This window comes from Chiloscyllium plagiosum, unplaced genomic scaffold (genome assembly GCF_037043375.1).
Source record: "Chiloscyllium plagiosum isolate Xiang-an unplaced genomic scaffold, Cpla_swu_hap1 HiC_scaffold_23, whole genome shotgun sequence".
Classification (NCBI taxonomy): Eukaryota; Metazoa; Chordata; class Chondrichthyes; order Orectolobiformes; family Hemiscylliidae; genus Chiloscyllium; species Chiloscyllium plagiosum.
Window position 1 is genome coordinate 65,074,068 of NW_028270161.1, and position 144,179 is coordinate 65,218,246.

The 144,179-nt window shown below is 44.7% G+C and overlaps 1 protein-coding gene across 1 annotated transcript; it reads right to left on the minus strand.

Annotated features, from left to right (window-relative positions):
• Positions 1 to 35,969: 35,969 nt before the first annotated feature.
• On the minus strand, positions 35,970 to 112,387 carry LOC148145918 (putative G protein-coupled receptor 139). Its single transcript, XM_087999783.1, has 2 exons — positions 112,207 to 112,387; positions 35,970 to 36,877 (listed from the first exon to the last, which is right to left on the minus strand). The coding sequence occupies exons 1-2, from the start codon at positions 112,385 to 112,387 to the stop codon at positions 35,970 to 35,972; spliced, it is 1,089 nt and encodes a 362-aa protein (XP_087855909.1).
• Between the last annotated feature and the right edge of the window lie 31,792 nt (positions 112,388 to 144,179).

Sequence of the window (144,179 nt, forward strand, 5' to 3'; positions counted from 1 at the left end):
CCTTCTCAAAGAACTCAATAAGGTTTGTGAGGCACGACCATGCTGACTATCCTTGATAACATTATTCCTATCCAGATGTTCATAAATCCTATCCCTTACAATTCTCTCTAAGACTTTGCCCACAACAGAAGTGAGACTCACCGGCCTATAGTTACTAAAATTATCCCTACTCCCCTTCTTGAACAAGGGAACCACATTTGCTATCCTCCAGTCTTCTGGCACCATTCCTGTAGACATTATAGGAAAGATGTGGATGCTTTGGAGAGGGTTCAGAGGAGGTTTACCAGGATGCTGCCTGGACTGGAGGGCTGATCTTATGAAGAGAGGTTGACTGAGCTTGGACTTTTTTCATTGGAGAAAAGGAGGAGGAGAGGAGACCTAATTGAGGTATACAAGATAATGAGAGGCATAGATGGAGTTGATAGCCAGAGACTATTTCTCAGGGCAGAAATGACTAACACGAGGGGTCATAGTTTTAAGCTGGTTGGAGGAAAGTATAGAGGGTATGTCAGAGTTGTGAGAGCATGGAATGCGTTGCCAGCAGCAGTTGTGGAAGCAAGGTCTTTGGGGACATTTAAGAGTCTACTGGACATGCATATGGTCACAGAAATTTGAGGGTGCATACATAGGATCAGTGTTCTGCACAACATCATGCGCTGAAGGGCCTGTTCTGTGCTGTACTGTTCTATGTTCTATGTTCTATGTAAGAGCCAGGAGGAGACATGAGAAATTGTTGGCGGATAGGATCAGGGTAAACCCTAAGGCTTTCTGTAGGTATTTAAGGAATAAAAGAATGACGAGAGTAAGATTAGGGCCAATCAAGGATAGTAGTGTTGTGTGTGGAGTCAGAGGAGATCGGGGAAGCACTAAATGAATATTTTTCAACAGTATTCACTCTAGAAAATGACAATGTTGTCGAGGAGATTACTGAGGTACAGGCTACTAGACTAGGTGGGATTGAGGTTCACAAGGAGGAGGTATTAGAAATCCTGCAGAGCGTGAAAATAGATAAGTCCCCTGGGCCGGATGGGATTTATCCTAGGATCCTTTGGGAAGCCAGGGAGGAGATTGCCGAGCCTTTGGCATTGATCTTTAAATCATCATTGTCTACAGGAATAGTGCCAGAAGACTGGAGGATAGCAAATGTGGTTCCCCTGTTCAAGAAGGGGAGTAGAGACAACCCTGGTAATTATTGACCAGTGAGCCTTACTTCAGTTGTTGGTAAAGTGTTGGAAAAGGTTATAAGAGATAGGATTTATAATCATCTAGAAAAGAATTATTTGATTCGGGATAGTCAGCACGATTTTGTGAAGGGTTGGTTGTGCCTCACAAACCTTATTGAATTCTTTGAGAAGGTGACCAAACAGGTAGATGAGAGTAAACTGGTTGTGTATATGGATTTCAGCAAGGCGTTCGATAAGGTTCCCCACAATAGGCTATTGTACAAAATGCGGAGGAATGGGATTGTAGGAGATATTGCAGTTTGGATCAGTAATTGGCTTGCTGAAAGAAGACAGAGGGTGGTGGTTGATGAGAAATGTTCATCCTGGAGTCCAGATACCAGTGGTGTACCACAAGGGTCGGTGTTGGATCCACTGCTGTTCATCATTTTTATAAACGACCTGGATGAGGGCGTAGAAAGATGGGTTAGTAAATTTGTAGATGACACTAAAGTTGATGGAGTTATGGATAGTGATGAAGGATGTTGTAGGTCATAGAGAGACATAGATAAGCTGCAGAGCTGGGCTGAGAGGTGGCAAATGGAGTTTAATGTGGACAAGTGTGAGGTGATTCACTTTGGTCGGAGTAACCAGAATGCAAAGTACTGGGCTAATGGTAAGATTCTTGGTAGTGTAGATGAGCAGAGAGATCTCGGTGTCCAGGTATACAGCTCCTTGAAAGTTGCCACCCAGGTTGACAGGGTTGTTAAGAAGACATACAATGTTTTAGCTTTTGTTAATAGAGGGATTGAGTTCCAGAACCATGAGGTTATGCTACAGCTGTACAAAACTCTAGCACGGCCGCATTTGGAGTACTGTGTACAGTTTTGGTCACTACATTATAAGAAGAATGTGGAAGCTTTGGAAAGGGTGCAGAGGAGATTTACTAGGATGTTGCCTGGTATGGAGGGAAGGTCTTACAAGGAAAGGCTGAGGGATTTGAGGCTGTTTTCGTTAGAGAGAAGAAGGTTGAGAGGGGACTTCATCGAGACCTATAAGATAGTCAGAGGGTTAGATAGGGTGGACAGGGAGAGCCTTTTTCCAAGAATGGTGACGGTGAGCACAAGGGGGCATAACTTTAAATTGAGGGGTGATAGATATAGAACAGATGTCAGGGGTAGTTTCTTTACTCAGAGAGTAGTAAGGGTATGGAATGCTTTGCCTGCAATAGTAGTAGATTCTCCAACTTCAAGTACATTTAAGGTGTCATTGGACAAGCATATGGACGTACATGGAATAGTGTAGGTTAGATGGGCTTCAGATTGATATGACGGGTTGGCGCAACATCGAGGGCCGAAGCGCCTGTACTGCGCTGTTGTGTTCTGTGTTCTATTGCTCCTTCGAGTCTCCTCAATCTCTCTGCATATTTATTGGTCAAATTGCCATTGACTATTTGGAGCATATAGTATAGCCCGAATAACATCACCACCCCCTTCTTATTTCTTCACCCCTCCCACAAAGCCTAACTGGATGTTTCTCCGGTTATTTAATCTCTGATTATTGCGGCGATCCTTGCTTTCATCAAAAAGTGCAACTCCCCCTCCCCTCCTTCTATCACCTCTGTCCTGCCTAAAGTACCTGTACCCTGGTGCATTAAACTGCTGGTCTTGTCCCTCCCTCCCTCAACTGTTTCTGTAATGGCTACTATATTACAGTCTCATCGACCTATCCATGTCCTGAGTTCATCGGCCTTACCTGTCAGCCCTCTTGAATTGAAGTAGCTGCAAGTTAATCCAACAGGCATTCCTTGCTCCCTGCCGTGTTCCAGCCAGACCTGTTTCTTCATTTTATTATTTCTGATTAATCCAATAATAAACGAGAAACAAAGCAGTAGGTTTTATGGTTAAATAATGGATTCCTTTGGATGTAAAAAGACACTCAATGAGTCAAATTATTCTATTTAAGTTTATTTTAGTAATTCATTATATATAAATTAACACATTGAGAAGTATTCATGCAGAGCAGAAGATAAATATACATATATACATATACAGCAGTCAATATATTTGGTAAGAATCTATATTCTAGTTTCGATATTTTGGAAACATATACAAACTTTAGACATAGTCAAAACATTGAACAATGAGTCTCACTGCGTTCTGACCAACCAGAATCACACTTCACGATGGCTGGTCTGGAGAACTCGGGTTTCCTCACACCAGTCATGATCTCAGTCCGAGGTGGAATCCAGCAAGTGTTGCACAGCTCCTGATATTTACACTGCTCTGGCTGCTTTCACTACTTTGGTAGATATTCAGGCCGGAAAACCATGCACCACGTGTCACGTGATTCCCAGGCAGCCCAATCAACTGTTTTGCATCAATAAATTTCCACTTGCCTTCAATTGGTTATAGACATGTCCAAATAACAGGGAGGACTGCAAATGCTAGAGATCAGAGTCGAGAGTGCGGTGTGGGAAATGTACAGCAGGTCAGGCAGCATCCGAGCAGCAGGAAGATCAATGTTTCGGGTAGGGTCCCTTCATCAGGAATGAGGTGAGAGCCTTGGGGGTGGAGAGATAAATGAGACGGGGGTGAGGAAGGTAGCTGAGAGTGCAATTGGTGGATGGAGGTGGGGGTGAAGGTGATAGGTCAGAGAGGAGGGTGGAGCGGATAGGTGGAAAGGGAGATAGGCAGGTAGGACAGGTCACGGGGACAGTGCTGAGCTGGAAGGTTGGACCTGGGGTAAGATGGGGGGAGGGGAAATGAGCAAACTGGTGAAGTCCACATTGATGCCCTGGGCTTGAAGGGTCCCGAGACAGAAGATGAGGCGTTCTTCCTCCAGGCGTCAGGTGGTGAGGGAATGCCGGTGGAGGAGGCCCAGAACCTGCTTGTCCTCGGTAGAGTGAGAGGGGGAGTTGAAATGTTGGGCCATGGGGCGGTGGGGTTGATTGGTGTGGGTGTCCCGGAGATGTTCTCTGAAGCACTCTGCAAGAAGGCGTCCAGTCTCCCCAATGTGGAGGAGTTTGCATCGGGAGCAACAGATGCAATAAATGACAGTTAATTAAAGCTTTGAGAAAGCACATACATGTTGTTCAACAGTTGCAAGGTGATTATGCATACGATAGAATTTAACATTAGCTCATGTTTCATCGGTCACAGGGTTTGCATGAACTTAAAAGGTTTCTCCAGCTCTTCCTTCACTTCCATTCAACATTGTCAATTTCCTGAATGAACAGCCAGTCACCTTTTTCTGTTTTGTTTGTTATGTTTTTTTCACACATACTAAATGCCATTTCCTGACTGTTTATGTGTGAATGCCTTATCATTCAAATGATGATACTTTTTTGTGTGCTTGCAGCCAAAATAAACATTTTGTCAAGTAGGTATATATGTCCAAGATCCATTCCTTGGTGCACTTTCGCCATGCCGGCTTACATGTTAATTACTTCAGATGTGAGGATCACTTTTACACACTTAGATGGTGGCCAAACTAGCCAATTCAGTTTGCTTTAAAAAATAATTGTCAGGCAAGGGCATACATATCTGCAAGTGAAAACTGTTAATGTGGCAGCACAGTTGCTCAGTGGTTAGCACTGCTGCCTCACAGTGCTGGGGCCCAGGTTCGATTCACGCCTTGGGTGACTGGCTGTGTGGAGTTTTCACATTCTCCCCATGTCTGTGTGGATTTCCTCCCACAATCCAAAGATGTGCAGATTAGGTGAATTGACCATGCTAAATTGCCCGTAGTGTTCAGGGATGTGTAGGTTAGGTGCATTAGATAGGGGTAAATGTACAGTAATGGGGAATGGGCTGGGATACTCTGAGGGTCAGTGTGGACTTGTTGGGCCGTAGGGCCTGTTTCCGCACGATAGGAATCCTATGATGATAATCTATTGTATCACTGCTTTGATTTCATTTGATACATTCCATTTAATTGCACCCAAGGTCAATCGTTCCCATTGCTATTTGATGTTGTGTCACTTTTTCCCTGTCACTATTCTGTTATTCTAAATACAGCCCTCATTTCACTATTATGTTATTTCATTTTATCTTAGGTTATAATATATTAACCAGCTTTATGATTGTGTGGTTTCAAGTATTACCAATTATTGCTTGTTGGTCTTTCTTACAAAAAAAGTGAACACAATTTTCTGAAATGTAACTATTAAAATTATACCTGACTTTCTTCTTTAAAATTGTTCCAAATTTGAAATTGAAAACAGTTGGCTCAAGCTTCTTTTGTATCCATCCCCTGTGGTGTTGAGGGGCTGGCAGTTATTAGGGGACTCTTAGTTCTTCCTGATGATGTTTTTTCCCTTTTTTTTTCAAACCATGCAGCCTTGTTCTAACAGCTGTTATTTTAGATTAAAATTTAAGGATCCAAATTTATTTGCCCTTTAACATTTGACACAGCGACATGGAATTACGTGGTGAATCAGTGCCTTATACTACTGTTTCACAACGTGAAGGAACTGAGTTCAATTCCAGTTTACTTCCACAGCCCAAATATATGGATGTTAGGTTGATTGGCGATAATAAATTGTCTAGGAGAAAGTGAGGACTGCAGATGCTGGAGATCAGAGCTGAAAAATGAGTTGCTGGAAAAGCGCAGCAGGTCAGGCAGCATCCAAGGAACAGGAGAATCGAAGGGCTTATGCCCAGAACGTCAATTCTCCTGCTCCTTGGATGCTCCCTGACCTGCTGCGCTTTTCCAGCAACACATTTTTAAGCTCAATAGTAAATTGTCGTTTAGTGTCCGGGGATATGCAGAGAAAGTGCATCAGACAACAGGACTGCAGGGCTATAGGGATAGAATAGGCAGTGATTCAGGGTGGGATGCTGTTCAGAGAGTCGGTGTGGACTTGTTGGACTGAATGTCCTGTATCCACACTGTGGGAATTCCATGACTAAAATTGCAGTTGAATTTCCTATTGCATTTTTGAAGTAGCCACTTTGTATCAATTATTTCTCAATCACTATTGCAAAAACAATTCTATTCAGGATTGGTAGCTTTTGTTTTTCTCATGTCCTTATGTTGGAGATTCAAATACTTGTCATCAGTTCAGGTTTCTTCTGTCTTCAAAACTTTGTATTTACAAGACATCCAACTCCCTTGCTGGAAATCTTGTTCTTGAAACGTGATCAGAAAAAAAACACTGCAAGAAGCACAGTGGCTTAATTATACCCAGTATCACACATTTCACCACACCAAAGGTGTGTGGGAAGATTTAAAATTCGCAGCAGGAACAATTAACTCTGCTGATTTCAGAAGGGACAGTGTCTGAGTCACCATGTACCATCATGTCATACATTTATGTTTTTAGTTTAAAATACGGTCAAAAAATCTCCTGATCATCTCAAATGGCATTTTAAATCTGTATTGTCTGAATTAGCTCTTTGCTAGCTTTTACGTTTAAGACCGCAATCAAATAGAACTATACAGTATATTGACAAAGTATTTCTCATTCCAAGTTTGGAGTTTAAATTGGATGTCTTTGAAAATGGTTTATCCATGTTTTAGGAATAAGCTAAACTATTTTCACAACATCATTTCTACAACAGCTTTAGAAATATTAAAAAATTGCAATCATATCAGATATGAAAGTCTTCAAATCATTGTGCTTTTGCATGACTTGTTGTTTTCATACTAAGTTCAGGCGAATATCAGCGATGTTCTCCTTACAACTGTAATGGGAACTCTGAATCTATTCCAACTTTCACAAAGGAGTCTTTAAGTCACTGTGGGAGAGGGTCGCTTCCTAAATTAAGCATAGGGATACTTCTTTTTACACCCTTATAACCCCTGGGAGGCATTACACACTGGCTTTGTCTCACTGCACAGGGGTGGAAAAGAGAAAATGCTGTCAGCTACATTCTCAAGGTCTTGCGAGATAACTGTTCTAGCTACTGTCTGTTGATGGATTTCTGCTGGGCACTTTTTGATTTTTCCATATCAAAGGAGATGTCCATAACATTATATCTTTCAACATTAATATCCAAAAATGTAATTTCTGGCTGTCTATTACCGCCCATCCAGTCCACTGTTATCAGAGTACCCATAGGTCTCTCGGAATCACGTTTGGGACTTTCCACATAAAGATTCTGGAGATGCGGCCCACCCCAAGACAATGGGATTACGCACTTCCCATTATGTGTTTCCCTCCACTCGCGTAGGGAATACTGTGTAGGGAATACTGTGTAGGGAATACTGTGTAGGGAATACTGTGTAGCTTCAGGGAAGCAAGTTAAACTTCCTATAACCTCCCCAGTCTTTTCAGTGTCCGACTGTAATTCTCTCACTTGTGATTTCCCTGTCACCTCATCTCCATTTGGAGCACAATATTTCTTCCAGAGTATACAAATGATTAATGGAGTTCAATCAAAATCTGTCTTGTCAACCCCAGCTCAGAAAAGCACAGAAAACCATGAAAAGGGGATGGCCGAGATATTATTAGTATTATTGCTAAACTATTAATCCCAAGACCCAGGTAATATTTTGGGAACCTGCATTCGATTCCCACTGAGGCAAATGCTGGAATTTAAATTCAACAAAAAAATCTGGAATTAAGCATGTAATCATTGTTAGTTATCTGAAAAATCCATCTGGTTCACTAATATCATTATGACAATAGGCAATAGACAATAGGTGCAGGAGTAGGCCATTCAGCCCTTCGAGCCTGCACCACCATTCAATATGATCATGGCTGATCATCCTTAATCAGTATCCTGTTCCTGCCTAATCTCCATAACCCTTGATTCCACTATCCTTGAGAACTCTATCCAACTCTTTCTTAAATGAATCCAGAGACTGGGCCTCCACTCCCCTCTGGGGCAGAGCATTCCACACAGCCACCACTCTCTGGGTGAAGAAGTTTCTCCTTATCTCTGTCCTAAATGGTCTACCCCGTATTTTTAAGCTGTGTCCTCTGGTTCAGCACTCACCCATCAGTGGAAACATGCTTCCTGCCTCCAGAGTGTCCAATCCTTTAATAATCTTATATGTCTCAATCAGATCCCCTCTCAGTCTTCTAAACTCAAGGGTACACAAGCCCAGTCGCTTCAGTCTTTCAGTGTAAGGTAGTCCTGCCATTCCAGGAATTGACCTCGTGAACCTACGCTGCACTCCCTCAATAGCCAGAATGTCTTTCCTCAAATTTGGAGACCAGAACTGCACACAATACTCCAGATGTGGTCTCACCAGGGCCCTGTACAGCTGCAGAAGAACCTCTTTGCTTCTATACTCAATCCCTCTTGTTATGAAGGCCAGCATGCTATTAGCCTTCTTCACTACCTGCTGTACCTGCATGCTTGCCTTCATTGACTGGTGTACAAGAACACCCAGATCTCTTTGTACTGCCCCTTTACCTAAATTGATTCCATTTAGGTAGTAATCTGCCTTCCTGTTCTTGCCACCAAAGTGGATAACCATACATTTATCCACATTAAACTGCATCTGCCATGCATCTGACCACTCACCTAACCTGTCCAGGTCACCCTGTAATCTCCTAACATCCTCCTCACATTTCACCCTGCCACCCAGCTTAGTATAATCAGCAAATTTGCTAATGTTATTACTAATACCATCTTCTATACTATTAATATTAATATATATTCCAGGATTGAAATCTGCCATCCTTACCTGGTCTGGCCTACATGTGACTCCCGATCCACAGCAATGTGGTTGACTATCAATTGCCCTCTGAAATAGTCTTTAGATCAGAGTGGTGTTGGAAAAGCCCAGCAGGTCAGGCAGCATCCGAGGAACAGGAAAATCGATGTTTCAGGCAAAAGCCCTTCATCTGGCAAGCGATTCAGTTGCACCAATCGCTACAAAGTCTCACAGAAATGAAATCAAATGGATCATATGGCATTAGCGCAGGCAATGGAAAAGACCATAGCAGAAGCAGCCCTGTCGACCCTGCAAAGTGCTGTTCAAATAACATCTGGGGGCTAGAACCCAAATAGAGAGAGCTGTCTCACAGACTAGTCAAACAACAGCCTACAATAGCAATTATATCTTACAGACAATGTTTCAGACACTGCGATCACCATCTCTAGATCTGTCCTGTCCATCAGTTACACAGACCCAGCAAAGGCGGCAGCACAGTGGTGTATCGTTGTCCTGGGAGTCCTCAACATTGACTCAATCCAATGAAGTCTTATGGTTTCAGCTTGTACAGGGACAAGGAAACCCCTGCTGATTATCAAAAACCATCCTCCCTCAGCCGATGAATCGGTACTTCTCCATTTGAACAATACTGAGAGGAAGCACTGAGGATAGCAAGATTTGAAGATAGCAAGAGTTGAGGATTTCAGTGTTCACCACCAAGAGTGGTTCTGTAGCAGTACAACTGATCGAACTGGTCCAGTCCTAAAGCATATTGTTGCCAGACTGGGTTTGCAGCAAGTGGTTAGTGAACCAATAAATGGGAAAAACATACTTGGCTTCATCCTTCCCAATCTATCAGCTGCAGATGCATCTGCCCATGGCAGTATCAGTAAGAGTGACCACCACATTGTCTCCTCAAGGACTAAGTCCTGCCTTCATGTTGAGAATAACATCCATCATGTTGTGTCGTCACATCGCCATGCTAAATGGGTCAGACTTCTAACAGATTAAGCAGCTCAAAACTGGACAGACATGAGGCATTTTCGACCATCAACAGCAACAGAATTGCTCTCCAGCACAATCTGTCATCTCATGGCCCCAGTCATATCCCCTACTCAAACCTTATCATCAAGCCAGGGGATCAACCCTGGTTCAACGGAGAGTGCAGGAGGGCATGCCAGGAGCAGCACCAGGCACACCTGAAGATGAGGTGTCAATCTGGTGAAGCGACCAAACAGAATGACTTGCATGTCAAAGAGCAGAAGCAGCAAGTGATAGAAAGAGCTAAGGAATCTCACAACCAACAGATCAAGTCAAAGCAATGCAATTATGCCACATCCCGTCGTGAATGGTGGACGATTAAACAGCTTACTGGCTCCATAAATATTCCCATCAATGGTGGAAGAGCCCAGTACATCAGTGCAATAACTGAGGCTGAAGCTTTGCACCACTCTTCAGCCAGAAGTGTTCAGTAGATGATCCATCTCGGTCTCCTCCAGTGATCCCTAGGATTACAGGTACTAGTCTTCAGCCAATTTGATTCACTGCACATGATATCAAGACAAGGTTGGAGGCACTGGAATACTGTGGTGAATGACATGCCTCCTGACTACCCAAAACCTGTCCACCATCTACAAGGCGCAAGTCAAAAGTGTGATGGAATACTCCCCACTTGACTGGATGAATGGAACCCCAGCAACATTCAAGAAGCTTGACACCATCCAGGACAAAGCAGCCTGTTTGCTTGGCATGACATCCACAAGAATCCACTCCTTCCATCACCGATACTCAGTAGCAGCAGTATGTATTATCTACAAGATTCACTGCAAAAATCACCAAAGATCCACAAGCAACACCTTCCAAACCCACCATCATTTCCATGTAGAAAGACAAGGGCAACAGATATGTGGGAATACCATCTTCAAGTTCCCTGCCAAGCAACTCACCATCCTGACTTTACTTCTCTGTTACTGGGTCAAAATCCTGGAATTCTCTCCCTAATGGAATTGTGGGTCAATGCACAGGAGTTGGAATGCAGCAGCTCAAGAAAGCAGCTCACCATCACATTCTCAAGGGCAACAGGGGCAGGCAATAACCGCTGTCCAGTCAGCGACACCCACATTCCACAAATGAATAAATAATGAAAAAAAGAAACATACCCTGTCTGCTCATCCTTTTTGCAAGCCCAGTACCACCTCAGTGCTCTCCCCCTCTGTGTTCCAACTTTCTCATTCCCTCAGGCACCTTTCATTTTTCCACATCCTCTAATTGTCCAAGTAACAAAACTACCTCTCCCACTAGTCGACCTTGGGCTGTCGCAACAATGTCAACAAAGCGTTGTGAAATGCTCCAATGTGGAGTTCCGAACCTTACGAGCCAACTTCTCATCCTTGTTATAAGTGCATCCTGATTGCGCCCCTGAAAGTCTTGATTATATATCTCTGTTTGTGCAGCCAATTTCCTCAATTTAGTTATACTCTCCTGTGTAGCGATCCAGGAAAAAGAGCTCTTTTCCCAATCCATGTTTGATTGATGCTGGTATTGAATTGCCACTGCACATTTCATAACAAATTTGCATTACTGTGAGTATTCTGAGTGACATTGTTAATTTGAGGATCTGTACTCAGCTGCCTCATATTTTTCAATTTCTCTGCAGTTATCTGGATGTTAGCGGCTCCATGATCCCACAATGACATACCCATGTTACTAACGATTGGCTGAGCTGCTGTCTATCTCTATTGCCCATGTTGTGTAACTTGGTCATTGAATAGTCTCACACAGTACGTGTGTACTGTGCAGGAGGATTTCCCTGATGATTTGCTTTGTTATTTATTACGAGCTGGATGCTAATTCTTTGCCCAGCTCATCACCCTGTCCTTCCCCCTCAATCCACTCATCTTCACAGTCCGATGAATACCATATGTGCAATTCCAATAATTTTTGTTTTAATCTAATGTTGATAACCCAAACACTTCCATGCAATCAACCTGCCATTGTTGCACCTGACTTTCATTTTTAGGTTGCACTGCTGCCAAGCGACGGGCAAGTTGAGCTGGGATTTGTTCCGCTCTCTCAAGATCTTTGCTGCACTGTTTTAGCCGTCTCAATCAACATCACATTTTGTTGCTCTGACAGCGACAAGGCAGCCTTTTAACTGCTTATTTACCTGCTCACAATCCACTCTAGTGATATGATAATGTATAGTCATAGAGATGTACAGCATGGAAACAGACCCTTTAGTCCAACCCGTCCATGCCGACCAGATATCCCAACCCAGATATCCCAATCTAGTCCCACCTGCCAGCACCCGGCCCATATCCCTCCAAACCCTTCCTATTCATATACCCATCCAGATGCCTTTTCAATGTTGCAATTGTACCAGCCTCCACCACTTCCTCTGGCAGCTCATTCCATACACGTCCAACCTTCTGCGTGAAAAAGTTGCCCCTTAGGTCTCTTTTATATCTTTCCCCTCTCACACTAAACCTATGCCCTCTAGTTCTGGACTCCCCGACCCCAGGGAAAAGACTTTATCTATTTACCCTATCCATGCCCCTCATGATTTTATAAACCTCTATAAGGTCACCCTTCAGATTCTAACGTTCCAGGGAAAACAGCCCCAGCCTGTTCAGCCTCTCCCTGTAGCTCAGATCCTCCAACCCTGGCAACATCCTTGTAAATCTTTTCTGAACCCTTTCAAGTTTCACAACATCTTTCAGATAGGAAGGAGACCAGAATTGCATGCAATATTCCAACAGTGACCTAACAAATGTACTGTACAGCCCAACATGACCTCCCAACTCCTCTACTCAATACCCTGACCAATAGAGGAAAGCATACCAAACGCCTTCTTCACTATCCTATCTACCTGCAACTCCACTTTCAAGGAGCTATGAACCTGCACTTCAAGGTCTCCTTGTTCAGCAACACTCCCTAGGACCTTACCATTAAGTGTGTAAGTCCTGCTAAGATTTACTTTCCCAAAATACAGCACCTCGCATTTATCTAAATTAAACTCCATCTGCCACTTCTCAGCCCATTGGCCTATCTGGTCCAGATCCTGTTGTAATCTGAGGTAACCTTCTTCACTATCCACTCCACCTCCAATTTTGGTGTCATCTGCAAACTTACCATCTGTACCTCTTATGCTCACATCCAAATCATCAATATAAATGACAAAAAGTTGTGGGCCCAGCATCGATCTTTGTGGCACTCTACTGGTGTCACAGAGCTGGTCCCTTTTTTTCTAAAAGCTGTTCCTTGGCTCAAGGAGACTCTGTCCATGATTTTTCTCAGAGGGGCAATAAACCAGGCCGGGCTCCAATCAGTTTGGTTTGGTACAGAGATGAAAAGTATTTTGAGAGGTTTTTCTTTATATAGGGTGGCACAGCGGCTCAGTGGTTAGCACTGCTGCCTCACTGCGCCAGGGACCCGGGTTCTATTCCCGCCTCAGGTGACTGTCTGTGTGGAGTTTGCACATTCTCCACGTGTCTGTGTGGGTTTCCTCCGTGTTCTCCGGCTACCTCCCACAGTCCAAAGATGTGCAGGTTAGGTGAACTGGCCATGCTAAATTGCCCCATAGTGTTAGGAGCATTAGTTAGGGGATTGGGTCTGGGTGGGTTGCTCTACGGAGGGTCGGTGTGGACTTGTTCGGCCGAAGGGCCTATTTCCACTCTGCAGGGATTCTAATCTAATCAAGATGAGACTTCAGGCCAAAGTGATCATGCTTTAGAAGTGACCTGTATAATGAAAGGGGAGTGGTCAGCTCTCTAGCTGAGCTGAGCTGTTTTTAGTTGAGTCTTGAACTGGGAAGTTCAACAGGGAGCTGTGTGAAAACTCTCTCTTTTCTGCTCTTCAACTTGAACCTGTTTGGATGTGTTCCATTTCTACTGGGTTTTAAAGGGAGTTTGCTTATTGGGGCTGTTGTGTGTATTCGGAACAGCATTATTGAGTCTACTTGGACCGGTTGTGTTCTTTATTCTGTTCTTTGTATTTTGTGAATAAATTATTTGTCTGTTTTAAAATATAGTAGTCAACCTAGCTATCTTACTCTGGATAATTTTCACTGCACACTTACTGAAGCAAATTGCAAAGTTAGGTCTAGGGCTGCCTGCTCAAGAATATTTTGAGTGGTCTGGAATGGTCCATAACAGATCGGGGGCTCTTTGCGGGATTTTAAACAGCGAGTGGTAGGTGCTCGTGTCTTTATTTCAGGTGTTGGTTTGGTTGGGGAGACAAAGTTTGGGATAGGAATGGGCTCTTTCAGTCACCAAGAGTTTTCTGGATGTGGATGCAGTGACTTTGGAAGTTTTGCCAAAAGTGACTAAGACCAAATTGCAGGAATTAACAGAGAAGTTGGAATTGGAACTGCCTGCTTCTGTGAGGAAAGGAGAGATGATTACAGCAGTAGCACAGCATTTACACTTGCTGGAGAAACCATCAGAATCTATAGAGAAGGCAAGAATTCAATTGTAAATTAAGCAGCTTGAGTTAGAGGTGAGAGATAAGGAAAGGGGCAGCAGAAATGAAACAGTTTGGGATATGATTAGAAGCAGAAGAGAGGGGAAAAAAAGAGAGTTTTTGAACTTCAAAAACTGACACTTAAAAAGGAAAGTCAGCTTAAAAGGCTGGAGAGAAAGGCTGAGGGTAGGCTCAGTGAGGAAGAGAGTGAGGATGAGCAAGCCCCTGGTAATCAGAAGCCGAGTGAGAAACTGATTAAGTATGTTCAAGCATTGCCTAAATTTGATGAGAAGGATATGGCAGTCTTTTTCATCTCATTTGAAAAGGTGGCTAAACAAACGCAGTGGCCAGTGGCAATGTGGGTTTTGTTGATCCAAACGAAACTTGCAGGTAGGGCTACTGAGGTATTTGCATCCTTATCAGAGGAGATATCTGGGGAGTATGAGGAGGTGAGAAAAGCCATTTTAAGTGCAGATGAACTTGTACCAGAAGCATAGAGACAATGTTTCAGGAATCTAAGGAGGGGCCCTGGTCAAACCTATATTGAGTTTGAAAAGATCAAACAGAGTAATTTCAATAGATGGATAAGAGCTTTAAACCTGTGATGCCCTTAGAGAGGTAATTATTTTGGACAAATTCAACAATTCACTGCCTGAAGCAGTGCAAACTCATGTGGAAGAGCAGGGAGTTAAAACAGCGAGGTTAGCAGCTGAAGGGGCTGAAGATTATGAGCTGGTCCATAAAACTCATTTTGGCTTCCAGAATCAATGTCAGTCCATGAGGGAGAGAAATTGGGGCAAAGACAAATCCCCACGTGGAAAGGGAATGGTAGATCTCAGTGAAGATCATAAGGATAATTTACCACAGGATAAAAAAGAAACTCTTGAGGGAGACAAAGAAATTAAAAGGCTCCGGTGTTTTCATGTAATAAAGTGGGCCACAGGAAATCACAGTGTTGGTGGGCTAGGAGAAAGCCAGGTGTAGGAAAACCAGACAAGCCTGGGAGTTTTGTTGGACTAGTAACAAAAAGCACAAGGGAAGTTAGACAACTGCCTCAGAGTGTACAAGATGATCTAAGATTGGTTAAGGGGGAAGTGCCAGATCTGCTTAAAAATGTACATGCAAGAGTAAGGTTTGTTCACATAGGCCAGGAGTAATAGGTAAGAAGGTTACAATATTAAGGGACACAGGATCCTCTCAGTCTGAGAGAATGCCTCTGGAAATCTAGTCGACACATCCATTATTGTCAATAAATATGCTGAGGGATGAGGAAATATGTACTCTTGAGGGACTATTACCAGAAAAGGTACTGGGAACAGGAATTCATGGTGAGAGACGAAGTGCTCAGTTATCTAAAGCGAGGCTAGAGAGTCCAGAGAGGAGTGGAAAACTGGAGTACTGCACAAACTCTCAGCTCTAGGAATACAATTTGTCCTTGTAAATAATATAGCTAATTCACTGGTAGGTGTGCTGCCTACTCTAGTTGAAAAGCCAGTGGAGACGCAGGCAACTGAAGACATGGAGTATGTTTATCCAGGAATTTTCCCAGATTGTGTGATCACAAGATCAGAGGCACAAGTTGAAGCAGGAGAGATCAAAAGGCACAGATAAGGAAACTGACGTAGTGTTATCCGAAACCTTTTTTGACCAGATAAGTGGGACAGAGAAGGAGCAAATAGGTAAACTTGCCAGCATCTTTAGCTCTATTAAACTGATTGAAATACAGCAGAAAGATGAGGAGTTAAAACAGTTATTTCAAAAGACATTTACAAAGAAAGAAATTGAATGCACTCCTGCATGTTACTTAGCAAATGATGTCTTAATGAGAAAATGGAGACTGTTTTGCCAGTAAGGTACAGAAAGGAGGTACAGCGAGTGGTGCATGTGCTACCATTTGGAGGTCATTTAGGGGTGAGAAAAGCACAGGTAAAAATACAAAGGCATTTTTACTTGCCTATATTACACAAAGATGTAGTTGAATTTTGTCAGACTACAGACATGTGGAGACTGTTTAAGGAACAGTTGTTGCAAGTGATGAATAAATATGTCCCTCGGAGACAGGCAAGAAGGGGTAAGACAAAGGAACCTTGGATGACGAGAGCAGTGGAGCTTCTTGTCAAAAGGAAGAAGGTAGCTTACATAAGGTGGAGGAAGCTAGGGTCAAGCTCAGCTCTAGAGGATTACAGGCAGGCGAGGAAGGAGCTCAAAAATGGTCTAAAGAGAGCCAGGAGGGGGCACGAGAAAGGCTTGGCAGAACGGATTAGGGAGAACACAAAGGCATTTTACACTTATGTGAGGAATAAGAGAATGGTCAAAGAAAGAGTAGGGCCGATCAGGGATAGCATAGAGAATTTGTGTGTGGAGTCTGAGGAGGGAGGGGAAGCCCTAAATGAGTTTTTTGCTTCTGTCTTTACGAAAGAAACAAACTTTGTAGTGAATGAAACCTTTGAAGAGCAGGTGTGCATGCTGGAATGGATAGAGATAGAGGAAGCTGATGTCCCCCGTCGCCCAACATTTCAACTCCCCCTCCCACTCTGCCGAGGATATGGAGGTGCTGGACCTCCTTCACCGCCGCTCCCTCACCACCAGACGCCTGGAGGAAGAACGCCTCATCTTCCGCCTCGGAACATTTCAACCCCAGGGCATCAATGTGGACTTCAACAGTTTCCTCATTTCCCCTTCCCCCACCTCATCCTAGTTTCTAACCTTCAGCTCAACACTGTCCCCTTGTCTTGTCCGGACTTTTGCAACCTGCCCAGCTCCTTTTCCACCTATCCACTCCACCCTCTCCTCCCTGACCTATCACCTTCATTTCCTTCCCCACTGACCTATTGTACTCTATGCTACTCTATCCCCACCCCCACCCTCCTCTAGCTTATCTCTTCATGCTTCAGGCTCTCTGCCTTTATTCCTGATGAAGGGCTTTTGTCCGAAACTTCGGTTTTGCCTGTCCTCGGATGCTGCCTGAATTGTTGTGCTCTTCCAGCACCACTAATCCAGAACCTGGTTTCCAGCATCTGCAGTCATTGTTTTTACCATGCTGAAAATTTTGTCAAACATTAAGATTAACAAGTCGCCAGGCCTGGACCAGATTTGTCCTCAGCTGCTTTGGGAAACGAGAAATGCAATTGCTTCGCCACTTGCGAAGATCTTTGCATCCTCGCTCTCCCCTGGAGTCGTACCTGAGGACTGGAGGGAGGCAAATGTAATTCCTGTCTTCAAGAAAGGAAATAGGGAAATCCCCTGCAATTACAGACCAGTCAGTCTCACGTCTGTCGTCTGCAAGGTGTTAGAAAGGATTCTGAGGGATAGGATTTATGACCATCTGGAAGAGCATGGCTTGATTAAAGGCAGTCAACACGGCTTTGTAAGGGGTAAGTCATGCCTCACAAACCTTATCGAGTTCTTTGAGGATGTGACTAGAAACGTTGATGAGGATCAAGTTGTGAATGTGGCGTATATGGACTTCAGCAAGGCATTTGATAAGGTTCCCCATGGTAGGCTCGTTCAGAAGATCAGGAGGCATGGGATACAGGGGAATTTAGCTGTCTGGATACAGAATTGGCTGGCCAACAGAAGACAGCGAGTGGTAGTAGAAGGAAAATATTCTGCCTGGAAGTGAGTGGTGAGTGGTGTTCCACACGGCTCTGTCCTTGGGCCTCTATTGTTTGTAATTTTTATTAATGACTTAGATGAGGGGATTGAAGGATGGGTCAGCAAGTTTGCAGATGACACAAAGATTGGAGGTGTCGTTGACAGTATAGAGGGCTGTTGTAGGCTGCAGTGGGACATTGACAGGATGCAGAGATGGGCTGAGAGGTAGCAGATGGAGTTCAACCTGGATAAATGCGAGGTGATGCATTTTGGAAGGTCAAATTTGAAAGCTGAGTACTTTCACCTCACTCAATCTCTTCTCGATGTGATACGGTCCACTAAACCTTGCTTTTAAAGGATTAAGGATATGATTCTTGGCAGTGTGGAGGAACAGAGGGATCTTGGTTTGCAGGTACATAGATCCCTTAAAATGGCCACCCAAGTGGACAGGGTTGTTAAGAAAGCATATGGTGTTTTGGGTTCAGAGGAGGTTTACCAGGATGCTGCCTGGACTGGAAGGCTTATCTTATGAAGAGAGGTTGACTGAGCTCGGACTTTTCTCATTGGAGAAAAGGAGGAGGAGAGGGGACCTAATTGAGGTATACAAGGTAAGGAGAGGCATAGATAGAGTCGATAGCCAGAGACTATTTCCCAGGGCAGAAATGACTAACACGAGGGGTCATAGTTTTAAGCTGGTTGGAGGAAAGTATAGAGGGTATGTCAGAGGCGGGTTCTTTACACAGAGAGTTGTGAGAGCATGGAATGCTTTGCCAGCAGCAGTTGTGGAAGCAAGGTCTTTGGGGACATTTAAGAGACTACTGGACATTCATATGGTCACAGAAATTTTAGGGCGCATACATGAGGATCAGTGGTCAGCACAACATCATGGGCTGAAGGGCCTGTTCTGTGCTGTACTGTTCTATGTTCTATGTTGTATGTATCACACATGTCAGTTAATCGGAAAACCACAGTCAGTAATAAAACCTGTACCTTCAATACCTATTCCAGCATATGAGAAACCTTTCACAAGAGTCTTGATTGATTGCATAAGTCCTCTAACTCAAACAAAAAGGTGGGAATAAATATTTATTAACAATAATGAATGTGTCAACTAGATTTCCAGAGGCAATCGCATTACACAACATCACAGATAAAGGGTTGTAGAAGAATTACTTAAATTTTGACTTGATACAGATTGCCAATATAGATCCAGTCAGATCAAGGTTTAAACTTCACATCCAAACTATTTAAGGAGGTTATGGATAACTTGGGAATAAAGCAATTCAAATCTACTGCGTACCATCCAGAATCGCAGGGAGCACGAGAGAGATGGCATCAAACAGTGAAGACCACGTTAATGGCGTATGGTCAGGATTATCCAGCTGACTGGGGTAAGGGAGTTCCATTTGTACTTTTTGCAATTGGGCCATGAAGTAAGAGGGCCGTTAAAACTGATTCGGGAGAAGTTAATATTCAGAATTCAGAGACCACCCATTGGACCATGTGTCAAAGTTTAGAGAACGATTAAACAGAGGTGGAGTGTTGGCCAGACAGTATTTAAAAGTATCACAGCGTACAACGAAACAGGAAGCAGATAAGAAATCACAAATTCACAATTTTGCAATTGGGGAGAAGGTATTGGTGTTTCTTACGGTAAGAGGTGAGCCTTTAAAAGCAAGGTTTAGTGGACCGTATCACATCGAGAAGAGATTGAGTGAGGTGAACTACTTTATAGGGACTCCAGACAGGAAGAAACCTTACAGAGTGTGTCATGTGAATATGCTCAAAAGGTATTTTGACAGGGAAGGAAAGCAAGAGGAGAAGGTGTTACTGATTACAGCACAGAAGGAAGAACCACGTTCAGAGGGTTCTGAACTGGACATTCCTCAAATCAAATTGGACAATGAGGAAGTTGTCAAAAATTGGGATAAAGTATTGAGTTGCCTTCCACATGAAAATCGAAATGACCCAAAAGAGTTATTACTATCACATGGGTAGATATGTGGAAATAAACTAGGAAGTAGGCTGCTCCGGGAAGTGACAAAATAGGTTGCTAAGCTGCTGGCGAGAACCTTTACTTCTTCACTCTCCACGGGAGTCGTACCGGGGGATTGGAAGGAGGCGAATGTTGTTCCTCTTTTCAAGAAGGGGAATAGGGAAATCGCTGGCAATTACAGACCAGTCAGTCTTAAGTCTGTGGTCAGCAAAGTTTTGGAAAGAAGTCTGAGGGCTAGGATTTATGACTATTTGACAAAGCATAGCGTGATTAAAGGCATGATTTGGAGATGCCGGTGTTGGACTGGGGTGGACAAAGTTAAAAATCACACAACACCAGGTTATAGTCCAATAGGTTTAATTGGAAGCACTAGCTTTCGGAGCCCCACTTTTCGATGCTGCCTGTCACATGAGTACCCACCAAGTACATGGTGGCATGGTACATGGTACCGTAACCCTGTCACGGTAGGTGCTGCAAGACGTGTCAGAGTGTGGACACGGATACCACCATTACACGTGGGGACACCTCCCACCATGTACGTGGCAGGTAGTCGTGTGACTCAGCCAACGTTGTCTATCTTATATGTTGCAGGCAAGGATGCCCAGAGGCATGGTACATTGGGGAAACCGAGCAAAGCCTACGACAACGGATGAATGGGCACCGCACAACAATCAACAGACAGGAGTGTTCCCTTCCAATTGGGGAACACTTCAGTGGTTCAGGACATTCGACCTCGGACCTTCGGTTGACCATCCTCCAAAGCAGACTTCGGGACAGGCAGCAGCGAAAAGTGGCCGAGCAGAGACTGATAGCTAAGCTTGGTACCCATAGGGAGGGCCTCAACGGGATCTTGGGGTCATGTCACATTACAGGTGACCACCATTGCACTATACACGCACAAAGCTACTCTTACACACACACACACACGGATACATGTGTACACAGATATGCACACAAGCACTCACAGCGTACAAGATAGACAATGTACATGGTGGCATGGTACATGGTACCGTAACCGTGTCGCGGTAGGCACTGCAAGACGTGTCAGAGTGTGGACATGAACACACTCCCACACTCACACATGCACCCTCTCACAGACTTAGACCACTTTACACTCACACACACATATACAATCTCTCTCACAGACACTCACAATCCCCCACCCCAGACACACACACACGCTCCTACAGACACACACATACATGCATCCTCTCACAGACTTAGACACTTTACAGTCACATACACACACATATACACTCTCTCTCACACTCACAATCCCCCACCCCAGGCAGACACACACAAAAACCCCACATGCACACATATACATAGACGTTTGTGGGGTGAATTTGTACTTGCAGAGTTACATTGTATTTTGCTCAAAAACTGCATGAATCCAAGTAAGACTGTTAACTCACTTTTTAGATTAGAATCAGTCTAAACATTATGGCACAGACAGGGAACACAGGGGGCTAACACCTTCAACATATTATCTGGCTGACACCAATTGTTACAGTTAACCTGAGAATGTAGCTTTTAAAAAATGTTTTGTGATTTGCAGATGAAAGACGTGAAACTATCATGGTATTCTAACAGATGAAAGACTCAACAATCAAGATATTTTTCAATGTATAATTTCAGTTACATTACACTGTAAACTTTTGCGATAAATTCTGTGTCTTACAATTGTGTCCTCCACAATCACCTGATGAAGGAGCAGTGCTCCGAAAGCTAGTGCTTCCAATTAAACCTGTTGGTGTGTGATTTTTAACGTGGTTAAAGGCAGTCAGCATGGCTTTGGGAAGGGCAGGTCATGCCTCACAAAACTTATTGAATTTTTTGAGGAGGTGACAAGACAGGTTGACAAGGGTCGAGCAGTGGATGTCGTTTATATGGATTTCAGCAAGGTATTTGATAGGGTTCCACACGGTAGGCTTATTCATGAAGTCAGGAAGTATGGGATACAGGGAGATTTGGCTATCTGGATTCAGAATTGGTTGGCTGACAGAAGGCAGAGAATGGTTGTAGATGGAAAGTTTTCTGTCCGGAGGTCAGTGTTGAGTGGGGTCCCTCAGAGCTCTGTTCTTGGGCCTCTGCTCTTTGTAGTTTTTAAAAATGACTTGGATGAGGAGGTTGAGGGTTGATATAGTAAATTTGCTGATGACACAAAGGTTGGAGGTGCTGTTGATAGTATCAAGGGCTATTGCAGGCTGCAGTGCGGTATAGGCAGGATGCAGAGCTGGGCTGAGAAATGGCAGATGGATAAATGTGAAGTGATGCATTTTGGAAGGCTGAGTTTGAATGCTGAATATAGGATTAAAGACAGGATTCTTGGCATTGTGGAGGAACAGAGGGATCTGGGTGTGCAAGTACATAGATCCCTCAAAGTCGCCAACCAAGTGGACAGGGTTGTTAAGAAAGCATATGGTGTTTTGGCTTTCATTAACAGGGGGATCAGGTTTAAGAGCCGCGAGGGTTTACTGCAGCTCTACAAGCCCCTGGTGAGACATCACTTAGAATATTGTGCCCAGTTCTGGTTGCCCTACTATAGGAAAGATACAGAGGCTTTGAAGAAGGTGCAAAGAAGGTTTACCAGGATGCTGCCTGGACTGGAGGGCTTGCTATATGAAGAAAGGTTGACTAATCTCAGACTTTTCTCTCTGGAGAGGAGGAGGAAGAGAGAAGACTCGATCGAGGTATACAAGGTAATGAGAGGCATGGATAGAGTCAATAACCAGAGACATTTCTCCAGGGCATGATTGACTGGTATGAGGGGTCACAGTTTGAAGATATTAGGAGGAAGGTATAGAGGAGACATCAGAGGTAGGTTCTTTACGCAGAGAGTTGTGAATGCATGGAGTGTGTTGCCAGCGGTGGTGGTGGAAGTAGAGTCATTGGGAACATTTAAGTGACTGCTGGACATTCACATGGATAGCGGTGAGTTGAGGGGTGTGTAGGTTAAGTTATTTTATTTTACGTTAGGATTAACCCTCAGCACAATATCGTGGGCCAAAGGGCCTGTTCTGTGCTGTACTTTTCTTTTTCTAAGTACTGACCTAATTGTGCACGATGTAGATGTAGGGGATGCTGTTCTGATTAAGTAACATCCTGATATGCACAACCCTCTAAAGTTGGCGCAGGTTCAGGAGATAGAGCGCATGCTCCAAAACGGCATAATCGAAGTGAGTGACAGTGACTGGAGCTCACCCATTGTCATGGTGCCAAAGCCAGATGGTACCCAACGGTTACGTGTGGATTATCGCAAAGTCAACACCGTTACAAAGACTGATGCATATCCAATTCTACAGTTGGACTGTGTTGAAAAATTGGGACAAGCAACTTACATTTCTAAGTTGGACTTGCTGCAGATTTATGGAAAGGTCATCGCCAAGGTCCTCCTCAATCATCTCCCCGCTGAAACTGAGGAACACCTCCCAGAATCGCAGTGTGGCTTCCCGCTGTGGAGGGGCACAATGGACTTGATTTTCACCATGTGACAGCTGCAGGAGAATGCAGAGAACAGAACCTCCCCGTGTCCAGGTCCACCTTCAATCTTACAAAGGTCTTTCACACCATCAACCGGAAAACATTATAAGGTGTCCATCTCAGCTTTGGCTACACCGTGAAGTTTGTCCCCAATCTTCACCTGCTCCATGATGACATGGAAGTCGTGGTAATGACAATGGTTCCATCACCGACCCATTCTCTGCTTGGACCGGGATCAGACAGAGCTGTGTCATTGCTCCAACACTGTTCCCAATCTAACTCACTGCAATGCTTCACCTCCCCACTGACAAGCTCCCTGCTGGAGTCGGGCTAACCTCCAGAACCAGCAGGAAATTAGTCAACCTACCACCGCCCCGCCTTCAAACCAAAACCAAACTCACCGCAACCCAGTGTCATGGGGCTGCAGGACATGGATGGTGTTTGTGAGTATACAATCCCAGCGTATGAACTCCAGACCATCATCAGTACCTTTTTGGAGGCATGTGAGAGAATGGGTCTCCCCTGAACATCCACAAGATGAAGCCCCCCCCCCGGCCCGGCATTGCAGAGCAACCCCCCGATCATCAATGTCCATGGGGAAGCCTTGGACCTTCCAATCCCTCCAGGAATATCCTGTTGACATAAGCGGATATTGATGAAGAGATCCAGAACTGCCTCCAGTGTACTAGCACAGCTTTCAGCCATCTGAGGGAAAGGGTGTTCGAGGATAACAACATCAGCTCCAGCCCCAAGCTCATGGTGTACAGAGCTGTGGTGGTTTCCACCCTCCTGTATGTCTCTGAGACACGGACTGTGTACAGCAGGGATCTCAAGGTGCTGGAGCAGAACCACCAACGCTGCCTGTGTAAGATCCTGTGAATCCGCTGGGAAGACAGATACACCAACACCAGTGTCCTCGACTAGGTCAACATGCCCAGTATTGAGGCACTGACCCCCCCGCCCCCGATCTGCTGCGATGGGCTGGGTACATCGTCCCCATGACTGACACAAGGCTCCCCAAGCAGGTGCTCTCCTCTCAGCTCCGAAACAGCAGGTGAGCCCCAGTTGGACAGAGGAAGTACTTCAGGGATACCCTCAAGGCGTCACTGGGAAAGTGCAGCATTCCCCCCGAAACCTGGGAATTACTGGGCTATGACTGTCTAAAGTGTGGGAGGAGCATTGGGAAGGTGTCGAGCACCTTGAAACTTGCTGTGGGGTAAAAGGGGAATCCAGGAGAAAACAGCACAAGGAGCGCTCTGCCACCCTAATGCCTCACTCACCCCCTTCCCACGGCCACCTTCTGTCCCAAGTGCAACACAGTCTGTGGAAGGGCACATCAGTCTGTACAGCCACCTACAGACTCCCCCTGAGAGTGGGAAATAGACAGCCTCATCTGTGACCCACAGCCAGTGAGATGATGAGATAGGAAGATTATCCCAGTACCTTTTGTGACAAATTCCAATAATTCCATGTTACTGCAGTGTCTAACAAGGTAATGCTGTTAAGGGGCATCAAAACTGTCCTTTTACTTCTGTTGTCTGACACTTATTATGATATTTATGCTGATTCATATATTTTCTTGGTAATCCCATTGTTATCCCTCACTATGAGAGCTCCCCATCCTGCTTCCCATTCTGCCTGACTCTCCATGAATATTGATGCTCCACCTTTTTATCTGCTCTGTAACCACGTCGCTCTGTTGGCAATTAGATAGGAGCTGTTTACTTCGCTGTGTAACAAGTGCAAACTGTTTGTGCATTCAAATCAAAAAACTCTAATTTACTTTTCACCACAATTTCCTGTTAGAAACCTATTTGCTATTGTACTTTTATAGTTAAACTCGGTCCTTTCCTGTTTCTTTCTGCTTGTCTTCAACCAAATTCCCATGGTGTTTCAATATTTCAACCTTCCTCTTTGGATTTGGGAATTGCCCTTCAACTGAGCCCTATCCCTCCTCATCTGTGTCAGTTTAAAGCACTCTGTAGAATCCTGGTCATATGACTGACCAGGGCACTGGTCCCAGTATCGTACCAATGGAGCCCAAGCCAATATAATAGCTCAGTTGTCCCTGAGTACTTGTAACAGTGCTGCCAAATTAAAATCAACACTTCTTGTGACATCATTGTTTGATCCTGAAGTCTTCCTGCACTCTGGTGATCTCACTCAGTCTATCTCCATGTGGTATCCCTCACTGTGTGGGTCTAATTGCTGCCTCTGTCAGGGTCTCACTCTTGCAGCTACTCCAGATCCTGAGCCAACAGAATTCTCCATTCCAGAGAGACACAGCAGCACAGGCCAGGGATGGAGACTGGGATTTTCCAGGTCTCTGTGGGACTTAGGGCCATCCTCCATGTGTAACCCTCACTGCATCAGTCTGATTTCGGAGTCTGTTTATTTCTCTGTCTCCTGTTGGTCTTGTTCCTGACTCAGCAGAAGTAATGACTCCCACCTTGTCCATCATCACATTGAAGATGGATGGTTGGCCAGAGAGATAAAGAGGAGAGAGATCTGGAGTTTTCAATAAATCTGCAGCAAGGTAAGATCACCCACAGCCAACAGAGCAGAGAGCAACTAGAGAGCTTAAAGCATCAGTCCCCCATTACACGACAAAGATACAGTGCTGGAGGGGACGAACAGTGCAGAAAGATCCCAGACTTAATCATTACCCACTAATGGGTGGCCTACTTTAACCTCTGGTGTACTGAGCCTTCCTAAAACAGCATGGGGAGTTCACAGTTATCAATCCAAGTCTGAACTGTTTTAGTGAGGATCGTACAGTAGAGGTGATAGCAGGACTCCCAGGAGATGCTGGTAATGGCCATGGGATCTTTCTGTACTGGATTCTCTCTCCACCACTATCTCTGTCATGCCTCTCAGACCAGTGTCTTCAATTATTCTAACTCCTGTAACTGTTTCTATCTCCGTCGCCTCCTCCCCTCCCTGCAATCCCCTTATATATTTGAAACAGACTCCAATCCACCATCCCTTTCTCTGTAACGTGCTTCAGTCTCTACAACATGCATTATCCCAGTGGTCTCCTTCTCCAGCAACTAGAATCATAGTGTCATGCAGCATGCAATCAGACCTTTCAGCTGAACCCATCCATGCTGACCAGGTTTCCTGAGGTGAACTGGTCACATTGGCCTGTGTCTGAACAACATCACTCAAGACTTTCCTATTCAGTACCTGCCAGTTCTCTTTTACATGTTATCATTTTACTTGCTTCTAGAACTTCCTCTGATAATTCATTCCATTTCTGCACTATCCTCCGTGTGCAAAGTGCTGTCCTTCTGGTAATTTTTAAATCTTTCACCTTGCACGTCAAACCTACGTCCTCTAGATTTGAACTCGTCTACCGTGGGAGAATGGCCTTGGCTATTCACCTTATTTATGCCCCTCATGGTTGTATAAACCTCTATGCAGTAAGCCCTCAACATCCTATGCTCAATGGTAATAGAACATTACAGTATAGGACAGGCCCTTCAGCCTCTTGATGTTGCACTGACCTGTGGAATCAATCTGAAGCCCATCTAATCTACACTAATCCATTCTCGTCCATATGCCTATCCAATGACCATTTAAATGCCTGTAAAGTTGGTGAGTCTACTACTGTTGCAGGCATGCATTCCATGCCCCTACTACTCTCTGAGTAAAAACATCTTCCTCTGACATCTGTCCGATATCTATCACCCTTCGATTTAAAGCTATGTCCCCTCGTGCTAGCCATCGCTATCCCAGGAAAAAGGATCTCATTGTCCAGCCTATCTAACCCTCTGATTATCTTATATGTCTCAATTAAGTCACCTCTCAACCTTCTTCTCTCAAAAGAAAACAGCCTCAAGTCCCTCAACCTTTCCTCATAAGCCCTTCTCTTCATACCAGGAAACATTTTAGTACATCTCCTCTGAACCCTTTCCAAAACTTCCACACCCTTCCTATAATGCAGTGACCAGAACTGCATGTAATACTCCAAGTCCAGCCACACCAGAGTTTTATACAGCTGCAACATGACCTCATGGTTCCAAAACTCAATCCCTCTACTAACAAAAGCTAATACACCATATGCCTTCTTCACAGCTCTATCAACCTGGGTGGCAACTTTGAAGGGTCTATCTACATGAACACCAAGATCTCTCTGCTCATCTTCGCTACCAAGAATCTTACGATTCGCCCAGTACTCCGCATTCCTGTTACTCCTTCCAAAGTGAATCATCTCACACTTTTCTGCATTAAACTCCATTTGCCACCTCTCAGCCCAGCTCTGCAGCTTATCTGTATCCCTCTGTAACCTACAACACCCTTCGGCACTATCCACAAGTGTGCCTACCTCATTGGTAATACGGAGGTAATTATTGGTAATAGAAACAATGCAATTGTCTCTGTTGGGTCCAGCAATATCTTCCATAGTGTCCCTACAATGTCCTGAGGTCACTTGCTGAGATCTTGGGGATTGATCTACTTTGTGCGTTTTAAGACTTTCAGTTCCTCATTTTCTGTAATGTAGACTCTTCATGGCATCACTATTTATTTCCTAATTTTCTTCGTCTTTCTCCACAGTAAGTTCTGATGTTAAGTTCCTTTTTGTATCTCATCCATATTCTGTGGTTCCACACATGGATGGCCTCATTGATCTGTAAGGGACCTTACTCTATCCCTAGTTACTCTTTTGCCCTTAATATACTTGTAGAATCTCTTTGGATTCTCCTCCCACTGATGCTAGACTATCTGCTCTGTAATTACCTGGCATATCCATGCTGCCCTTCGAGAACAAAGGACTCACATTAGCGATCCTCCAGTCATTTGGCACTTCACCTGTGGTCAACAAAGTATTAAATATATCCACCAGGGCCCCAGCAATCTCGTCCCTTACCGCCCGTAGCAGCCTGGGGTAATTTTCACTGGGGATTTATCCACCTTTATGCTGGTGAAAGATTTAATACCTCCTCCTTAATGATCTTAGCATGTTTGAGAACCTCACCATCCCAACTGAAAATCCCAACTATAATGTCTTTCTCCTGTGTGAATACAGATGAGAAGTATTGACTTAACACCTCATCTACTTCCTCTGACTCCATGCACAGATTGTCCCTTTGATTTATAACAGAACCCACTTTTTTCTTGGTAATTCTCTTACTCGAACTGTACTGATAAAATACCTTTGACTATACCTTAACAGTTTCTGCCAATAGTATTTCATTGTTTGTGCTTAATTTTTAAGATCCCCTTGCATTCTCTATAGGCTTTTGCTTGATTTTATTGCACTGTACTTTCTTTATCAAACTCACAACATCGCTTGATCAGTATTTGCTAGACTTGCTGCCTTTGCCATTCACTCTTCGCAGAACTCACTAGCCCTGAATTCTGACTGTATCACTTTTAAATATTTGCATTTTCTGAATATAGACTCAGCTGAGATTAAGTCCTTCCAGTCTATGTTTACCAGATCCTATCTAATGATAGTGATAATGTCCAGTGATAGAGATAATCGAATGATAAGTGGCCTTCCCCAAATGTTAACACTAAACTGCTGCACTATCCTTATCGCTTTCCACAGTGACTTTGACACATGGTCGCGATCTCCCTAAAACATGCCACAAAAATCTTCTCTGTTTTCTTGTCCAGTACCTACAGCCCACTCTGTCTGTTTAATCCTCCTGTCCTTAACAAACTCCCCATCTTTGCACCAAGCTCCAGCCTATACAGTGCATGATATCACTGTAAACTTTTCCAGTTCACACAGTACTCTGGCAACCTGTCCTACAGCACCTCACTACCTCTAACCTTTTACAATCCCTACAAACCTCTCTATTTGCATAAATTCCTCCAGTCCCTGTAACCTTTCCTGCCAACCCTCCGCTTATACAATGTTCTGAAACTACTTGAATCCTTTCTCTGTCTGTAACCTTGCCCAGTCTCTACAATCTCCTTCATATCTGAGACCTCCCCTCATTACTACAATGCTTTGTTTCTCTAACTTTCTCCAAATCAGGACTAGCCTTTCTAGCTCTGTCACCTCCTGAGGACACTAAAACCAACCAGTAACGTGTGACATCCTCTTGATTGCTGTAATCACTTCCAGTCCCAAAAGCTGTCTCTGTCTATAACCCTGGCTAGTCTGAAGAATCCTTGCTAACTTTGTAACCTCATTCAGTGTTTACAACTCTCAGTATTACTAACTTCATCCAGTTTCAACTAGTGTTCCTATCTCTGTAATCGTACAGAACTTCCACCATTTTCCTTATTGCTGGAACCTCTGCCAGTCCATCCAAAGCATGCCATCTTTGTAACCTTTCCCTGTTCCTGTAATCTTCATGAACTTCGTGACCTCATTCGATTTCTGCATAATCAAATCTTTCTCCAGTCTAGTCAACTGTCTCTGTCTCTTGAGCCTTTACCTATCCCCACTACTCTCCTTATCTCTGTAATCTCCTACAGTCTCTCAAACACTGCTTGCCTATGTAAGCCTCTAAGTCCTTACAAAGATCCATACGTCTGTCATCTCTTCCTACCCTTAGAATTCTCCCTATGACTGTAACCTTAACCATTCTTTACAGTGCTCCCCATCACTGTTACCTCCTGCGACTCCTCGAACCATTCATATCTCTGTAAACTCATTTAGAATGCATGAATTTCCGTTTGACTGTAACATCCTCAGTCCCACTCTATATCAATAAAGCAAGTAAGTCTTGACAAATTTAATGATCACTACAACCTTCTCCCACCCTTAGAACACTGCCTACCTCAATAACGTCTTCCCAGACCTACAATCCTCCAGATGTCTGTAGTCTCCTCTAGTCCCTATAATCTTTCCTCAGTCTGTAACCTCCTCCAGTCCATAGAACACGCCCTACTGCTATCAAATTCTTCAATCCCTAACACTGTCTGCATCAGTCTAACCTTCTCCAGTAAACACAAACTTCCCTATCCATGCAAACTCCTACAGCAGTCACTATCCCTGAAGCTCCTTCTACCAATACAATCCTCCATGCCTATGAATGTAGGTTTGCTCACTGAGCTGGAAGGTTTATTTTCAGATTGTTCATCACCATACTAGGTAACATCTTCAATGAGCCTCTGGATGAAGCAATGCTGATGATTCCTGCTTTCTATTTATATGTTTGGGTTTCTTTGGGTTGAAGATGTCACTCCCTGTTCTTTTTCTCGGGGGTGGTAAATGGGTCCAACCCAATGTGTTTGTTGATAGAGTTCCAGTTGGAATGCCATGCTTCCAGGAATTCTCGAGCGTGTTTCTGTTTGGCTTGTCCTAGGATGGATGTGTTGTCCCAGTCGAAGTGGTGTCCTGCTTCATCTGTATATAAGGATAATAGTGAGAGAAGGTCATGTCGGTGGGGCTGGGGAAAGGCAATCCCAGCTATCTTTGCCTCTCCCATTTATCTCTTAGCCCCCTTGGTCCACAAGCCTCATTTCTGATGAAGGGCTTATGCCCCAAATGTTGATTCTTCTGTTCCTCAGATGCTGCCTGACCTACTGTGCTTTTCCAGCACCACACTCCAGGCTCCTGTATCTTTCTCCATGGTTTCACATGCTCTCTGCATGTCTCTCTCTCAATCACTCTGTCACTCTTTCCCTGGGGGTTTCACACTCTGCCTGTCACTCTCTATTGCTTTGTCTCTCCCAGGGGATTCCACTCACTGTCTGTCTGTGTCCCTTATCCCTCTACCTCTCTCCCAGGGCTTTTGCACTCTGTCTGCCTGGGTCCCTCTATCCAAGTGTCTCTCGCTTGGAGTATTTCGTTTTCTGTCTGCCTGTCTCTATATCTGCCTCTCTCTCTCTCTCTCTCTCTCTTGGGACTTTAATCTCTGTCTGCCTGTGCCTCTCTATGCCTCTATCTCTCAGGATTTCCCACCATATCTGCCTGTACCCTTCTATCCCTCTGCCTCTCTCCCTGGGGGTTACGTGTTCTGTCTTTTTCTATATCTCTTTCCCTCTCTCACTTGGGTTTAATTCTCTTCCTGTCTGTGTCACTCCATTGCCTTTTCTATCCCTGAGTTTCACACTCTGCCCGTCTCTATCTGTTCTCTCTCTCTCTCTCTCTCTCTCCATGGTTTCACAGGCTGTCTGCAGGTCTGTCTCTATCACTCAGTTGCTCATTTCTTGGAGTTCTCACACTCTGCCTGTGTCTCTCCATCCCTCTGTCTCCGCCCTTGTTTTTGAAACTCTGTCTGTGTCGCTCTATCCCTGTCTCCTTATTCTTGTCTGTTTGTGTGTGTCTCTGTCACTCTCTCTCTTCCTGGGGGCTTCTCTCTCTGTCTGCCTGTGTCTATACATCTGTCTCTCTCCCAGGGGGTTTCATTCTCTTCCTACATGACAGGCAAACCCTTCTGCCAGTTTAAACCAGACACACAGAAAAGCTCACCTCACCTTGTAATCTGTTAAAGTATGAGTGACAGAGAACTACCCAAATCCCACCATTAAAGAAAAAAAAACAAGTTATTCTTTTACTCCAAGTAAACCACTCTACAACAATATTCTGATCTCATAAAACCACCCCCCCCCCATTCCCCCTACTCCCAATTAAGTTTAACAAAATAATCTAATTTCAAAACCAGTCAGCTGGGTCGACTTTCCGCTGTATTTTCCTTTGGTAGATTTTCCTGTCTTCTTTTCTTCGGTTTTCTCCTTCAGAGATTTCATATGAACAGGTACCATCCAGAGAGCGGGTTCTGCGGCCAGTTAGTTGGTGCTTGTTGCCACCTGGCTCAAAGTTCAAAATACCTAATTTTTACACTCCCCAACATTGGACTGGCTTGTTGGTTTGATGTCATCAAAACTTTAAATTTCAAAATCGATTGGATTTTGGTAACTTTGGGCATAATGTAAACTGATTGGCTGAATTTGTATTTGTTGGTACCAAGGCAACTCAGCTCCAGGCATTTGTTTCACAACCAAATGTTTAATTTGGTTTTTAAATTGTTCAGCGCACTCTCTGCTTGTTAAATCCTTGCCAGCTTTCACTCTGAATTGAAGGTACAGAACGCACCTGCACCTTCATAACACATGCCACTCTCCCCTGGGGATTCACACTCCATCGGCCTGTCTCTCTCTCTGTTCCTCTCTCTGTTTTCCTGAGAGTTTCACACTGACTGCCTGTCTTACTACCCCTCTGTCTCTGTCTGCCTGCAGCTCTATTCCTCTATTTCTCTTTCTCCCTTGGTTTTACTCTTGAGCTGCCTGTGATTCTTTGTCGCCTTCTCTCTCCCTGGGTTTTACACTCTGCCTGTCACTCTCTATACGTCTGTCTGTGTCCCTCAAGGTTTCAGTCTTTGTCTGCCTTTGTCTCTTCATGTCTCTGTCTCTCCCTGGGGGGTGGGGGTTTCATTCTCGGTCTGCCTGCTTCTCTGTATCCCTTTGCCTCTCCCTCAGGGCTTCACTCTTTCTGCCTGCGTTTGTCTATGCTTTCTCTCTCATTGGCGGTTTCACTCTGTCTCCCCGTTTCTCTCTTCCCACCCCTGCCCTGGGTTTTCAACAAACGTCTGTCTCTGTATCTCCATCACTCTGTCTCTCTGTCTTTCTATCCCTCTGTCTCTTCCTCTGGGGGTTTGAGTCTCTCTGACTTTGCCCCTCTGTTCCTCTGCCTCTTTCCATGGGGGCTAATTTGGACTCAGCGCTGGGTTGGTTGAGGGGGTGGGGGTGCAGGTGGAGGGCTGAATATTTATTGCAGTGTTTAAGGCCCTGGGAAATGTGACTGAACAAAGAGTCCTTGGAGGAGAAAGTGAGGACTGCAGATGCTGGAGATAAGAGTCGAGAGTATGGTGCTGAAAAGCACAGCAGATCAGGCAGCATCCAAGGAGCAAGAGAATTGACATTTTGGGCATAAGCCCTTCATCAGGAATGAGGCTTGTGGGACAAGGGAACTGAGAGATAAATGGAGGGGGGGGTGTGGTGTTGGGGTATAACGTAACTGAGAATGTGATTGGTAGATGAAGGTGGGGTGAAAGTGATAAGTCGGAGGGGAGGGTGAAGCAGAAAGTTGGGAAGGAAGATGGACAGGTAGAACCGTTGAAGAGGGGGTTCCCAGTTGGAAGGTTGGGACTGGGGTAAGGTGGGGGAGGGGAAATGAGGAATCTGGTGAAATCCACATTAATTCTGTGTGGTTGCAGGGTCCCAAAGTGGAAGATGAGGCGTTCTTCCTCCAGGTGTCATGTGGTTAGGGTTTGGCGTGGAGAAGGCCCAGGATCTGCATGCCCTTCACAGAGTGGGAGGGGGAATAGAGGTGTTCAGCCCCAGGGTGGTGGGATTGGTTGGTGCAGGTGTCCCAGAGATGCTCTCTGAAACAATCTGCAAGTTAGCGCCCTGTCTCCCCAATGTAGAGGAGACCACAATGGGTTCAACTGACACAGTAGATGGTGATTGTAGAAGTACAGGTACATTTTTGTCAGATGTGGGAGGATTCTTTAGGGCCTTGGATGGAGGAGACGGGGGGAGGTGTGGGCCAGGGTTTGGACTTGTAGTGGTGGCAGTGGAAGGATTCGGGATGGGAGGATGGGTTGGTCGGGGGATTTGGACCTGACAAGGAAGGAATGGTCTCTTTCACACTATTCCCTCCTGACCCCATCCATGTGACAAAAGCAAGCATGACTGCCTATATCTGGTTTATAAACCACCCTCTGTCCTCCCAAATCCCGGTTCGTCGAGTCAGTTCCCAGCTCACACGACCTGGAACACATGTCTTCCAGGTACAGAGTAAACCAAGAGTCTTCTTTGGGAGGTGCAAGTGGGGAAGGAGGAGGTGTGAGAGAAAGCAGCAACTCAAAACTTCTGTCCAATGGCTTCTGTCTGTCCCTCACTTCTCCCCTCATACACTCACTCAGTCACTCTCTCTCTCATTCTCTCTACACACACACACTTCACAGACCAACACAAGGTTTGAGTGGGACTGAAATTAACCAGTAAAGTCAGTGAGTTAACTTTTAAGGAGCTCCTAAGAATGAATATCGATCCACTTCATAGGTGGACGTCAAGAGATTACATGGATCCGTTTTATGAGTGGATGTTTGTTTATTTTACAAATGATCATGAGTTTATTCAATGCATTAATCTCTTATCTGATAATGAAGAGAGGGGCATCACAGCATTGTTTCACTTTCTCACTGACATTTCATCAGGAAAAGCTGGAAATTATCTGATTGACACAAGTGTGTTAAAGTAGGTTAAACTGAGGGCAATGTCAGTTGCTGCACACAGTCTGCGTGTGTCTGTATGAGTGTCAGTGTTTGGGTGTGCGTGTGTGTGTGAATCAGTGTCTGTGTATTTCGGTCTTTGTATGTGTGTCTGTGTCTGTTTGTACATGTGTGTTTATAAATGCGTCTGTGTTTTTGCGTCTGTGTTTTTGCATCTGTGTGTTGCATACCTCTGTTGAGCTATCTGTGTGTTTGTAGTTGTGTGTGTAAAAGGCAGTGCGTCTGAATGTGTGTATTAATGTAATTCTGTGCCCGTGTTTCTGTGCAGTGAGTCTGTTGTTTTGGGGGTGAATCCATTGAAATATAATTAGCCTGTTCCCTCATGTGACTGTTTAAACTGATACAACAGTCATGTTGTTGGTTTCTCCATATATGTATCCTTGTGTTTGTATCTGGCTGCAATAGCACTAACTGGAGGATGTTAAAATGAATGAATGATGTTGTGGTTGTGTTCGCCGAGCTGGGAAATTGTGTTGCAGATGTTTCGTCCCCTGTCTAGGTGACATCCTCAGTGCTTGGGAGCCTCCTGTGAAGCGCTGCTGTGATGTTTCTGGAGGAAATAGGGGACGAAACGTCTGCAACACAAATTCCCAGCTCGGCGAACAGAACCACAACAACAAGCATCCAAGTTACAAATCTTCTCACAAACTATGAATAAATGAATTAAAAGTGATAAATCAGAGGTTCCGAGTCTCTCTCTCTTTCTCTATCTATCTATCTATCTATCTCTCTCTGTCTCTCTCTCTCTCTCTCTCTGTCTCTCTCTCTCTCTCACACACTCTATCACTCTCTTGTGTTTAAAGTGATACAGTGCCAGCATATGCTGGCCCCCCCTATGCCCGGACACAGGCGGCAGATTATTTTGGTGAAAACATCACAGCCTGTGAAACCTTCTTCAAACAGTGTCTTTGGAGACAGCAGTTTTGTGCCATCGAATATTTCCCTGTTATGAGCAAAAGGAGACAAAAATGGGACGAGGAGAGAGAGAGAGTGAGGGAGGGAGGGAGGGAGCTATGGAGCGAGAGGGAACAAGTGAGAGAGATGAATTCTACTGAAGCCAGATTGGAGTGGATCGCCCAGAGATGAAAGCAAGGACACAGTGACTTAAACTCAACTCCTGAGCAGGGCCCTGCGCCCCTCCCCTTTCCTGAGGAGGAGGAGTTGGGGCCGAGTCTGTCTCTCTCCGACTCAGCTTCTTCAGCACAAAGACTAACAGCGAGATAGTTGACTCTGCTGGTCAGCACTTTTTAATGAACATTTTTATTGTTTACAAATTGAAGTTAGCGGTACAGTCAGTGGAATGGCGCCTTTTCTCACTGGTCCCTGAGTTGAGGGAAACATTGAAATGTGCCCCTGTGGGATAAGGTTGGACAAACCAGCACTACCCTCAGCCTGTTACCATAGCGACAGGCTGTTTCATTGCTCAAACATTGAACTGGAATGAGAAAATCCTGGATGGATTGATTAATGAATGAATTTGATTGATTGATGAATTTGGGTAAAGGGATATTTCAGCACATTCTTCAGCTGCTGTCTGAACTTAGTCTGGGTCACGGCATAAATCGCGGTGTTTGTGCAGCAACTGAGGAGCTGCAGCATGAAGCCCAATTCCATCACAAACCAACCTAGATACACAGAATCATACCCAATCCAGTACATCCGGTACCATATAGAAAACAGCATTAACGTTGACCATAACAGGATGAAATTGGCCGAGATCACAAACAGTAAAATGATGGATTTCTTTCGTTTTTGAATTTCTGGGTCACACTGACCATCCCCATTGGTCCGAGCCTGGAGTCTCCTGCGGGCTCTGCTGGTGACTAAAATGTGTCTGACGGTGAGAACATTGAGCAGCAGAATCAGGAGAAATGGGAGAGCCGGGGTTAGAATATGGTGGAGGAACTCAATTGTGGACCAGAACAGAGAATGACGAACAGCGATTGATACAAAACAAAACCAGGAGAGGTTCCTCAGCCAATACCAACGTGAGAACATAAAATACCAGAAAATGTTCTTTAAACAGCTCAGCACAGTCACAGCTCCCAGAACCACAGCCGCCGTTTTCTCACTGCAATATTTACTTTTCAGCTTCTGGCAACAAATGGCCACAAATCGATCAAAGGTGAAAGTGACGGTGAACCAGACAGAGCAGTCAGTGACTGCATAAAGGAGGATGGCGTGGATGTTACACACGGGAATATTCCTCATGAAATCAAACTGTTTTTTAAAAATAATTGGAATTTGTCTCAATACCAGGTCAAAGATAATGACTAGAAAATCTGCCGCTGCCATCGCCCCCAGGTAACGTCTGACACATGGAGATAATCCACAATCTTTATAAAGCAGGACGTAAATCGTCACTACGGTAACTGTGAGGAAGGAAATCAAACACATTATCCATCAGCCTGGATCCATCCTCTGTTGGCAACACATTCTAAATGCCCACCACCCTCTGTGTGAAGTATTTACTGCATGTATCCCCCTTAAACTTTCCACCTCTCACTTTTCACCCTGGGAAAAAGCTTGTCTCTATCCACCCTGTCTATACCCTTCATGATTTTGTAAACCTCAATCAGGTCCCCCCTTAATCTCCTTTTTTCTGGTGAAAATAAACCTAACCTACTCAACCTCTCTTCATAGCTAGCACCTTCCATACCAGGCAACATCCTCATAAACCTTCTCTGCACCCTCTCCAAAGCGTCCACATCCTTTTGGTAATGTGGCGACCAGAACTGTACACAGTATTCTAAATGTGGCCGAACCAATGTCTTGTACAATGTCAACATGACTTGCCAGCTCTAATACTCAATACCCCGTCCAATGAAGGCTAGCATACTATATGCCTTCTTGACCACTCTATCCACCTGTGCAGAAACCTTCAGGGTACAATGGACCTGTACTCCCAGATCTCTCTGCCCATCAACTTTTCCCAAGGCTCTTCCATTCATTGTATCATTCACTGTAGAATTAGTCTTGCCGAAATGCATCACCTCACATTTTTCTGAATTGAAAGCTATCTGCCACGTTTCCGCCCAACTCTCCAGTCTATCTATATCCTCCTGTATTCTCTGACTGTCCCTTATGCTTTCTGCTACTCCACCAATCTTTGTGTCATCTGCAAACTTGCTGATCATATCAACAGTGGCCTCTTCCAGATCATTTATGTATATCACAAACAACAGTGGCCCCAACACTGACCCCTGTGGAACACCACTGGTCACCTTTCTCCATTTCGAGAAACTCCCTTCAACTAATACCCTCTGTCTACTGTTGCTCAACCAGTTTTTTATCCACCTAGCTAGGACACCCTGCACACCATGTGACTTCACTTTCTCCATTAATCTACAATGGGGAACCTTATCAAACACCTTACTAAAGTCCATGAATATGACATCAGCAGCCCTTCCTTCATCTAACAACTTGGTCACTTCCTCAAAGAACTCTATTAAGTTGGTAAGGCACGATCTACCCCTCACAAAAACCATGTTGCTCATCACCGATAAGCTCATTCCTTTCCAAATATCCAGAGATCCTATCCCTCAGTACCCTGTCCAGCAACTTCCCCACCACCGATGTCAGGCTCACTGGTCTGTAGTTACCCAGAATATCCCTACTACCCTTCATATACAGGGGGACGACATAAGCAACCTTCCAGTCCTCCGGCACCTCATCTGTAGTTAAGGATGCCACAAAGATATCTGTCAGGGCCCCAGCTATTTCCTCTCTTGCCTCCCTCAGCAACCTGGGATAGATTCCATCTGGTCCTGGGGATTTGTGCACCTTAATGACCTTTAGCATACCCAACACATTTTCCCTATTTATGTCAATGTGATTCAGATTAATCAAACTTCTGTCTCTAATCTCAAGATTCATCATGTTCCTCTCCTCAGTGAACACTGATGCAAAGTAATCATTCAGAATCTCACCCATTCTATCAGGTTCGGCACACAGCCTTCCTTCATTATCTTTTAGTAGACCAATCCTTTCTCTAGTTACCTGCCTGCTTCTTATATAAGAATAAAATGCTTTGGGAATTTCCTTAATTCTGCTCGCTAAAGCTATTTCATGACCCCTTTTAGCCCGCTTGATTCCTCTTTTAAGACTTGTCCTCCTCTTTCGATATTCCTTCAGGGCCCATTCTGTTCTTAGCTGCCTAGACATTATGTACACTTCCCTTTTCCTCTTGGCCAGTCGTACAATTTCTCCTGTCATCCACGGTTCACGAATCTTGCCCTCCTATCCCTTACCTTCAATGGGACATGCCTATCCTGCACTATCTTTAACCTATCTTTGAAAGCCTCCCACATCTCAAATGTGGACTTCCCTTCAAATAGCTGTGTCCAATCCACACTTCTGAGTTCCTGTCTAATTTTGATATAATTGGCCTTGGCCCAGTTTAGTGCTCTTCCCTTAGGACCACTCTCATCTTTATCTAAGAGTATTCTAAATCTTACAGAATTGTGGTCACTGTTCCCAAAGAAATCCCCGACCGCAACCTCTACCACCTGTCCTGGCTCATTCCCCAGTACCAGGTCCAATATGGCCCCTTCCCTCATCGGACTATTGACATACTGCTCTAGAAAACTCTCCTGGACGCTTCTTATAAATTCTACCCCATCCAGACCTCTGACGCTATGTGTATCCCAGTTAATGTTGGGAAAATTAAAATCTTCCATCACCACCACCCTGTTGCCTCTACATCTTTCCATTATCTGTTTACCTATTTGTTCTTCTACCTCACGCTCACTGTTGGGAGGCCTGTAATACAGCCCCAACAATGTAACCTTCTTATTTCTCAGCTCCACCCATAATGCCTTTTCCCTCGGCATCTTATCTTCTGCTCCATTAACTGACGTCCAGCCTGCCAAAAATAATGTCAATTATAGAATGTGATGGAGCCATACAGTTCCACATCAAAGAAAAAGGCCCTTCTGCCCATTAAGTTTGGTGAGATCCATTCGGCCGCGCTGTTGATTTCTCCCCCAAACTTGACTCAACTGGCATGTTGTGCACAAAACAATAAGATGAAACCAATGCCTTGAACAGTTCATGTTCTATCATCACCTGCGATCATACAGACATCATCCCTTATTCGGAGAACGCCCCTACCTCCTTTTTATTTTTGTCTAACACTCCCAAATATAAAATGTCCTGGATATTCAGTATCCAATATCGGTCAATCAGTAGCCAAATCTCTCTCATGTCATTACATCATATTCATTTCCCTCAGTGTATACATTGGATCCCTCGATCTTTTTGAGAATATAACACACATTCAGATAGAAGGCCTTTCATTCAGCTTTATAACCCATTATTCGCTGCTCCATTGTCAGCTTTTTTCCTCATTTTCAATGGTCAAGAAAATGTCTGACATCATCATGCTCAGAGAACCAAACCTTGATGAGTAATGTTTCATGAAGCACTATCGCTATGTCTGGGTATAAGACCATACGACATAGGAGCAGAAATTAGGCCAATCGGCCCATCGAGTCTGCTCTGCCATTCAATCATGGCTGATGAGTTTTTCAACTCCATGATTCCACTTTCTCCCTGTAGCCTTCGATACTCTTGACAATCAACCTATCTGTTTTAAACAGACTCACTGACCTGGCCTCCACAGCCTTATGTGGCAGTGAATACCATAGATTCACCACTCTCCTTACCTCCATTCTAAAACGTCTTCCCTTTACTCTAAGGCTGTGCCCTCGGGTCCTAATCTCTCCTACAAATAGAAACATCTTTCAAATATCTACTGTCTCCAGGCCATTCTATATTCTGTCTGTTTCAATTAGATCCCCCCTCATCCTTCTAAGCTCCATAGAATATGGGCCTAGAGTCATCAAAAGTTCCTCATATGTTAAGCTTTTCATTTCTGGGACCATTTTCATGAAGCTCTTCTGAACACGCTCCAGGGCCAGTACATCCCTCCTGAGATATGGGACCGAAAGCTGCGCACAATACACCAAATGTGGTCTGACCAGACTCTTCTAGAGCCTCAAAAGTGCATTCCTGCTTTTATATCCAAATACTTTCAAAATAAATGCTATCATTGCATTTTCCTCCCTAATTGCTGAATCAACCTGCAAGCTTACCTTCAGAGAAGCCTAGACTAGAACTCTCAAGTCTCTTTTGAATTTTTTCTCCATTTAAAAAATAGTCCATACTTCTATTCTTGTTACCAAAATGCACAACCTTACACTTTCCCATGTTGTACTCCATCTGTCACTTCATTGCCCACTCTACAAACCTGTGCAAAACTTTCTACAAGGTAAAAACAAGGACTGCAGATGTTGGAAAGCAGAGTCTAGATTAGAGTGGAGCTAGAAAAGCACAGCAGGTCAGACAGCATCCGAGGAGCAGGAAAATCAACGTTTCGGGCAAAAGCCCTTCATCAGGAATAGAGGCAAGAAGTCTCTAGGGTGGAGAGATAAATGAGAGGGGGGTGGGGATGGGGAGAAAGTAGCAAAGAGTACAATAGGTGAATGGGGGTGGGGATGAAGGGGATAGGTCAGAGGGGAGGGTGGAGTGGATAGGTGGGAAGGAAGATAGGCAGGTAGGACAGGTCATGAGGACAGTGCTGAGCTGGAAGGCTGGAGCTGGGGTAAGGTAGGGGAAGGGGAAATGAGGAAACTGGTGAAATCCACATTGATGCCCTGGGGTTGAAGTGTTCTGAGGTGGAAGATGAGGCGTTCTTCCTCCAGGCGTCGGGTGAGGGAGCGGCGGTGGAGGAGGCCCAGGACCTGCATGTCCTCGGCAGAGTGGGAGGGGGAGTTGAAATGTTGGGCCACGGGGCGGTGTGGTTGATTGGTGCGGGTGTCCCAGAGATGTTCCCTAAAGCGCTGTGCTAGGAGGCGTCCAGTCTCCCCAATGTAGAGGAGACCGCATTGGGAGCAATGGATACAATAAATGATATTAGTGGATGTGCAGGTAAAACTTTGATGGATGTGGAAGGCTCCTTTGGGGCCTTGGATGGAGGTGAGGGAGGAGGTGTGGGCCCAGGATTTGTAATTTCTGCAGTGGCAGGGGAGGGTGCCGGAAAGGGAGGGTGGGGGGCATGGAGCTGACCAGGTAGTCACAGAGGGAATGGTCTTTGCGGAATGCAGAAAGGGGTGGGGAGGGGAATATATCCCTAGTGGTTGGGTCCATTTGGAAGTGGCAGAAATGTCGGCTGGTGGCGTGGTTTAAGCGAAGGTTAGATTTTTGAGTGCGAGTAGCAGCAGAGGAAGTGACGAGGACCAGAGGGGCAGCCGGGAAGGTAAGCAGTGAGTATAAATTCTCACCCTTCGACACCAACAGCCATTTTGAGTGCGAGCAGCAGCGGAGGCAAGACGAAGCCAGAACACTGCAGCTAAGGTAAGGCAGTTTTTTTAAAAATTACTTACCGGTAGCGGACAGCGGTGTTTTCCCTTTCACAGAAGGAGGGGGAGCAACGGGGGCCGGAGGAGCAGCCGGGAAGGAAAGCAGTGACCATATGTATCAGCAAGACGGCTAAACTCGAGACTCTACAACTGTAGAGTCTCCCACCCGCCCTCCTCCTCTAACCTAGTTAATAAGGTAACGTTCATTCTAAACTTCCTCTATTGGATATAAGTTTGTTATTAATTTTATAGCAACTTGAACTAAGCTTTCTACTTTAGTACTGAGTGGGTGTTCAGATAAGTGGGGTATGGATGGGCAGTTGCTTGCTCCTCCTGCAGAATGTGGCAGGTGGGAGACATGACACACTCTCCGCTGGCTACATCTGTGGGAAGTGCACCCAACTCCAGCTCCTTGGAAACCGTGTTAGGGAATTGGAGCTGGAGCTGGATGAACTACGGATCATTCGGGAGGCTGAGGGGGTAATTGAGAAGAGTTACCAGGAGATGGTCGCTCCTAAGGCTCAGGACAAGGACAGGACAGGTTACAGTTAGGGGGAGGAAAGGGGACAGTCAGACAGTGCAGAAATCCCCTGTGGACATTCCCCTCAGCAATAAGTATACCGTTTTGGATACTGCTGGGGGGGGGGATGACCTACCAGAGGAAAGCCATAGCAGTCAGTTCTCTGGCACTGAGCCTGACACTGTGGCAAAGAAGGGAAGGGGGCAGAATAGAAAAGCGCTCGTGGTAGGGGACTCGATAGTTAGGGGAATCGACAGGAGATTTTGTGGTCAGGATCGGGATTCCCAGAAGGAATGTTGCCTCCCTGGTGCCAGGGTCCGGGACGTCTCCGATCGGGTGTATAAGGTTCTAAAAGGGGAGAGCGAACAGCCAGAAATCGTGTTACATATTGGCACTAATGATATAGCCAGGAAAAGGATCGAGGATATAAAAAGTGATTTCAGGGAGTTAGGATGGAAGCTGCAGAGCAGGACGAACAGAGTAGTGTTCTCTAGTTTACTACCGGTGCCACAAGATAGCGAGGCGAGGAACAGGGAGCGGGCGCAGCTTAACACGTGGCAGCGCAGCTGGTGTAGGAGGGAGGGCTTCAGAGATGTAGATAATTGGGATGCCTTCTGGGGAAGATGGGACCTGTACAAGAAGGACGGGTTGCATCTGAACTGGAAGGGGACCAATGTCCTGGGTGGAAGGTTTGCACGAGTAGTTCGAGAGGGTTTAAACTAGTATGGCAGGGGGGTGGGAACCTGAGCTGTATACCGGAGATGAGAGTTGATGCAGATGAGGCAATAGCAAGAGGTAGACCAGCTAGGGGGAAGGATTTTCCTGGGAAGGAACCAAGGGATCAGTTAAAGTGTGTTTGCTTTAACGCAAGGAGTATCAGGAATAAAAGTGATGAGCTTAGAGCATGGATCAGTACCTGGTGCTATGATGTTGTGGCCATAACAGAGACATGAGTTTCTCAGGGGCAGGAATGGTTGATGGATGTTCCAGGGTTTAGAACATTTAAAAAGAATAGGGAGGAGGGAAAAGAGGAGGGGGTGTAGCACTACTAATCAGAGAGGGTATCACAGCTACAGAAGCTTCCCTTGTCGAGGAAGATCTGCCTACCGAGTCAGTATGGGTGGAAATTAGGAACAGCAAGGGAGCAGTCACCTCATTAGGGGTTTACTACAGGCCCCCCAATAGCAGCAGGGAGATGGAAGAAAGCATAGGTCGGCAGATTTTGGAAAAGTGTGGACGTGGTAGGGTTGTTCTAATGGGTGACTTTAACTTTCCCAATATTGATTGGAACCTCATTCGAGCAGAAGATTTGAATGGAGCTGTTTTTGTAAGGTGTGTTCAGGAGGGTTTCCTAACTCAGTACATTGACAGGCCGACGAGGGGAGAGGCTGTTCTAGACTTGGTGCTCGGAAACGAGCCAGGGCAGGTATCTTGTGGTGGGAAAGCATTTTGGTGATAGTGACCACAACTGCCTCACATTCTACATAGCTATGGAGAAGGAGAGGATTAGGCAAAATGGGAGGATATTTAATTGGGGAAGAGGAAACTATGATGCGATTAGGCATGAGTTAGGAAGCATGGATTGGGAGCAATTGTTCCATGGTAAAGGCACTATAGACATGTGGAGACTGTTTAAGGACTGTTTAGTGGGCGGCACGGTGGCACAGTGGTTAGCACTGCTGCCTCACAGCGCCAGAGACCCGGGTTCAATTCCCGCCTCAGGCGACTGACTGTGTGGAGTTTGCACGTTCTCCCCGTGTCTCCGTGGGTTTCCTCCGGGTGCTCCGGTTTCCTCCCACAGTCCAAAGATGTGCAGGGTCAGGTGAATTGGCCATGGGAAATTGCCCATAGTGTTAGGTAAGGGGTAAATGTAGGGGTATGGGTGGGTTTCGCTTCGGCGGGTCGGTGTGGACTTGTTGGGCTGAAGGGCTTGTTTCCACACTGTAATCTAATCTAATCTAATCTAAAAACAGTTGTTGCAAGTGATGAATAAATATGTCCCTCTGAGACAGGCAAGAAGTGGTAAGATAAAGGAACCTTGGATGACGAGAGCGGTGGAGCTTCTCGTCAAAAGGAAAAAGGTAGCTTACATAAGGTGGAGGAGGCTAGGGTCAAGCTCAGCTCTACAGGATTACAGGCAGGCGAGGAAGGAGCTCAAAAATGGTCTAAAGAGAGCCAGGAGGGGGCATGAGAAAGGCTTGGCAGAACAGATTAGGGTGAACACAAAGACATTTTACACTTATGTGAGGAATAAGAGAATGGTCAAAGAAAGAGTAGGGCCGATCAGGGATAGCATAGGGAATTTGTGTGTGGAGTCTGAGGAGGTAGGGGAAGCCCTAAATGAGTTTTTTGCTTCTGTCTTTACGAAAGATACGAACTTTGTAGTGAATGAAACCTTTGAAGAGCAGGTGTGCATGCTGGAATGGATAGAGATAGAGGGAGCTGATGAGCTGAAAATTTTGTCCAACATTAAGATTGACAAGTCGCCAGGCCCTGACCAGATTTGTCCTCGGCTGCTTTGGGAAACGAGAAATGCAATTGCTTCGCCACTTGCGAAGATCTTTGCATCCTCGCTCTCCACTGGAGTCGTACCTGAGGACTGGAGAGAGGCAAATGTAAATCCTGTCTTCAAGAAAGGAAATAGGGAAATCCGCGGCAATTACAGACCAGTCAGTCTCACGTCTGTCGTCTGCAAGGTGTTAGAAAGGATTCTGAGGGATAGGATTTATGACCATCTGGAAGAGCATGGCTTAATTAAATGCAGTCAACACGGCTTTGTGAGGGGCAGGTCATGCCTCACAAACCTTATCGAGTTCTTTGAGGATGTGATTAGACAGGTTGATGAGGGTCGAGCTGTGGATGTGTTGTATATGGACTTCAGCAAGGCATTTGATAAGGTTCCCCATGTTAGGCTCATTCAGAAGGTCAAGAGGAATGGGATACAGAGGACCTTAGCTGTCTGGATACAGAATTGGCTGGCCACCAGAAGACAGCGAGTGGTAGTAGAAGGAAAATATTCTGCCTGGAAGTCAGTGGTGAGTGGTGTTCCACACGGCTCTGTCCTTGGGCCTCCACTGTTTGTAATTTTTATTAATGACTTGGATGAGGGGATTGAAGGATGGGTCAGCAAGTTTGCAGACGACACAAAGGTTGGAGGTGTCATTGACAGTACAGAGGGCTGTTGTAGGCTGCAGTGGGACATTGACAGGATGCAGAGATGGGCTGAGAGGTGGCAGATGGAGTTCAACCTGGATAAATGCGAGGTGATGCATTTTGGAAGGTCGAATTTGAAAGCTGAGTACAGGATTAAGGATAGGATTCTTGGCAGTGTGGAGGAACAGAAGGATCTTGGTGTGCAGGTACATAGCTCCCTTAAAATGGCCACCCAAGTGGACAGGGTTGTTAAGAAAGCATGAGGATCAGTGCTTTCATTAATAGGGGGATTGAGTTTAAGAGTCGTGAGATCTTATTGCAGCTCTATAAAACTTTGGTTAGACCGCACTTGGAATTCTGTGTCCAGTTCTGGTTGCCCTATTATAGGAAAGATGAAGAGAGGTTGACTGAGCTCGGACCTTTTTCATTGGAGAAAAGGAGGAGAAGGGGGGACCTAATTGAGGTATACAAGATAATGAGAGGCACAGATAGAGTCGATAGCCAGAGACTATTTCCCAGGGCAGAAATGACTAACATGAGGCGTCATAGTTTTAAGCTGGTTGGAGGAAAGTATAGAGGGGATGTCAGAGGCGGGTTCTTAACCAAGAGAGTTGTGAGAGCATGGAATGTGTTGCCAGCAGCAGTTGTGGAAGCAAGGTCATTGGGGACATTAAAGAGACTACTGGACATGCATATGGTCACAGAAATTTGAGGGTGCATACATGAGGATCAGTGGTCAGCACAACATCATGGGCTGAAGGGCCTGTTCTGTGCTGTACTGTTCTATGTTCTATGGTCTATGGTAGGGTGGAAGGTGAGCACCGGGGGGGGTTCTGTCCTTGTTGCGGTTGGAGGGGTGGGGTCTGAGGGCGGAGGTGCAGGATGTGGATGAGTTGCGTTGGAGGGCATCTTTAACCACGTGGGAAGAGAAATGGTGGTCTCTAAAGAAGGAGGCCATCTGGTGTGTTCTGTGGTGGTACTGGTCCTCCTGGGAGCAGATACGGTGGAGGCGGAGGAATTGGGAATACGGGATGGCATTTTTGCAGGGGATAGGGTGGGAAGAGGTGTAATCCAGGTAGCTGTGGGAGTCGGTGGGTTTGTAAAGAAATGTCAGTGTCAAGTCGGTGGTCATTAGTGGAAATGGAGAGACCCTTGAAGGGGAGGGAGGTGCCCGCCTCCTCAATCCCATCTATCACTTTACCTATCTTTGTATCATCTACATACTTAGCCAGATTGCCACAGTTCCTTTATTTAGATCATTAATGTCTAAAGTGAAAAGTTGTGATCCTAACACTGAGCCTTGCAGAACACCACTTGTCACTGGCTGCTATCCTGTGAAGGAGCCTTTTATTCAAGAATAACAAACCATTCTCATTGACGTTTGGGGTGGCATGGTGGCTCAGTGGCTAGCACAGCTGCCTCACAGCACCAGGGGATCTGAGTTCAATTCCAGCCTCAGACAACTGTCTGTGTGGAGTTTGCACATTCTCCCTGTGTCTGCGTGGGTTTCCTCCCACAATCCAAAGATGTGCAGGTTAGGTGTAATATTGGCCATGCTAAATTGCCCATAGTGTTCAGGGATGTGTACGTTAGGTGTAATAGTCTGGGTAAAAGTAGGAGAATGGGTCTGGGTGGGTTAGTCTTTGGAGGGTTGGTGTGGACTTGTTGGGCTGAAAGACCTGTTTCCACACTGTAGGGATTCTAATCCTGTGTCTGTCCCTAACAGTATGTGTAGGAGCATCCAGCACACTGTCCTTGTGGAGGAAGAGTTTATCCCCATATTGACGATACTGCTCACTGGGATAAATTATTCTAAGTCAGTTTAACAGAAACTAATGACTCCAGTGACACAGTGACTAGTACTGGGTCCTCAATTATTTACAACCTTTAGTAACGATATAGAAAAAGGAAACAAATACAATCAAACTAAATTTGTCAATTATGCTAACACAGTTAGGAAGCAAAATTATCAAGAAAAGATAGAGAGTCCGTAAATATATAATCAATGAGCAACAATTCGGCAGATGGAATATAACGTGAGCAACTGTGAATCTGTGAATTTTTCAGGAAGAATAAAAGGCAGTATATTGCATGAATAGAGAGACTTTACAGGACTTAGTGATACAGTGTGTACTGGAGGGTTCACTCTGACCTGTTCAGACATCGTGAGTGTTGCTCCATCTCCCTGGCGGTCTGCTCCCTGATGTTCCCAGTGGCCTCATTGCTCTCAGTTCACACACGGTATTTTAGTTTGATTGTTTGGTGGTGGGGACTATTGAGAGGGAGAGTACATTGAGCAGTGTATCAAGGAGACAGCCTTTATCCGAGGTGCCATTCTTTCTTTCTCCATGGAGATCTGAAGATGATGGGAATGGCTGACTGCTTCTGAATGAAGAGGCTGTGGCTGCTGCCAGGACAGTGGGTATTCACCAACATGACGTACTGTGCAGTGTCACACTGCAACATTCATGGAATGAGACTTCCTTCAGTTTGTCTACCTCTCCACATTGATATGGGGACCTGCAGAGCCATGTACACAATCAGGAATCCCACTATACTGTGAAAACAAGAATATATCCTGCTGCTTTCTGTTGAGGGAAAAAAAGAATATTTTCCACATGCACCATTAATATCCTCCATCAGTGAATGATGACATTGATATCGACATACTGGGAGATGATGAATATCTCACCCACTTCTGCCTGGAAAGTTCTGGATCCTAGAAGCTGAATGAAACTGTGACCCTAACAGCCACTGGCAGCACTGTCCTCCCCCTGGTGTGACGCTGCAGGTCATATTGAATGAGGTGACACAGCTCTGTGACCAGCTCCTTGTTCAGTCAGGGTCCCCTCACACACTGCTCCTGGGATAAGTTTAGCTTGGGAAGCTGGTCTTGGAAAACCCGGGATGGATACAGCAGATCCCTTTCCCCACCCACACTCACTCCGTGGTTTCAGAGCTGCCCCTCTCTCCAGCCCCTGCTCCATTTGTTGTTCATGTTACAGACCCAGATGCTGTAACTACAGGCCCCATACTCCATCCAGAGTTGGGTCACCAAATCCTCAGGTCTCCCTGAATGTCTGAGGCGGGTCACAGCACAACCTCCAGAAAACCATCCCCAGCCCCTCCATTAACTTTTTAATACCAAGAATCATCCAGACGTCCCTGAGCTACACGTTGGATGTTAGGTCTTTTACAATAATACTCATGGGACTTCCTCGTGTTACTGACCGCACAATCAGCTGAGAGGGACAAACTTAGGCTTTCAGTGGACAGGCACAGACCACGTTTCAAAGATACTGGAACCCTCCTGTCCAACATGAAGCACCAAATGGGGCACACCGGGAAGTGAACAACAGTCAGACACACACCATTTAATTGTTTCTGAGATTCATAATGCCAGCACCTGATACACATGGGAGGCAAAACCCGAGGCCAGGAAACACACCGACGGACAAAGATTCCAATTAAAAACAGAAACAGACAATTAATTAATCGAAAACGTGTATTGGAAGTATGAAGGAAAAAGACAGGGGAATGGGACTAACTGGAGGAGTGAGACTTGGAGTATCCAAATCACATAATGAGAACATTGCCAGATCAGTTGAAATGGTTTGTTACATCAAATTCTGGATCTGCCCAGATACCATAAACTGGAACAAGAAGAGAGGCCAGCATGGAGAGCTGCACAGACTATGCCAGTCTATTGCACAGTAAACTGGACTATCTGCCCATCATAGAACATAGAACATTACAGTGCAATACAGGCCCTTCGGCCCTTGATGTTGTGCCGATCTGTAGGACCAATCTAAAGCCTATTTAACCTACTATTCCATTCTCATCCATATGCCTTTCCAAGTCTACTACTGTTGCAGGCAGGCCATTCCATGCCCCAACTACTCTGAGGTTTGTTGCAATGCTTTGCCAGTGCATTGGGAGTGTACCTGAACCAAATAACTAGGAGAAAGTGAGGGCTGCAGAAAAGCACTCAACTATTTGAGCCTGTTACTCAGGAGAAGAAGGAGGACATCTATTTCCACAAACCAGGTACACAGGAACAGGAGGCAGTCTTTCAACAGCTCGAGACTGAGACACAGGAAAAGCTGGAGGCCAGTGAGCTCGCAGGATCCTGTTACCCAGGAACAGGAGGAGGTGACTCACTCCCTAGCAGTATAATACACTGGGAGAGAAGGAGAATTGGCTTGTTACAAACAAAAACATATGAATAAGTTGGAGGAGTGGGTCATCCAAAGTGCAACAAGACCACGGCTGATCTGATTGTGACTCCCCATTCCATATGACAGAGATTCTCCTCTCTGCAGCCACTGCTCCCACTTGCTGGTCATGTTGCAGATCCCAATGTTGTAACTATAGTCAACATGACTTAACCAGAGTGGGTCATCAAAGTCTTCTTTCTTTGTGTCTGTGCACAGCAGCGTAAAACCCAATCTCTAGGAAAATATCCCCAGCATTTCTACAAACCTTTCCATCCCACAATTATGTCAAACTCCTCTCAATTTCAAGTTAGAATCCTGGTCTGAAACAATAACAGTAACCTCATGTTACTGAGCTCATGGTCAGCAGAGAGTGACTAACACAGGCGGTCAGTCAACAGGCACAGAACAAGTTAAAAGGCGTAATCTGAAAGCTGTTCCGGGAGAGCAACACAAAGGGCCAGGAAAAAATATTTATGTTAAAACGGGACAAATAATTAATGCAAAAATATGCAGGTAGACAGAGAAATGGGAGGAGCTGGAGCTGTCAGACTTTGGAGGATTGATCAGAAGAATGAGATAAAATAAAGGCATTGCCAAATCAACTGAAACGTTCCGTTCTACCACATTGTCAATTCACCTCAGAGAACCAGTGCAGATACCGTAAAGCCAGAGGAGGTATCTGTACATCATGCAGCACTGTGCAGACCAGGCTAGTGTACTGCTCAATACAGCCTGACAATCTGTCCAGGGTGGACCACCGCGCAGTCCACTCCAGTGAATCAATCAATAAACAAAGACTAGGTATTTTTGTAACATAGGAGCTGTGCAGGGAACTTGCATCTCATGCTAGAAGTAACAGGATATGCAGCTCCCATTCATTGACGGCTCCATATCTCCATTGTGCCATGACAAGGGGTGCTGTGGATGTGAAAATCACTACCAGAGGGAGATGTCAGTGAGATCAGTTTCAACATCAACAAATGGGAGAGGTTTGGGAAATAGAGAGGGGCAGATTGAGAGACAATGCCATGGAAGCATGTCTTCACAGGATTAAGAATGCTGAAATCTTAACATCATCCTGCAACATGGGCCAATATTTCCAGGAAGGTTTGGTTGAATGGGATTTGGGTGAGTGCAGATGATGGAGAATATTAGAAACATATTGATTCAGCAGCTTTGTAACTGGGAGTGGCGTCAGCAGAGACTTTGACTCATTGGGCTGAATCTAACAATAATTTGTCTCCGTGTCATTTTCATTGACTGTGACAGAGACATTGTCTGTATGAGGCTGAGCTAGTTTCATGGTGCTGTCTTATCCAACTCAACTTATTAACTAAACACCCACCCCATGGCATCCCTCTCATTCAATGCCAGCCCAATTCTCCCACCCATCACAGCTGGAGGTATTTGCCATCACCTGGTTTCCCCTGAATATTCTGTGGTAGAACATAGAACATAGAAAAGTACAGCACAGAACAGGCCCTTCGGCCCACGATGTTGTGCTGAAGATTAATCCTAATCTAAAATAAAATAACCCCACCCTTCAATTCACATGTTCATGTGCATGTCCAGCAGTTGCTTAAATATCCCCAATGACTCTACTTCCACCACCACCGCTGGCAACGCAGTCCATGCATTCACAACTCTCTGCGTAAAGAACCTACCTCTGATGTCTCCTCTATACCTTTCTCCTAATATCTTAAAACTATGACTTCTCGTACCAGTCAATCCTGCCCTGGGGGGGAAAAGTCTCTGGCTATTGACTCTATCTATTCCTCTCATTATTTTGTACACCTCGATCAGGTCTCCTCTCTTCCTCCTTCTCTCCAGAGAGAAAAGTCCGAGCTTAGTCAATCTCTCTTTATAAGACAAGTCCTCCAGTCCAGGCAGTATCCTGGTAAACCTTCTTTGCACCCTCTCCAAAGCCTGTATCTTTCCTATAGTAAGGCGACCAGAACTGGACACAATATTCCAAGTGTGATCTCACCAGGGACTTGTACAGCTGCAGCAAAACCTCATGGCTCTTAAAGTCGATCCCCCTGTTAATGAAAGCCAAAACACTATGCTTTTTAACAACCCTATCCACTTGGGTGGCAACTTTGAGGGATCTATGTACTTACACACCCAGATCCCTCTGTTCCTCCACACTACCAAGAATCCTGTCTTTAATCCTATATTCAGCATTCGAGTTCGACCTTTCAAAATGCATCACTTCGCATTTATCCAGGTTGAACTCCATCTGCCATTTCTCAGCCCAGCTCTGCATCCTGTCTATGTCATGCTGCAGCCTGCAATAGCTCTCGATATTATCGACAACACCTCCAACCTTAGTGTCATCTGCAAATTTATTGACCCACCCCCCAACCTCCTCATCCAAGTCACTTATAAAAACTACAAAGAGCAGAGGCCCAAAAACAGAGCCCTGTGGGACACTACTCACCACTGACCTCCAGGCAGGATACTTTCCATCTATAACCACTCTCTGCCTCGTGTCAGCCAACCAATTTCGAATCCAGACAGGCAAATCTCCCTGCATCCCATACCTGCTGACTTTATGAATGAGCCTACCATGAGGAACCTTATCAAATACTTTGCTGAATTCCAGAAACACCACATCCACTGCTTGACCTTTGCTGACCTGTCTTGTCACCTCCTCAAAGAACTCAGTAAGATTTGTGAGGCATGACCTGCCCTTCACAAAGCCATGCTGACTGCCTGTAATCATACTATGCTTTGCCAAATAGTCATAATTCCTATCTCTCAGGATTCTTTCCAAATCCTTGCTGATCACAGACATAAGACTGACTGCTCTGTAATTGCAGGGATTTCTCTATTGCCTTTCTTGAAAAGAGGAACAACATTCACCTCTTTCCAATCCTCCGGTATGACTCTCGTGGAGAGTGAGGAGGCAAAGATCTTCGCCAGTGGCTTAGCAACCTCCTTTCTCACTTCCTGGAGCAGTCTAGGATAAATCTGGTCTGGCCCTGGGGACTTATCAATCTTAATGTTTGCGAAATTTTCCAACACATCAACTTCATCAATCTCGATCTGTTCAAACCTGTATCCCAGCTCCTCAAAGTTCTCATTCACAACAAGGTCCTTTTCCTTATTGAAATCCGAAGCAAATGAATTCATTTTGGGCTTCCCTATCTGCTCAGACTCCACGCACAAGTTCACTACGTTATCCCTGATGGGCCCTACCTTTTCCCTGATCATTCTCTTATTCCTCACGTATGAGTAAATGCCTTTGTTCCCCCTAATCCTTATTGCCAAGCCTTTCTCGTTCCCCCTCCAGGCTCTCCTCAGTCCATTTCTGAGCTTCTTTCTAGCAAGCCTGGAATCCTCGAAAGCTGTGCTCGATCCTCGCTTCCTCCACCTTACGTAAGCTCCTTCTTCCTTTTGATGAGAAGTTCCTCTGTTCTTGTCATCCAAGGCTCCTTAATCTTACCCCTTCTTACCTGTCTCAGAGGAACACATTCGTGCATCACTCGCAACAACTGCTCCTTAAATAGTCTCCACATGTCTGCTATGCCCTTTCTGTGGAACAATTGCTCCCAGTCTGTACATCCCAACTCCTGTCTGATAGTGTCATAATTTCCTTTTCCCCAATTAAATATCTTTCCTCCTTAACTGCTCCTTTCACTTTCCAAGGCCATGGTAAATGTGAGGCAGTTGTGATCACTTTCACCAAAGTGCTCTCCCACTGCGAGATCTGACACCTGTCCTGGCTCGTTGCCGAGCACCAAATCCAAAATGGTCTCTCCCCTCGTCGGCCTGTCTACGTACTGAGTAAGGAAACCCTCCTGAACACACCTGACAAAAACGGCTCCATCCAAACCATCTGCACTTAGGAGATTCCAGTCAATATTGGGAAAGTTGAAGTCACCCATAACAACAACCCTGCTACATCTACATGTTTCCAAAATCTGCCTGCCTATAAGTTCTTCAATCTCTCTATTGCTATTAGGGGGTCTGTAGAAAACCCCCAGTGTGATGGCTGTTCCCTTGCTGTTCCTAACTCCCACCCATACTGACTCAGTAGACAAACCTTCCTCAACAACCTTCGTTTCTGTAGCTGTGATGCACTCTCTGATTAGCAATGCTACGCCCCCTCCTGTTTTTTCCATCCTTCCTGTTCTTTTAAAATGTTCTAAACCTTGGAACATCAAGCAACTATTCCTGCCCCTGTGAAAGCCAGGTCTCTGTTATGGCCACAACATCACAGTGCCAAGTACTGATCCATGCTCTAAGTTCCTCACTCTTATCTCTGACACTCCTTGCATTAAAACAGACACACTTTAGCCGATCCCTTTGTTTCATCACGTGAGAATCCTTCCTGATAGATTCACTACATCCTGTCACTGCCCCGTCTGCAACTGACCCCCCTCTCAGACATGTAGCTCTGATTCCCACCCCCTGCCAAACTAGTTTAAACCCTCCTGAATCACACGAGCAAATCTCCCACCCAGGACATTTGTGCCCCTCCAGTTCAGGTGCAACCTGTCCTTCATGTACAGGTCCCACCTTCCCCAGAAGGTATCACAATGGTCTAGGTATCTGAAGCCCTCCTTCCTGCTCCAGCCTCACATCCACGTGTTAAGCTGCATTCACTGCCTGTTTCCCATCTCACTATCTCGTGGCACCGGTGATCTCTGGCACTAGTGCCATATTTAAAAGGCTTATGTGCACATGCTTCGTTTCTCTCAGCTCAGAGCTGTCCTGCAAAGTTTAATCCGAACACGGCAGATAAGGGGCAATTACAACACGATTTGTCGACAGGGACACAAAGGTCCTGATGGATGGGCTAGTACAGAGGAGACCATTCTCTTTCCAGAGGATGCCACACCACCACCCAGCTCAGTGCAGTATCTGCAGTCTGAAGAAATGTCCACCAGCACAGAGAGTTACGAAGTCTGAAGAGTATATGCTAACTCTAAGATAGAAAGTGTTCTCCGAATTTCAAAGTAAATTTAAAGTGCAGCCAAAGCATAACAGCTCAGGAATGGGTTGTTTCAAAACCGATACATTTAACAACTGACTGTTAAAGGGATACCTGTGTTTTGGTTGATGTTATGAAAACCATTCAGATTTAAACAAATAATTTAAATTATGCTCAGGATACTGAAACCAAATTGAACATGAGTTTGTTGTATTAACAACATCAAACCAATGAGAGGGAACAACGTTGGGGGTGTAAAAAACTCTGGCATTTTGAAAATTGGTCAGACCAGCTGCGGTAGGGCCAGAGAGCAATTCATCTCCCGCGAGGAGGTTGAGCAATTCATCAACTTCACCAACACATTCCACCCTGACCTTAAATTTACCTGGACCATCTCTGACACCTCCCTCCCCTTCCTGGACCTCTCCATCTCCATTAATGACGACCGACTTGATACTGACATTTTTTACAAACCCACGGACTCCCACAGCTACCTGGATTACACCTCTTCCCACCCTACCTCTTGCAAAAATGCCATCCTGTATTCCCAATTCCTCCGCCTCCGCCATATCTGCTCCCAGGAGGACCAGTTCCACCACAGAACACACCAGATGGCCTCCTTCTTTAGAGACCGCAATTTCCCCTCCCACGTGGTTAAAGATGCCCTCCAACGCATCTCGTCCACATCCTGCACCTCCGCCCTCAGACCCCACCCCTCCAACCGTAACAAGGACAGAACGCCCCTGGTGCTCACCTTCCACCCTACAAACCTCCGCATAAACCAAATCATCCACCGACATTTCCGCCACCTCCAAACAGACCCCACCACTAGGGATATATTTCCCTCCCTACCCCTTTCCGCCTTCCGCAAAGACTGTTCCCTCCGTGACTACCTGGTCACAGCAGAGAGCGGCGCAACCTGGGCGGAAGTGAGGTTGGAGCGCAGAGTTGGTCGGGAAGGTAAGTGACTGATGTTTGAGTGGGTGTGTTCTAGACCCCTGGCCCTACATAGTAGGGCCTCCCTCCCATCCTCCTCCTCTAACCTAATTTTAAAGTCCACAGGTAAGCTACACAGTGTTCTTGTTTTCGGAGACGAGGTGTAGAGTAATGGCAGCGCAGGCAGTGGAATGTTCCTCCTGCAGGATGTTCGAGGTAGGGGTGACCACCGATACTCCTTCCGACTTCATCTGCAGGAAATGCAGTCAGATCCTGCTCCTCACAGAACGAGTTAGGGAACTGGAACTGGAGTTGGATGAACTGAGGATTATTCAAGAGGCTGAGAGGGTGATAGATAGAAGTTACAGGGACATAGCTACGCCAGAGAACAGAGGTAGCTGGGTAACAGTTAGAGGTGGGAAGGGGAGGAAGCAGGCAGTGCAGCGATCCCCTGTGGTCGTTCCCCTAAACAATAGGTATACCGCTTTGGATACTGTTGGGGTAGCAGGGGTAAGCTGCAGTGACCGGGTCTGTGGCGCAAGGTCTGGCTCTGAGACTCAGAAGGGAAAGGGGGAGAGGAGGAGAGCGCTAGTTATAGGAGACTCTCTAGTTAGAGGGACGGACAGGCGATTCTGTGGGCATGGGCGAGACTCTCGGATGGTTTGTTGCCTCCCGGGTGCCAGGGTCTGAGACGTCTCGGACCGTGTCTTCAGAATCCTTAAGGGGGAGGGGGTGCAGCCAGAAGTTGTGGTGCACGTTGGCACCAACGACATAGGTAGGAAGAGGGGTGGGGAGGTCATTCAGGAGCTCAGGGAGTTAGGCTGGAAGCTAAAAGCTAGGACAGACAGAGTCGTCATCACTGGGTTGTTGCCGGTGCCACGTGACAGTGAGGCAAGGAATAGGGAGAGAGTGCAGTTGAACACGTGGCTGCAAGGATGGTGTAGGAGGGGGAGCTTGGACTGCATTCTGGGGAAGATGGGACCTGTACAAGAAGGACAGGTTGCACCTGAACCAGAAGGGCACCAATATCCTGGGGGGTAGGTTTGCTAGCACTCTTCGGGGGGGTTTAAACTAATTTGGCAGGGGGATGGGATCCGGACTTGTAGTCCAGCAAGTAGGCTAGCTGTTTTTCAGGATGTCCAAGAATGTAGGGAGGCTGTGAAGAAGGTAGCACTGACAGGGAATACTTGCGGACACAGAGATGGGTTCAAGTGCGTATACTTCAACGCAAGGAGTATCAGAAATAAGGTGGGTGAACTTAAGGCGTGGATTGGTACCTGGGACTACGATGTTGTGGCCATCACGGAAATGTGGATAGAAGAGGGACAGGAATGGCTGTTGGAGGTTCCTGGTTACAGATGTTTCAGTAAGATTAGGGAGGGTGGTAAAAAAGGAGGGGGGGGTGGCGTTGCTAATTAGAAATGGTATAACGGCTGCAGAAAGGCAGTTCGAGGGGGATCTGCCTTTAGAGGTAGTATGGGCTGAAGTCAGAAATAGGAAAGGAGCAGTCACCTTGTTGGGTGTTTACTATAGGCCCCCCAATAGCAGCAGAGATGTGGAGAAACAGATTGGGAAACAGATTTTGGAAAGGTGCAGAAGCCACAGGGTCGTAGTCATGGGCGATTTCAACTTCCCAAATATTGATTGGAAGCTCTTTAGATCAAGTAGATTGGATGGGGCGGTGTTTGCGCAGTGTGTCCAGGAAGCTTTTCTAACTCAGTATGTAGATTGTCCGACCAGAGGGGAGGCCATTTTGGATTTGGTACTCGGTAATGAACCGGGACAAGTGATGGGCTTGTTAGTGGGTGAACATTTTGGTGATGGTGACCACAATTCTGTGACTTTCACCTTGGTTATGGAGAGAGATAGGTGCGTGCAACAGGATAGGTTTTACAATTGGGGGAAGGATAATTACGATGCTGTAAGACAGGATCTGAGGAGCATAAGTTGGGAGCATAGGCTGTCAGGGAAGGATGTCGTGGAAATGTGGAACTTTTTCAAGGAACAGATACGAGGTGTCCTTAATATGTATGTACCTGTCAGGCAGGAAAGAAATGGTCGTGTGAGTGAACCTTGGTTGACGAGGGAGGTTGAATGTCTTGTAAAGAGGAAGAAGGAGGATTACATAAGGTTGAGGAAACAGGGTTCAGACAGAGCAGTGGAGGGATACAGGATAGCCAGAAGGGACCTGAAGAAAGGGATTAGGAGAGCTAAGAGAGGGCATGAAAAATCGTTGGCGGATAGGATCAAGGATAACCCAAAGGCATTTTATGCGTATGTGAGAAACATGAGAATGACGAGAACGAGGGTAGGTCCGATCAAGGACAGTAGTGGGAGACTGTGTATTGAGTCGGGAGAGATAGGAGAGGTCTTGAATGAGTACTTTTCTTTAGTATTTACAAACGAGAGGGACCGTATTGTTGAAGAGGAGAGTGTGAAACGGACTGGTAAGCTAGAGGAGATACTTGTTAGGAAGGAAGATGAGTTGGACATTTTGAACAACTTGAGGACAGACAAGAACCCCGGGCCTGACGGGATATATCCGAGGATGATGTGGGAAGCAAGAGAGGAAATTGCAGTACCGTTGGCAATGATCTTTTCGTCTTCACTGTTAACAGGGTGGTACCAGGGGACTGGAGAGTGGCGAATGTTGTGCCCCTGTTCAAAAAAGGGAATAGGGATAACCCTGGGAATTACAAGCCAGTTAGTCTTACTTCGGTGGTAGGCAAAGTAATGGAAAGGGTACTGAGGGATAGGATTTATGAGTATCTGGAAAGACACTGCTTGATTAGGGACTGCCAGCACGGATTTGTGAAGGGTAGGTCTTGCCTTACAAGTCTATTTGAATTCTTTGAGGAGGTGACCAAGCATGTGGATGAGGGTAGAGCAGTGGATGTAGTATACATGGATTTTAGTAAGGCATTTGATAAGGTTCCCCATGGTAGGCTTATGCGGAAAGTCAGGAGGTATGGGATAGAGGGAAATTTGGCCAATTGGATAGAAAACTGGCTAACCGATCGAAGTCAGAGAGTGGTGGTAGATGGCAAATATTCAGCCTGGAGCCCAGTTACAAGTAGAGTTCCACAGGGATCAGTTCTGGGTCCTCTGCTGTTTGTAATTTTTATTAATGACTTGGATGAGGGAGTCGAAGGGTGGGTCAGTAGATGATACGAAGATTGGTGGAGTTGTGGATAGTGAGGAGGGCTGTTGTCGGCTGCAAAGAGACTGAGATATGATGCAGAGCTGGGCTGAGGAGTGGCAGATGGAGTTCAATCCTGCAAGTGTGAGGTTGTCCATTTTGGAAAGACAAATAAGAATGCGGAATACAGGGTTCTTAGTGAGGTGGAGGAACAGAGGGATCTTGGGGTCTATGTTCATAGATCTTTGAAAGTTGCCACTCAGGTGGATAGAGCTTGTAAGAAGGCCTATGGTGTATTAGCGTTCAGTGGCAGAGGGATTGAATTCAAGAGTCGTGAAGTGATGTTGCAACTGTACAGGACTTTGGTTAGGCCACATTTGGAGTACTGTGTACAGTTCTGGTCGCCTCACTTTAGGAAAGATGTGGAAGCTTTGGAGAGGGTGCAGAGAAGATTTACCAGGATGTTGCCTGGAATTTCAGAATAGGTCGTACGAGGATAAGTTGAGAGTGCTAGGCCTTTTCTCATTGGAACGGCGAAGGATGAGGGGTGACTTGATAGAGGTTTATAAGATGATCAGAGGAATAGATAGAGTAGACAGTCAGAAACTTTTTCCCCGGGGGCAACAGTGTTACAAGGAGACATAAATTTAAGGTGAAGGGTGGAAGGTATAGGGGAGATGTCAGGGGTGGGTTCTTTACCCAGAGAGTGGTGGGGGCATGGAATGCACTGCCTGTGGGAGTGGTAGAGTCAGAATCTTTGGTGACCTTTTAGCAGCAATTGGATAGGTACATGGATAGGTGCTTAAGCTAGGACAAATGTTCGGCACAACATCGTGGACCGAAGGGCCTGTTCTGTGCTGTATTGTTCTATGTTCTATGTCAGGTCCACACCCCCCTACGACACACCCTCCCATCCTGGCACTTTCCCCTGCCACCGCAGGAACTGTAAAACCTGCGCCCACACCTCCTCCCTCATCTCTATCCAAGGCCCTAAAGGAGCCTTCCACATCCATCAAAGTTTTACCTGCACATCCACTAATATCATTTATTGTATCCATTGCTCCCGATGCGGTCTCCTCTACATTGGGGAGACTGGGCGCCTCCTAGCAGAGCGCTTTAGGGAACATCTCCGAGACACCCGCACCAATCAACCAAACCGCCCCGTGGCCCAACATTTCAACTCCCCCTCCCACTCTGCCGAGGACATGGAGGTCCTGGGCCTCCTTCACCACCGCTCCCTCACCACCAGACGCCTGGAGGAAGAACGCCTCATCTTCCGCCTCAGAACACTTCAACCCCAGGGCATCAATGTGGACTTCAACAGTTTCCTCATTTCCCCTTCCCCCACCTCTTCCTAGTTTCAAACTTCCAGCTCAGCCCTGTCCCCATAACTTGTCCTACCTGCCTAGCTCCTTTTCCACCTATCCACTCCACCCTCTCCTCCCTGACCTATCACCTTCATCCCCTCCCCCACTCACCTATTGTACTCTATGCTACTCTCTCCCCACCCCCACCCTCCTCTAGCTTATCTCTCCACGCTTCAGGCTCTCTGCCTTTATTCCTGATGAAGGGCTTTTGCCCGAAACATCGATTTTGCTGCTCCTTGGATGCTGCCTGAACTGCTGTGCTCTTCCAGCACCACTAATCCAGAGAGTTAATTGCCCATCAGAAAAGTTCTCAAGGAAATCAGAAGGCACTACCTATCAAAAAGTAAGTTCTCCTGTAAAAGCATTCCCAGTAAAAAGCAAGAAGAAGACAGCGTAAGAGACTGTGTGGACCTGAGACTAAGTTAATGTTTAATAATTGTGTTATTGGAACAGCATGTTAATAGAATTGTGTTCAGTTAAAGAATACTGATTCATTCGGGAAAGTATGTCCGGTTTGTTAATAGTTAAAAATCCCACAACACCAGGTTATACTCCAACAGGTTTATATGGAAGCACCAGCTTTTGGAGCGCTGCTCCTTCATCAGGTGGTTGTGGAGAATAAGATTGTAGGACACAGGATTTGTCCCAAAGGTTTACAGTGTGATGTAACTGAAATTATATATTGAAAAAGACCTGGTTTGTTAAGTCGCTCATATTTTATGATGACCATGTTGGTTTCAGTTCTCCCAAATTCTCACATTCTCAAGTGAACTTTAAGAGTAGGAGCCATGTCAGGTCAGATAATGCATGAAGGGGTAAGGGGTAAGGTTAAAGTCGGTCTGTCTGTGTCCCAATGTTCAAACTGATTCTATTTCTCAAAAGGGATTTACAGAATCTTACATGGATTCATGTAGTTTATGAGCAAATAAAACTTAATTCTGCAAGTACAATTCACCTCACAAACTTATGTGTGTGTGTGCAGTGGAGTCACCTGTAGCGTGACATGAACCCGGGATCCCAGTTGAGTCCATTCCCATCGGTACCGAGCTTGACTATCAGCCTCTGCTTGGCCACTTTGCATTATTGCCTGTCCTGAAGTCCGGTTTGTTAATAATTTTGTTTAGTATTCACTTCTCAAGAAGGGTAATTGGGAAATCCCTGGCAATTACAGACCAGTCAGTCTTACATCTGTAAGTCAGGGAGATCTGGCTGTCTGGATGCAGAATTGGCTGGCTGACAGAAGGCAGAGAGTGGTTGTAGATGGAAAATATTCTGCCTGGAGGTCAGTGTTGAGTGGGGTCCCACAGGTCTCTGTTCTTGGGCCTCTGCTCTTTGTAGTTTTTATAAATGACTTGGATGAGGAGGTTGAGGGGTGGTTTAGTAAATTTGCAGATGACACAAAGGTTGGAGGTGCCGTCGATTGTATATAGGGCTACTGCAGGCTGCAGCATGGCATAGACAGGATGCAGAGCTGGGCTGAGAAATGGCAGACGGATTTCAATCTGGATAAATGGGAAGTGATGCATTTTGGAAGGTCGAACTCGAATGCTGAATATAAGATTAAAGATAGGATTCTTGGCAGTGTGGAGGAACAGAGGGATCTGGGTGTGTAAGTACATAGATCCCTCAAAGTTTCCACCCAAGTGGATAGAGTTGTTAAGAAAGCATATAGTGTTTTGGCTTTCATTAACAGGGGGATCGAGTTTAAGAGCCAACTCCAGCTCTACAAGTCCCTGGTGAGACCACACTTGGAATATTGTGTCCAGTTCTGGTGTCACAGGAAAGATAGAGTCATAGAGATGTACAGCATGGAAACAGATCCTTCGGTCCAACCTGTCCAAGCCGACCAGATATCCCAACCCAATCTAGTCCCTTAAACTCTCATTAAATTCCCACATCTGACAAGAAGTACATATCACTGTACTAAAGGCCATTTTTGCTCCTTCACAATCTACAGACCCAGAAAATAACATCATCTTATTCCTCTACAAAACAGTGCCCCAGATTAAGTTAATAGTTATGGCTTATATTTTCAGTTTAATCAAGAGATAAATCTCAAAAAACAATCAAGAAAGAACCACTCAACTCACTACTGCAGATTCTCTGTCGGCCACACTTAAAACAACGATTAACTTGTCTGATTCTGTGTTGTGAACTTCGCCCAAACAGGTTCCTCCAAGATTAGTTGTGAATTTCACCGTTTGTTAATTTTCCCAGATGTACTCCGATGTCCAGCGATACATGAATTCAAACAGCAAAGGCGGTAACTGTGCAGGTTCTCTCTCTCTCTCCTGCACTGACCTCACCATGTGCTTCCTTTGTCTGCTCTTCTCCCTTTTAAACTGCTGTTGTTTTGACTTTTTTTTTCCCAAAGTTCCAAAACAATGCAACAGCGTATAAAACAGTAATTGCTGCTCCTGGAATTTGAGGAAATCACTTCCTACACCGAAAATACCTCAAAAAAGAAGCAGCAGTTACAGCCAGAAATTTTTCCCGTCCTCCATCTTGGACTACCCAGAATCATCTTCTTCCACCTCCAGAAAACATTTTGTATCTGAAAGTGCCATTCATCTCACTTTTAATAGAACCAACTACAAGTATCTGAAATTAAACAGATTTTTCTCACTTGCCTAGTGTTTAAATCTGCTGGGATCTTTCGTCCCCCACATCTATTCAAATCTGTCCGATCCTGTCCCAGTCCCAGACTGGATCTGTCCAAACCTGTCCAAATCCCGGATGAGCCCCAAATTGTCACAACGCAGAGGTCGAACCTCTCTGCCAATTAAAACCAATACCCAGAAAAGCTAACATTGCCTCTTAATCTGTTACAAGTGTTACAAGGCAGGCAGATTTTACAAGTGTCAGTAAGTGACAAAGAACTCCTAATTTCCACTATTTAAAAGAAAATCAATTTATTGTCCTAGCTCAAATAGAACATAGAACATAGAAAAGTACAGCACAGAACAGGCCCTTCGGCCCACGATGTTGTGCTGAGGTTTAATCCTAATGTAAAATATAATAACTTAACCCACGCCCCCTCAACGCACTGCTATCATGTGCATGTCCAGCAGTCGCTTAAGTGTCCCTAATGACTTTGCTTCCACCACCACCGCTGGCAACACATTCCATACATTCACAACTCTCTGCGTAAAGAACCTTCCTCTGACATCTCCTCTAAACCTTTCTTCTAATATCTTAACACTATGACCCCTCATGCCAGTCAATCCTGCCCTGGAGAAAAGTTTCTGGCTATTGACTCTATTTATTCCTCTCATTATTTTGTACACCTCGATCAGGTCACCTCTCTTCCTCCTTCTCTCCAGAGAGAAAAGTCCAAGCTTATTCAACCTCTCTTCATAAGACAAGCCCTCCAGTCCAGGCAGCATTCTTGGTAAACATTCTTTTCACCCTCTCCAAAGCCTCCACAGGTGGCAGGTTACTGTGGATTATATCTGCCATAAATGCTGTTGGATGCAAATCTTATCAGATCGAGTGGATCAGTTGGAGAGACAGTTAGAAGCGATGAGGAATTTGCAACAGCAACAGTATGTGATGGATGGCAGTTATAGGAAGGGGAGAAAGTCTCAGATACAGTCACAGAGATGGGTTAAAAACAGGAAGGGTGAGAGAAGTCAGCACCTAGGGCAGGAGTCTTTTGTGGATATACCCATTTCAAACAGGTATGCTATTTTGGAAAATGTAGGGGGTGATGGATTCTCAGGGGAACATATCACAAACAGCCAAGTTTCAGGTATTGAGTCTGGCTGTAATGCAACGAGGGATACGTCGGCTTCCAAGAGATCAATTGTGTTAGGGAATTCTGTAGTCCGAGGTACAGACAGACGTTTCTGTGGCCAGCAGAGAAAAAGCAGAATGGTGTGTCGTTTCCCTGGTGCCAGGATCAAGGATGTCTCAGAGAGGGTGCAGAATGTTCTCACGGGAGAGAGGGGCCAGCAGGAGGTCATTGTCCACATTAGAACCAATGACATAGGAAGGGAAAAGGTTGAGATTCTGAAGGGAGATTACAGAGAGTTAGCAGAAATTTAAAAAGGAGGTCCTCGAGAGTAGTAATATCTGGATTACTCCCGGTGCTACGAGCTAGTGAGGGCAGGAATAGGAGAACAGAGCAGATCACTGCATGGCTGAGGAGCTGGAATATGGGAGAAGGATTCACATTTTTGGATCATTGGAATCTCTTTTGGGGTAGAGGTGACTGTACAAGAAGGACAGACTGCACCTATATTGGAAGGAGACTAATATACTGGCAGGGAAATTTGCGAGAACTGCTTGGGAGGATTTAAACTAGTAAGGTGGGGGGGGTGGGACCCAGGGAGATAGTGAGGTATGAGATCGATCTGAGACGGGTACAGTTGAGAACAGAAGTGAGTCAAACAGTCAGGGCAGGCAGGGACAAGGTAGGACTAATAAATTAACCTGCATTTATTTCAATGCAAGGGGCCGAACAGGGAAGGCAGATGAACTCAGGGCATGATTAGAAACATGGGACTGGGATATCATAGCAATTACAGAAACGTGGCTCAGGGATGGGCAGGACTGGCAGCTTAATGTTCCAGGATACAAATGCTACAGGAAGGATAGAAAGGGAGGCAAGAGAGGAGGGGTAGTGGCATTTTTGATAAGGGATAGCATCACAGCTGTGCTGAGGGAGGATATTCCCGGAAATACATCCAGGGAAGTTATTTGGGTGGAACTGAGAAATAAGAAAGGGATGATCACCTTATTGGGATTGTATTATAGACCCCCCAGTAGTCAGAGGGAAATTGAGAAACAAACTTGCAAGGAGATCCCAGCTATCTGTAAGAATAATAGGGTGGTTATGGTCAGGGATTTTAACTTTCCAAACATCGACTGGGACTGCCATAGCGTTAAAGGTTTAGATGGAGAGGAATATGTTAAGTGTGTACAAGACACTTGTGGGCGGCACGGTGGCACAGTGGTTAGCACTGCTGCCTCGCAGCGCCAGAGATCCGGGTTCAATTCCCGCCTCAGGCGACTGACTGTGTGGAGTTTGCACGTTCTCCCCGTGTCTGCGTGGGTTTCCTCCGGGTGCTCCGGTTTCCTCCCACAGTCCAAAGATGTGCAGGTCAGGTGAATTGGCCATGCTAAATTGCCCGTAGTGTTGGGTAAGGGGTAAATGTAGGGGTATGGGTGGGTTACGCTTCGGCGGGTCGGTGTGGACTTGTTGGGCCGAAGGGCCTGTTTCCACACTGTAAAGTAATCTAAGACAATTTTCTGATTCAATATGTGGATGTACCTACTAGAGAAGGTGCAAAACTTGACCTACTCTTGGGAAATAAGGCAGGGCAGGTGACTGAGGTGTCAGTGGGGGAGCACTTTGGGGCCAGCGACCATAATTCTATTAGTTTTAAAATAGTGATGGAAAAGGATAGACCAGATCTAAAAGTTGAAGTTCTAAATCGTAGAAAGGCCAATTTTGACGGTATTAGGCAAGAACTTTTGAAAGCTGATTGGAGGCAGATGTTCATAAAGGGACGGCTGGAAAATGGGAAGCCTTCAGAAATGAGATAACAAGAATCCAGAAAAAGTGTATTCCTGTCAGGGGGAAAGGGAAGGCTGGTAGGTATAGGGAATGCTGGATGACTAAAGAAATTGAGGGTTTGGTTAAGAAAAAGAAGGAAGCATATGTCAGGTACAGACAGGAGAGATCGAGTGAATCCTTAGAAGAGTATAAAGGAAGTAGGAGCATACTTAAGAGGGAAATCAGGAGGGCAAAAAGGGGACATGAGATAGCTTTGGCAAATAGAATTAAGGAGAATCCAAAGCGTTTTTACGAATACATTAAAGACAAAAGGGTAACTAGGGAGAGAATAGGGCCCCTCAAAGATTAGCAAGGAGGCCTTTGTGTGGAGCCACAGAAAATGGGGGAGATACTAAACGAGTATTTTGCATCAGTATTTACTGTGGAAAATGATGTGGTACATATAGACTGTAGGGAAATAGATGGTGACATCTTGCAAAATGCCCAGATTACAGAGGAGGAAGTGCTGGATGTCTTGAAATAGGTAAAGGTGGATAGATCGTGAGGACCTGATCAGGTGTACCCAAGAACTCTGTGGGAAGCTAGAGAAGTGATTGCTGGGCCTCTTGCTGAGATATTTGTATCATCGATAGTCACAGGTGAGGTTCCGGAAGACTGGAGGTTGGCAAATGTGGTGCCACTGTTGAAGAAGAGTGGGAAGGACAAGCCAGGGAACTACAGACCATTGAGCCTGACGTTGGTGATGGGCAAGTTGTTGGAGGGAATCCTGAGGGACAAGATGTACATGTATTTGGAAAGGCAAGGACTGATTAGGGATAGTCAACATGGCTTTGTGCATGGGAAATCTGTGTTTTTTTAAGATTCCCTACAGTGTGGAAACAGGCCCTTCAGCCCAACCAGTCCACACCGACCCTTCGAAGAGTAACCCACCCAGACCCATTTCCCTCTGACTAATGCACCTAACACGATGGGCAATTTAGCATGGCCAATTCACCTGACCTGCATATCTTTGGACTGTGGGAGGAAACCGGAGCACCCGGAGGAAATCCATGCAGACACAGGGAGAATGTGCAAACTCCAGACAAACAGTCACCCGAGGCTGGAATTGAACCTGGGACCCTGGTGCTGTGAGGCAGCAGTGCTAACCACTGAGCCACTGTGCCGCAAATCATGTCTCACAAACCTGATTGAGTTTTTTGAAGAAGTAACAAAGAGGATTAGTAGATGTGATCTATATGGACTTCAGTAAGGCGTTCGACAAGGTTCCCCATGGGAGACTGATTAGCAACGCTAGATCTCATGGAATACAGGGAGAACTAGCCATTTGGATACAGAACTGGCTCAAAGGTAGAAGACAGAGGGTGGTGGTGGAGGGTTGTTTTCAGACTGGAGGCCTGTGACCAGTGGAGTGCCACAAGGATCGGTGCTGGGCCCTCTACTTTTTGTTATTTACATAAATGATTTGGATGCTCGCATTCGAGGTACAGTTAGTAAGTTTGCAGATGACACCAAAATTGGAGGTGTAGTGGACAGTGAAGAGGGTTACCTCAGACTACAACAGGATCTGGACCAGATGGGCCAATGGGCTGAGAAGTGGCAAATGGAGATTAATTCAGATAAATGCGAGGTGCTGCATTTTCGGAAAGTAAATCTTAGCAGGACTTATACACTTAATGGTAAGGTCCTAGGGAGTGTTGCTGAACAAAGAGACCTTGGAGTGAAGGTTCATAGCTCCTTGAAAGTGGAGTTGCAGGTAGATAGGATAGTGAAGAAGGCGTTTGGTATGCTTTCCTTTATTGGTCAGTGTATTGAGTACAGGAGTTGGGAGGTCATGTTGCGGCTGTACCGGACAGTGGTTAGGGCACTGTTGGAATATTGCGTGCAATTCTGGTCTCCTTCCTATCTGAAAGATGTTGTGAAACTTGCAAGGGTTCAGAAAAGATTTACAAGGATGTTGCCAGGGTTGGAGGATTTGAGCTACAGGGAGAGTCTGAATAGGCTGGGGCTGTTTTCACTGGAGCGTCGGAGGCTGAAAGGTGACCTTATAGAGGTTTACAAAATTATGAGGGGCATGGATAGGGTAAATAGGCAAAGTCTTTTCCCTGGTTCGGGGAGTCCAGAACTAGAGGGCATAGGTTTAGGGTGAGAGGGGAAAGATATAAAAGAGACCTAAGGGGCAACGTTTTCACGCAGAGTGCGGTATGTGTATGGAATGAGCTGCCAGAGGAAGTGGTGGAGGCTGGTACAATTATAACATTTAAGAGGCATTTGGATGGGTATATGAATAGGAAGGGTTTGGAGGGATATGGGCTGGGTGCTGGCAGGTGGGACTAGACTGGGTCGGGATATCTGGTCGGCATGGACGAGTTGGACCGAAGGGTTTGTTTCCATGCTGTACATCTCTATGACTCTAGTCCTCGATTCCCCAATTTGCCAGCTCTCCCTCAATTCTGTGCAATCTTACCTTCCAGAGCAACCTGCCATGTGGAACTTATCCAAGGCCTTACTGGAATTCATATAGAATACGTCTCTATGACTCTATGACTCTAAGTGACTTTGGGGGTTTTACATAAAGATGAGCAAGGAAAAGCTGCTAGGAATTTCAGACAAGCTCAAGCTGCAATTGCCTGTGTCTCTGAAAGAAAAAGATGAGGTTATTACCAAAATAACTCAATATTTAAATATGCCAGCAAGGCCATGAGAATCCTTGGAAATGGCTAAAATTCAATTGCAGATGAAGCAGCTTCGCTTGGACAAGAAAGAAAGGGACGGGAGTGACTTAGCGGAGCAAGGAAAAAGAGACGGAGGAGAAAGAGAAAGAAAGAGAGAAGTAAAAGAGAAAGTAAGAGAAAGAGAAGAAAAAAGGGAGAGGGAAAGTGAGAGAAGAAAGAGAAGAAAGAGATAAAGAGAAAGAGAAGAAAAAAGGGAGAGGGAAAGTGAGAGAGAAGAAAGAGAAAGAGAGAGATAATTTGAACTTCGGAAGTTGCAAATTAGACGGGAAAGTCAAGTTAACAGGATGGAGAGGAAAGAAGAAGGGAGGGATGTAGACAAATGTGTTAAAACATTGTTATATTCCGATCTGAAAGATATAAAAGCATTTTGTTATACATTTGAAAATTTCACTAGGCAGATAGAATGGCCAGAGAACATGTCGGTAATGCTGGTTCAGACAATGGGGTGGTGAGATATTTGCAGCGCTGTCAGATGAGGGATCAAGAGATTATCCAGAGGTCAAAAAGGCTATTTTGAATGCTTATGAATTGGTACCAGAAGTATATAGCGAGTGGTTCAGAAACATAAAGAATTAACCAGGTCAGACGTTTGTGGAGTTTGAAAGAATTAAACATAGCAATTTTGATAAATGGGTGCAGGCCTTAAAAATAGACAAGACATTTGAGGCTCTAAGAGAGGTTATTCTGCTGAAGGAGTTTAAAAACTCACTTCCAGGGATGATAAGAATTCATGTGGATGAACAGAAAGTTCAAGAAGTAAAAAGAGCAGCAGAGATGGCAGATGAATATACATTGGTGCATAAGGCAAAGTTTAGCTTCCAGCAGGAATTTCATCCTGTGAGGAATAGAAATTGGGAGAAGGCCAGATTCTTCACTACAAAAACAAAGTGTAGATGACACTGGAAACGGTTTACCACAGGTGAAAAAAAACACCCAAGGGGGTAAAAACGGGGAGAAAGACCTGAGGTGTTTCCACTGTGGATAAGGTGGGACATGCAAAGTCACAGTGCTGGTCGTTAAAGTAAGGCACTGTGGGAAATGATGTGGTAAAAGAGGCTAAGCCAGTGGGATTAGTGGAAGGAGTAGAGGAAGTACCAAGAAAAGTCGAGGAACTACAGGAGAGTTACACAGCCTGGGCATCTGCTGGATATTGAGATAGTGCCCAATCTCTGGAAAGACTTCACCTCCATGGGTAAAATTTCTTCAGAAAGATCGGGGGAGAAGGGAAAGAAGTTACAATTCTAACAGATACAGGATCTGATCAATCTCTAATAGTAAGAGATGAAACAATTTGCACTCTTTCAGACATGTTACCAGGGAACATGATAATTTTTGGAGGTTTAGTATTCCCCTACACAAGATCAGGTTGGAGAGCCAAATCAGGTTTGATGGAGTGCCAGTTACAGGAGTATAGAATGGTCTTGGAAATAACCTAGCAGGATCCAAGGTGGAATATCTGCCTGTTGTGATGAAGAAGCCAAAGGAAAACCAGGGAACTGTGAAGTTAAAGGATAAATACCCTGGAATTTTTCCTGACTATTCAGCAACAAGATCTCACTGTCATAAGTTACAGTAAGAGGGCAAAACTAAACAGAAAGACAAAGGAGTCGAGGTTCAGTTAGCAGACACCCTGTTTGATGTAATGATACAGAAAAAAAAACTCTGAACAGGTCCAGTCAGGCAGAGGTGTTTAGTCCTGAAAGGCCAATGGACTTACAACAGAAAATTGAAACAATAAAAGATGTGTATTATGAAGCTTACTCAGAAAAAGAATCGGAATGTATTTCAGAGGATTACTATCTTAAGGATAGAATCCTAAAATGAAAACAGAGACCACAGCAGGTTAGTGGAGAGGAGAAGTGGGCTCAAGTGCACCAGATTGTGTTACCGACAGCATACAGACAGGGAGTATTACCAGTAGGAGGTCATTTAGGGGTGAGGAAAACTCAGGCTAAGGTAGAAAAGCATGGTGGGCGGCACGGTAGCACATTGGTTAGCACTGTTGCCTCCCAGCGCCAGAGACCCGGGTTCAATTCCTGCCTCAGGCGACTGACTGTGTGGAGTTTGCATATTCTCCCTGTGTCTGTGTGGGTTTCCTCTGGGTGCTCCGGTTTCCTCCCACAGTCCAAAGATGTGCAGGTCAGGTGAATTGGCCATGCTAAATTGCCCGTAGTAAATGTAGGGGTATGGGTGGGTTGCGCTTCGGCGGGTCGGTGTGGACTTGTTGGGCCGAAGGGCCTGTTTCCACACTGTAAGTAATCTAATCTAATCTAAAGCACTTCTATTTGCCTGGAATGTAAAAGGATGGGGTTGAGATTTGCTGTACCTGTAAAATATGCCAGAGGATAGGAAAGCCACCAGAGTGTTAATTACTGTCCCGTAGAGTGAGGAATCAAATCCAGATGGTGTGGACTTTGATGGGCTGCAAAATACATTAAATAATTAGGAAGTTCTTGGAGAATGGGATAGGATATTGGATAACCTGTCTCAGGAACAAAGAACGGAGTTGAAAGGTTTGTTGCAGCTGTATAAGGACATATGCAGGAATAGAATGAGAAGGACAACTACTGTTGTTCATGAGGTGGAAATAGGAAGGCTTTGGCAATAAAAAAAAACCCTACAGGCTTAATCCTTTCAAAGCCGCACAGATATGGAAGGAGGTGGATGTGATGCTCAACGAAGACATCATCGAAGTGAGTCAGAGTGAGCTGAGTTCGCAGTGCCTCAATGCTGGTTTTTTTACAAGGTTACTTTGCTGTTGAGTGTTTTTCCCAGAGTGCAGGTAATTAGCCAGGCTACATCATGTCGGAGGCTGGAATGGTTCACTGGGGCCTTGTTGTTTACCCTAACAGATAGTGCTTCAGACCAAAAGTTTGAAAAGTCTTTTGAAATAACTGGAATAGTCAAGGGGTTGTGAGCTTAAAAATGTGTTGCTGGAAAAGCGCAGCAGGTTAGGCAGCATCAAAGGAACAGGAGAATCGACGTTTCGGGCATAAGCCCTTCTTCAGGAAATAAGAAGGTGTGCCAAGCAGGTTAAGATAAAAGGTAGGGAGGAGGGGCTTGGGGGAGGGACTTTGGGAATGCGATAGGTGGAAGGAGGTTAAGGTGAGGGTGATAGGCTGGAGAGGGGGTGGGGGCGGAGAGGTCGGGAAGAAGATTGCAGGTCAAGAAGGCATTGCTGAGTCCGAGGGTTGGGATTTCCTGCTCCGTTGATGCTGCCTGACCTGCTGCGCTTTTCCAGCAACACATTTTTAAGCTCTGATCCCCAGCATCTGCAGTCCTCACTTTCTCCTAGTCAAGGGGGTGTGGCCAGCTGTGCAGTTCAATTCAGTTTGGGAGTTAGTTGAGCAAGAGTCACAGTTGAATCGGGAAGCTCTCTCTGCTTCTGCCCTTGTAACTACGAAAACCACAAGCTGCCTGTGCCATTTTCACCGTTTGTGCTACAGGATGTGTATATTAGGACTGTTGTGAGTATTTTCAGAACAGCATTGTTAAGTCAGATTCGGATAGGATAAGTTATGTATTATTCTGTTTTCGGTTCTTTGCGTTTCATTCTGTAATTTTGTAAATAATGTTATTTGTTTAAAACTTGGCAGCCGAACCAGCTAATTTACTCTGGGAAAATCCACTGTACAGCAATCTAAAACAAATAGCAAAGTTACGGTCTGGGCTACCTGCTTAAAAATGTTTTGAGGGGTCAGGCCTAGTCCATAACAGCAGATCATTTTAGTTCCCAAACCTGAATAGACTCAACGATATGGTGTGGACTATCAAAAGGTCAATGTCATAACTAAACCAGAATTTTATCCAACACCAAAGCTGGAGGTCGATACAACGAAAGTCGAGCAAGCCGTTTACTTCATGAAGTTGCACTTATTGCGTGGTTATTGGCAGGTACCTTTATCAGATAAAGCGAAAGAGGTTTCTGCATTTGTAACCCCAAATAGGACATATCAATTTAAAATGATGCCCTTTAAAATGAAGAATGCATCAGCCACATTTCAAAGATTCTTGAACAGAGTTGTCGCCTGATTCAAAACTTGTGCAGTTTATCTTATGATGTAGTGATCTTTAGCCATTCATGGAAAGATCATCTGGGTACATTTGGCAAAGCTCTTCGAATGGTTATGAAAAGAGAAACTAGTAATAAACTTAAACAAAACAGAATTTGCGAAAGCAGAGGTGACTTTCTTGGCACATAACATCATACATAGAAGGATAACCCCCAGGAACAGGAAGATAAAGGCCATCGAGGAATTTCCACAAACATCCGCAAAGAAAGTGGTGCTTCGATTTTTGGGACTGAGCAGATTCTACCGGAATCTTGTACCAAATGTGAGCAGAGTGGTGACACCGCTGAGAGATTTACTGAAGAAGAACACAAAATTTCGGTGGACAGAACAATGTGAGGTGGCATTTCAGAATTTAAAAGCCTTATTAACCACTGCATCAGTTCTGGATTTGGTTAGCTCACTGAACTGGAAGGTTCATTTTCAGCCGTTTCATCATCATAACTAGTAACATCTTCAGTGAGCCTCCGGATGAAGCACTGCTGATGATTCCTGGTTTCTCCTTATATATTTGGGTTTCTTTGGGTTGGTGATGTCATTTCCTGTGGTGATGTCATTTCCAATGGTGATGTCATTTCCAATGGTGATGTTATTTACTGTTCTTTTTCTCAGGATGAGATAAATGGGATCCAACTCAATATGTTTGCCAATAGTGTTCCAGTTGGAATGCCATGCTTCTAGGAATTCTCGTGCATGTCTCTGTTTGGCTTGTCCGAGGATGGATGTGTTGTCCCAGTCGAAGTGATGTCCTTCCTCATCTATATGTAAGGATACTAGTGAGAGTGGGTCATGTTGTTTTGTGGCTAGTTGATGTTCATGGTAGCCCACAAACCCACCAACGCACTAAAATAGCAGCTAATGAAGTTGAAAGACCCTACACAGACAACAAGCAAAACTAATGTCATTTACAAAATACCGTGCAAGAACTGTAACAAACACTACATTGGACAAACAGGCAGAAAACTAGCCACCAGGAAACATGGTGAATTGATGGCGTCCTGAGCTCCATGTTTCAATCATTCAACCCCCTGACTTCCTGTCACTGATCAGATGACACTCGGATTCGTTTTACATGAGTTTTCTTCAAACAACCATTTCCCAGGAAGATGGACTCTCCAATAAATATATTACATCAGATTGACCATTTTATGTAATCATAATACACTTTACACAACTCAATCAAAACATTACACATATTTTATGATTTTCAATATCCGAAAACAATCAGTAATTCTGGCTACTTCATTTGTCTCGCCTTCTTTTAATCAGCCAAAGACAGCGTCTATACGCTCATCTCATTATAAAAATACAATTTCCAGCAGAGAACATTTTATTTGAGCCGTCATCTTGAACATGGTCTGACTTACAGCGTCTTCCTTGTTATAAAAGTTTTTATTATCCTTTGTCTTTGATTATTCCAGTCTATAGCAGTTTTAAAGTCTCATACTTGTGAAAATGCTGCCCACTACCAATCTAATCTACAAGATGATTAGGGGGTTAGATAGGGTCGACAGTATGAACCTTTTCCCGCGTATTGAGTCGGGTATTACAAGGGGGCATAGCTTTAAATTAAGGGGGGGTAGATATAGGACTGATGTTAGGGGTAGGTTCTTCACTCAGCGAGTTGTTAGTTCATGGAATGCCCTGCCAGTAACAGTGGTGGACTCTCCCTCTTTATGGGCATTTAAGAGGGCATTGGATAGGTATATGGAGGATAGTGGGTTAGTGTAGTTTAGGTGGGCTTGGATCGGCGCAACATCGAGGGCCCAAGGGCCTGTACTGCGCTGTATTCTTCTATGTTCTATGTTCTAATGTTGTCCTTGGATTTTAAGTGAGTTCATAAAGGCAGAGATGCCAATTTGTCTGGAAATGCTTGGCTTGAACAATGGCAGGAGAGTGGTCAGTTGTTTCAATTCAGATTTTCTCTACTTTGGTTTAGGTTTAGCAGTCAGTCAGGAAACTGCTCGTAATGTAGAAGCAGCTGTAGTGAAAAGTGGTTCCATGCTTCAACAGATGGTTCCACTCTGGCTTTTTGTCCAAACTCTGGAAGTTGTTTTCTCCTGCCTGTAAGAACTTATTTTTAAATGTATCTTTTGCCAAGGGATGTGTTTATGGAATGTTGCAGGAATTGGAACAGCTTCTTTAAGTTAAGCTAGATTTGGTTGGGCTTTCAAATAAGTTGTTGTTCTAAATTCTGTTTTCTTTTGTTCATGTTGCATCCATACTGTTTAAATAAATTCTGTTCTGTTTAAAGCCAAGTGGTTTGACGAGCTGCAGCACACCTGGAATACCCACTTTACATTTGCTTAAACAACCAAAAAGGTTAGAGTCTGGGCTACCTTCTTAGTTAGCTCAGTTGGCTGAACAGCTGGTTGGTGATGCACAAGGAAGTCAACAGTGCAGGTTCAATTCCCCACTCTAACAGAGGCTAAAGGGCCCACTTTCTTAACCTCATCCTTCGACTGAGGTATGGTGTCCCTTCGGTTAAACCACCACAAGTGTCTCTCTAATAAGACAGCATCGTTATGGTCCTCTGGGACTATAGCAACTTTATTCTATCACTGTTAGCATTTTAAAATTTTCTCTACATTATTATTTATTTTTCCATTGTATTCCTGAATGTTCTGGACAGGCACAGTTTCATTTTGTATCACGATCAGAATTTACTCCCACACTGCACATTCCTGTCCACTATCCGAAAATCCTTGACTCTGTTGTTATTTATCAATCGATAAATATACAACGATGACTTCATTTTAAGCCCCTTAGTCTAATACTGTTAGTACACCATAAAACTTATACATTATATTAACCATAACCATGCAACTATGCACTATTACATTCTATTTCAGTCCATTTACTCCTGCCACTGAACATCTCTGTTTTTTAAGACCATAACAAATAGGAGTTGAAGTAAGACCATTCGGCCCATCGAGTCCACTCCACCATTTAGTCATGGCTGATGGGCATTTCAACGCCACTTACCCGCACTCTCCCCATATCCCTTAATTCCTTGCGAGATCAAACATTTATCAATCTCTGCCTTGAAGACATTTAACGTCCCAGCCTCCACTGTGCTCCGTGGCAATAAATTCCACAGGCTGAAGAAATGTCTTCTCATTTCCGTTTTAAAGTGACCCCCTCTAATTCTAAGGCTGTGCTCACGAGTCTTTATATCTCCGCCTGACGGAAACAATTTCCCAATGTCCAACCTTTCTAAGCCATGCATTATCTTGTAAGTTTCTAATAGGTCTCCCCTCAACCTTCTGAACTCTAATGAATATAATCCCAGGATCCTCAGCCGTTCATTGTATGTTAGACCTACCATTCCAGGGATCATCCGTGTGAATCTCTGCTGGACACGCTCCAGTGCCAGTATGTCCTTCCTGAGGTGTGGGGCCCAAAACTGGATATAGTACTCCAAATGGGGCCTAACCAGAGCTTTATAAAGTCTCAGTAGCACATCACTGCTTTTATATTCCAACCCTCTTGAGATAAATGACAACATTACATTCGCTTTCTTAATCACGGACTCAACCTGCATGTTTACCTTTAGAGAATCCTGGACTAGCACTACCAGATCCCTTTGTACTTTAGCTTTATGTATTTTCTCACTGTTTAGAAAGTAGTCCATGCCTGTATTCTTTTTTCCAAAGTGCTAGACCTCGCATTTGCTCACATTGAATTTCATCAGCCATTTCCTGGACCACTCTCCTAAACTGTCTAAATCTTTCTGCAGCCTCCCCACCGCCTCAGTGCTATCTGCCTGTCCACCTAACTTCATATCATCGGCGAACTTCACCAGACTGCCCCCAGTCTCTTCGTCCAGATCATTAATGTATAAAGTGAACAGCTACGGCCCCAACACTGAACCCTGCGGGACACCGCTTGTCACCAGCTGCCATTCTGAAAAAGAACCTTTTATCCCAACTCTCTGCCTTCTGTCAGACAGCCAATCCTCAATCCATCCCAGCAGCTCACCTCGAACACCATGGGCCTTCACCTTACTCAGCAGCCTCCCGTGAGGCACCTTATCAAAAGCCTTTTGGAAGTCTAGGTAGATAACATCCACTGGGTTTCCCTGGTCTAACCTACTTGTTACCTCTTCAAAGAATTCTAACAGGTTTGTCAGGTACGACCTCTCCTTCTAAATCCATGCTGACTTGTTCTAATCCAATCCTGCATTTCGAAGAATTCAGAAATCTCATCCTTAACGATGGATTCTAGAATTTTACCTCGGTAAGAACAAGGACTGCAGATGCTGGAAACCAGAGTCTAGATTAGAGTGATGCTGGAAAAGCACAGCAGGTCAGGTAGCATCCGAGGAGCAGGAAAATCAACGTTTCGGGCAAAAGCCCTTCATCAGGAATAGAGGCAGGATGCCTGTAGGGTGGAGAGATAAATGAGAGGAGGGTGGGGGTGGGGAGAAAGTAGCTTCAGGGCAGAGGAGATGACCAGGGGGTTGCAGTGAGAGGCACCCTGCCTCTATTCCTGATGAAGGGCTTTTGCCCGAAACATTGATTTTCCTGCTCCTCGGATGCTGCCTGACCTGCTATGCTTTTCCAGCACCACTCTAATCTAGACTCTAGAATTTTAACTACAACCGAGTTGTAATTCAAGTTTTTAATCCAAGTCTCGAGAATGCGTCGGCAACTATGTTTTCTCATTCTGCCACATGAATAATTTTCAAATTGAATGCCTGCACTAATCAGCTCCATCTAAACAGTCTGGAAAGTTTGTCCTTAAATTACTCCAAAAATGTTAATGGGTCATGATCAGTATGTATGATTGTCTTAGACACATTACTGGCAAAATAAATATGGAAATATTGTAACACCAACACCAAGCTCAATGTATCCTTTACAACATGTTCAATTTCCTGGAGACATATCCAATACTTCTATCATATGGTTTACTGCTTTTAAGAGCACAGCACCAACACTCACAGCGCTCACATAGATATCCACCTTGAATGGCTTTGCATAATTAGGTGCAGCTAATACTGGGGCAGTGCTTAACACAGCTTTCAGGCTGTCAAATGCCTTCTGACAGTCTGCTGTCCACTGAAACTTCCTGCATCTCTTCAGTAATTCAGTGAGTGGAGCAATCACGCTGCTAACATTCCATATGAATTTCTAATGACACTCACTCAATCCCAGGAATCGTAATATGCTCTCTTCGTTGATGACATAGCAAATTCCTCAATAACCTTTATTTTCATATTCTGTGGGACAATCTGTCAATATCCGATAACACAACCCAGGAAGGTGATTTGCGCTTTGGTGAATCCCCTCCTAGCCAGTTTTAACACTAAGCCTGCCCCCGAAGCCAATTGAATAATTCCAAAGAATTCTGAAAATGTTCTTTTCATGTGAGACTAAACATCACCAGGTTGTGATTTTTACCACACTATTGAGTAAATTAGAAGTGACTTTGTTAGTCTTTGAAATGTTGCTGGCACAATTTCACACCAAATGGCATGACTTTAAATTGATACAGTCCATTTGGCGTTATGAAAGCCAAAATTGTCTTCGCTGTTTTAAAAAAAGGTACCTGCCAGTATTCTCTGAGTAGGTCAAACTAAAAAATATAAGTTGTTTGACCCACCTTCCCAATACAGCTTTCGGATGTGAATCAGACTTTGTAACTGCATTGACTTTGCTACAGTATCCACATAACCACTGAGTACCCTTTGGGTTTGACACTATATTTTCTGGGTGAGCTCCACTGCAATCTCACTTCGAATACGTTGTTTTGGAGCACGTGCTCAATGTCTTTTTGAATCTGTGCAAACTTTAGAGGGTTAAATCTATCAGAATATGGTTTAATTGGAAAAGTAATTCCAATATCTAAATCATGCATAATTAAATTAGTACTTGTTTCCAGCTTATTCCCACTTACCTGCCTGAACAATAACAATAATTCTTTCAGGTCATTTCGAATTTCCTCTGGAAGATAACTCAATAACTTATCACAGTTTCTGAGAACTTTCGCATTGTCCAATTTAATTTGAGGAATGTCCAATTCAGAATCCTCCGAACTTGGGTCTTCACTCTGTGTTGTAACAAGCAGCACATTCTCTTTTTGCTTTCATATTCATATGACACACTCTGTGAGATTGTTTTCTGTTTGGAGTTCTTATCAAATAGTTCACTTCACTCAAACTCCTTTTGACTTGGTAGGGTCTGCTAAACCTTGGTTTTAAAGGTTCTATCACTGGAAGTGACACGAAAACTTTATCTCCTTTAGCAAAATTTCGAATTCTCGATTCATCGTCTACATCCCATTTTGTCTCAACCATTTGATCAAATATGGACTTTGATAATTCTATTTCAATTTCCTTATCTTATTCTTTGATTTCTCCTCATGGTTCAACTGGTGGCTTTGTGACCTTGTTATCACACTGTCAGGAAAAGTCCCAGGATATACTTCCTATAATACCTCAGTTTTCCATTGACCTTTCAATCTCAGCAGGCAGCAGTCCTAACTGAGACCTAGCTTATATTGTTAGCAAGGACAAATTGTATTCCTGGAGGCAAGAGATTTTACAGTACTCCAACCATCACTAATCCGCTTTTCACTAGTCACTATAACCTCACTCTGCATAACACATTGCAAGACGTCTTGTCCTGCAATTAACACTTCTTCTGGTAATTGTTCTTCTGAGTTATATATCACCTCATCTCGCAACATCAAAGGTTGACATGATCCCATTTCTCTTAACATTGTAACCTCTTTACCTGCTGCTCCTAATCTATGTGATTAAACCTTACAAGTGAATGGTTTAAGATTATCTGACACTTCCTCCTGAAGTGACCTCTGACAAGGTTGTACAATCTGGTATAGCTTTATAGCCTCCACTAGGCTTTCCTTGACCACTTTACAAAATTCACTGGCTTATCCTGTTTTCATACATCCAGCTTCCCAGTGCTTTCTCTAACCGACCAACACTGAGACCTCATGTAGCCTACTTTATTGCAGTGAAAACACCAGGGCCTGTGACATGTACCTATCCCTTTCCATCACTAAACTAAACGTAACTGAATTATGGTCACTCTCTCCAAAGTGCGCACCAACAACTAAATCAAACACCTGGCCTGGTTCATTACCAAGCACCAGATCCGGTGTGCCCCCCCTCTTGTCGGCCCTTCGACATACTGCGTCAGGAAACCCTCCTGTACACATTGGACAAAAACTGATCCATCCGACGTACGAAAGCTAAAACATTTCCAATCAATGTTGGGGAAGTTAAAGTCTCCCATAATGACCACCCTGTTCCTTTCACTCCTACCCAGAATAATGTTGTTAATCCTCTCTTCCACATCCCTGGAACTCTGTGGAGGCCTGTAAAAAACTCCAAGCAGTGGGACCTCTCCTCTCCTGTTTCTAACCTCAGCCCACACTACCTCAGTAGATGAGTCCTTGTCAAAAGTTCTCTCAGCCACCGGTATACTATCATTGACTAACAAGGCCTCACCTCCCCCTCTTTTACCGCCTTACCTGCTCTTAATGAAAGATCTAAAACCTGGAACCTGCAACATCCATTCCTCAACCTGCTCTATCCATGTCTCCAAAATGGCCACAACATCGAAGTCCCAGGTACCTACCCATGCTGCAAGCTCACCTACCTTATTTCGGATACTTCTGGCATTGAAGTAGACACACTTATAGAACATAGAACATAGAAGAGTACAGTGCAGTACAGGCCCTTCGGCCCTCGATGTTGCGCCGATCCAAGCCCACCTAACCTACACTAGCCCACTATCCTCCATATGCCTATCCAATGCCCGCTTAAATGCCCATAATGCGGGAGAGTCCACCACTGCTACTGGCAGGGCATTCCATGAACTCACGACTCTGAGTAAAGAATCTACCCCTAACATCTGTCCTATACCTACCCCCCCTTAATTTAAAGCTATGCCCCCTTGTAATCGCTGACTCCATACGTGGAAAAAGATTCTCACTGTCAACCCTATCTAAACCCCTAATCATCTTGTACACTTCTATCAAGTCACCCCTAAACCTTCTTTTCTCCAATGAAAACAACCTCAAGTGCCTCAGCCTTTCCTCATACGATCTTCCTACCATACCAGGCAACATCCTGGTAAATCTCCTCTGCACCCGTTCCAGTGCCTCCACATCCTTCCTATAGTATGGCGACCAAAACTGCACACAATACTCCAGATGTGGCCGCACCAGAGTCTTATACAACTGCAACATGACCTCAGGACTCCGGAACTCAATTCCTCTAACAATAAAAGCCAGTACGCCATATGCCTTCTTCACCGCACTATTTACCTGGGTGGCAACTTTCAAAGATCTGTGTACATGGACACCAAGATCCCTCTGCTCATCCACACTACCAAGTATCCGACCATTAGCCCAGTACCCCAGCTTTTTGTTACTCTTACCAAAGTGAATCACCTCACACTTAGCTGCATTGAACTCCATTTGCCACCTTTCTGCCCAGCTCTGCAGCTTATCTATATCCCGTTGTAACCTGACACATCCTTCCTCACTGTCTACAACTTTCGTATCATCCGCAAACTTGCTCATCCAACCTTCTAGCCCCTCCTCCAGGTCATTTATAAAAATGACAAACAGCAATGGTCCCAAAACAGATCCTTGCGGAACACAGCTAGTGACGGCACTCCAAGATGAACCTTTGCCATCAACTACTACCCTCTGTCTTCTTCCAGCCAGCCAACTCCTAATTCAAACCACTTCGCTGTCTGCCAGCACATTCCTGTGACCACGAAATCCTGTCCCTATCCTTCATACTACATAGAACATAGAACAATACAGCACAGAACAGGCCCTTCGGCCCACGATGTTGTGCCGAACTTCTAACCTAGATTAAGTACCCATCCATGTACCTATCCAAATGCCGCTTAAAGGTCGCCAATGATTCCGACTCTACCACTCCCACAGGCAGCACATTCCATGCCCCCACCACTCTCTGGGTAAAGAACCCACCCCTGACATCTCCCCTATACCTTCCACCCTTCACCTTAAATTTATGTCCCCTTGTAACACTCTGTTGTACCCGGGGAAAAAGTTTCTGACTGTCTACTCTATCTATTCCTCTGATCATCTTATAAACCTCTATCAAGTCAGCCCTCATCCTTCGCCGTTCCAACGAGAAAAGGCCGAGAACTCTCAACCTATCCTCGTACGACTTCCTCTCCATTCCAGGCAACATCCTGGTAAATCTTCTCTGCACCCTCTCCAAAGCTTCCACATCTTTCCTAAAGTGAGGCGACCAGAACTGCACACAGTACTCCAACTGTGGCCTAACCAAAGTCCTGTACAGCTGCAACATCACTTCACGACTCTTGAATTCAATCCCTCTGCTAATGAACGATAATACTCCATAGGCCTTCTTACAAACTCTATCCACCTGAGTGGCAACCTTCAAAGATCTATGTACATAGACCCCAAGATCCCTCTGTTCCTCCACCTGACTAAGAACCCTACCATTAACCCTGTATTCCGCATTCTTATTTGTTCTTCCAAAATGGACAACCTCACACTTGGCAGGGTTGAACTCCATCTGCCACTCCTCAGCCCAGCTCTGCATTATATCTAAGTCCCTCTGCAGCCGACAACAGCCCTCCTCACTGTCCACAACTCCACCTATCTTCGTATCATCTGCAAATTTACTGACCCACCCTTCGACTCCCTCATCTAAGTCATTAATAAAAATTACAAACAGCAGAGGACCCAGAACTGATCCCTGCGGAACTCCACTTGTAACTGGGCTCCAGGCATAAGCCTACCATGGGGAACCTTATCAAATGCCTTACTAAAATCCATGTACACTACATCCACTGCTCTACCCTCATCCACATGCTTGGTCACCTCCTCGAAGAATTCAATAAGACTTGTAAGGCAAGACCTACCCTTCACAAATCCGTGCTGGCTGTCCCTAATCAAGCAGTGTCTTTCCAGATACTCATAAATCCTATCCCTCAGTATCCTTTCCATTACTTTGCCTACCACAGAAGTAAGACTAACAGGCCTGTAATTCCCGGGGTTATCCCTATTCCCTTTTTTGAACAGGGGCACAACATTCGCTACTCTCCAGTCCCCTGGTACCACCCCCGTTGCCAGTGAAGACGAGAAGATCATTGCCAACGGTACTGCAATTTCCTCTCTTGCTTCCCACATAATCCTAGGATATATCCCGTCAGGCCCGGGGGACTTGTCTATCCTCAAGTTGTTCAAAATGTCCAACACATCTTCCTTCCTAACAGGTATCTCTTCTAGCTTACCAGTCCATTTCACACTCTCCTCTTCTACAATACGGTCCCTCTCGTTCGTAAATACTGAAGAGAAGTACTTGTTCAAGACCTCTCCTATCTCTTCCGACTCAATACACAGTCTCCCACTACTGTCCTTGATCGGACCTACCCTCGTTCTCGTCATTCTCAGGTTTCTCACATACGCATAAAATGCCTTGGGGTTATCCTTGATCCTATCCGCCAACGATTTTTCATGCCCTCTCTTAGCTCTCCTAATCCCTTTCTTCAGGTCCCTTCTGGCTGTCCTGTATCCCTCCACTGCTCTGTCTGAATCCTGTTTCCTCAACCTTATGTAAGCCTCCTTCTTCCTCTTTACCAGACATTCAACCTCTCTCGTCAACCAAGGCTCCCTCACACGACCATTTCTTTCCTGCCTGATAGGTTCATACATATCATGGACAAGTCGTATCTGCTCTTTGAAAAAGTTCCACCTTTCCACCACATCCTTCCCTGACAGCCTATGCTCCCAACGTTTGCTTCTCAAATCCTGCCTTACAGCATCGTAATTTCCCTTCCCCCAATTATAAAATCTACCTTGTTGTGCGCACCTATCTCTCTCCATAACCCAGGTGAAAGTCACAGAATTGTGGTCACCATCACCAAAATGTTCACCCACTAACAAGCCCACCACTTGTCCCGGTTCATTACCGAGTACCAAATCCAATATGGCCTCCCCTCTGGTTGGACAATCTACATACTGCGTTAGAAAAGCTTCCTGGACACACTGCACAAACACCGCCCCATCCAATCTACTTGATCTAAAGAGCTTCCAATCAATATTTGGGAAGTTGAAGTCGCCCATGACTACGACCCTGTGGCTTCTGTACCTTTCCAAAGTCTGTTTCCCAATCTGTTTCTCCACATCTCTGCTGCTATTGGGGGGCCTATAGTAAACACCCAACAAGGTGACTGCTCCTTTCCTATTTCTGACTTCAGCCCATACTACCTCCAGAGGCAGATCCCTCTCAAACTTCCTTTCTGCAGCCGTTATACCATTTCTAATTAGCAATGCCACCCCCCCTCCTTTTTTCCCACCCTCCCTAATCTTACTGAAACACCTGTAACCAGGAACCTCCAACAGCCATTCCTGTCCCACATCTATCCACGTTTCCGTGATGGCCACAACATCGTAGTCCCAGATACCGATCCACACCTTAAGTTCACCCACCTTATTTCTGATACTCCTTGCGTTGAAGTATACGCACTTGAGCCCATCTCTGTGTCCGCAAGTAGTCCCTATCAGTGCTACCTTCTCCACAGCCTCCCTACAGTCTTGGGCATCCTGACAAACAGCTAACCTACTTGCTGGACTACAAGTCCGGATCCCATCCCCCTGCCAAATTAGTTTAAACCCCCCCGAAGAGTGCTAGCAAACCTACCCCCCAGGATATTGGTGCCCTTCTGGTTCAGGTGCAACCCGTCCTGCTTGTACAGGTCCCACCTTCCCCAGAATGCAGTCCAATTGTCCAAATACCTGAAACCCTCCCTCCTACACCATCCTTGCAGCCACGTGTTCAACTGCACTCTCTCCCTATTCCTTGCCTCACTTTCACGTGGCACTGGCAACAACCCAGAGATGACGATTCTGTCTGTTCTAGCTTTTAGCTTCCAGCCTAACTCCCTGAGCTCCTGAATGACCTCCCCAACCCTCTTCCTATCGATGTCGTTGGTGCCAATGTGTACTACGACTTCTGGCTGCACACCCTCCCCCTTAAGGATTCTGAAGACACGGTCTGAGACGTCTCGGACCCTAGCACCCGGGAGGCAACAAACCATCCGTGAGTCTCGCCCATGTCCACAGAACCGCCTGTCCGTCCCTCTAACTAGAGAGTCTCCTATAACTAGCGCTCTCCTCCTCTCCCCCTTTCCCTTCTGAGTCTCAGAGCCACAGACCCCTTCACTGCAGCTTACACCTGCAACGCTGTCCCCCCCAACAGTTTCCAAAGCTGTATACTTATTTTTTAGGGGAACGACCACAGGGGAACCCTGCACTGCCTGCTTCTTCCCCTTCCCACCTCTAACTGTTACCCAGCTACCTCTGAACACACCCACTCAAATACTAATCACTTACCTTCCCGCCCAGCTATGCGCTCCAACCTCACTTCCGCTGCTCCCACTCAAATGACCGTTGGTGATTAAAGGGTGAGTATTTATACTCACAGTTCTCCTTCCCGGCTGCCCCTCTGTTTGCCGTCACTTCCTCTGCTGCTCCCGCTCTTTTTGTGAAGAGAGAATAAAAAACACCGCTGCCCACTACAGGTAAGTAATTTTGAAACAAACTGTTTTACCTTAGCTGTAGTCTCCCGGGTTCGCCTTTACTCGGCCGCTGCTCCCACTGCAACTATACCTCAAGTTCCCATCCCCCTGCTGAGCTAGTTTAAACCCACCCGAATAGCACCAGCAAATTTCCCACCAAGGACATTAGTACCCCTCTGGTTCAAGTGAAGACCACCCTGTTTGTACAGGTCCCACCTTCCCCAGAATAAGCCCCAATTATCCAAAAACCTGAAACCCTCCCTCCTGCACCATCCTTGCAGCCACGTGTTCAGCTGATATCTCTCCCTATTCCTTGCCTCACTATCACGTGGCACGGGTAACAATCCAGAGATAACAACTCTGTTTGTTCTAGCTCTCAGCTTCCACCCTAGCTCCCTGAAATCCTGCCTTACATCCCTATCCCTCTTTCTACCTATGTCATTGGTCCCTACATGTACAACGACTTGAGGCTGGTCACCCTCTCCCTTCAGGACCCCAAAGATATGATCCGAGACATCATGGACACTGGCACCTGAGAGGCAACACACTAACCGTGAGTCTCGTTCATTCCCAATAAACCTTCTATCTGAGCCTCTAACTATTGATTCCACAATGACTAACACTCTCCTCCTTTCTCTCCTTCCCTTCTGCGCAACAGGGACAGGCTCTGTGCCAGAGACCTGGGCCCCACTGCATACCCCTGGTACGTCGTCCCCCCCCCCCCAACAGTATCCAAAACAGTATACATGTTTTTCAGGGGAACGACCACAGGGGATCCCTCCACTGACTGTTTTCTCCCTCTGCGAAGAGTCACCCAGCTTTCTTCGTGCCTAGGAGTAACTACTTCCCTGTAACTCCTATCTATCGCAGCCTCTGCCTCCCAAATGACCCGAAGTTCATCCAGCTCCCGCTCCAGTCCCCTAACACGGTCTTGGATGAGCGAGAGTTGGGTGCACTTCCTGCAAATGTACTTGGATGGGACACTATTGGTGTCCCTGACCTCAAACATCCTGCAGGAGGAACATTGCTCTCCCTGCACTGCCATCTCTGCTAGTCCCCTAGTCACAAAGTAAAAAAGAAGAGACACTTATCTGATATGTCCCTGGTCTATAATGTTAGAGGAGGTGGTTGGGTCCTACAAAGGTAGGGTCTCCGGTTGAGAAATACTACTGACATAGCTGGCCGGAAATAAAAAATAAGAAAGCCCTCCTTTCTGAGAAACCTCTGCTCTCTGACTTCAAATGTGAAAGCACCAATCAGTGAGTCACTGCTCCCAGCAGGCCCCTGGTGCTCACTCCCGCCCTTCGAGTTGTACCTGCCGCTGAAAAACAGAAATGGAGGACTCCTGCGCTGGTGATAAGCTTTTAAAGGTTCAAATTAGTGACTCACTGCTACTTCACTGGTTCTCTACCAGCTTTATTTGGATCAACAAAGCCCACAAGGTCACTGGTCATTGCATTTGTTTAGCCGCTTTCTCAAATGAGATGAAAAAGGTTTCTCATCCTTCTCATTAAATATAGGTAATGTTTGGATATATTTAAACAGATCTCCACCAGACCTTTGGCTACAATGGGTTTCCTCAGAAGCTTGACAAGTCTTTTGGAATTCTATGAAGACATTATGAGCAAGGTGGACAATGGGGACCCAGTAGATGTGGTGTACATAGATTTCCAATAGGCCTTCAACAAGGTGCTGCACAAGAGGTTGCTGCAGAAAATAAGGATGCATGGCATTAGGGGTAAAGTATTAGCCGTGGATAGAGGATTGGTTGACTGACAGGAAGCAGAGTGGGATAAATGAGTGGTATTCTGGCTGACAATCAGTGACTAGTGGTGTGCCTCAGGGATCGGTATTGGGACTGCAATTATTTACAATTTATATAGATGATTTGGAATGGGGGACCATGTGTTAGTGGGTGGCACGGTGGCACAGTGGTTAGCACTGCTGCCTCACAGCGCCAGAGACCCGGGTTCATTTCCCGCCTCACACTGTCTGTGTGGAGTTTGCACATTCTCCCTGTGTCTGCGTGGGTTTCCTCCGGGTGCTCCGGTTTCCTCCCACAGTCCAAAGATGTGCAGGTCAGGTGAATTGGCCATGCTAAATTGCCCGTGGTGTTAGGTAAGGGGTAAATGTAGGGGTATGGGTGGGTTGCGCTTCGGCGGGTCAGTGTGGACTTGTTGGGCCGAAGGGCCTGTTTCCACACTGTAATGTAATCTAATCTAATCTAATCAAAGTTTGCAGATGACACTAAGACGAGTGGCAGAGCAAAGTGTGCAGAGGACTGTGAAACTTTGCAGAGGAACATAGATACATTGAGTGAGTGGGCTAAGGTCTGGCAGATGGAATACAGTGTTAGTAAATGTGAAGTCATACATTTGGTAGGAGTAACAGAAAAAGGATTATTACTTGAATGATAAAAAGTTGCAGCATGCTGCTGGGCACAGGGGCCTGAGTGTCCTTGTGCATGAATCACAGAGGGTTGGTCAGAAGGTGAATGGAATTTTGTCCTTCATTACGAAAGGGATTGAATTTAAAAGCAGAGCGGTTATGTAGCAGCTGGATAGGGTGCTGGTGAGGCCACACTGTGTGCAATAGAGCAAAGAACAAAGAAAATTTACAGCCCAGGAACAGGCCCTTCAGCCCTCCAAGCCTGAACCAATTCAAATGTACTGTCTAAATCTGTTGGTCAATTCCTAAGTCCCTCTGCTCCCTACCTACTCATGCATCTGTCCAGACGCATCTTAAATGAATCTACTGTGCCTGCCTGCCCCTACCACCACTGCTGGGAATGTGTTCCAAACACCCACCACCCTCTGTGTGAAGCACTTACCTGTGTATCCCCCTTAAACTTTCCACCTCTCACCTTGAAAGCATGACCTCTCGTTATTGAATCCCTCACCCTGGGAAAAAGCTCGTCTTTATCCACCCTGTCTATACCCTTCATGATTTTGTAAACCTCAATCAGGTCCCCCCTCAATCTCCTTTTTTCTAATGAAAACAAACCTAACCTATTCAACCTCTCTTCATAGCCAGCAACATCCTCGTAAACCTTCTCTGCACCCTCTCCAAAGCTCCACATCCTTTTGGTAATGTGGCACAAAACTGTGAGTACTGTGTGCAGATTTGTTCTCCTTACTTGAGAAAGGATGTACTGATACTGGAGGGGGTTCATAAGGTTGATTCTGGAGATGAGGGGGTTGGCTTATGAGAAAGGACTGAGTAGATTGGTATTATATTCATTGGAATTCAGAAGAATGGGGGGGGATCTTATGAAAACATAAAATTATGAAAGGAATTTCTAAATTAGAAAGTAGAGAGGATGTTTCTACTGGCAGGTGAAACTAGGGAAGAGGGCAGAGCTACAAGGTTAGAGAGAGCAGATTTAAGACTGAATTGAGAAGAAACGTCTTCACTCAGAGGGTTGTTAATCTATGGAATTCCTTGCCTTGGGAAGTAGTTGACGCTATTTCAGTAAATGCTTTTAAAGCTAAGGCAGTTTTTTTTTGAAAATAAAGGAACTAAGGGATACAGAGAGAGGGCGGGTAAGTGGCGCTTAGTCCGCAAAAAGATTAGCCATGATCTTATTGAATGGCGGAGAGGCTCGATGGGCTGAATGGCCTACTCCTGCTCCTCATTCCTATGTTCTTATGGTGTCATCCTCAATACCTTCCTCACTCAGCCTATCTTTACCCTCACCTCTGTTCCTTTTAAGTCCGACTTTCCTGTCTAAGTGCCAATTTATGAAGACCATCACCCTCCCCCACCTTTGCTCAGGCCTTCCTCTCCTTTTCTTTTCTTGTTGTTCTTTCCCTTTCCTCTGCTATTAACTGTAATTCAAACCATTTCATTCCATTTTCACATTCAGGTTGCGTCATCTGTAATTGAATAATAACCTTAAATTTGGTTCTCATTGCCAAAGTGAATAAAACATACTTTTTTTTAACAATAAACTCCATCTGCTAATTATTTGCCTATTCACTGACCTTATCTATACCCCCTTTCAGATTCCTTACATCCCTACTGCAATATGCCCTCCCACGCATGTTTACATCATCCACAAACTCAAATGTAAACTGCACTCAATGCCTGGCTTCAAACCATCAATATAGATTGCAAATAACAGATGCTACAGGACTGATATGTGTGTTACTCCTTTAGATATATCTTTTAACCTTAATTCTCCATCTTCTGTGTGTTAACCAATCCTCATTCTTTGCTAATATATTACTGTCTTACTGTGCACTCATGTCTTGTGTAATAAACTTTATGTTTCTGGAAAGCCAAATACACTGTCGAGTAGTTCACATTGATTAAGTCTTGTTATGTTCTTGGGAATCTCCAGCAAAATGTTGCATGATTTTACAGGGCAAAACACAATGTCCCATTCACAAAATCATGCTGATTGTACGTTAAGCTTTCCTAAATGTCCTGCAATTCCTAAATTATTGACAGACTTTAGCAGATTCCCAGCAATAATGAATAGGCTAATTGGCCTATAGGTTCCTGACTTCTGTCTGACCCCCTCCCTAAAGGCAAGCACCACATTGAAGGTTCTCCAGTTTTGCTGGAACACTCCTGCAATTCAGAGAGTTATGAAATATTCCATACAATGTCACCTGTCCCTCTTTTAAAACTTCTTTTAAAACTATGTGTCAGTTGCTGCTGACCTGTCTACCCTCAGTCTTAGGAGAAAATGTGGACTGCAGATGCTGGAGATCAGAGCGGTGCTGGAAAAACACAGCAGGTCAGGAAACATCCGAGGAGCAGGAAAATTGACGTTTCAAGGAAAAGCCCTTCATCAGGAATTCTAATCTACCCTCAGTCTTATCTGTTAGTCAAAAACTTTATTCATTTTCTTAGAGACAGATGAAGAACTTTCCTTCTCTTACCATTCGCTCACATCATTGAAATGCTCACCGTGTATTTTCCTTTGAGGGTGATGCAGACCACTGGTTTAAATTATCTGCCTGTTTACATTAATTATTTCCCTCACCACACTGTCCAGGTGCCCCACATATACCTTCCTGATTTTCTTCCAAGGTTCACACAATCATACTGAACATTTTTTATACACATGGAAAAGGCTGTGTTTTTTTTTTATCCTTCTTCATAATTTACATGCGCAATATAGTTATTATTTTTCATTTTATGTAATCTGTTTCTGGTTCCTAAACTAAACATCCCAAATTTGGTCTGCACTAATCCTCACTGATTGGAATTCTTTAGTTTCTGTTTGAAAATTCTCTTTGATTGCGTTTGTGAACCATTGGTGGTTCATCTTCTTATCAAGTCCCGCTTTTTGAACAGAATCGATCACTGCAGAACATTATGAAATATCTGCTCAGATGTCTGCCATTGTACATACACTGACCTTCACCTGGGTGTATTTTCACATCCTGCCTTAGACCAGATGTCAGACAAAACTGCAATTTAGATGCCTGGTTCTTTTCAATCATTTAGGGTGATCTTCCGTATGTGGCTGAACACGTGATCAGCTGAGGGTCACTCCACTCTACCAGTTTCCCCATCTCTGTCATTTGATGATGCCACATTCCAGTGGGAAGACACCAACATGACAAGAAATCCCCAAACTCTGGTGGACAGGCCCTTCAGCTGTAACTGACCCATCTCCCATGCTTTTGCCAGTGCCTGTTCCCCACTTTTCCAGAAGAAACATAGAGATCCCCATCAAGGTCAAGGAAAGGTACAAATGACACCACGGTGAGACCCTCAGAAGAATTGCCATATCAGAAACTGGAGTAGGTCGCTGAGTACAAGGTTGGTGGGTGAAGGGGTCTTGGTGTGAATTGGGAACAGGCAGCAGAATTGCATTGCAGATGTTGGAGCTCAAAACGGGCATTCATGTGGCGCTGCAGGCCACAGTAGCAGCACAAGCAGAATTGTACTCAACCACAATCTGCAACTTCTTGCCCAGAATAATCCCTCAGTCTACCATTACCATCAAGCCAAGCTTTGGTACAGTGACAAGTCTGGGTGAATAGGTCAGAAACTTGTGCGCCTGAATCTGGTGACAACCTGTTCACTTTTATCAATATTTTTATTAAAAAGAAAAGATTTTAGGTCTTTTACAAAATTACAAAACCAGTACAAAATAGTATGACAACTTTACATTAATATCACAACAATAAGAAAAAAACAAACTACTAATCTACTCCATAGACTATCAAAACACAAAAAAAATTTAAAAACTCTATAAAATCTACAGTTCAATAAATAACCATTGAGAAAGAAGAAGAAAAAAAAGCAGAAAAAGTAAAATTATGCCAAGTCATAACAAGGAAACTTAAGTTACATTCAATTAACTTTCTACACTCAGCGCAATCTCATCACAATTCCCCAACATTGGGAGCAATAATGAATAGACCCGTATTTATATGGGATTCTTCCTCCCAGGAGCCCCCAAACCAACAGGCACAGTCCTAGACAAAGGCCCTGGATAATATAGCCGATATGTCTACATTGATATAGTTCAAAAAGGACCGCATGTTTTATAGAACAATTCTGTTTTCTGGTGCACCATACTCGTAAGGAAGTCCAGAGGGAGGTGTTCAATTACCATCCTATGCCAGCTCAAGAGTCCTGGGGATCTCCTGACACCCAGCTCATTAAAATGTACTTCCTTGCACAGAAAGAAAGAATATTAAACAGATTCTACCCATGTGCATCCAGGGAAGGAAGATTTGAAAGACCCATAAGGAGGGACAGCGGATCCAACCCAATCTCAGTTCCCAAAAGCTTTGCCAAGGCACTCGCTACGTCATCCCAACACCTGTGAATCTTGTAGCATGTCCACAAACAATGAGTAAGAGTACCAACCTCCGTTTTTCATTTGCAGCGCATCGAGTATGATCCTGTCTTAAACTTCACTTGCCGTTCTGGTGCCAGGTAGGCCCTATGAAGTACCTTCAGTTGAATAGCCTGAGTCCTATTACAAATCGAGATCTTCCTAACATTTTCTCCAGACATCCACCTACATCTCTGAGGAGATTTTCACCCCTAATTCTTGAGTCCAGGTTTTATATAGAAATTCTATGTCCGTTGGCACTTTACTACCTAGTAAGTGATAGAGTGTGCTAACTGAGGGGGAACCCGCTGACCGGAGCACTCTCCTCGCCATGTCCAATTTGTAAGGATTGACCATAATTGTAGTCTTTTTTTGTACAAAGTCTCTAACTTGGAAGTATCGAAGCTCAACTTCTGACTCAGCTGTTCGAAGGACATCATGACCTCCCCATCTCAAACAGGAGATTCCTCAGGATTCCCAGGGCTTACAGCCAGAGTCCATCAAACCTGACTGAAATCCCAACATTCCCGCTATAGAAGTGAAAGGGGAGGTTTTTTGTAAATTGCCATCGCCCTGCCGCATTATGCTTTAACTGTGTTTAGGACAATCGAATTTTTACAATGATCCATAATAGTTCTCATATTGTCCATAAACAACAAGTTAATAATCCACCACATAGGATAACAAGGAACTCAGTTGGTAATTCCTAAAGTCTGGAAAGTCTAGCCCCCCCCACCCTTTCTTGCAAAAGTTGCAATTTATCCAGCTTAATAAGAGGCCGTCGATGATGTCAAATAAAAGATCCAAGCCAGCTATAAAGTCTACGTCACTTGTCTTGGCAACATCAAAGGGGGCATTCTCATGGGATATAATAAGCGAGGAAGAACATTCATCTTAACCAAAGCTATTCTGCCCAAGATATCAGAAGATCTTCCCAGCACTAAAGATCCTGCCTAATTTTCTCCAAAAGCTACACGTAATTGGCTTTTTTATAACTGATCAAAAACCAGGGTAATAAAAATGCCTAAGTACAGAAAACCTCCCTGTGACCACCAAAAGGGGAAATGGGTTCCTTCCTCAAAGTTGGACGTATTGGTTCGACCCCGACAGGCATGGCCTCTGATTTCATGAAATTAATTTTGTACCCTGAAAACACACCAAACAGATTAACCTCTTGTGTTATGCAGGGTATACATGTCATTGGCTCAGTTAAAAAGAGAAGGACATCATCCACATAAAGAGTAATTTTATGCCTGCCTGATCCTATCTCCGGGGCAATTATATTGGGATCCATCCGAATGGCTTCCATCAGTGGCTCAATCACCAGTCTAAATAATAGTGGTGAAACTGGACACCTTTGACAGAAGCCTCTGCCAACACTAAAGCTATCTGACCTTATACAATTTGTGAGCACCACTGCTTTTGGGTCACTATACAGCACTGCCACCCATTTGGTAAAAATCTCTCCAAGACCAAACTGTTCCATGACAGAAAAGAGGTACGCCATGCCACCTGGACAAATGCTTTCTCTGCAGCCGAGGAGACTACTAAACCCAAGATCGCTCTTTGCTGACATATTTGGACCATATTTAATACTCTTCTGATATTATTGGTCGATGTACAACCCTTATTAAAACCTGCCTGGTCCTCCTTTACAATAAAAGGCAATACCCTCTCCAGTCTTAATGCCAGCATTTTCGACAGGATATTTAAATCCACGTTCAGTAACGATATAGGCCTGTATGATGTGCAATCTTCTAGGGCTTTCCCTTTCCTAAGGATGAGACAAATATTTGATTCTCTCAAAGAACATGGGAGACAGTCCTGATTGTACAATTAATTGTACATATCCAAGAGTGGCCCGGCCAGCATGTCTGTAAACTCCTTATAAAACTCACTTTGAAATCCATCTGGTCCAGGCGCCTTACCACTCTGGAGCAGTCTCACCTCCTCCTGTACTTCCTGAATTGTCAAGGGGGCACTCAAAAAGGACAGCTGCTCTGAGGTTACACCCGAAAAAGTCCAAAGTCTTAAAAAAGGACTCCATGTTCCCCATTCTACCCTCACAGCTGTCCAACTCATACAGCAAAAAATAGAACTTTCAAAATGCTGCATTAATCTTTTTGGCATTGCAAGTCAAAGTATCAGACTGTCTCTAATAGATGTAATAGATTAGGAAGCATTGCTCTTTCTCGCCAAGTACGCTAAATACCTACCGGATTATCACCTTACTCAAATAGTCTCTGTTTCATAGAAACATAGAAAAGTACAGCACAGAACAGGCCCTTCGACCCACAATGTTATGCCGATGTTGTGTTTCACAAAAGAGATCTCCTTCTTTACTGTTTGGGTAAGTGCAGCATTCAAAGTAGCCCTGAGGTCTGTAATCCTCTGTAATTTAGTTATGGACGGCCAATCAAAGAATGCTAACTCAGCTGCCTTCATGCGAGCCTCAAGCAGACATTGCTGTTCTCCCCTCTGTCATCTCCAGGTCGCAGAGTAAGAAATAATCTGACCCCAGGCATAGGCCTTGTCAGTCTCCCACATCACCGATGGGTTGCTGGCCATACCTGACTTGATGTCCCAAACGATTTAAATTCCTGTGGAAAATATTCTATAAACTTATTATCTTTCAGGAGGAAAGGGTCCATCCGCCAGTGCCGGGAATCCACCTCACCACCTTTGATCTTAACCACCATATACACTGCCGCATGGTCAGAAACAGCTATATTCCCTATTTTGTAGGACAGTACCAAGTTCAAAAAGGTCGATAGGGAAAAATCATCTATATCAGGAATGACTTGATATTTCTGGGAGATTTTCTGGATTTTCCTCCAGGAAAACAGACATAAATTAACTCCTTATTTTCCCAGTAATTTCTCTGTTCCCGACAATCAATTATCCTGTTCACATATTCACCGTTTCACATTTGACCTTGCTTTCATTTTGCTTTTCAAATACTGTTTGAAGTTTTTCGGCAGTCTTTATGTTTGTTGTCAGTTTGCATTGAAGTTTTCTTTTTGATTTTCTTATCAGTTTATTGGTTCTCTTTTGCTGAGTCCGAAATGTCTCTCTGAAACCAAGGCTTTCCACAATATTTGGCCTTTTTCTACGCTGCTTCCCCCTGAACTAATGCAATCTTTAACTTCTTTATTTAACCATCATTGAGTCACTTTCGTTTTGCTGTTTGCACCTTTGAAGCATATCTGCACATTGTACACCTTACAGTATTTCTATAAGTAACAGACATTGCCTTTGTTCCATTGAATCTTTTTCACATACTTTTCCAATTCACTGAAGCCAACTTGTCCCTCAATACTTCATGACTTGCCTGACTCAGGTTTATAAATGTAATTTCAAAAAAAAAAATTGTATTCAGATGTCATGTAAAATCAATATATTATGATCACTATTTCAAAAGGTCCTTTACAGCAAGGTTTTCAGTTAGCTCTTCTAGTCACACAACAACAATTCCAAAACAGCCTGATCTCTGGCTTGGTGCTCAATATGCTGTTAAAACAAACAATCTCACACACGCATGGAATCCATTTTTCCCAGCATTAGGATTCACTTGGGTTAACACAGGTTTTTTTCCATTAGTGCTGCAGTACACATGAACCTAAATATCTAATTTCCTGTTTTATAACATGCCCAACATTTGTGTTGCATTTTTGACTTTGATGTGTAACGCGCTTTAATGTTTGATTCTCCTTGCTGATTCTAAGCTCCACGTTACCAATTTCAGTGGAATCCAAGCAACATAGGTTCTGAAAACATTAATAGTAGATTCTGGCGAGATGTTTGGTGAGGCTTATCTTGACATTGAGGTCATATCACCACATCTTATTCGTTCTTCTCAAGCGTAATTATGACATTTTCACCAGATCTCCTGTTACGCTGGTGTAGTAGAAAAAAGCAAAGATCTTTCAAGCTATGCAGTGCATTCCATGAGAGAGCTGAGGCTGCTCTAACCTCGATGGGAACCTTACAGCAGGCTGGCAAAGTGTAGCTGCTGCTGCACAGAATCTTATTGAGATTATGCCTGGAGTAGTGTGCACAGGATTTTGTCTCCTCACTGAAGAAAGGATATTGTTGTACTGGAAGCAGCTCAGAGATGGTTGTCTCAACTGATTCCTGCAATGAAGGTGTTAACTTAAAACAAAAGAATGATCAGTTTGATCTAATATGCATTGGAGTTTATGATAATGAAAGCTGATCATAATTTTATAGAAAAGACTGGAAGATGTCAGCCACAGAAACCAATTCCACAGCAAATGGAGGAATCTTGAGTCTGTTGCACAGAAATTTCAGAAGGATATTCAGGCATTCACTGCTGCCTCATAGAGTCAGGGACTCTGGTTCGATTCCAGCCTCGGGCAACTCTCTGTGTGGAATTTGAACTTTCTCCCCATGTCTGCGTTTCTCCAGGTGCTTCAGTTCCCTCCCATTATCCAATGATGTGCGGGCTAGGTGAATTTGCCATACTAAATTATCCCATAGTGTTCAAGGATATGTAGGATAGGGGTCTTAGTCAGTGGAAATGTAGAGTAATAGGGTAGGAGAATGAGTCTGGGTAGGTTACTCTTTGGAGGGACAGCGTGGACTTGTTGGGTCAAATGGACTGTTTCTATCCTGTAGAGATTCTATGTTTCTATGTCTATGGAACAGGACGAGGCTATTCAGCCCTGGAGCCTGATGTACAATTACAGGAGGAGGCCAGTGAACCCCTTGAGCCGATAACACAGGACCTAGAACAGGCCATGCAGCACTAGTATCCTGTTACCGAGGTTATGGACCAGGCCAGAATGCCGAAAATATTTTAAGAAGGTAGCTTAGACCCTAATTTTTGTCTTATTTTAAAGGCAGATGTGAAGTGGATATTCCAGGTGTGATGCTGCTGGTCAAAGCACTTGGCTTTAAGTAAAACAGAATTTATTTAAATGTTACAATTAAAGCACAATCAAAAGAAAATGGAATTTACAATAACTTAACTATTGGAAAACTTAACCAAGTCGATACAGCAACTTAACTAAGGAACTGTTCCAATCCAGTCACATCCCATAAACACACTGCTTGACAATAAGGTAAATTGATTCCTCCAGGCAGGAGGGAACAACATCCAAAGAGGTTTCAAATAGAAAGTCTGCCAGAAATCATTTGCTGATGCTCCAACCTCCCTGGATTACAACATCTTGTGACTTCCACAACTAAACCAAACTAGAAAAGAAAACTTGAACTGAGAGAACTGGCCACTCCCTTGCCATTGTTAAACGTGGATCTTCCTAAACCCCTCAGCACTCCTGCCTTTACAACCCCTCGTAAAAAAAACCCAAGGACAAAATAACCTTGTTAACCTGACAGCATCATCACGCACTGCAACAGAATCAGTTCATTCAGCATCCTAAAGTCTTTAATACAGGGACCAGAAGAGGCCAAAATGTGACTTCAGATTGTTAGACTGAAATAACAGGAAGCCCTTCGGTCCTGGTTGAAAGGTAATTGAAGAAGAATACAAAATAATTTCAGATTTATATGGGAAAGGAAGAAGTAATACAGCCACATGTGTGTTGTGTGGGAACAGGAGAAGACCAATCACTCTCTCAGTCTCATTTCAGGGATGCAGGAGGAGACTGTTCAGTACCTCGAGTCTGTAATGGAACAATAGGAGGAGACCCTCCAGCTCCTCAAACTGTTAAATAGCAACAGGAAGATCTCATAATCCCTTAAAACCCTTACACAGCAACAGAAGGAGGATATTCAGACCTTGATCTGCTTACAACAGAACCGGAGCAGGACATGCAGCTCATTGAGACTGTAATGTAGCAACACCAGGAGGACATTCAGCCCATCAAGTTTCACACCAGGAGCAGAATGTATCCATTCAGCCACTCATGCTCTGAAATAGCATTCTGAGAAGATAGTGCCCTGTTACACAGGAATTGGAAGGGAACATTGAGATTATAGAAAGGGGAGAACTTAGAATAGTCACCTTCACCAAAGAATAAAAAGGGGTGAGTAAAATATTCATCATCATCCATCCGAGCCAGCTTTGTTTCTTCAGGATAAATCGTAATGGAATTACTTGAGTTCCTTAAAGATGGTTGCACAGTGGCTAAGTGGTTAGCACTGCTGCCTCACCATGCCAGTGACTGCCATTTGATTGCAATCTCAGTCGGTGTGGAGGTTGCACGTCCTCCCTGTGTCTGCAGGGATTTCCTCTGAGTGCTCTGGTTTCCTCCCACCGTCCCAAAGTGTGCAGGTTAGGCGGATTGGGCATGATAAATGGCCCATAGTATTCAGGGATGTGCAGTGTAGGAGTATTAGCCATAGGGAATGCTGCGTCACAGGGATAGGATAGGGAGTGGATCTGGACGGGATGCTCTTCGGGTGTTGGTGTGGACTTTATGGGCCGAATGGTCTGTTTCTACATTGTAGGGATTGTATGATTCTATGTGACAAACAAGTTGGATAATGGGGATCCTCGTGATGTAAAATATCTAGACAAGAGCACTTCAAGTTAGGAGTAATTTATTAACTTAGATCGAGGATTGATGAACTAACAAAATGGACAAAGATGGAATAGATCCAACGTTTTATGGTTGACGACTTTTGGACTGCCATAGATTTTGAATCCCAGGCCCCAGCTGTTTGCAATCTGTAATGTTACTTGGATGAGAGATAAAAGATACTCCAGTCAAATTATCTTAAAATACTTGGAAAAGTGGGTTGCAGTGAAAATGTCTGAAGTTTACAAATAGACATGGATATGTTTAGTAAATGAGCCAACATTTGTCCGATGAAATTTCAAAGAGATAAGTATGAGGTTATCTCTTTTGACCGGCGGAATACAAAGGCAACTTACTATCTAAATGAAGAGAAACTTCAGCATGCTTAGGTGCAGAGGGATCTGGGTGTTCTCGTTTGTATCACAGAAAACACATATGCAGGTACAGCAGGTGAGGAGGAAGGCAAGTGCACTTACATTGTTTATTTCTAATAGACTGCAATATACTGGGAGGGAAGGGTTCCTGCAGCTAAGCAAACCGTTAGTGAGACAACAACTGGAAGACTGTGTGCAGTTTGGTGCCCAGACTGGAGGAGGGATGTAGTTGCATTGGAGGCAGTTCAGAAGAGGTTCACTGGATTAAATTCAGAGATGAGGAGTTTGTCTTATGAAGAGAGGTTGAGCACTTCAGGTCTGTGCTCTCTGGAGTTTATAAGAATGAGAAGAGATCTCATTGAGGTCTGTAAGATGCTAAAAATGATTGATAATGCAAATGTGGAATGGATATTTCCTCATGGGACAGTCTTGAACAAAAGACCAGAGTTTTAGAATAAGGGGTGAGGAGAACTCACTTCGCTTAAACTTTTGTGAATCTGTGAGATTCCCTACCCCAGAGTGCAGTGGATGCTGGAGGCATTGAGTAAATGAAGGGTGATGGAGAGTGGACAGGAAAGTAGACCCGAAGCCGAGTGACATTAGTCATGGTCATATTAAATGGCCGAGCACGCTCAAAAGGCTAACTTGCAAACTGATGCTCCTCACTTGTATTCAGCCCTTTCAATGTACTCCACAAGAATCATGCAGGACTGTGTATCAGACAGGGAGCAGGCACTCGGAATAAATCAGTCTTGATCAGTTTGAGAGAAAGTAACCAGTGGAGTCCCACGGTGACCAGTGCTGGCTCCTCAGCCATTTACAATCGAGATCAATGATCAGGAGGATGGAACAGATGGATTGGAACTAAGTTTGCTGACAACACACAGATAAGTAGGAAATTAAATTATCAAGAGAAGGTGGAGAGACTGTAAGTGGATATAGAACATAGAACATAGAACATTACACCGCAGTACAGGCCCTTCAGCCCTCGATGTTACGCCGACCTGTCATACCAATCTGAAGTCCATCTAACCTACACTATTCCATGTACGTCCATATGCTTGTCCAATGACGACTTAAATGAACTTAAAGTCGGCAAAGCAGGCAAAGCATTCCATACCCTTACTACTCAATGAGTAAAGAAACTACCTCTGACATCTGTCCTATATCTATCAACCCTCAATTTAAAGCTATGCCCCCTCGTGCTCGCCGTCCCCATACTTGGAAAAAGGCTCTCCCTGTCCACCCTATCTAACCCTCTGATTATCTTATATGTCTCTATTAAGTCACCTCTCAACCTTCTTCTCTCCAACGAAAACAGCCTCAAGTCCCTCAGCCTTTCCTCGTAAGACCTCCCCTCCATACCAGACAACATCCTGGTAAATCTCCTCTGCACCCTTTCCAAAGCTTCCACATCCTTCTTATAATGCAGTGACCAGAACTGTACACTATACTCCAAGTGCGGCTGCACCAGAGTTTTGTACAGCTGCATCATAACCTCATGGTTCCGGAACTCGATCCCTCTATTAACAAAAGCTAAAACACTGTATGCCTTCTTAACAACCCTGTCAACCTGGGTGGCAACTTTCAAGGATCTGTGTACCTGGACACCGAAATCTCTCTGCTCATCTACACTACCAAGAATCTTACCATTAGCCCAGTACTTTGCATTCCGGTTACTCCGACCAAAGTGAATCACCTCACACTTGTCTGCATTAAACTCCATTTGCCACCTCTCAGCCCAGGTCTGCAGCTTATCTATGTCTCTCTGTAACCTACAACATCCTTCGTCACTATCCACAACTCCACCGACCTTAGTATCGTCTGCAAATTTTCTAACCCACCCTTCTAGGTCGTTTATAAAAATGACGATCAGCAGTGGACCCATGAGTAACTGGACTCCAGGATGAACATTTCCCATCAATCACCACCAGCAAGCCAATCACTTTCAGCAAGCCAATTACTGATCCAAACTGCAATATCTCCCACAATCCCATTCCTCTACATTTTGTACAATAGCCTACTGTGGGGAACCTTATCGAACACTTTGCTAATATCCATATACACCACATCAACTGGTTTACTCTCATCTAGACGTGTAAAGTCAATGGACATTAGTTTGGAGGGTGCAATATAATACATAGAACAAAGAGAATTAACAGGCCCTTCGGCCCTCAAAGCCTGAGCCGATCCAAATCTAGTGTCTAAACCTGTCGGTCAATTCCTAAGCATCTGTATCCCTCTGCTCCCCACCTACTTATGCATCTGTCCAAACGCATCTTAAATGAATCTACCGTGTCTGCCTCTACCACCTCTGCTGGCAATGTGTTCCAGATGCCCACCACCCTCTGTGTGAAGTACTTCCTGTGTGTATCCCTCTTAAACTTTCCCCCTCTCACCTTGAAAGCATGACCTCATCATTGAATCCCTCACCCTGGGCAAAAGCTTGTCTCTATCCCCCCTGTCTATACCCTTCATGATTTTGCAAACCTCAACGAGGTCCCCCCTCAATCTCCTTTTTTCTAATGAAACAATCCTAACCTACTCAATCTCTCTTCATAGCTAGCACCTTCCATACCAGGCAACATCTTCTCTGCACCCTCTCCAAAGCGTCCACATCCTTTTGGTAATGTGGCAACCAGAACTGTACACAGTATTCTAAATGCGGCTGAACCAATGTCTTGTACAATTTTAACATGACCTTCCAAGCTCTTATACTCAATACCCTGTCTGATGCTATATGCCTTCTTGATCACTCTATCCACCTGTGCAGCAACCTTCAGGGTATAATGGACCTGAACTCCCAGATCTCTCTGCCCATCAACTTTTCCCAAAGCTCTTCCGTTTACTGTATAATTCACTCTAAAATTAGACTTCACAAAATGCATCATCTCACTTTTGCCTGGATTGAACTCCATCTGCCACCTCTCCGCCCAACTCTCCAGTCTATCTATGTCCTCCTGTATTCTTTGACAGTCCCTTATGCTTTCTGCCACTCCACCAATCTTTATGACATCTGCAAACTTGCTGATCGTACTAACTGTGCCCTCTTCTAGATCATTTCTGGATACCACAAACAGCAGTGGCCCCAACACTGACCCCTGTGGAACACCACTGGTCACCTTTCTCCATTTCAAGAAACTCCCTTCAACTACTACTCTCTGTCTCCTGTTGCTCAATCAGTTCTTTATCCTCCTAGCTAGAACACCCTGCACACCATGTGACTTCACTTTCTCCATTAGTTTACTGTGGGGAACCTAATCAAATACCTTACTAAGGACAATGTATATAACATCAACAGCACTTCCTTCATCTATCAACTTGATCAGACAGGGTATTGAGTATAAGAGCTTGGAAGGTCATCCTCAAAGAACTCTATTAAGTTGGTAAAGCATGATCTCCCCCATACAAAACCATATTGCCTATCACTGATAAGCCCATTCTTTTCCAAGCATAAATGGATTTTATCCTTCAGTACATTCTCCAGCAACTTTCCCATCACTGACGTCAGGCTCACTAGTCTGTAGTTACCCGGAATATCCCTACTACCCTTCTTGAACAGGGGGACAACATGAGCTACTCTCCAGTCCTCCGGCACCTCGCCTGTATTTAAGGATGCTGGAAGGATATCTGTCAGGGCCCCAGCTATTTCCTCTCTCGCCTCCCTAAGCAACCTGGGATAGATCCCATCTGGTCCTCGGAATTTGTCCACTTTAATAACCTCCAGCATAACCAACACATCTTGCCTATTATGTCAATGTGATCCAGAGTAATCAAACTTCTATCTCTAATCTCAACATTAATCATGTCCCTCTCTTCAATGAACACTGATGCAAAGTTATCATACAGAATCTCACCCATTCTCTCAGGTTCGGCACACAGCCTTCCTTCATTATCCTTTAGTGGACCAATCCTTTCTCTATTTACCCGCTTCTTTCTTATATAAGAATAAAAGTCTTTGGGATTCTCTTTAATTCTGCTAGCTAAAGCTATTTCATGATCCCTTTTAGCCTGCTTGATTCCTCATTTAAGACTGGTCCTACTCTTCCGATATTCCTCCAGGGCGCGTCCTGTCCTCAGCTGCCTAGATCTTATGTACGCTTCCCTTTTCTTCTTGGCTAGACGTACGATTTTTCCTGTCATCCACGGTTCACAAATCTTGCCTTTCCTATCCCTTGCTTTCAACAAGATATGCCTATCCTGCACTATCTTTAACCTATCTTTGAAAGCCTCCCACATCTCAAATGTGGACCTCCCTTCAAATAGCTGTGTCCAATCCACATTTCCAAGCTCCTGCCTAATTTTGATATAATTGGCTTCAGCCCAGTTTATTACTCGTCCCTTAGGACCACTCTCATCTTTGTCTACAAGTATTCTAAAACTTACAGAATTGTGGTCGCTGTTAATGTGATATATATCCTGTCATTTTTATCAGGAAGAATAGAAGGCAGAATGTTACTGAAATGGATAGAGATTACAGGACTTAATGAAACAATCTGTACTGGAGGGTTCACTCTGACCCATTCGGACATCAGAAGTGTTGTTCCATCTCCCTGATGGTCTGCTCCCTGATGTTCCCAGTGGGCCCATTGCTCTCAGTACACACAGGGTATTTTGATGGGGTTGGTTTGCAGTGGGGAATGCTGAGTTGAAGGGTGTTTTGAAACTAATATCAAAGGGACGACCTTAATCTGAGAGGCCACCCTTTCTCTCTCCATGGAGACCTGAAGATGACAGGAATGGCTGACTGCTTCTAAATGAAGAGGCTGTTGCTGCTGCCAGGACAGTGGGAATTCACCAACAAAACAAACTATTGTTTTCCTGTTGTCACAAGCTGTTTCAAAGTCTATAAATCATCTTTAGATCCAAACCAAAATTGATAAAACAATAAAGCATAAAGTAAATCATCAGTGAGGGATCTAACAGATTGGCTATTTCCTTCAGTGTAATTTCAATCCCATTAATTTCTCCAGCACTATTTTGTAGTAACATTAATTTCCTTCAATGCTTCCTTCTAGATATATACTTGCAACCCTAGCATTTCTGGGAAATTATCAGTGTGCTCTTCTGTAAAGGCAAAACTAAAATATTTGTTTAACTGCGTTGCCATTTCAGTGTTTTCCATTATGGATTTATCCCATTTCAGACTGTAAGGATGAAGTCTCTTGAAGAATTTGTCCTCACTTTTTTTTTACATATTTCTAGAGGATTCTACCGTCAATCTTTAATTTGTTTTTGAAAGTTTGCTTCTCATACATTATTTTTGCCCTCATAACCAACTTCCCAGACCTCCTTTGCTGAATTCTACAATGTTCCCAAGCCTCAGGCTTACTATATTCTTTAGAAACTTTATATGGCTCCTCTTTGAAGCTAATCGTATTCTCAATTTCTTTCATTAGCCATGGTTTTCTTTTGCACTTTGTTTTCCAAAAGGAATGTATAGCTATTGCAATCCATGCATCGCCTATCAATGACACACCCCTCATCTTGTACACACTCCAGGAATTAATAGTCAGAGTATTATTATGAATGTGCTTTGCCATTCGATCTGTAGATTAAAATGATGATTACTGTAGCATCCTCGTTGCATGCATCTCCAATCTCCTGTCATCTCCTCTCTTATCAGTACTGTTTGGAGGCCTCCGAAGAACTTCCACAAATGTCTTCTGTCTTTTGTAACTTTCTCGATGCACCCATATCTGGGGTTCCTGCTCCAATACTTTTTCTCACTATTGAATTGATTCCATCTTTACAACAATATTTGTCAATATTTCTGTTTCTTCTGCTTTCCTTTGCTTTCTACTTTTTTTTTCTTTCATTTCCATCTGTGTTGTTCTAACTCCTGTCTCCCAGTTCTGGTTCCCATCTCCCTACCACTCTGGTTTAAACCCTCCCCCACAGCCTACTGAAAGTTCCCTGTGAGGATATTGGTGCTGGTGCTGCTGTGGTGTAACCTGTCTGGATTGTACACATCCCATCTTCCACAGAATCAGTCCCAGTCCTGAAAAATCCAAATTCCTAACTTTGTTCAATCCCTCAGGCAAACATTCACCTGGTCTGTTCCTATTCCTTGACTCACTAATACATTGCACTAAGAATAAAGCCGAGATTATTCCCTTTGGATTGAAGAGACAAGTCTTTTCCCTGGGGTGGGAAGTCCAAAACTAGAGGGCGTATGTATAACGTGAGAGGGGAAAGATTTAGAAAGGACCTAACAGGGATCTTTTTCAATCATACGGTTGTACAGGTGTGGAATGTATGACCAAAGAAAGTGGTGGAGGCTGGTAAAATTATGCAACATTTAAAAGGTATTTGAATGGGTACATGAATAGGAAGGTTAAGAGGGATATGGGTCAAATGCTGGCAAATGGCTGTAGATTACTTTAGGATATTTACTTATCATGGATGAGTTGTTCTAAAGGGTGTGTTTCTATGCTGTACAACTCAATGACTCTATAACTCTATGATGTAATATGGATGATCACAATGTGACATCAATGGAATGAGAGTTCCTTCAGTTGCTCTACCTCGCTTCATTGACATGGCAAATCAATGGAACCATGAGTACACAATCGCAAAACCCTTTCTACTGGGAAAACAAGATGCACCTAGCAGCTCCCTGCTGTATGAGAAAGCATTGTATTCACCTCAACCATCATATATATCCTCCCTCACTGAATAGTGACATTGATGTCGACACACTGGGAGATGATGGATATCTCACACACTCCAGATCCTAGAAGCTGAATGAAACTGTGACCCTAACAGCCTCTGGCAGCACTGTGCTCCCCCTGGTGTGAAGCTGCAGGTCATGTTGAAGGAGGTGACACTGCTCTGTGACCAGCTCCTTGTTCAGTCAGGGTCCCCTCACACTCTGCTCTTGGGATAAGTGTCGCTGGGGAAGCTGTTCTTCGAAAACCATGGGTGAATACGGCAGATCCCTTTCCCACACACACATACTGCTTGGTTTCAGAACTTTGCCTCTCTGCAGTGTGTGCTCCATTTGGTTTTGATTTGGTTTAAATTATTGTCACATGAACCTAAGTACAGTGAAAGGCTTTGTTTGTGAGTAGTACAGATAGATCATAGTAAGCAAGGATATACAGATCACAGGGTGTAAAAACGCCTTGGATAGAGATAGGCATACAGTTCACATTATGAAGGACGTGCGCTAGACAAGATCAGGATCAACAAGGTCAGGATTGTTTTAAGTTAGAGAGTCCATCATCAGTCTAATAACAGCAGGGACGAATCTGTTATTGAACCTGTTGGTGCGGGTGTTCAGGCTTCTGTATCGTGTTTAATGGAAAGGAGTGTAAGAGAGCATTACCGGGGTGGGCGGGGTCATTTAGGATGTTGGCAACCTTTCCGAGGTAGCGAGCTGTTTAACTGAAGTCCATGGATGGGATGTTGGTTCCCTGGTACTCTGGGCTGTGCAAACCACCTTCTGTAGTTTCTCACTGTCCTGAGCAGATTATTTGCCATATCAGTCTGTTATGCATCTGGATAATGTGTTCTCAATGGTGTATCTGGGAAGGTTGGTGCGGGTCCTGATGGACTTGCTAGATTTCCTGAGCAGCCTGAGGAAGAAGAGATTTTGTTCTGCCTTCTTGACAACCACATCTACGTGGGAGGTCCAGGACATTATGGTGGTTATCATCACTCTGATGAACTTGAGTCTCTCCACCTCTCAACCTGAGCTCTATTGATGTGTGTGTGTGTGTGTGTGTATGTATGTGTGTGTGTGTGTGTGGGGCGGGGGGGGTGAGGGGTTGTGTGGGGGTGTTCTCCACCTTCCTTGCTGAAGTTAATGATTACTTTGATTGTTTTTCCGACATTGAGACCGAGGTTATTATCATTGCACCACGTCACCAAGCTCTCTATTTACTTCATGTATTCTGACTGTCATTATTAGATATCTGTCCTGGTGGTATTTTCAATGAACTTGTAGGTGGCATTTGTTTGGAATTGGAAACAGAGTCATGGGTGTACAGAGAGTACAGTAGAGAGCTGAGAACTCACCCTTGGGGGGTTGGGAGGGTTCCAGTTTTGAGTGCTATGTTCACCTTGCAGACCCAGATGCTGTAACTGGACTCCCAAAGCTTCGTCCAGAGTTGAGTCAACAAATCCTCAGGTTCCCTGGATGTCTGAGGCAGCTGACAGCACAACCTCCAGCAAACCAACCCCAGTATCTCCACCAACCTTTCATCAACAGTTGTTGGCCAGAAGTACCTCAGATAAAAAAAGACAAGTGCCACGTCCTTTACAATCAGAACTTGAGGGGCTTCCTCATGTCACTGACTGCATGATCACCTAAGGGGGACAAGCACGACCGCTCAGTGGAAACCAAGTTTCAAAGACCTTTTTCAAAGCAGCTGAAGCCCGCTGTCCACGATTTTGCATGGAATATTGGAAAGTCAACCCTGTAACAAAATTGGACTCATATCCAATACCAAGTTTGGAGGACTGTACAGAGAAAGTTACATCACAAAGTTGGACTTACTGCGTAGTTATTGGCAGGTACCTTTATCAGAGAAAGTGAAAGAAGTTGCTGCATTTGTAACTCCAATTGGGCTATATCAATTCAAAGTGATGCCATTTGGAATGAAGAACATACCACCCACATTCCAAAGATTCACGAATAGAGTGGTGGCTGGTTTAACAAATTGCGCAGTCTATCGGGATGATGTACTATCTTTAGCGAGCCATGGAAAGATCACAAAGTACAGTTGGCAGAGCTCTTTGAATGATTCAGAGAAGCAAAACTGGTAATAAACTTAAACCAAACTGAATTCACAAAGGCAGAGATGATGTTCTTGGGACATAACAAGGAATGCAAAGACGAAGGCCATCGGGGAATTTCCACGACCAGCCTCGAAGAAAGAGGTGCTTCGATATTTGGGATTAAGTGGATTCTACCAGAGGTTTGTTCCAAACTTCAGCAGTTTGGTAGCACCACTAACAGATTTACTGAAGGACGCAAAATTTCTGTGGACAGAACAATGCCAGTAGACATTTGAAAATTTAAAAGCTATATTAACCACTGCACTAGTTTTAGTTACACCAAATTTTTTTGGAACTCTTCAAAGTTGCAATCAATGTGAGCAGTATATGGGTTGGAACTGTACTGCTACAGGAAGATGATGATGGAATTGAACCACGAATTGGCTATGTTACAAAGAAACTCAACACTCACCAGAGAAAACACTCTACCATTGAAAATGAAATATTGAACTTGGTACTGCCTTAAAACATTTTAATGTTTATGTGATGAATGATGTGTCGGAGACAGTTGTGTACACAGATCATAATCCTCTTACATTGTTTGAATGATTTAAGGACAAAAATATGAGACTATTTCATTGAAGTATTATGTTTCAGACTTTTAATTTGCAAATTTTACATGTTGCGGATTGAAAAATGTGATAGCAAATGTGTTATCGAGGATTAACACGATAAAGTAGAGATAAATTTGAACAGATTCCAATGTTATATGTAGGTGTGTGCAGAATTAATATGAACTTCGATTAATGTCCTGCGTATTTCATTGTAATGGGATTAAGAATTAGGAAAAAACATGAAGCCATCTTTTCATTATAATGGTTCATTTGTTTTCTTCAGGGGAGGTGTTATGAAGTTGAAGGTGTGGACTGTCCCTTTAAGAGAGTGTGAGTACTGTTCTGAACTGAGAGCTCACAAACTGAGAGCTCACATATGACAAACTGTCAGTCAACAGAGTGTACTGGAAAATTGAAAATATTTGGCTGTGAAATAGTTACCTGAGTTGGTTGCTGTTTTGACAACAATTCTAATTTAATCAAACAGTTTAAATTATGCCCAAGGATACGAAAACCCAACCGAGTTTGAATTTAATGTGTCTGCCAATGACGAACCAATGAGATGACAGCAGCTTTTTACAATATATATTAATGATATAGAAGATGGTATTAGTAATAACATTAGTAAATTTGCTGATGATACTAAGCTGGGTGGCAGGGTGAAATGTGAGGAAGATGTTAGGAGATGACAGGGTGACCTGGACAGATTAGGTGAGTGGTCAGATGCATGGCAGATGCAGTTTAATGTGGATAAATGTATGGTTATCCACTTTGGTGGCAAGAACAGGAAGGCAGATTACTACCTAAATGGAATCAATTTAGGTAAAGGGGCAGTACAAAGAGATCTGGGTGTTCTTGTACACCAGTCAATGAAGGTAAAGGTACAGCAGGTAGTGAAGAAGGCTAATAGCATGCTGGCCTTCATAACAAGAGGGATTGAGTGTAGAAGCAAAGAGGTTCTTCTGCAGCTGTACAGGGCCCTGGTGAAACCACACCTGGGGTATTGTATGCAGTTCTGGTCTCCAAATTTGAGGAAAGACATTCTAGCTATTGAGGCAGTGCAGCATAGGTTCACGAGGTCAATTCCTGGAATGACGGGACTACCTTACCCTGAAAGACTGGAGCGACTGGGCTTGTATACCCTTGAGTTTAGAAGACTGAGAGGGGATCTGATTGAGACATATAAGATTATGAAAGGATTGGACACTCTGGAGGCAGGAAACATGTTTCCGCTGGTGGGTGAGTGCCGAAACAGAGGACACAGCTTAAAAATACGCAGTAGACCATTTAGGACAGAGATGAGGAGAAACGTCTTCACCCAGAGAGTGGTGGCTGTGTGGAATGCTCTGCCCAGAGGGCAGTGGAGGACCACTCTCTGGATTCATTTATGAAAGAGTTGGATAGAGCTCTCAAGGATAGTGGAATTAAGGGTTATGGAGATAAGGCAGGAACAGGATACTGATTAAGGATGATCAGCCATGATCATATTGAATGGTGGTGCAGGCTCGAAGGGCAGAATGGCCTACTCCTGCACCTATTGTCTATTATCTATTGTTTATGATCTGATGTCGGGCGTGTAAAATAGGCAGACAGTTTGAAGGTCAGGCAGAGTAATTACCATCGAGAGAGCAACTGTCACTTGAAACACTCTATCAAAGGTATCTTTTCAAATGAAATGTATTCACAGTAAAAGAAAGAAGACAACCCAGGGAGATCTGTAGACAGTAGAAGAAAGACACTGATAATGACAGCTGCTGTATGGTTTTAGAACATAGAACATATAACAATACAATGCAGAACAGGCCTTTCGGCACCCAATGTTGCACCTGTGAACTATCCTCAGCTCATTCCCGTACACTATCCCATCATCATCCATATGATTATCCAAAGATTGTTTAAGTGTCCCTAACATTGGCAGGTATGGCATTACACACCCTTACCACTCTCTGAGTAAAGAATCTGCCTCTGCCATCTGTCTTAAATCTATCACCCCTCAATTTGTAGTTATGTCCCCCCGTACACGCTGACGTCATCATCCTAGGAAAAAGACTCTCACTGTCCTCCCTATCTAATCCTCTGATCATCTTGTATGTCTCTATTAAATCCCCTCTTCGCCTTCTTCTTGCCAATGAGAACAGGTTCAAGTCTCTCAGCCTTTCCTCATAAGACCTTCCCTCCAGACCAAGCAACATCCTGGTAAATTTCCTCTGCACCTTTTCCAATGCTTCCACGTCCTTTCTGTAATGTGGCAACCGGAACTGTACACAATATTCTGTAGTTTTGTAGTTTCAGCATGACATTCCGGCTCCAGAACTCAATTCCTCTACCGATGAAACCTAACACACTGTATGCCTTCTTAACAGCACTATCCACCTGGGTGGCAACTTTCAGGGATCCACGTACATGGACTCCAAGATCCCTCTGCACATCCACACTACCAAGAATCTTTCCATTGACCCAGTACTCTGCCTTCCTGTTATTCTTACCAAAGTGAAGAATAACCTCTCAGCCTAATTCTGTAGTTTATCCAAGTTCCCCTGCAACCTGTAACATTCTTCCACACTGTCCACTACTCCACCAAATTTAGTTTCATATGCAAATCTATTAACCCATCCCCCTATGCGTGCATCTAAATCATTTATAAAAATGACAAACAGCAGTGGTCCCAAAACAGACCCTTGTGGCACACCACTAGTAACCGGGCTCCAGGCTGAATATTTTCCATCAACCACCACCCGCTGCCTTCTTTCAGAAAGCCAGTTTCTAATCCAAACTGCAAAATCACCCTCAATCCCATGTCTCTGCATTTTCTCCAATAGCCTACCATGTGGAACCTTATCAAAGGCTTTACTGAAGTCCATTTTGAAATTAAGTTGAAGAAATTTTAGTCAGTGGTTTGTTGCAACAGTATATTGTTATTAAGTTGGAGGCAAATATAAGCAGTTAAGAGAAAGGATGGCTTAGAGCTGTGAATAGTTGTTCTTTAATGTTCGCTTTTAGAGTTAAAGAATAAATTGATATTATTTTCTTTAAATAGTGGAATTTGGGAGTTCTCTTTCACTCATATGTTAACAGATTACGACGCGAGGTGAGCTTTTCTGGGTGTTTGTTTAAGTAACAGAAGGGTTCACTGTTATGTCGTAACACCATGCTGAATGACAGTTAATGGGCCTTCCACGGATGTATATCTCAATATCTCCATTGCATCAGAATGAGGCAAGTGTGTGTGTGTGCGTGTGTGTTACAATGAAACCATTGTCACAGCCAAAACTGAGTTACACATACACCCACGAGGGATACTGTAAGTAGCAAAGATGAGCAGAGGGAATGAACAGGTTCACTGATGCAGTTAGTATTGATTCTAAAGTGAATATCTGGATTCAGAGTTTTAGAGGAACATTTACTCGGGCTGTAGGCATATAATTCTTTGGAGTATGCAGCACATTTTTACAGGCTGGTTAAAAAGGTTTTTGGCATGTTGAGTATAGCAGTTGGGAACTCGTGTTAAGATTGGACAGGATTTTGGTGAGGCTTTTTCCTTAATGTTGTGTCCAGTTCTGGTCGCCCCATTATAGGAAGGATGTTATAAAATTAGAGAGGGTTCAGAAGAGATTTTCCAAGGTGTTGCCAGGTATGGAAGGGTTGAGTTAGAAAGAAAGGCTGGATAGGCTGGGACCTTTTACATGGAGCGCAGGATGTTGAGATAGAAGTTTGCAAAATATAGAGAGTGCAGATCGAGTTAATGGTAGCTATCTTTTACCTAGAGTGGGGGATTTCAAGACTCGGGGATGCATTTTTAAAGTGAGAGGAGAAAGATTTAAAAAAGATAGGGTTTCTTTTGTACAGAGACTGGTTTGTTTGTGGAAAGAACTTCCTGAGGAAGGGATGGATATCGGTACAATTTCAACATTTAAAAGACATTTGGAATTTTGAATGAATAGGAAAGGTTTGGAGGAATATGAGCCAGGAGTAGGCAGGTAGGACTGGTTTAGACTGCGATTATTTGTGGCATAGACTGATTAGACCAAGGATCTGTTTTTGTGCTATGTAACTCTATAACAACAGCGGCAAGGGCTGTTGAGTAATTGAAGAGAACAGTAACACAGTTATACGTGGTTTAACTGAAGTAATAACTGAAGTAACAACTGAATAGTGAGACTTACCAGGGACACCAATGATAGCCAGGATAGGATAATAAAAGTACTGAATAATCACAAGTGCATATAAGATCTGCTGTGATAATGTTATTCGATCATAATATGTAGAAAGATACCAAATATAAAAGGATAAACTCTTGTCCATGTTTGTCACATTCCAGTCCACTATTCTCAGATTCTGATCCATTGTTGGAACACTCCAATCTAAAGTTCTCAGATTCTGAGCTCTCCTTCCCCTCTCTGGAAGGGCTGATCCCTGTTAGTCCTGTGGGTGATGTTCCCACTCTTATTATAGAATAACACATAATACAGAGCCCATTTATAATTAAACAATGAAAACACTCCACTGGGATAATTATAATCCATGGAGACTGACATTAGTCACTGCCAGTGAACAAACAAGTTCAGCTAATACCTTCTTTACATCACGTTTAATATCACAATAAGAGGGAACATATACTCAGTCAGGATGGAATGGATGAGGATTACTGAGGGATGGACCATAAATCTTCCAATCCTTTTAATACTTCCTCCTTGTATGTGGGAGTAGTGCCAGAACACTGCAGGGTTATGTATATCCCACCCTGTTCATAAAAGCAGACAGTGATAAAATAGCATAAAATGACTGATGGGGAAATTTCTAGAGAGCATAAGCCAAGGTAACAATATTTATTGCCCAATGACTTTGTGTAATATTGCTCTGACTGGAAAGTGCACTGTACCAAATCCTTTCATAACCTTGAGACATCATTCAGAGCATTGAGACTGCAGCTCAGGAGGGAGCAATTCTGTCCCCATGTGGCTGTTTCAAGGGATAGGAGGAGGCCATTCAGCCCATTCTAACCTATCACCATTGGAAGAGGTGGAAAGCTAGAATGTTGGCATATTTTGCAAAGGGAATCCATTTAAAATATAGACAAGTGTTACTGCAGCTGGAGGGGGCATTACCGAGAGGACACTTGCACTACATTGTGTTGCTTATGTTTCAGTAACTGAGATGGGAGGGACCTCCATCAGATACAGTTTAACGGCTGCTCATAATCCATAGGTTACCATTTAGGTTCTTGAGCCAGTCACAGAGTCTGTAGAAGGCCACTCATCCTCTCGAGACTGTTACAAAAGAGGAACAACATGCCATTTAGTCTCTCGAGTCTGATGCAAAGGAAGAGGAAGAGCATTCAGCCTCTCGAATCTATTACCAGAAACAGAAATTCACTCCGCCTCGAAAGCCTGTTACAGAGGAACAGGAGGAGGCTATTCAATGTCTGGAGTCTGTTACACAGAAACCATAGGGGACATTCAGCCACTTGAGCCTGTTACATAGGAACAGGAGGAGACCATTTAACCTCTGAAATCGATTACTCAGGAACAAGGGGAGGCCATTCAGCCTCTCACATCTGTTGCACAGAAGATGCAGTAGGGAGACATTGAGCCTCTTGAATTTGTTGCACAGGAAAAGCAAAATCCATTCAACCTCTTGAGTCTGTTAGATGGGAACAGGAGGAGTCCGTTCAGACTCTCTGGCCTGTTACTTAAGAATAAATTGATAAAGTCATTGGGTCCTACAACATGGTGACAGAGCCTTTGGTCGAAACTGGTCCATGCTGACCAAAATGTCCATCCACACTAACCCCATCTCCCTGCACTTGTCCCATGCCATTCTAATCATTTCCTATCCATGTATTTGTCCAAATGTCTTCTAAATATTGTTAATATACCCAACTCATCGATTTCTGCTGGTAGTTCACTCCACAAACGGACCACCCTCTGTGTAAAAAGGTTGCCCCTCAGTTGCCCTTTTAATCTTTCCCTCCTAAACTTAAACTGATGCCCTCTAGTCCTCTATTCTCTAACCTTGGCAATAAAACTGAGTGCATTCACCCTATCCATGCCTCTCATGACCTTATACATGTCTTAAGATCCCCTCTCAGTCTCCTACGCTCTAAGGAAACAATGTCCTAGCTTGTCCAACCTCTCCCTAGAACTCAGACTATTGAGTATTGGCAAAATCCCTGTAATTTTTTTCTGCACTCTTTCCATTCAATAACATCCATCCTGGAGCAAGGTGATCAAAACTGAACACAATACTCCAAGTACAGCCTCACTAATGTTCAGTACAACCGCAACATAATTTCTCAACTTCTATATTCAATGTTGTTACTGATGAAGGCCAGTGTGCCAAAAGCCTTCTTCACTGCCCTGTCTGTGACTCCACTTTCAGAAAACCACGCACCTGAATGCCTAGGTCCCTCTGGTTCACTACACTCCTTCAACCCTAACCATTCACTATGAAACTCCCACCTTGATTTGACTTCCTGATTTGAATCCTTCCTGATGAAGGGTTTGTACATGAAAGTTTCTGGACAATGAAACAAATCACGGAGGAGGATGCTGCTCTCCAACAAATGCATCCACTGCTACGGGGAGCCCAGCACATAAGGGCAAAAATAAGGATGAAACATTTGTAACAATCTTCAGCCAGAAAGTGCCAAGCAATTGAAACATTTCAACCTCCGTCCATGGTCCATAGACGGCATCAGAGTTGGCAACTGGCAAAGAATTCAATACACTCACAGGATATCAAGAAATGGCTGGAGACATTGGAAACAGCTAAGGTCGTGGGAACAGACAACATTTAACTCCAGTTGGAATCCCTAGTCAAGCTGTTCCATTAGGAACACTGACAATTCCCAACAATGTGGTCAATTCCCCAAGTATAAAAAGCAGTGACCCATCAGTGTACAGTCTATCATGTAAACATGAAGGAAAGTGTCAGCAATAATGTGATTAATCGGCAAAAATCTACACAGTGATGTTGATTTAGTGTTCAGTCAGGGTGACTTACATCCAGACCTCATTACAAGCTTAATTCAAAAGTATGGAACTCCAAAACAGAAATGACGGTAATTACTGTGAACATCAAGGCATCATTTGACCGAGTGTGACAATAGTAACCTGAGTAAACCTGTCTGCTGGTTGGAGTTATCACTGGCAAAAACATTTGCTGCTCTTACTGTCAGTAATTCAAACTCCAAGACATCTCTGCAGGCATTCCTCAGGAGATAGAGTGTCCAAGGCTCATCCATCTACAGTTGCTTCAATGACTTTCCCTCCATCATAAAGCTACACGTGGAAATGTTGACTGATTAAACCATTTTCCCAGATGTTGAAGCAGTCCACATTAGAATGCAATAACATCTGGAAAATATCCAGGCTTGGTCTCACAAGTGGCAAGTAATATTCATGCCACTCACAAAGGCCAGGTAAATACAGCAATAAAGAATCAAAGCATCCTTCTTTGATTATCAAGACCATGACCATCACTGAGTCCACAACACGGTGTTTATCAGCATCCAGAAAGTGGACTGGACTAGTCATATAATGAACTTGTCTTCAAGAGAATAGGAATTGTGCAGTGAGTAACACACCTCCTTACTCCCCAAAGCCTGTCTATCATTGGTAATATGGAAGTCAAGGATATGATAGATTGCATCCCAAGAATAACCCAATACAGAAACACCAACACATCCACAAAAATCTATCCTCTCCACCTCCGATGCTCAGTGTGAGCAGTGTACACCATCTACAAGATGCATTACACCAAGGCTTATTAGACAGGACCTACAAAATCCAATCCCATCTTGATGGACAGAGGCAGCAGGCACATGGAAAAACCACTCATTTGTAAGCTCCCTCCTTCTTATGGTCATATGTAATGAAGTTCGTTCATTATTTCACAATCCTCAACTCTTCAGATGACAAAATCAGTCCAAAGGCAGCAAGACTTGAACAATAGCTTGGCTCAGGCTACTGAGTGACAAGTAACACAGTGCCAGTTAGGTGCCAGCAATGACCATCTCCAATCAGAGAGAATCTGGCCCCTTGACACTCAACGAAATTGCCATCACTGAATCACTAGCATCATCTTGGGAGTTATAATTGCTCAGAAACTGAACTGGACTCATCCTATTAATGCGGTGGTGCAGAAACAGATTAAAGACCTGTAGTAGATAGCACATCTCCAAATTCCCTAAAGCTTGTCCTCCACCTACAAGTCAAGTGTGTGATGGAATACCTCCACTTGCCTGGATGTGTTTTGCTCCAACAATACTCAAGAAGTTTGACACCATCCATTACATAGCAGCCTTCTTAATAGGCATCACATTCACAAATACACATTCCCTCTACCACAGTAGTAGCAGTGTGCACCAGCTACAAGATGTTCTACAATCATTTACCAGGAAAGCACATCCCAAATACAGGGGAATTAATGAGAAAGACAGATGTAGTTGATAAATGGGAACGTTATGACCATGAATCAGGGATCAAACTTAAGCAGCAGCAGATAGACAGGGTGTAGCGAGCTCAGCAGATTTGCAATATGCATTTGTGAAAGCGAGAGGACATTTAAACTTTGGAGCTGGAGCCTCCTCAAATATCCCCATCTGCATTGACAGGAGGAGGCAATCTATCAGTGCAAAGGATCATTTGAAGCACTTACAACAATCTTCAGCCAGAAGTTTTGAGAAGTTGGACTATCTCAACCTTCTCGTGGGCGGCACGGTGGCACAGTGGTTAGCACTGCTGCCTCACAGCGCCAGAGACCCGGGTTCAATTCCCGCCTCAGGCTACTGACTGTGTGGAGTTTGCACGTTCTCCCCGTGTCTGCGTGGGTTTCCTCCGGGTGCTCCGGTTTCCTCCCACAGTCCAAAGATGTGCAAGTCAGGTGAATTGGCCATACTAAATTGTCCGTAGTGTTAGGTAAGGGGTAAATGCAGAGGTATGGGTGGGTTGCGCTTCGGCGGGTCGGTGTGGACTTGTTGGGCCGAAGGGCCTGTTTCCACACTGTAATGTAATCTAATCTAATCTAAATCTTCTCCAAAGGTCTTTCAGAAAAATTGATTCACTGCACTTGATATTGAAAAACATCAGCAAAGTGCCCTGGAAAAAGTCCCAAACCATCCCCTAGCTAATTTGTTCCAATATAGATGCACCATTGGCATCTACTAATGTGGAAAATTGTTCAATTATGCCCTGTGCATAAAAAGCTGTACAAATCCAAATCAGTCATTATGCCCCATCAGTCTTCTCTCGATCATCGGTAAAATGGTGGAAGGGGACATCAACAGCATGATCAGAAAGCACTTGCTCAGCAACAGAGAAATGACAGCTCAGTTTGGGATCTATAATGCCCGCTCAACTCCGGACGTCATTCCAGCCTCGATTTCGACACACAAAGAGAACAGAACCCTCGAGGCAGTGTGAGAGTAACTGCTCTCAACTTCATGGCCACTTCGGAACTAATGTGGCATCAAAGTGTTTTAGCAACACTGGAGTAAATGGAGGATAACATAAAAACTTGGTCATTTTGGAAGGGAGAATCAAAGAACAGTATATTATTTAAATGGGGAAAGCTGCAGAAAGCTGTAATAGAGAGGGACTTGTGTTTCTCCGAAGTGATGCACAAAAAGCTAGGATTCTTAAGGGGTTTGACAGGATAAATGCTGGGAGGATTATATAACAGTTTAGGACCAGAGGGCATAGTTGCAGAATTAAGAAGCGCTAATTTCAGTCTCAGATGAGGAGGAGTTTCTCTCTCAGAAAGTTAATAGTCTTTGGATCACCTTGCCACAGGGACTGAAGGAGATTACAAAGAAAAGGATAGTTTAACTTTTGTTTGAAGTCAATCTTACAATCCCTACAGTGTGGAAACAGGCCCTTCGGCCTAACAAGCCCACATCCACCCTCCGAAGAGTATCCCACCCAAACCATTCCTCATTATTATACATTTGCCTCTGACTAATGCACCTAATCTGCATATCCCTGAACAGTTAGCATGGCCAATTCACCTAACCTGCACATGTTTGGATTGTGTGAGGAAACCGGAACACCCTGAGGAAACCCAGGTGGACACGGGGAGAATGTGCAAACTCAACACAAACAGTCGGCCGGGACTGGAAGTAAACTGGGTCCCTGGTGCACTGAGGCAACAGTACTAACCACTGAGCCACCATGCTGCCCGGCTAAGTCAATAGTTTGGCTACAGGAGCCTTGTAGAGAGAAACCATCAACAAAACTTTATGAAAATGAGTCAGGCACACAAGTGTGTAAATATATCCCACACTGTGACAGGTAAACTGAACTGTTCTACTACACAGATTATGGTGAATTATGCAGATTCAATTCTCAAAGTTGAAACAAACGTTTGTTCTCACATGAACACTATTCAATTGTAACAATGAGAGGAACCGTATTGTTGAAGAGGAGAGTGTGAAACGGACTGGTAAGCTAGAGGAAGATGTGTTGGATATTTTGAACAACTTGAGGATAGACAAGTCCCCCAGGCCTGATGGGATATATCCTAGGATTATGTGGGAAGCAAGAGAGGAAATTGCAGTACCATTGGCAATGATCTTTTCATCTTCACTGTCAATGGGGGTGGTGTGAGGGGACTGGAGAGTGGCGAATGTTGTGCCCCTGTTCAAAAAAGGGAATAGGGATAACCCCAGGAATTACAGGCCAGTTAGTCTTACTTCGGTGGTAGGTAAAGTAATGGAAAGGGTACTGAGGGATAGGATTTATGAGTATCTGGAAAGGCACTGCTTGATTAGGGACAGCCAGCACGGATTTGTGAAGGGTAGGTCTTGCTTTACAAGTCTGATTGAATTCTTTGAGGAGGTGACCAAGCTGCAAAGGGACTTGGATATGATGCAGAGCTGGGCTGAGGAGTGGCAGATGGAGTTCAACCCTGCCAAGTGTGAGGTTGTCCATTTTGGAAAGACAAATAAGAATGCGGAATACAGGGTTAACGGTAGGGTTCGTAGTGAGGTGGAGGAACAGAGAGATCTTGGGGTCTATGTTCATAGGTCTTTGAAAGTTGCCACTCAGGTGGATTGAGCTTGTAAGAAGGCCTAAGATGTATTAGCGTTCATTAGCAGAGGGATTGAATTCAAGAGTCGTGAAGTGATGTTGCAACTGTACAGGACTTTGGTTAGGCCACATTTGGAGTACTGTGTGCAGTCCTGGTCGCCTCACTTTAGGAAAGATGTGGAAGCTTTGGAGAGGGTGCAGAGAAGATTTACCAGGATGTTGCCTGGAATGGAGAATAGGTCTTGTTCAAAAAGGGGAGTAGGGATAGCCCTAGTAACTATAGGCCGGTGAGTCTCACTTCTGTTGTGGGCAAAGTCTTAGAGAGAATTGTAAGGGATAGGATTTATGCACATCTAGATAGGAATAATGTGATCAAGGATAGTCAGCATGGTTTTGTGAAGGGCAAGTCGTGCCTCACAAACCTTATTGAATTCTTTGAAAAGGTGACGAAGGAGGTTGATGAGGGGAAAGCGGTAGATGTGGTATATATGGATTTTAGTAAGGCCTCCCCATGGTAGGCTACTGCAGAAAATACGGAGATATGGCATTGAGGGTGAGTTGGAGGTTTGGATTAGGAATTGGCTGGATGGAAGAAGACAGAGGGTAGTAGTTGATGGCAAAGTTTCTTCATGGAGTGCCGTCACTAGCGGTGTTCCGCAAGGATCTGTTTTGGGACCATTGCTGTTTGTCATTTTTATAAATGACCTGGAAGAGGGGTTAGAAGGTTGGGTGAGCAAGTTTGCGGATGATACGAAAGTCGGAGGAGTTGTTGACAGTGAGGAAGCATGTGGCAGGTTACAGCAGGATATAGAGAAGCTGCAGAGCTGGGCAGAAAGGTGGCAGATGGAATTCAATGTAGCTAAGTGCGAGGTGATTCACTTTGGGAAGAATAACAAAAAGATGGGGTACTGGGCTAATGGTCGGATACTTGGTAGTGTGGATGAGCAGAGGGATCTTGGTGTCCATGTACACAGATCTCTGAAAGTTGCCACCCAGGTAAATAGTGCGGTGAGGAAGGCATATGGCGTACTGGCTTTTATCGGTAGAGGAATTGAGTTCCGGAGTCCTGAGGTCATGATGCAGTTGTATAAGACTCTGGTATGGCCGCATCTGGAATATTGTGTGCAGTTTTGGTCGCCATACTATAGGAAGGATGTGGAGGCATTGGAACGGGTGCAGAGGAGGTTTACCAGGATGTTGCCTGGTATGGAAGGAAAATCGTATGAGGAAAGACTGAGGCACTTGGGGCTGTTTTCACTAGAGAAAAGAAGGTTTAGGGGTGACTTGATTGAGGTGTACAAGATGATTAGGGGGTTAGATAGGGTCGACAGTATGAACCTTTTCCCGCGTATTGAGTCGGGTATTACAAGGGGGCATAGCTTTAAATTAAGGGGGGGTAGATATAGGACTGATGTTAGGGGTAGGTTCTTCACTCAGCGAGTCGTTAGTTCATGGAATGCCCTGCCAGTAACAGTGGTGGACTCTCCCTCTTTATGGGCATTTAAGAGGGCATTGGATAGGTATATGGAGGATAGTGGGTTAGTGTAGTTTAGGTGGGCTTGGATCGGCGCAACATCGAGGGCCCAAGGTCCTGTACTGCGCTGTATTCTTCTATGTTCTATGTAGGTCGTACGAGGATAGGTTGAGAGTGCTAGGCCTTTTCTCGTTGGGACGGCGAAGGATGAGGGGTGACTTGATAGAGGTTTATAAGATGATCAGAGGAATAGATAGAGTAGACAGTCAGAAACTTTTTCCCCGGGTACAACAGAGTGTTACAAGGGGACATAAATTTAAGGTGAAGGGTGGAAGGTATAGGGGAGATGTCAGGGGTGTGTTCTTTACCCAGAGAGTGGTGGGGGCATGGAATGCGCTGCCTGTGGGAGTGGTAGAGTCAGAATCTTTGGTGACCTTTAAGCGGCAATTGGATAGGTACATGGATGGGTGCTTAAGCTAGGACAAATGTTCAGCACAACATCGTGGGCCGAAGGGCCTGTTCTGTGCTGTATTGTTCTATGTTCTATGTTCTATTTCAGGAAGTGAGAATGTACTTTGATCTGAGGCTCTGTTGCATTGGCTGCTGTTCAGGAATTGATACCTGGGAGTTCTTGTCTGCAGGGCAACAATTCTATTGTGCTGAAAATGTGTTACTGGAAAAGCGCAGCAGATCACGCAGCATCCAAGGAGCAGGAGAATCGACGTTTCGGGCATGAGCCCTTCATTCCTGAAGAAGGGCTCATGCCCGAAACGTCGATTCTCTCGCTCCTTTTATGCTGCCTGACCTGCTGCGCTTTGCCAGCAACACATTTTCAGCTCTGTTCTCCAGCATCTACAGTCCTCACTTTCTCCTCGAAGAACAATTCTATTGTATCTGTTTCAGTTCAGAATCACGTCAATACATAGACACAGAATTGGTAAATGCATTTAGAACTTAATAAGTCCCAGGCAATAGGCATTAACAGCTGCTCACATCTATTCTGGAAATGAGTCCCACAATGACATCAGAAAGATCTTATGTTCCCTTTCCCACCGAAACATGGTCTGCTGCTCTCACCTGTCCTGGAACTGAGCTCCTCATACCGATCAAGAAGATTACAGACTCTCTCTCTACACTGTGCCAGAGTCAGCAACTGGCAACTATTCCAGGACAGAATGTCACAGTGAGAATAGGAAGATCCTGGGCTCGATAATGGGCCTATTCATTTGCAACTCAATAGCATTTTTGTCTTGAAACCCACAGCCAACCAGGAAAATCCAAGATTCTTCCCTCTGTGCCTCCAAATTGTCAGTTTCTGTAACATCCTTCACGAACTATAACCCTTCCCACCTCTCTAAACCCTCCAGTTTCTATAAACATTCCTACACCTGTAACATCCTCTAAACCCTACAAGGCTCCATTCTCGAAAGCCTCTGCCTCCTCAGAAGGTCATTGAAATGAGGGTGGATCATTTGCAAGAGGTTAGAGATAAAAAGGGACGTTATGGGTGGATGAGGTTGGCATTGCGAGCTGGCAGAAAACAGAAAAAAGCTTGTCTTGGTGCTGCAGACAATTGATGAGGAGGCCCTACTGACAAGGGTGTAACCTTTCTTGCAGTTAGACTGGATTTTAATAGCTGGAGGAGGTCGAAAAGAGAGAGTAAAGAAGCTAAGGAAGGTTACAGATATGTAGAGGGTTTTAACATCTGGCAGAGATTACAGAGACAGGGAGGACTGGAGGTGCTTCCACAGATAGAGATGGATTTTGAAAGCAATGGGGAGCTGTTTAGGGGAAGAAGGTGATTATAGAATCGGAGGCGCTGTAGGGACTAGAGGCTGTTAACATTGGAGTAGGTTATATGGCTGAAAGCATTGTCACAGCTGGAGCAAGGAAAAGAGATGGGCAGAGTTGTAGGTGCTGGAGAATGTTGCAGGTATAATGAGCATTTTATTGGTTTGAGGATGTTATTGAGATCATGAGAATCGTCAGGGCTGGAGGGAGTTTCTTTTGTGGGATGTGGGCATTGCTGGATGGCCAGCATTTATTGCCCATCCCTAGTTGCCTTTGAGGTGGTGGGGGTGAGCTGCATTTTTGAACTGCTGCAGTCCACCTGCTGTAGATTGACCCACAGTGCTATTAGGGAGGGAATTCCAGGGAGAGAGGGAACTTTGACCCAGCAACAGTGAAGGTACGGCAATATATTTCCAAGTCAGGATAGTAAGTGGTCTGAAGGAGAACTTGAAGATGGCGGTGTTCCCATACGTCTGCAGCTGTTGTACTTCGAGATGGAAGTGGTCTGGGGTTTGGATGTCGCTGTCTGAGGATCTTTTGTGAATTTCTGCAGTGCATCTTGTAGATAGTGTACATTGCTGTTGCTTAGGTAAAGTGGTGGAGGGAGTGGATGCCTTTGGATGCAGTGTCAATCTGGAAGGCTGATTTGTCCTGGATGCTGTCAAGCTTTTCAGTGTTGTTGGGGCTATACTCATCCAGACAAGTGGGGACTATTCTATCACACTCCTGACTTGTGCATTGTAGATGGTGGACAGGCTTTCAGGAGTCAAGAGGTGAGTTACTCACCACAGTATTCCAAGCCTGTGACCTGCTCTTATAGACAATGTATTTACATGGCAAGTCCAGTTGAGTTTCTAATCAAACATAATTCCAAGGATGTTGATAATGGGGGAATCAGTGATGGTAACACTATTGAATGTCAAGAGGTGGTAGGTAGATTGTCTCTTGTAGATGTTGGTCACAGCCTGGCATATCAGTGGTTCAAATGTTACTTGCCTCTTGTCATCCCAACCCTGGAAATTATCCACATTTTATTGCATTTGAATATGGACTCCTTCGGTTTCTGAGGAGTCACTGATGGTGCTGTACGTTTGCTAACATCGGGAAACATCCCCACTTCTGACCTTATGGTGGAGGGAAGGTCATTGATTAAGCAGTTGGTGATGATTGGGCTGAGGACACTATCCTGAGGAACTCCTGCAGAGATGTGCTGAAGCTGATATGACTGACCCTCCACAACCATGACCATCTTCCTACATGTCAGGACTGACTCTATCCACAGCAGAGTTTGCTGATACCCATTGATTCTAGTTTTGCTCGGGCTCCTTGATGCCACACTCAGTCGAATGCAGCCTCGATGTCAAGGGCTATCACCCTCCCCTACCCTCTGGAGTTCAGCTCTTTTGTCTATGTTTGACCCAAGGCTGTAATGATGTCAGGAGCTGAGTGGCACTTGTGGAATTCAAATTAGGTGTCACTGAGCAGGTTATTGCTGAGCAGGTGCTGTTTGATAGCACTGTGGACTACACCATCCATCACTTCACTGATGATTGAGAGTAGACGATGGGGTGGTAATTGGTTGGGTTGGATGTGTCCTGCTTTTTATGTACAGGACATACATGAGCATATTTTCACATTGTTGGGTAGATGCCAGTGCTGTAACTATATGGAATAGCTTGGCGAGGGGAGCAGCATGTTCTGCAGCTCAAGACTTCAGTACTATTCCTGGAATGTTGCCAGAGCCTGTGGTCTTTGCAGTAACCAATGCCTCCAGCCATGTATGGACAGCACGTGGTGTGAATCAAATTGGCTGAAGACTGGTATTTGTCCAATTTAGCACAGTGATAGAGCCACACAACGTGATGGAGGTTGTTCTCAATGTGAAGGCAGGACTTTTTCTCCTCAAGGACTGTGCCGTGATCTCTCTCATTGGACATGTCATGGACAGACGTATCTGCAGCTGGTAGAGTGGTAACAATGAGGTCTAGTATGTTTTACCCTCTTGTTGGTTCCTGAAGAAGGGCTTATGCCCGAAACGTCAATTCTCCTGCTCCTTGGATGCTGCCTGACCTGCTGCGCTTTTCCAGCAACACATTTTTCAGCCCTCTTGTTGGTTGTCTCACCACGTACCACAGTATAGTAGCTATGTCCTTGATGGCCCAATCAGCTCGATCAGTAGTACTGCTGCCAAGCCACTATTGGTGGTGGGCATTGAAATCCTCCACCCATAGTACATTTTGTGCCCTTGTCATTTTCAGTGCTTCTTCCAAGTGTTGTTCAGCATGGACAAGTATCAATCGGGAGGTGAGGCCATACTGGATTTGGTTCTGGGTAACGAACCAGGCCAGGTGTTAGAATTAGAGGTAGGTGAGCACTTTGGGGATAGTGACCATAACTCGGTGATTTTTACACTCATCATGGAGAGGGATAAGTGTGTACTACAGGGCAAGAGTTATAGCTGGGGTAAGGGAAATTATGATGCGGTGAGGCATGACTTAGGATGTGTGGCTTGGAAAAGTAGACTCCAAGGCAAGAGTGTAAATGATATGTGGAACCTGTTCAAGGGGCAACTATTGAGTGTCCTTGATAATTATGTACCTGTCAGGCAGGAAGGAAAGGGTCGTGCGAGGGAGCCGTGGTTTAATAAGGAATTGGAATCCCTTGTTAAATGGAAGAGGGCGGCCTATCTCAAGATGAGACGTGAAGGTTCAATTGGGGCGATTGAGAGTTATAGGGTAGCCAGGAAGGACCTGAAGAGAGAGCTAAAAGCAGCAAGGAGGGGACATGAAAGGTCCTTAGTAGATAGGATTAGGGAAAACCCTAAGGCTTTCTATAGGTATGTTAGGAATAAAAGAATGACTAGGGTAGGAATAGGTCCAGTCAAGGATAGTAGGGGGAAGTTGCGTGTGGAGGCGGAAGAGATTGGGGAGACACTGAATGAATACTTTTCTTCAGTATTCACTCAGGAACAGGGCATTGTTGTCGATGAGAATACTGAGGAACAAATAAGTAGAATGGATGGCTTTGAGGTATGTAGAGAAGAGGTGTTGGAAATCCTGGAAAAGGTGAAAATAGATAAGTCCCCTGGGCCTGATGGCATTTATCCTAGGATTCTCTGGGAAGCAAGGGAGGAGATTGCAGAGCCATTGGCCTTGATTTTTATGTCCTCTTTGTCTACAGGAGTAGTCCCAGAAGACTGGAGGATAGCAAATGTGGTTCCCTTGTTCAAAAAGGGGAGTAGGGATAGCCCTAGTAACTATAGGCCGGTGAGTCTCACTTCTGTTGTGGGCAAAGTCTTAGAGAGAATTGTAAGGGATAGGATTTATGCACATCTGGATAGGAATAATGTGATCAAGGATAGTCAGCATGGTTTTGTGAAGGGCAAGTCGTGCCTCACAAACCTTATTGAATTCTTTGAAAAGGTGACGAAGGAGGTTGATGAGGGGAAAGCGGTAGATGTGGTATATATGGATTTTAGTAAGGCGTTTGATAAGGTTCCCCATGGTAGGCTACTGCAGAAAATACGGAGATATGGCATTGAGGGTGAGTTGGAGGTTTGGATTAGAAATTGGCTGGATGGAAGAAGACAGAGGGTAGTAGTTGATGGCAAAGTTTCTTCATGGAGTGCCGTCACTAGCGGTGTTCCGCAAGGATCTGTTTTGGGACCATTGCTGTTTGTCATTTTTATAAATGACCTGGAAGAGGGGTTAGAAGGTTGGGTGAGCAAGTTTGCGGATGATACGAAAGTCGGAGGAGTTGTTGACAGTGAGGAAGCATGTGGCAGGTTACAGCAGGATATAGAGAAGCTGCAGAGCTGGGCAGAAAGGTGGCAGATGGAATTCAATGTAGCTAAGTGCGAGGTGATTCACTTTGGGAAGAATAACAAAAAGATGGGGTACTGGGCTAATGGTCGGATACTTGGTAGTGTGGATGAGCAGAGGGATCTTGGTGTCCATGTACACAGATCTCTGAAAGTTGCCACCCAGGTAAATAGTGCGGTGAGGAAGGCATATGGCGTACTGGCTTTTATCGGTAGAGGAATTGAGTTCCGGAGTCCTGAGGTCATGATGCAGTTGTATAAGACTCTGGTACGGCCGCATCTGGAATATTGTGTGCAGTTTTGGTCGCCATACTATAGGAAGGATGTGGAGGCATTGGAACGGGTGCAGAGGAGGTTTACCAGGATGTTGCCTGGTATGGAAGGAAAATCGTATGAGGAAAGACTGAGGCACTTGGGGCTGTTTTCACTAGAGAAAAGAAGGTTTAGGGGTGACTTGATTGAGGTGTACAAGATGATTAGGGGGTTAGATAGGGTCGACAGTATGAACCTTTTCCCGCGTATTGAGTCGGGTATTACAAGGGGGCATAGCTTTAAATTAAGGGGGGGTAGATATAGGACTGATGTTAGGGGTAGGTTCTTCACTCAGCGAGTCGTTAGTTCATGGAATGCCCTGCTAGTAACAGTGGTGGACTCTCCCTCTTTATGGGCATTTAAGAGGGCATTGGATAGGTATATGGAGGATAGTGGGTTAGTGTAGTTTAGGTGGGCTTGGATCGGCGCAACATCGAGGGCCCAAGGGCCTGTACTGCGCTGTATTCTTCTATGTTCTATGTTCTATGTTCTAATCCATCACTTGAGGGAGGATTGTAGGTGGAAATGAATTGGAGTCTTTCTTGCCTGTGTTGAACCTGAAGCCATGAGACTTCAGGTCTGGAGTTAATATTGAGAACTGCCAAAGCTCCACCCTCCAGACACACAGTGCCGCCACATATGATTCCGTGAGAATGACTATTGTATTCTGTTTCTTGACTAGTCTGTGAGACAGCTGTCCCAATTTTGGCACTCAGCCCCAGATGTTGGGAAGGAGGACTTTGTAGGGCCGACAGGACTGTTTCTGCCATTGTCTTTTCTGATGCCAAGGTCGGTGTTAGGTGAACCCCATGCAGGTTGATCACTTTGAGGCTTTGTAGCGATTGGTACATTTGAATAGCTTGCTGGTCCATTTCAAAGTCAATTGAGAGTCAACCACATTGCTGTGGGTCTGGAATCACACGTAGGCCAGACTAGCTGGGTATGGCAGATTTTCCTGAGAAATGTAAGTGAACCAGATAGATTTCACTGACAATCAACAATGTTTTCATGGTCATCAGTATGTTCTTAATTGAAGATTACTTTTGATGATTATTGGACTAGAGGAGATTGCAAAGATTGGGAGATTTCTGTGGATCAGAGTAGCTAACAAAACAGGCAGAGCTGCAAAATTTGAGAAAGATTATATAGAGACAGAGGATTGGAGATTATGGAGGAGATTCCAGGGAAAGGAGGTTTATATGGTCTGTATGAGTTACAGAGATAAGTAGGGCTGCATTGGCTAACTGAGGTTGTAGAGAATTGATAGTATTTGTTCGATGACATTACTGAGATAGGATATTACTGGAGTTGTAGGACTCTCAAGACATCCTTATGGCATAAAACAATGTTATTTGGCCCATCAGGTTCACACCAGCTCTTTGACTGAACTCATTACAAATGATCTCCTGCATTCCACCCCCTCACCCTTTTGCATTATTTTTAGTCACAATAATTATCCAAAACCCTCTTGAATGTTTCAACTGAACATGCATCTAAAACACATTCAAGTGTATCCTAACCACTGTCAGAGAAGTTCTTCTTGGTATGAAACCTCTTTCTAGTTTCCTATTAGTTTTACTCCGCCTTTTAACCCTGTCTGTATGAGGGCCCACCTAAGATTCTGGGGCAGCTCGATGTATGCTTGCAGTTCTCTCATACCCTCTCTTTAATCATCTCTGCTCTGAACCTTCAGCATTTCCCCAGGCTCTCAACTCTATTCTCTATCTATTCTATTGTTCTTCTTCATCTTAACCACTTGCCATATTGTCATCCAGGGAGCTTTGCACTGGTTATCCTGCATTACCTAGATTAGATTAGATTAGATTAGATTAGATTAGATTACAGTGTGGAAACAGGCCCTTCGGCCCAACAAGTCCACACCGACCCGCCGAAGCGAAACCCACCCATACCCCTACATTTACCCCTTACCTAACACTACGGGCAATTTAGTATGGCCAATTCACCTAACCTGCACATCTTTGGACTGTGGGAGGAAACCGGAGCACCCGGAGGAAACCCACGCAGACACGGGGAGAACGTGCAAACTCCACACAGTCAGTCGCCTGAGTCGGGAATTGAACCCGGGTCTCTGGCGCTGCGAGGCAGCAGTGCTAACCACTGTGCCACCGTGCCGCCCACGAGGGAGCATATATGAGGGAGCATTCCTCGATTGGACCCAAACCATCTTCTCTTTGAAGGGAACCTGTTGTTCAGTTTTCCTTTTTCTGACCAACTTGGTGTTCCAGTCAGACCTTCCCAGCTTCATTTTTGCTCCACTGAAGGCCGCTCTAAGTCAATTGATTTTTCTCACTCTCCATTGTTGTATGTCATTCTCTGCCATCATCCTGAATTTTACAATAAAATAATCACTGCCCAAAATTGTTCCAAACTGACACAGGATCAACTTGCCCCATCTCTTTTGCACAGACCAGGTACATGCTCTCTTGGGCTGGACACATTCTCCTGTAGTAACCTCTCCTCCATACAACCCAGGAACATTTGGCTCTCACTGCCCTGACATGACCAGTATCCCAGTCTATATTTGGACCATTTAAATTTCACAATATAACTATTGTATAATATTGTCATCTCTCTGGACTGCCTTATAGATTTGCTCTCTACATCCTTTCCACTAGTTGGCGGCCTATAGACTGCACCTCAGAGCAAATGCACACTTTTTATTCTGGACCTCCAGCTAAATACATTCTGTCCTTGGAGAAAACCTCTCTTTTTTTGGGCTCTTTAACTGATGTTATCCTAAACCAATCCTTTTACATTTCATCCTTTCCTTTCTATTGTTTCTGAATACTTTGGACACAGTAATATTTAACTCCCAGTCTTGCTATTCCTTGAGCCAGACCTCGGTTATTGCCGCGTCATCAGATTTCCACATACCAATCTGCAACTGAATCTCCCCATTCATATTTACTGTACTCCCAGTTTTCACATGAATGCAGAGTGACTTTGATTTAGACTTTATTACTCCACCTTCCCCTATAAAGCTTGTTATTGTAAATCCTGATAATCTCCTCTACTGTTCCCTTTCAGTTCCCATATTCCACCAATTTATTTTAAATCATTCCCAACAGCACTAACCAAATGCCCCACAAGGGGCTCAGTCACAGCTCTGTCACATGCTACTACATCCAGCTTGTAGAGTTGTTAGAACCAGTCCCAATGTCCCAGGAGCCTGAAACCCTTCCTGCCGCATCATCATTCCTGTCACGCTCTCATTCACCTAATACTCCTCGTTCTGTACTGCCTTGCACATGGCACTGGGTGTAACCCAGAGATTGCTACATTTGAGGACTTGCTTGTTAACAATCCACCAAGCTCCCTAAATTTTGATTCTCAGACCACCTCACACTACCTCCCCAAGTCATCCCTCCCAACATGGACCATAACCTCTGGCTGCTCACCGTCCTCTTGCAGACACTGTGATATTCTTGACCTCAGTATCCTGGAGTTGCATTGACAGTCACAGGAAAGCTCATATCTCCTTCAATTTACTGAATCCCTTCTGACTATTGCTCCTCCTTCCTTCTCCCTCCCCTCCTGTACAATCAGGCTGCTAGTGGTGTCACAAATGTGGCTCTGACCGCTCTCCCCTGAGCAGCCAGCAGCTTCATCAGCTTCCAGACTGGAAAACCGATTTGTAAGTGTGACCCCAGGGTTTTCCTGTATTCCCAAACTGTTTCTTTAACACTGAATAGTTGCCCACTCCCTTCCTTCAGCCAAGTAGTTATGACTACAGTGAGATCCCCTCTCTGTATGTGCCAACCACATAACTCTCAGCATCGCAGATATCTCACTGAGTCTCCAGTCACTGCCTCAGCTCCAAAACCCAGTTTTCAGCCATAACACTGACATGGATTTCAACTTCCCAATATTAAAGGCCTTCCATTTGACTAACCTGTGCTGCCATGTCTTAAACTGAAACATATTTATTCTTAATTAATTAAATACTTAGAATAAAGTTAACATCAAGGAAATAAGTTTAAAACTCTATCCCTTATCTGCTTGTAACCTACTGAGATTACTTTATGATATAGGCTCAGACATTCACTTATTCCTGACATCGAGGATATAGAATGTGGAGAAATAGATGGTGACATCTTGAAAAATGTCCATATTACAGAGGGGGAGATGCTGGATGTCTTGAAACATATAAAAGTGGATAAATCCCTAAGGCCTAAGACTAAAATTGGGCCCTTGAACACAGAAACAGGGGAATATATTACGGGGAACAAAGAAATGGCAGAAGAATTGAATTGGTACTTCAGATCTGTGCTCACTGGGGAAGACACAAGCAATCTCCCTGAGGTAACAGTGGCTGAAGGACCTGAACTGAAGGGAATTTATATTTGCCAGGAATTGGTGTTGGAGAGACTGTTAGGTCTGAAGGTTGATAAGTCCCCGGGGCCTGATGGTCTACATCCCAGGGTACTGAAGGAGGTGGCTCGGGAAATCGTGCATGCATTCGTGATTATTTTCCAGAGTTCGATAGATTTGGGATCAGTTCCTGAGGATTGGAGGGTGGCTAATGTTGTACCACTTTTTAAGAAAGGTGGGAGAGAGAAAACAAGAAATTATAGACCAGTTAGTCTGACCTCAGTGGTGGGAAAGATGCTGGAGTCTATTATAAAGGATGAAATTACGACACATCTGGATAGCAGTAACAGGATAGATCAGAGTCAGCATGGATTAATGAAGGGGAAATCATGCTTGACTAATCTTCTGGATTTTTTGAGTATGTAACTCTGAAGATGGACAAGGGAGATCCAGTAGATGTAGTGTACCTGAACTTTCAGAAAGCTTTTGATAAAGTCCCACATAGGAGGTTAGTGAGCAAAATTAGGGCACATGGCATTGGGGGCAAAGTACTAACTTGGATTGAAAGTTGGTTGGCTGACAGGAAACAAAGAGTAGTGATAAACGGCTCCATTTCGGAATGGCAGGCAGTGACCAGTGGGGTACCACAGGGATCAGTGCTGGGACCGCAGCTTTTTACAATATATATTAATGATATAGAAGATGGTATTAGTAATAACATTAGCACATTTGCTGATGGTACTAAGCTGGGTGGCAGGGTGAAATGTGAGGAGCATGTTAGGAGATTACAGGGTGACCTGGACAGGTTAGATGAGTGGTCAGATGCATGGCAGATGCAGTTTAATGTGGATAAATGTATGGTTATCCACTTTGGTGGCAAGAACAGGGAGGCAGATTACTACCTCAATGGAATCAATTTAGGTAAAGGGGCAGTACAGAGAGATCTGGGTGTTCTTGTACACCAGTCACTGAAGGTAAGCATGCAGGTACAGCAGGTAGTGAAGAAGGCTAATAGCATGCTGGCCTTCATAACAAGAGGGATTGAGTATAGAAGCAAAGAGGTTCTTCTGCAGCTGTACAGGGCCCTGGTGAGACCACACCTGGAGTATTGTGTGCAGTTCTGGTCTCCAAATTTGAGGAAAGACATTCTGGCTATTGAGGGAGTGCAGCCTAGGTTCACGAGGTCAATTCCTGGAATGACGGGACTACCTTACCCTGAAAGACTGGAGCGACTGGGCTTGTATACCCTTGAGTTTAGAAGACTGAGAGGGGATCTGATTGAGACATATAAGATTATTAAAGGATTGGACACTCTGGAGGCAGGAAACATGTTTCCGCTGATGGGTGAGTCCCGAACCAGAGGACACAGCTTAAAAATACGGGGTAGACCATTTAGGACAGAGATGAGGAGAAACTTCTTCACCCAGAGAGTGGTGGCTGTGTGGAATGCTCTGCCCCAGAGGGCAGTGGAGGCCCAGTCTCTGGATTCATTTAAGAAAGAGTTGATAGAGCTCTCAAGGATCGTGGAATCAAAGGTTATGGAGATTAGGCAGGAACAGGATACTGATTAGGAATGATCTGCCATGATCATATTGATTGGTGGTGCAGGCTCGAAGGGCAGAATGGCCTACTCCTTCACCTATTGTCTATTGTCTATTGACCTGATCAGGTGTACCCTAGAACACTGTGGGAAGCTCGGAAAGTGACTTCTAGGGCTCTTACTGAGATATTTGTATCATCGATAGCCAGAGCTGCTGGAAAACTGGAGGTTGGTTAACGTGGTGCCACTGTTTAAGAAAGGTGGTAAGGAAAAGCCAGGGAACTATAACCAGTGAGCCTGACATCGGTGGTGGGCAAGTTGTTGGAGGGAATCCTGAGGGACAGGATGTGCATGTATTTGGAAAGGGCAAGGACTAATTAAGGATAGTCAACATGGCTTTGTATGTGGGAAATCATGTCTCACAAACTTGACTGAGTTTTTTGAAGAAGTAACGAAGAGGATTGATGCGGGCAGAGCAGTAGATGTGATCTATATGGACTTCAGTAAGGCGTTCAACAAGGTTCCCCATGGGAGACTAGTTAGCATGGTTAGATTTCACGGAATACAGGGAGAACTAACCATTTGGATACAGAACTGGCTCAAAGGTAGAAGACAGAGTTGTTTTTCAGACTGGTGGCCTTTGACCAGTGGAGTGCCACAAGGATCGGTGTTGGGTCCTCTACTTTTCATCATTTATAGAAATGATGTGGAGGCGAGCATAAGAGGTATAGTTAGTAAGTTTGCAAATGACACCTATGGGCCAAGAAGTGGCAGATGGAGTTTAATTCAGATAAATGCGAGGTGCTGCATTTTGGGAAAGCAAATCTTAGCAGGACTTATACGCTTAATGGTAAGGTCCGAGGGAGTGTTGCTGAACAAAGAGACCATGAAATTCAGGTTCATAGCTCCTTGAAAGTGGAGTCGCAGGTCGATAGGATAGTGAAGAAGGCGTTTGGTATGCTTTCCTTTATTGGTCAGGGTTTTGAGTACAGGAGTTAGGAGGTCATGTTGCAGCTGTACCGGACATTGGTTAGGCCACTGTTGGAATATTGTGTGCAATTCTGGTCTCCTTCCTACTGGAAGGATGTTATGAAATTTGAAAGGGTTCAGAGAAGACTGGCAAGGATGTCGCTAGGGTTGGAGGATTTGAGCTATAAGGGAGAGGTTGAATAGGCTGGAGCTGTTTTCCCTGGAGCATTGGAGGCTAAGGGGTGACCTCAAGGAGGTTTATAAAATCATGAGAGGCATGGATAGGATAAATAGACAAAGTCTTTTCCCTGGGGTGGGGGAGTTCGGAACTGAAGGGCATAGGTTTAGGGTGAGGAGGGAAAGATATAAAAGACACCTAAGGGGCAATATTTCACACAGAGGCTGGTACGTGTATGGAATGAGCTGCCAGAGGCAGTGGTGGAGGCTGGTACAATTGCAACATTTAAAAAGCACTTGGATGGGTATATGAATAGGAAGGGTTTGGAGGGATATAGGCTGAGTGCTGGCAGGTGGGACTAGATTGGGTTGGGATATCTGGTCGGCATGGACGAGTTGGACCGAAGGGTCTGTTTCTATGCTGTACATCTCTATGACTCTATGACTGAATTTCTGAGTCAGCCCTTCTGACCTGCAGACCATCCTCCCGGCTTGAATCAGATGAGGTAAATATAGCCCACTAATCTTCCTACTCTTGATGTATCGGTGATGGTGACATGTGGTGCAGTATGGAAGGTATTAAACTGGTGTTAATACCAACCTTCAAAGGCAGAAAGGCTGTATCCTACTGATTCCATCCTATCACAGGAGCCCCCATGTCTACCCAAAATAACCCTTTCCCTGTGGAAGATGTGGCAGCCACGCAAACACTAATCAGCAGGGCCATGTTCTGGTGAGTGACCCATTCTGCCATGTCAGATGTGTTGAAGGGAATGGGTATGAGGGGGAGTCCTCCACTCGAGTGTACTGCACACCCAGCACAAAGATTGATCCGACCGCAAAGCACATTCATCACTGAAATGCAGAGACGTGCTGAGGTGTGGGCTAGTCCATATTGGTCCAGTATAAGTCATTAGAAAACATAGCCATCCTGTTCATTTCCCATTGCCGATGCCTTTTACAGCAGTATTGGTGATCAGCAGGATCTGGAACAACCCCTCGACCCTTGGCTAGAGGCTGTGCTTTCTGCTGAACACTTTCATGTTCATGAATTCTCCTGGTTCCAAATTACAGCAATGTCTTCCAGTTGGGTCAGCTTTAGCTTTCTTTACCTGTGAATGGAAGTTAGAGAAACATTTGGTTGGTGACATACAACAACTTAAAAATATGTTCCTCTGTTTACTGAATGTCTGTTTCTTTAACAGTGAGATGTTCAGAGAAAGGTAACCATAGGGAACGCCCCACGATGATCCCGTGTGGTGACAATCCTGTCAGCCGATTGGTTGCAGATCACACAGTCATTAGGTTAAAGGTAGAATTTCGATCTATTTAAGGCCAGTTTCCTCACAGAGTTTGCAGGTTTCTCTTTCAACATCCCATTATAGCTTTCCCCTTGTCCAGCTGACGATGGATGGTAGCTGCAGTGAAAATGCTGGCTGATCTGCAAGGCATTACACATTTCCATAACAACGGTTCCACTAAAGTGTCACCCACTGTCACTTGATATCTGCACAGGTATTCCGAACCGTGGTACAATTTCTTTGTAGAAACGCTTAGCACCTGTAGGTGCATCATTTCTCCGACAGGGAAAGGTTTTGACCCATTTACAGAATACATCAATAATTATAAGTACACACTTAAGTCGCATGCACGAGGGGCAGGTTGGTAAAATCCACTTGCAAATGTTCAAAAGGCCCTGCAGGATTTAGGTGGGAGGCAATCTGCACTTTTTCTGTGTTTTTTTCCCAGATTCATAGTTTGGAAGGTAACACACCAGTCACTAATTTACTTTGTACTTGCTGAAATTCCTGGTGCATACCACATTTTCAAAATGTAACCTGCCATTCCCCCCTTTGCCTGTACGTGTGACCGACCGAACAAAGCAGCAACCCCACTGGAGCAGGGCTTTGAGTGTCACCACGTGGCCATCGGGATGAACCCAGACCCCCGCTGGTGTCTTATTGCACTGATCTTGGGCCCAAGCTAACACCACCTCAGCTTTGGCCTGAGACCGACGGGCTAATACATCACCAACTGTGGGCAGGAAACCAATGGGTTTACAATTTCTCTAAACAAAGGCAATCTGATATCAGACAAGGTGGCATTGTGAGTCCCCCTATCAGCCTGGACATTGCTCAGTGTAGCCTCATCTTGCTTACCCGTATGTGCCAAACATTTAATAATCATGACCTGCTGAGGACATTGAGTAGCAAGAGGTTGTCAACATATTCAGCAGTTTTGATTCTTGTGCCCAATGAGATTGGATAATGCCGCAGTTTCCAGATCTGTCCATGGTCATGAGCAATGCCAAATACATAACATCAGTTGCTGTAAATATGAGCTGTTTTGCCAGTAGCCAATATACATGCTTGTGTGAGGGCAAGACATTCAGCTTGTTGAGCAGAGGAAGTGTTGGGGAGAGCTGCCACTTGGACAGTAGAGTAATCTGTGATGATGGCAGAGCTTGAACAGCAGTGTCCATTGTCTTTCCTAAAGGCAGAACCAGCGAAAAAAATAGTCAGGGGCCTGTTGGTCATATCAACCCGAGGTTTGGGACTAGCTGGGTAAGTGTCTCACAGCGTTGAGGGCTGTCATCTTCAGGGATCACTGACTTATTGAAGGTTGAGCAGTGCTTGATGGTCAATTTCGAGTTAGATAGTAATTTCACTTCACACTGAATGGTGCGGGCCAAGGTCAGTTGTTGAGTGGCACATTTGGTCAATAGGTTCTCAACAGAGTGGAGAACATGCAATACAGTACGATGGTTCAGAGTGATAGCGTGAGCTTGTTGAAAGGCAGCAGCGATACTTGCAGGCAGGCAGCTGGGCAAGCTCTCAGCAACTGGATCCATTCAAATGCTAACATATGCCACTGACCGAAGGTTGTCTCCAACAGACAGACTGAGCAAAACCAGACCTACGGTGGCCAAACAAGTGATAGGGCTTTGCATAGTCAGGAGGCCCTAACGCTGGTGCCGAGATGAGAGGCTGCTTGAGAGATTTACCAACATCTTCAGCTTCCTCATTCCAGATCAGGGTATCGGGCTGTGAGTGCATGGAACTATCCAGGAGTGGGTGGACTAGGTCGGCATAATTAGCCACCCATTGTCTACAATATCCAGACATGCCTAAGAAATGTTGCATCTCCCTTTTAATGATGGACAGTGGGTCTAATCAGATCATCTTGATTCTATCCATTAGTAACAGTCTGGTAGCCCGGTATAGTCCACGTCACGGATAGTGGACTCTTTCAGACAGAAACTGCAGCCTAGCTTTCGAAACTTAATGGCCTTTCATTGCTAGAGATTGGAGCAATATGAAGGAGTTAGTCTCGCAAGCCTGTTTACTAGGGGATGCCAAAAACAAATCCTCCACACATCATGTCAAAGTAGACCCTGCTTGAAAAGTTACTTCTTCCAGATCTTTCTTCAAGCACGGAGAGAACATGGTAGGGCTTTTGGTATACTCCTCGGGTGTATTGGGTTCCTCAGTCGGTGAAAGCAAAGAGGATCTGTCAGTTCGGGTGTATCAGGCTGTAGAAAAGGACTGAACACAAGTTGATGACTGTGTAATCGAAGGAGCCCACTGGAATGCCAGTGAGAATGGTAGTCGGATTTGGGAACACTGGATAGGTGGGAAAAAACAACTCATTAACTGCCCGGAGCTCCTGAATAAAGTGCTACTTGTCACTACTCGGTTCTGAACTGGCAGGGTAGGTGTATAGCAACAGCTTCTGGTAGCTACTATAACACATTGATCAAGGAGGGATGTGAAGGGAGCAATTCCTTGTTCCACAGCCTGAGAAAAGGGATATTGGGGGGTTTTATGGAAATGGCACCGCTGGTGTGAGGGTGACTTTGTGTGGCTGGGCGGTTAACACTTTCCGACTTTACTGAACTGGTCAAACCAAACGTGAGGCAGGACCTGGTTCAGGAGTTCCTCTGCTTCCTGATGGAGGAGGAAGACTGATGCATCAAGTAGGCGCTTCTCAAATTCATTATCAAAACAAACTGGGGCACTCAAACAAAGGCAATATCCCAGCTCTGCCACACAGCAAACTAAAGTGTGTTCATGTATCCACCACTCCCTATCCACCCCCAATTCCTTCATATCCTTTACCATGGGGCCCAGATCCCTGTGAGGCTGCTAGGAAACAGTGCAACTGGCTATCCTGCACCTGAAACAGGTTCGGTACCTGAGCAGGGAGTAGGACAGCGGCCACTATGCCTTTGGGACCAACAAGGATCTGCTTAATTTTTAGCAAGAACGGCTGGTAAAAGGCTTGTTCCCCCTGACCCTGGCCATCCTGGTCATAGACGGCATTGAATTGGACTTTAAAGGGGTCCCAAATGTCGCGGGGGTGAGGGACTGCTTTCAGGATGGATTCAATAGTAACAGCAAGGGTAGTGCCCAGCTCAGAGCAGTAGCTGAACCGTGCATGGAGGACCAGGGCTGGTTTTGAGTGAAGTGGAAACATGCCTTATTTCTTCTCCGGGATGTGGACCGTAGTTCCATTTTCTGAGCATATGATAACAGTATTAATTTTGCCCAACAGGTCTCTGACACATTGGTTCAAAGAGGACTCATCAGACAAGAGGAATTCTCAAACCTGTGAGGAGTTACATGCAGAAGCTTGGAAAATAATACAGCCTGTGGGGTACCCACAAGCCGTGAGCTGAAAGCATGGGTGGTTGAGTGAAGGATCTCATTAGCATGTTCCTTGGTCGGAGGGAGTAAGTAACTGCAGTGTTCACTAAAAACAGAATGCCTTTGTTGTCTAAGTGGGGAATTATTATGAGTTCTCGAGTCGCAGTGGCTGACACAACGGGACAGCAGGGCAAGGGAAGCAACTGGGCGTGACTCTAATGGTCAGAACAGCTGGCCAGAGTGACTGGGGTTTTTATTTTAGTATCCCCCTGGATTTTGGAATGTGCCGTTGGCCTTTGGTCTGGTGTGAGCCTGGGCTTGCTGGGTGTTAACATGATTATGACTCTAACCCAGCTGAGGGTGCCCATTTAGCTGGGGCTGCTGGCACATCAGACATGTATCAGACCAATGTCCCACCTGTCTGCAGGTGTAGCAGCCTCCTGTAATATTACAACATCCTATTCTGTTATTGTACGTCCTTACCTTGGCTGAGTAATTTAAAAGCTCCTCGGTCTCTCAATTTCCCTTTTCGCTCCAACCGATGATCTCTATGTCCATTTCTCCTGGCCAGGAGAAAGTGAGGGCTGCAGAAGCTGGAGATCAGAGTCGAGAGTGTGTTGCTGGCAAAACACAGCAGGTCAGGTAGTATTCCTGCTCCTCGGATGCTGCCTGACCTGCTGTGCTTTTCCAGCACCATACTCACGACTCGCTTCTCCTGGCCATCAACTGGGCCCTTAAAGCGGGCTCAGTCTGATTGTGTGCACAATGTGTTGGACACCAACAACACGTTTTCTAAGTGACCGTGTTCTCAACATCTTAACTCAACCATTTAAATGTGTGCAGTGTCCCAACTTCCCTGTTGGTCCCCGATTTAGTTTCCAAAACAGTCACAAAACATGAAACATAGAACATAGAACAGTACAGCTCAGAACAGGCCCTTCGGCCCTCGATGTTGTGCCAACCTGTGAACTATTCTCAGCTCGTCCCCCTACACTATCCCAAAATCATCCATGTGCTTATCTAAGGGTTGTTTAAATCTCCCTAATGTGGCTGAGTTGACTACCTTAGCAGGTAGGGCATTCCACGCCCTTACCACTCTCTGCATAAAGAACCTAAAGAACATCCATCCTAGGACAAGCCAAACAAAAACATGCACGAGAATTCCTAGAAGCATGGCATTCTAACAGGAAATCTATCAACAAACACATTGAGTGAGACCCCATCTACCACCCCCTGAGAAAAAGAACAGGAAGAGTCTTCACCACAGGAAATAACATCACCACAGGAAATTACATCACCAACTAAAAGAAACCCAAACATATAAATAGAAAGCAGGAATTTTTAGCATTGCTTCGCCTGAGGCCCACTGAAGATGTTGCCTAGTAAGGTAATAGACAATAGACAATAGGTGCAGGAGTAGGCCATTCTGCCCTTCGAGCCTGCACCACCATTCAATATGATCATGGCTGATCATCCTTAATCAGTATCCTGTTCCTGCCTTATCTCCATAACCCTTGATTCCACTATCCTTGAGAGCTCTATCCAACTCTTTCTTAAATGAATCCAGAGAGTGGGCCTCCACTGCCCTCTGGGGCAGAGCATTCCACACAGCCACCACTCTCTGGGTGAAGAAGTTTCTCCTCATCTCTGTCCTAAATGGTCTACCCCGTATTTTTAAGCTGTGTCCTCTGGTTCGGCACTCACCCATCAGCGGAAACATGTTTCCTGCCTCCAGAGTGTCCAATCCTTTAATAATCTTATACGTCTCAATCATATCCCCTCTCAGTCTTCTGAACTCAAGGGTATACAAGCCCAGTCACTCCAATCTTTCAGGGTAAGGTAGTCCAGCCATTCCAGGAATTGACCTCGTGAACCTAGGCTGCACTCCCTCAATAGCCAGAATGTCTTTCCTCAAATTTGGAGACCAGAACTGCACACAGTACTCCAGGTGTGGTCTCACCAGGGCCCTGTACAGCTGCAGAAGAACCTCTTTGCTTCTATACTCAATCCCTCTTGTTATGAAGGCCAGCATGCTATTAGCCTTCTTCACTACCTGCATGCTTACCTTCATTGACTGGTGTACAAGAACACCCAGATCTCTCTGTACTGCCCCTTTACCTAAATTGATTCCATTGAGGTAGTAATCTGCCTTCCTGTTCTTGCCACCAAAGTGGATAACCATACATTTATCCACATTAAACTGCATCTGCCATGCATCTGACCACTCACCTAACCTGTCCAGGTCACCCTGTAATCTCCTAACATGCTCGTCACATTTCACCCTGCCACCCAGCTTAGTATAATCAGCAAATTTGCTAATGTTATTACTAATACCATCTTCTATATCATTAACATATATTGTAAAAAGCTGCGGTCCCAGTACTGATCCCTGCGATACCCCACTGGTCACTGCCTGCCATTCCGAAATGGAGCCGTTTATCACTACTCTTTGTTTCCTGTCAGCCAACCAACTTTCAATCCAAGTTAGTACTTTGCCCCCAATACCATGCGCCCTAATTTTGCTCACTAACCTCCTATGTGGGACTTTATCAAAAGCTTTCTGAAAGTTCAGGTACACTACATCCACTGGATCTCCCTCGTCCATCTTCAGAGTTACATCCTCAAATGATCAAATGTAATGAAACATTTGGAAATGAACCTCGCAGCTCAGCGAGCAAACCTACATCCAAAACCTCAACCTGAGCTACAAATCTTCTCAAAACTCACTATGAAACATACAATTAGCTAATATCAACAGAAATGATATGGTCTAATAGATCCAATCAATTCTCAGACTGCATTGTTCGCACTCTCCAGTCTGAGTCCTTAACCTTACTCTTAAAAAATAATTAAGAAGCAAACAATAAACAGACCAGAGAAACGATTAACTGTGGCACAGGATTGGAATCACCGCTGACCCGAACAGCAAAGGAACTCGGTTCAATCTCCAAATAAACTGTCAAAGTGTTATATCGATCTGAAACACCACTCAGACAAATCATTCATTTGTCCAAACCAACCTTTACTTTTCTCTCCAATGAACGGGAGGTGTATATTACAGGGAACAGCTCCAAGTGATTCAAAATACAGTCCTTTTATAATATAAACCTGGGAAAATCTCTGATTATTCAGAAAAGCAGTAAGTACAAAATTGTGATAGTGGGCCTGACTGATCGGAAGTTAATACTGGTGCAGTTTATTGGGAATGTCTAATGTTTCCCAGGCAACCTGCCTTTCCCATGGATTCTGGCCAAAAAGATCTCTGCTTGTTTACAGAGCAGCTTTCTGCCCAGCAGCCCCAGCAACACCAAACTCAACCCTAAAGCCTCTCTCACTCCCTCAATCTCACTCTCACACTCGCAGTCTCTCACTCTCACTCCCTAACAGTCACAATCTGCCATCTTACCTCCATCACTCTCACTCCCTCATTGTCACTTCCTCAATCTCAATTTCACTCCCTCACTCTCACACCCAGTCCCTCACTCTCACATTCACTCCCTCACACTCACTCCCTCATTGTCACCGTCACTCTCACTGTCACTATCTCAGTCCCTCACTCTCACATTCACTCCCACACTCTCACAGTCTCAATCCGAGAGTCTCAGAAAACTTACTCTCACTCCCTCATTCCCAACCTCGCCCCCTCATTCCCAACCTCACTCCCTGAATCACACTCTCCCTCACTCATTCACACTGACTCCCAAATTATCACTCTCACTCGCTCACAGTCACTCTCACTTCCTTGCAGTCATAATCCCTCACTCACACTCCCTCATTGTCACACCCACTCCCTCACACTCACTCCCTCACAGTCTCAGTTCCCTGGAGTCTCACTCCATCACTCTCACACTCACTCCCTCACAGTCTCAGTTCCCTGGAGTCTCACTCCCTCATTCTCACACTCACTCCCTCACAGTCTCAGTTCCCTGGAGTCTCACTCCCTCACTCTCACACTCACTCCCAATCTAACTCCCTGAATTGCACTCTCCCTCATTCACTCACACTGACTCCTTGTCACTCTCAGTTCCTCACAGTCACACTCACTCCCTCAACCTCACTCTCAATTCCCTCAAGCTCGCACCCTCACTGTCACTCCCACAATATCACTCTCATGCCCTCACAGTCACGCTCACTCACTCTCAGTTAGGCTCAGTTCCTCACAGTGATGTTAATTCCCTTACAGTTAACTCCCTCCCACTGTCACTCCCAAGCACCTACAATCTTCAGCAGTAAAGGTTCCACTGATTCACTGTCATCTGAGAGAAGAAATTCCTCCTTGCCTGTGTCATCAATGACTGAGGTTATGCTGCTGGCCCTAGATTCACCCATAAAGAGAAACAACCTGTTAGCATCCACCTTATTATAAAACTGGTAAAAGAAATGGTTCAGAATTTATAAAGTATAGGAGTGAAATTGTCAGTTAATTCAATTCCCGCTTTTCCAGCAACACATTTTCAGCACTGCCTCTCTCACACTCACTCACTCTCAAACTGACACAATCACTGTCACTCTCACTCAGTATCACTCTCACTCTCTCAATGTCACCCCAACACCCTTTTGGTTACACTCACTCCCTCACACTCACTCCCACACACTCACTCCCTCACACTCACTCCCACACACTCACTCCCACTCCCACTCCCACACTCTCTCCCATTCTCACGTCCTAACTCTCACTCCCTTTTGCTCACACTGAACCCCTCACTCTCACTATCTCAAATAAAGACTCCCTTACTCTGACACTTATTCCCTCAGAGTCAATCTGACTCCCTCACAGTCTCTTTCAATCTTTGATTGTCACACTCACTCTCACAGTGACACCCTGAGTCCCTCAATGTCACCCTCACAATCTCACAGTCACTCCCACACCCTCAGGGTTATGCCAAATCACTTATGGTCACCCTCACTCCCACACCCTCACCATCCTTGTCAATCCTTCACGGTTACCCTCAATCCCTCACAGTCACCCTCACTTCCCTACAGTCACGGTCACTCAATGACAGTATCCCTCAATTCCTCATAGTCACCCTGACTTCCCTACAGTCATGGTCACTCAATGACAGTCACCCTGACTTCCCTACAGTCATGGTCACTCAATGACAGTATCCCTCAATCTTTCACAGTCACCTTCACACGCTCATCAAAATGTTCCATCCCTTACCATCATACTCAATTCTCATTCTCTCACTGCCTCACAGTAATGTTCACTTCCTCACGGTCACCCTCAATCCCTCATTCTCTCACTGCCTCACAGTCATGATCACTCCCTCGCGGTCACCCTAAATCCCTCATTCTCTCACTGCCTCACAGTCATGATTACTCCCTCGCGGTCACCATCAATCCCTCAAGGACATGCCCAATCCCTCACAGTCATGCACAATCACTTAGTCACATTCACTCTCTTACAGTCACCCTCACTCCCTCAAACTCACTCCATCACAATCAGTCTCACTCACTCACGGTCACACTCACTTCCTCATTCTCACACTCCCTCACTTTCAGACTTCCTCACTCCCTCTCCTCACACTCTCACCCCATTACTCTGACACTCATTTCCTCAGTGTCAATCTCACTCGCTCACAGTCACACTTACTCCCATGCTCTCACTCCGTCACTCTCACTCCCTCACTCTCACTCCGTCACTCTCACTCCGTCACTCTCACTCCGTCACTCTCACTCCATCACTCTCACTCCATCACTCTCACTCCCTCACTCTCACTCCCTCACTCTCAATCCGTCACTCTCACTCCCACACTCTCACTCCCTCACTCTCACTGCTTCACTCTCACTGCTTCACTCTCACTCCCTCACTCTCACTCCCTCACTCTCACTCCATCACTCTCACTCCCTCACTCTCACTCCATCACTCTCACTGCTTCATTCTCACTCCCTCACTCTCACTCCCTCAATCTCACTCCCTCACTCTCACTGCTTCACTCTCACTCCCTCACTCTCACTCCCTCACTCTCACTCCCTCACTCTCACTGCTTCACTCTCACTCCCTCACTCTCACTCCATCACTCTCACTCCATCACTCTCACTCCCTCA

What these genes read in the sequence shown, in the direction of transcription:
- LOC148145918 (XM_087999783.1), bottom strand. Translation starts at nt 112,387, where the DNA reads ATGGATCAGAATCTGAGAATAGTGGACTGGAATGTGACAAACATGGAC. An exon ending in GGCTATCATTGGTGTCCCTG is followed by an intron (nt 36,878 to 112,206) that starts GTAAGTCTCACT and finishes CCTTCCTCACAG; the next exon opens with TTACCGTAGTGACGATTTAC.